This window comes from Bactrocera tryoni, chromosome 1, assembly GCF_016617805.1.
Source record: "Bactrocera tryoni isolate S06 chromosome 1, CSIRO_BtryS06_freeze2, whole genome shotgun sequence".
NCBI lineage: Eukaryota > Metazoa > Arthropoda > Insecta > Diptera > Tephritidae > Bactrocera > Bactrocera tryoni.
Window position 1 is genome coordinate 72,489,958 of NC_052499.1, and position 144,179 is coordinate 72,634,136.

A 144,179-nucleotide genomic window follows, 5' to 3' on the forward strand; every position below is an offset into this window, starting at 1 on the left:
CGGGAAATTGTTTTCAAGAATATTTGGACATTATATTCGTCTTCAGTTTTATGTAGAATGTCAGTGGAACTCTGTTTTGGGTCTCTTCGGGCGATGGTAGTAAATCAGCGGTCTATTTCTGTTGAAGTTTTTAAGGTTTTTTCTTTGCGTATAACATTGGAAATAGTTTTAAAATTCTGTATATGCCTAAGGACATTACAAAAAAAATTTTTGACCTGATTCAAAATTTCTTTGTACGTCTCTGACGATTGACGAATTTCAAAAATGTAACTGCAATGTAGTGCAGGTGCACAGCTGCAGCTTTTTCTCATTAAAAACTTGAATAATATATTTTAATATACGTATTTTAAACCACAACTTTGAAACACATCCTTACCAGAAATCAATAATATTATTAATAAAAATTAGCACCAACTTAAACAACTGTTTCTGTGCTGTCGCACTTAATTCACATTCTATATCGTAACGCATTTACCATTCGGGAAAAAATTAACAGAACTTCAACTGTGCAACTACAAAACTGAGCGAGTTTAGTAGTAAATAGAGTAACACAAACAATGTAAGGTTTTTAGGAATATAAATAACGGTATATCAAAACATTTAATCATTATATCCATCAACATCTCACAAAAAGGGACCGTTTCTAATTAGCTGTCAACAGCTGTATGTTATTGCATATTTTATATGCCAATTCATTCTATTACAGATTAAAGTACCTTAAAAGTAGGTAAAATGTCACAAATTCCACAAATATTTTTTTTGGCCGAGGCTTTTAATCAACAGGGTCCATGGAAAATCGAATGTCCCGAACTCGTCTGCTGGGTTACTACTTTGTGGTTTTTTGCGAATATATATACGTATATGTATACAAACTCATTTGTCTACTACTTCTAGTCATGCACGTACATATATATGTACATATGTATATAATTATGCATGTACATATTTTTCGAACACTCTGCTGAGCTGATGGCTTTTTCCGGCTTCTGAAGTTCACATAAAGTATAAAAATGAGGAGTTCTTGTCAGAAGAGGCGAAATAAAAACACGCCCAAGTTTGTTTACAAAAACAGTCTAGCTTGGTTAAAAGAGCCAAACATTCACACATGCTCAGATATATCAGTTTTGTGAAAAACACACGCATACACCTTCACATAAGTACTCATACATACATATATGTACATATATAATGTAAGTGCGCCGTCGTGAATTAAATCTAGTATAATGTTTCCCTCCATTAACAAACAGCTTCACAGCTCTTGGGGATAATCTTAAATGCTGGCATTTAACTAAAAAGGACGTCGCACACACATACACAAGCATACATACCCATATTTGTATGCCACATGTGGCACCTTTGTAAATATCTACTAGAAAAGTGATGCACCATTTAAAGTAGAGAGAGCTACGAGTGTCGCTACTAATTACACACATACATACATACATCGATTACTTATACCAACAGCGAAGATACCTACATAAATACATAGAAGGAATTTGAAGTTGCAGTCAAAGTTGTGGTAAATTGAAGTTCATTCAAAAAATGCATCACAAATAAACAAACAAATAAACTGTGCATGTTTACTATATACAACATGCATATATGTACATATGTATGTATGTGTGTGTGCATAATGTTGCAGCAACTTCACGTTGTGTCGAAGTGAAATGTGAAGAGTTCAGCCGCGGCGCTTTATTATGTGGCCGCCGTATCGCGTAAACAAAAGCGCAGATATTTACACACATGCTTACATACACACACACCTATGTACATATTTATAGCGGTATTTATGTGGGCAATACTTGTAGTGCACATCACACTTAGACAAATAAGCAACTGCACTTGCTGCAACTGCAACTAACGCATGTGGCATGCCGCTGCACTGTGAGGTATGCTATGTATGGCAGTGCTGTTGTTGTTATTACATATGATTTGTTTGTGTTTTTGTGTTTTTAGTTTATACTACTAATCGGAACACCAACTTATTGTCTATCAGCGCCAAATGCTAATCAGCCCTGCTGTGCGTGGAAAGTATGCTCAATATGGTGCATAAATGTGTGTGGGCATTTACACATATACATGTATCTATGTACATATGTATATGTGTACTTGTACCAGGCTCACATAATTGCGTATAATTCAGTGCTGTAATAAATTAGTAATATATGACCAAAGTATAGCGTTTCCTGCTCAATTTTTATTTACAAGAGAATTTAGTAACTGAAGTACAGCTGTTGTGGGTAAATTTATAAGAAAGAAGTAGTGGAACTTCTTTCCAACTAAAAAACTTACGTGAATTCCTTCAAAGTACGCAATAACAATATACAATCACGCCTTCTTAACATATTTCACAATAATTAATGCAATCTGACATTACAGTAGATATGTACATATATAAATCAAGTTAGGTATTTGAAGGACTCGAGGAAAAGTTGTGCATCTACAAGATGCATTCCAAAGTAAACAGAACAAATGATTTTTTCGGCAAAATCAATTTATTTTATTCAAAATAGTCTCCTTCTGCTTCAATACAGCTTTTTTCACGGTTCAAAAGCATGCCGAACGAGTGTTTTAGCTCGTTGGCCGGTATGCCGGTGCAAGCCTTTTGAATGGCTTCATCGGCTGCATAACGCTTTCCTTTCATTGGCAAATGCATTTTTCCGAAAAGGAAGAAGTCACACGGTGCCATATCAGGTGAATACGAGGAGTGCTTAATGGTTAAAATGTGATTTTTGGTCAAATAAGAGGTCACAAGCGTCGAATCGAATGTTGGATTCTGAGCAATTTTTGGTCGTCAGTCAATTTGTGCGAACAAACCTTGCACACACCTTTCATAAGCCCAAATATAGGTCAAAATGTGATAAATCGATATTATGGAGATGATCAATTCCATTTCCACGAATATCAATGATGATTTCGGCTGATTTTTGATGAATTCACGCAAAGTTTTGATGGAATTTCCGGTGTTCACGGATTTTGATTGGCCCACATGCTGTTCGTCATTTATATCCTCACGACCACATTAAAAACGTTGAAACCACTCGTGCACTCTGCTACGGGATAGGCAATCATCGCCATAAACCTGTTTCATCAATTGAAACGTTTCGGTAAAAGTTTTGCCAATTTTAAAACAAAATTTAATGTTGGCTCTTTGTTCAAAGCTCATTTTTGCACCGATAACACATACATACATCTTGACACTTAAAACGCAATAAATTCACCTTCAATTGATGAAGAGTCATGCAATTCTCACTGGACATTCGATAAAGATAGCTGATTCTAATGCACCAGTCGACATATACAAGTAGATGGCGCCACCAGGATTAAAAAAAATCCTGTTTACTTTGGAATGCACATTGTAATATGTGTCAAAATTGTCACATATGTAAGTTCCGAGTGAATCAAAATGAAGACTTTGGTGCAAGATATCATAATGATATCAATTAAGCAGCTTACCCTGATTATAATGTGCAATGGTGCTTAACATATCTCAAAAAAGGATTTTCAATATTTTAATTAATTTTAAAGCGTATACACATTTACCTACATACAGTAATTATATATATATGTACATATGTAAATATAAGGTTTAGTAAAAATACATCCGCTATTTTTCCACTAAATGTTTTATTTAGTATAGCTGGAGTGATCCGATTTAGGCCAAATATGCATATATTCATATGTATATGTATACATATGTATGTTGTTGGATAACTTGTTGCCTTCTTGAAGTTAATTTTTTTTAATGAAACTTTCATATAAACCCTCTAAGGTCCCTATTGGTAAAAAAACTGGTATAGTGTGTTTTCAAAAGTTTCTATTGAGGTGAGTGTTCACCAGTCAACCGCACCGACTGGATTCGGTAGAGGGCGTTCCTAACTAACGAACGGCTGATCAGTTGTCTCCGAGCACCTGGAGAGTCAGGAGTCGTGCAAGATGAAAATGCAGAGTTCGTTAGAGCAGAGGTACGCGATTAAATTCTGTGTGATAATGAGCAAATCTAAAGTGAAAACGATGCTCATTGTCCTTTTTGACATCAAAGGCATCGTCCATCATGAATTTCAATGGGAAATGTCTCCTTTGGGGCAAGGTTTATAATGAAAATGGACAAAACGATGATCATTGTCCGTCAAAAGTTTAGGGGGCGTCGGGTCAATCAAATTTGGTAAATGGAACGGACACCCTAATGTATACATTTGTATGGAGATGTACATATACGAAGTGTAAATCGGGTCCGAGACAAGACATCGCAGCCGATTGGAAGTTGCACCACGACATCGTCCAGGCTCACACCGCCTCCCAATGCTTCCGCAGCCGCCCTACAGCCCAGATGTGGCTCCCGGACTGGTTTCCTTGCCTCAAAAGACTGATGAAAGGAGATCCAAGCAGCATGCACCTCGGCTCTCAAGGCTATTCCGGAGAATGCCTTCTGTGACGCCTTCAATGCTTGGAAATCGCGCTGGCAGCGCTGTATCGAGCCTATTTTGAAAGTTTTTAAAGAATTGCAACGATTGGTTCAAAGTTTTTTTTTTAAATCGACTCAGTCCTATTACTACCCGGACAAATTTTGTACGCAGGAAATGTTAATACAGGTCCGGACTATAAGATGTATTCATAACAACCATCCAACCAAGCTCTCGCTGGCGAGTCACTATCTACATACCTACATATGTGTGTGGCCTGGCGTTGTCCTCATGAAGCATAATTGATCTCTTAATGGCCCTAGCTTCTTATATCCACCGTTCTGGTTGATCGTTTATCAATTAGATCGTAGTAGATTCACGATGAACTCTAATACATATTAATTTTATAGAAAAAATAAATAAAATATGCTAATTGACTTTTCTTTAAAGGGACACTAACGCCCACTTCTAAAAAGAGGCCATAATTTCCCAGAAGCAAAATAAAAGAGAAAATATATAAAGACGTCCAAAAATTATTCCATAATTATTCTTTTAAAGAAGCATGTCCTTTTGCACGACACACTGGGCAGTGACGCTTCGTTACAGCTTCTTTCACAGTTTTCAGCAAGTACGAGAGGGGGTTAGCTCAGTTGAGAGTCGCAGCGACTTCTCTTCGTTTGCGGCTTTTCAGTTTCACTTCTGACAAAAGCATAATGGACGTTCATTTACGCACTCACACTCAAACACATATATGTATGTATGTATGTCCATGCGTCACAACTTCTTGAGAGAGCATTCAAGATGCAATTGAAGGGTCTTCGCCATTGTGTGCGACAGCGAAGATTATAATGGTGGCACCGGCGTAATTGAAGCAGTTAAATTGACACTAAATTGCGTCCTTTCGGACTGGCAACCACAACGGAGAGGAGAGAAAAATGGGCGAAAAAGCAAAAATTACAACAAAACTAACAAAAAAAAGAAATTAACGGAAAAGTAAAGCGTGTGGAAAAAAGTAGAGACGCTGAAGAAGGCCAATCAAGAACGTGCGACATTCTTCGAAATCAATTTACTTTCCTTTTGCCACATTTATGTCGACACTAAGCACCAGCGACAGCTGAAGGACGACGCTTCACGACGGTGGTAGTAGTGGCGGAAGCAGACGATTCGAGCGCTGTCGGTGACTATGGCTGTGGCTGTGGCTGGTGATTGCGCTGTTGGCATGTAATTTGCTCTTGCGATGTGCTTCATCAAAAAGGAAATTGGAAATTGCTGTTATAAAAATTCATCGTACACACATACTAGCACATATACAAAGCATGAATGTGTGCGATGTTGTGCTGCATACTTGTATAATCATCGAGTACTGTACGGGTGCTGGCGGCGGCTTTGGTGATTACTGTGCGGTTAGCTTCTTGAATTGGCAACCAGGTGAAAAAATTGGCATTTGAGTTTTCCAGAAGCTGAGACGATGACACGAAAAATATTGGCGAAGTCAAAGAATGTTTCTTTTCCAGCGCCAAAAGTGAGGCAGGTGGGTGGGTACTTTTTTTCATTGCAAATCGTCACACCCATTCTTTGCAATCTAATTGTGTTCATTTCTATGGCGCTAAATTGCGCTGAATAGCTACGAGCTTCGAGCGGCAATTTCGTTTTGTGCTTCCTGCGCACGTCTGTGGGAATGTGCGGCACACTTGTAAGCGCTGCTTAATTTAATGAGCCATCAATGAGTTTGTTAAATGGAATTTAATGGTATCTATCTACCAACACATATGTACATATACATATGTACGTATGTGTGTATTAAAAGTGAAATTGACTGGTTATGTATTTAGTAACGGTGAACGTTGAGGAATCGAAGCAATAATAATGGATAATCGATAGAATAGCACCACTGTTATCTGCCAGGAAGGAGATCCGCGAGCATAATGGCGGCATGAAGCTTGGGCGATCCGATAGTCCAAAGTGCGTACAAATTAAACAAATGTTCTATACACCTATGAAGTTGAGATAAGGATCTAACTCGTTAATGAGCAGAAATTTCAAAACAAGGATTATTGACCATTAATTTCATTCCATCGGGAAAAGAAGAAGAAAAAAATTTACTTTGTTTGCAACTAGGCCATAATAGCCTTCACAGGTCCATTAATTATAGCATAAAATATTTGAACAATTTGTTCGGATATTGTTGTGTTGTCTTGGAAAATAATCCAAGCCGAATTTCTTGTCAAATAAAAAGGTTTTCCCTACACGTACTTCATTTTTTTCGGTCAGTTTGTATGGTATTTCTATCTAGCGATATTGGTTATCCCAACAAATGAGTAGCTTTTTGGGAGAAAAAGGGGTTTGCGAATTTCAGACCGATATCTCGAAAACTAAGGCACTAGTTCAAGTATACATATATAGACACTGAATAGACCACGTCCAGCACGAAGTGAAGAAAATAAGGCAGCCGTAGCTGAGAGTGTACACGAAGACCGTGGAGTGTCTATGGAACGACTTGGCGCATTTTACGTCGACATCTTAAGTTGGAAGCGAAAAAAATACAGCTTGTGCAAGAACTGAAGCCGCTCCATCTTCCCAAGCGACATCGTTTCCCCTTGTGGGCTCTTTAAAAGTTCCAAGAAGATCCGACGATTTCGAATCAAATTTTCTTCAGCGAAAAGTCGTTGCATTACGTACGAAGAGTAACCTGAAGAGATTCAAAAGCTTACATTTCATTCAGAAAAACAAAGGCTTGGTGTGGTTTGTAGGTGAGTGAAATCATCGGTCCGTATTTCTTCAAAAATGATGCCGATAAAAACGTAACCGTCAATGATGACCATTGGCGCGCCATGATAACCGACTATTTGATGCATGAAATTGAAGTTCGGGATCTCAGCGACATTTGGTTTCAATTAAACGGCGCCACTTCCTACACATCGCATCAATTAAAGGATTTATTGAGAGAACACTTCGGTGAGCAGATAATTTTACGCTTTGAGCCGGACGATTGTCCACCAATATCGTGTAATATCACACCCGTGGGGAAATGTCAAGTCTAAAGTCTATACGGACAATCCCGCTTCGATTCAGGCCTTCGAGGAAAACATCACGCGAGTCATTCTCTAGTTACCACTCGAAATGCTCGAATGGATGGAGACGTAGCCGCTAACGCTAATCTTCAAAATGTAAGTGTTCTTTCGAATGATAATAAACATTCTCCATTAAATTTTCTGTGTTTTTTCTTAAAAAATAAATAAGTAGGGAGAGGTTCCCTAAATAAATCACCGTTTAAATATACCTTATAGGGTCTCCCACATTTTTTCTAGGTGTAACGAACTTTGTTGCAAATTTGACGGACACTCCTCGGGATACCAGGTTGTTCAATAAGAGAGGGCGTTGCTACTGGTCCAAAATTTTTTTGTTTTGTTGGTACACTCTTCATATGAACGTATGTGAAGTTTCATTTCAATCTGTGAATTCATTATTTGTTTACAAGCCATTTAGTGTCGCCGTATCACAGTATTTTTTTACAATGGGAAAAGTTTGATATCGTGCAGTGATAAAATTCTTATTTTTGGAAGGTGTAGCACAAAAAGAAATTCACGAACTAATTTTAAAAGAAGATAATGATTGTTCACCTACAATTAGATTGGGGATATGGTTTTGGAAAATCGTCGATTGACTGAGAGAGACTTAGTAGAGGTTCTACACATCTCATTAGGCGGTGTGAGTCATATTTTAAGAGAAATGTTGGGTTTTAGAAAGCTGTGTGCACAATGGGTGCCGCATTTGCTAACAATGGAACAGAAACACATTTGAATGCAACTTTTTCAGCAACATTTCGAGCGTTTTAAAAACGATAAAGTGGATCTTTTGCGTCGATTCATCGCTATGTATGAGACTTGGGCCTATCACCATGATCCTGAATCAAAACAAGAGGCTAAATAGTGGTATGAACCTGGTATTCGAAATGAGTTCGTGTCCGGAAATCGGCCAAAAAGTTTATGGCATCAGTTTTTTTGGGATGCGAGGGTTGTGACTTACTTGCAAACGATTAATTCTGAATATTATTGCAACCTTTTGGAACAGTTGAAAGAAATAATTCGTGAAAAAAACCAGGTTTGCAGAAGAAAAAATCCTTTATTCATCAGGACAATGCACCGTGAGCACCAAGAGCTTGTTGACAATGGCTAAAATCAATGAATTAAAGTTCGAATTGTTGGAGCATCCACCGTATTCACCGGATTTGGCCTCCGGCCACTACCATTTGTTTCCAGAACTCAAAAAATGCATGCGTGGCAAGCGGATTTCATCAAATGAAGATGTCATAACGGCTGTCCCGAACTCTCACCTCAGGGATGTGATCTACAGATTGGAGGATCATTGGAGGAAGTGTATTAATGTTCAGGGAGATTATACTGAATAATAAAGTGTATTTTGAATAATGAAATTGTGTTTTTCTTATCAAACGACAAAACATATTGAACAACTTGGAATAATAATGATAAATTAGATGTGAAATATACTTAAGGCTTTACGGGTTCCAAAGTAATTTGTTGAAAATTCCTGCGGTCACCTAATTTCCATATAACATATTTAAATAATTTTCAGCAATTCTTAAAATTTCTAAATATTTACATCAATCGTGTTATTTTGAGTTTAACCACAACAACAAACTACTCAAAAATTAATACCCAATTTTCCTAATGAGCAATTTACTGTAACATACATTTTAATTTTATTGTTGTTAGCTTTGTTGTTCGATTGCACCCTCATGCCATTAACTTGCAATTAATATCCGCTGTCATCCTTTGGTGAGCGTGAAAGTTTTATAAACAATATGCAAAATGCGCGCAAAAGTCACTAATACACACACATGCACACATGTGTATATATGTATAGGAGTGCATTGGCTTTTGTTGCCATTTAAACATTTGCTCAGACACTTTAAGCGGATTTTGAGAGTGCATTAATGGCGATGGCACTGACTGTGCGCCACTTTGGACCCATTACGGCTACACGCGCAACTCGCTGCTGCAATATCGGCAATATTTGTGGAATACACAAACAAAACCACGCGAATGCCATGACATGGCAAGTGTAAACAAAGTAAGTTTTGCTTGCAGCGGCAAATATTTCGCAAGCGAGTGAATTTGTATTGCATATTGCGTACATATTTATATGTATATAGAAGTGTATGTATGTATATGTAAAAAATTGCTGATATTTCTGCAGGAAGAATGCTTGTAATTATATAAAAGGAAAGCAGCTTTGTACTTATACAAATTACATATACATAAGTTAATTTCCCCTACGCGGGAAATAATAAAAAAATGTATTTTTTTATGCTGGCCAGAGCACGAGCTCTGGCCGTCTTTATTAAAGTCTAAAACGGGACTGAAATGATTACAATTATGAAACTTAAAATGTAAGCTTAAACTAGCCTTAACTGATCCGGTCACCTGTCTTGCCTGGTGATCGGATTCCTAGAACTCCCTTCTGATCGCTGCCAGAACGTTGGCGCGTGTGCTGCGTTAGCAAAAGCTTGGGAGCGGAAGTGAAGTCTGGGTGTTGCAAGCAAACGTCGGCGCGTGTGCTGCGTTAGCAAAAGCTTGGGAGCGGAAGTGAGGTGCTTTTGGCACTGTTAACGTATTTGGCGTTAACTCCTCCCCTCTTAAATGCGATCGTCCTCGATCGTTCAAAAATATAGTGGAGTCATTGATTCTTAAATTTTTAGGTGGTAGGCCGTGGCGCACTCAGCAGGTTGTTATATGCCTAATATTTGCGGTTGGAATTTCAAGCTTGGGTATTTCCGCTTTCGCTTTGGATTCTGGGGATGAATTTTTAAAATATGAGAAGAGATTATTATGAAGTGCTGCTTAGTGACAGCATCGAAGTTTTGCTTATAAAAGCATCTGTTTTTAAGAGCGCGATGCTTTTAGTGTTATTAATATGTAGCTCGTGTAGAGTAATATGCTTTAGCTCGATCAGTAGAGCTTCCATTGATAAAATCCAATGCGTTCGCTTTCAGTATAGTTTTTATTACTAATGTTTTGCATGAAGAATTAGGTATACATGTGTTGTTACTTATATTAATTATATGATTTCTTCTGCATATACTGATTTGATTGGAAAATTTGCATTTTTTCTTTAATTCCAAATATTTCTTTTCCATTTATTTATAATTCGATCAAAATTTAAGTTTACAATTCTATTAGCTTTCTTTACCGGTTTAATTATAATGTTTTTGTAAGTTTCCCTGCCTGTTATTGGTATTTTGATGATGTATAATAACATCGTCTCGTTATACATTACATTAACTGTTGCAAATTCTAATGCTTCTTCCGTGTTTGCGAAAGGCATGTTTTCTTCTTCGAGTTTTTCTATTGCCGTACTTATTTCGATTTTATTTAGTAGTATTGAATTTATTACATTTTCTTTTGCCCATTGTAGAGCGTATTTAACATTTACTAACTCCTCCTTAACTAATCTTATTCTATTTCCTATGCTTAGGGGCTATATCCGTTTCAAAATGGTCATCTTTTCTTATGGAGTTTTACAGATTTCGTTTGTAGTATTTATTAGATGGTTAATCTTTTTCCCTAGCGCTTCATTTATTATAACTTGCTTATTGCTATTTTCGGTTAGTTCGTGCAGGTTTAGATTGATAGTTTGAAGGTCCTCATTGTCCGGACTCCCGGCGAGGTACTTCCATGCCGTCCCAATTGCATTGATAGCTCTTTTCTTCCTATTGTTCTGGGGCTTAATTTCTTTAAGTACTTCGGCTGCTTGTCTTAGTTCGTGGTCGATTATGGTGTAAAACATGTTGTTTTTGGGTATATTTTTGTCAACGTAAGTGCGCATGTTTTAACTAGTATAAAGTCGTCGTAACTATTGAGATTTATTACGTGTACAATCTTGAATGTCCCGTCCTGTATCTTGGCTTCGCCGTCACTGACAGTAACTACGTAGGATGAGGAATAGTCCATGAATTTTAAGTCGGCGGTGCATGATATCACCCATAGAAGGGTTCTAAAGGGAAAAGAAATGTCGGTGTTTATTGTCGGATTTTGTTTTTGTGGGCTATTCTACCAGTTTTTGTCTTTATAGTAGTATTATAATTTTCGGCTACAATTTCTTTTCTGTATCTAGGGGATATTATTTATTCCCGATTCGTCTGTCGACCTTAATAAATACAACGTCTCCTACGCGGTATTCCTTGGGATGCGATCTTTTCCTATTGTGGTAGCTTAAGTCTTCGTTCTGTTTTTTTAACAGTCGTCCTGCAATTTCCTGTCTTTCTTTATTGATTAAGTTTGGATCGCTATTGATCCTTCTACCAAAAAAGGCTTCTACTGGTTTCCTATTTATTGTTGAATGGATGGTAAAATTATATTCTTTAACGGATTTTTCGAGCAGTTCACGGAATGAGTTTGTATTTTTTTCCTTTTGAAGGCAACGCATTATCTCTTGCAGAGTTGAATGGAAGCGCTCGACTTGTCCATTCGAGCAGCTAGTATATGGGGGTGTTCGGAAGATTTCTATGCCGAATTCATTTTCGATCATGAAATTAATTGAGTCGGAATTAAAAGATTTTTCATTGTCTATAATAACTTTTTCGGGTACGAAGGAGTATAGAATGTCTCTCAACGGTTGTTTTATGTCCTCCGTTGCTCTGGATTTAATGGGTTTCGCAATTGCGTATTTCGAAAATTTGTCTAGTGCAGTCAGGACTAGTTCCTTGTTAGTTATAAAGATATCCAAATGTACGATTTGCCCTGGGAATTGTGGTATCGGTGTGGGCTGGAGTAAGGGTTTTGTGGGGTGTCTATCGTATTTGTTTTCTTTACAGGTAATGCATTTGCTAATGACTTCTTTTATTTTTCTTCTCATTGATGGGAAGTAATATCTTTCTATTATTTGACCTTTGTTTTCGATGCTATTCCTATGTGCTCGCATGTGTGTTCGAATTATTACGTTTTGCTGTTCTTCTTCATTGGTTATGTCGTCCACCTGAGTCTGTGAGAATCTTACTTTGTATTTACTAAAATGGAGTGGGTATAATTCCTGTATTAACCCTTGTGTCCGTTCGTCTGTTTTAATACAGTTTACGACGGAGGGATTAAGGTATCTCTTAAGGAGGCTAATTAGGTTGTTTTGGGTGTAACTTGGTTCCGTAATTAAATGCCTATGGTAGGTGGGGAATACAATTTTAAATTGGTAACTCCGGATCTGATCAGTTGTTAAAAAAATTTGGTTCTTAAACGCATTAATTGGGGTTTCCACGCTATAAATTAAATTGTGGCTTGAGCTTTCGTCGCTATGTTGAGTTACTGTTAGAGAATTTACTTGTGAGGGTCTCGACAAGGCGTCTGCGACGACATTAGATTTACCTGGTGTGTAGTGTAACTCATAGTTGTATTCTTCCAATATCGCTTTCCAGCGCTTCGTTTTAGAGTTATTATTTTTGTTGCTCAGGGCGTATGTTAAGGGTTGATGATCAGTATATATATGCACTTTGGCTGTACCGTATAGGTAATTCCTGAGCGAGTTCAATGCCCATATGATGGCGAGCATTTCTTTTTCATTAGCTGCATAGTTTTCTTCAGCTTTATTTAAGGTTCTTGATAAGAACGTTATGGGTTTGTCTTTCTGTGCCAAGACTGCGCCTATGGCATGATTTGAGGCGTCTGTCGTTAATGAAAATTCTTCCATCGAAATTGGGATATTTTATTAAAATGCATCGATGGCATCAATGTCCAACTTAATTTGGATTTTTGCAGATTTATTTTTACTCATCCGGCCTTCCTCCCCTCTTAAGAGTGTTGTTAGCGGTTTGGCGATTTTGGCGAAATCTCGCACGAATCGTCGATAATAGCCTGCTAGGCCTAAAATGAGCGGAGCTCTTTAATTGTTTTAGGGTGTGGCATTTTCCGTATTGCTTCAACCTTTTCTGGGTTTGTTTTTATGCCGTCTGGGGAGATTATGAACCCCAAAAATTCTACGGATTTTTGAAAAAATTTGCATTTATCGAGCTGCACTTTCATATTTGCAGCGTTTAGAGTTTTAAAAATTTTATTAATATGGTCGAGGTGTTCGCCCTCTGTTTCGCTGAAGATGATGATGTCATCTATATATACATAGCATATTTTGCTGATATGTTCGCTCAATATGTCATCTAGTGTCCTTTGAAAAATGGACGGCGCGTTTTTTAGCCCAAAAGGCAGTCGGGTAAATTCGTATTTACCGTTTTTAATTGAGAATGCCGTTTTCTCAATATCACATTCTCTTAGTGGGATCTGATGGAATCCGCTTTTAAGGTCGAGCACGGAGAAGTACTTCTTTTCTCCTAATTGTGCTAGCACTTCGTTGATTTCCGGTATCGGATATCTGTCCGCTATTGTCAGCGCGTTGAGTTTACGGTAGTCTATGACTACCCTGTATTGTTTTTTCCCTGCCGAATCTGCTTTTTTCGGCACGATCCAAACCGGGGAATTGTACGGGGATCTAGACGGTCTTATGATACCGTCATCTAACAATTTCTTTATTTGGGAGTCGACCTCTGTTTTCAGGGCGACGGGGTAGGGGTAAAATCTTGTATAGACCGGTGCGTCGGTTTTTGTTCGGATTTCACCAACAACTCTGGTAGTGTATGTTAGCTTTTCTTCTGGTTCCGAAAATAATCCTGGAATTGTTTTTACTAATTTACTCGTACCTTCCCTTTGGGTAAGGCTCATATGCTTATCCTCTATGTTAATCGTGTTAACTGTGGGGCAAGAAAGTTGTCTTAATGCAACTTTTTTCCCGTTTTCGAATTTTATGAAACTCTCTTTCGTATAAATGATTGCTCCCATTTGTCGAAGTGAGTCATTCCCTATAATTCCGTCGAATGTCTTTAATGAGGGTAGCAAATAAAATTTGAAATTTGTATCCATGTTAAAAAAATTTATGTAAGTATGTTCTTCGATTTGTACGTTTCCTGCGTTGGATTTGTGCAAAAAATGGGGTATCGTTCTTTATTCGTTTTAATGCTAGTCGAGGGTGTACGTAATTCCTGCTTGACCCCGTGTCAATTAGAAATTTAAGAATTTCACCGCTCTTCGCTTTAGTCTGTAAGTAGGGAAGCGAAGAGCTCGTTAAGCTAAAAAATGCACGTCAGGCATTTCTCCTGGTAGTTCAATTTCTGAGTCGCAGTTAGCATCGATGTGTTCGTAATCAAGTATCGGTGCTGGGTTAATGAAATGAGTTAGATGGGCCTTTTTATTCTGCGGTCCAAGTGTTTGGGGTGGCCTTTTGCCAGTATAGTCATTCTGTCGTGGCCTGTTCATGTAATTAACTCTTCTGGAGTGAAGTGATTGGTCAACGTCCATTGGTTCTGGCCTAGGTTGAGGCTTCGGTCCGAACGGGCGTGGTGGAGCAGCTTGTTGCTGAGAAGTGTTACTAATATTTTGGTTGTGTCTATACGTCTGTTGGGCTGAGTTAAATGGCTTGTCTAGGGGATTATATGCTCTCGGCTGGGGGGCATAACCATGAGCTTGTGGCATGTAGGCCAGCTCTGGGTAGAATGCTGAAGGTTGGGCGTTCCTTCTTGGTGGCACTGCTGGTGGATAGGTATTAAAAGTTCTTGGAGCGTTCTGCGTATAATGTGCATAATGTGAACGGAAACTCTGATTTTCCAGCTTGAGGCACAAGTGAAGTGCCTGTGGTAAGTCTGCGGGTTCCCTCATACTGAGAAGGCGGGGTAGGTCGCCTCTAAGACCTCTAATAAACGTATCTAGCGCTTTCTCACGGTAGGTCTGCGTCAGTAGGTGTAGTGATTCGTCACTTACGTCCATGCATCCTATCTTATTAAGTATTAGTGACAAGTGTGAGTATACTCTTTGGTAAAAGTCCTGTACCTTACTGTTACCCTGTACCATAGAGATCATTTGATACTCTAACGTTCCTAGGTCCCTCTTATCGGCGTAATGTAGAGTCAAACACTTTGAAATGGCTCTCCATTCTAGAGGAGTATTGTACGATTCAAGGGCAATATCCGCGTTCCCTATTATTTTGTTGCGAATAACGCTTAATATTCCATAATATTTAGGTGTTCCCCTAATGGGTTCGTAAATTTGGAGAATCCTGTCCACGGATTTCTTCCACGAGTTAAACTCTCCCGGTTGACCCGAGAACTCTCGAAGGCAACGGACTACGTCCGGAATTTTATCAAGATCAGTCAGGTTATTTCTATATACCGGGTCGATTCCTTGATCGGAGAAATCGGCAAAATTAGAATTCGGATTTAGTGCGTTTTGCACAAGGCGCTTGCCGTGCGTTTGAAAAATATTTTGGACCACACCCATAACTGCTGCAGTCAATTGGTCCTGATTGGCTCCTAATCCTACTCTATGGGCGGCCTCTGAGGTCGAGGGGCCCTCTTGAGCACCTGCTGTCGTGCCCTGCAGAACAGGCGGGCGTATCAAATTATTTGGGTTCGACATTTTATTTTTATATGTGATACCTCTTTTTTTGTTTTTTATTTGTTTTTATTTTTACCCTTTCCAGGAAAGGGCGCTTTTCTCTTCTGGAGGGTCCCGTAGGAATCGCAGAATTAAGCTGTATTATAAAATATTGTTAGATTTCTGTTATTGGCTGTACAAGCCGTTGTTTACAATTTTGTTTTTTTTTATTTAATCTTCTTAATACTAGTATCTCTTTCTTTCTAATACAAAAATATTTCCTTATTTATAATATTGTATATGTGGTATAAATAAAAATGTATAGCTACGTAAAAATCCTGTGAAGCATGACGAGGTGACGCTGGAGATTGCTCCCTTTCCTCCTGCTGGCTACTTGGGATCTTCCTAGTCGCACGCTCCTCGTCGTCCTCTTCCAAGCGTGGGTTGAGGAGTCTTCTTGTGGATATTCTGCTTTGATTTTTTCCCTTGCCTGCAATATGCGTTGATTTTTGCTTCCACGAAATTTTGTTGCAATAAATTTAATTTACACTTTGGCGTATTTCGTTGCACGCACACACGTATATTTTCATCAATATTTAATTCACGCACACCGCTTACTGCCTTTTTCAGCCGTGATTAATTGGTCGCTTTTTATTTTTATTTATTTTTTTATTGTATTTTATTAATTTGTGTTTTGTATTGTTTTTGTAGTTTGTTAATAAAAATGTTTTTTTTTTTTTTTTTTTTTATTATTTTTGCCGTTATTTTTTATTAAAGATGAAATAATTTGTATCCCTGTACTTGCGTGTATTTTTGCACTTAGCGAGTTGCAAGTCACCACACTCTTCAATTTGTAATTCTAAGTTTTTTTTTCCTAACTCTTTGCAGATTTAGTTTCTTAAGCGGTCTTTCGATATTTTTTAGTTTTCACACATCATTAGGTTTGTATTATTGCTTTGTTCGTTCTTTCACTTGTGCACGCCTTTCTTCAGTTGTTTGGTATTTGTTACACGTGTGGTTTTTAGTTTTGCTTTAAATTTTATTAATAATGTCTCCGCGTTTTTATCTTAATTAACAGATAACACTCGCGAATAGAGTTGGCCAGCAATTATTGCTTCCCGGGGCCTTTATTCCTCTATTATTTATAGCTTTTTAGCTCGGGCGCCAGTTAATTTCCCCTACGCGGGAAATAATAAAAAAAATGTATTTTTTTTATGTTGGTCAGAGCACGAGCTCTGGCCGTCTTTATTAAAGTCTAAAACGGGACTGCCATGATTACAATTATGAAACTTAAAATGTTAGCTTAAACTAGCCTTAACTGATCCGGTCACCTGTCTTGCCTGGTGATCGGATTCCTAGAACTCCCTTCTGATCGCTGCCAGAATGTTGGCGCGTGTGCTGCGTTAGCAAAAGCTTGGGAGCGGAAGTGAAGTCTGGGTGTTGCAAGCAAACGTCGGCGCGTGTGCTGCGTTAGCAAAAGCTTGGGAGCGGAAGTGAGGTGCTTTTGGCACTGTTAACGTATTTGGCGTTAACTCATACTTATACTTATGTAGTAGATATATAGATAGTGAAGAAAACAGGAAATCATGTTGATCATTTCACGGTTATTTTAAGATTAGATGGTACAGTCCAAATCACCAGTTTGAAAGTTGACTTTTTGAAAGTAATAGTTATAATGTTGTTATTCAAACCAAATAAATTTTAACTTTTTACGAGTACTATCGCTCAATGTCAGGTGATACTGTTATTTTTCGGTCAAAACTTACCTGATTACTCCTCTTGCGCCAAAGACCTAATATCCTTCACTAATAAAAAAAATTACATAGCACTTTTTTTTAGATCGAGCACTTTGTACAACAACTTTTCCCATATTGGTCTGATGTCGGAGGTTGCGGCAAAAAGAGGTTGCGGCTTGAGGAAAAACGGACATGTGTAAAATTTCATACTGGTATCTCAGAAAATGAGGGACTAGTACGAGTGTATATTGACGAACAGACGAATTGACAGGCGAGCAGACAGACGGACACGACTAAATCAACTGAGCTCTCCACGCTAAGCCTTTATTTATACATTTTATATTTGAAATGGTATCCAACGTGTCCTTCTGACTTTCAATCTGTTCAAACTTCATGACAAACTTAATATATCCTGTTGAAAACTATTCTTCAGTTGAGATAAAAAAAAACTTTCGTTATTTGCGAAGTACGCCGCTTTAGGTCAAAAATCAACTCTCTAGATATTTGTTAAGTTAGTTTATAATCCACATTTGTATGGTGCTTCCTACCAATTTATTGGATCTGCTCAAAAGGCCAACGTGGAGTCGATTTCTTCTTTCGATTAATTTCAATCTAATTCAACCAATTCTTTGTGTGTCCGTTTTCGGGGCGTCTGGGAGTGGCCTATTAAAAACCGGCATTCGTCATCGAAGGAGAATATATCCGGTGTATACCATCCAAGCGCTCTTTGCACTCATTTTGTGCATGTCCTTCCAAAAGCTAGAATTGAAGGTATGCGTGGGACAGTCAAGAAGGAATTGTTAAGTTGTTTCCACCTCATCTACGTCCAAACAGCTTCTGCAAACGGCGGCTGTTAAGATTCCCAACCTTACAGCATGGACGCCAATAGGGCAATGGCCTGTTAAAAGCCCCACAACTAGGGAGTAGCCTTACAGGGGGCAAAGAGATCATATCACTAGATCTCCTGCGATCAATCTTAGACCAAAAGGCTTCCGCGAAGCCCTACTCTAGTAGTAGAATACAACAGGATACGGGAGCACTGACACGCTCCCATTCTACCGGTAGCGGTCCTAATGTGCCTTTACAACCAGCTTTACAATTCCCTGCGATTCCGCTATGGTCCGGCACCCATACCAGTCTTATCACAAAGACACTCTATGCTATTGATAGCAAGGTTAAGCACTCCTCGACCACCCCTGAACGCACTATAAATGAGTTCAAGGTTACTTTCCTAAAAGAGAATTAGACATTAATTAGTCTACGGTAATGTATTAGAGAATAGCCAATTTCTTTTGGTATATTGGTGTCATCAAATGTGGAGGCTTAGTACTTATCCGACCGCCTTCGTATATTGATACTTAATTTGCAATCCTACAAGTTCGTCCGAAGCTATTATTCAAAGTTCTCAAAACTCATACATATGTATATTATTGTGTTTGTACGTATATTTTTGAAAAATTCTGCGAACTACATAATGACCATTAAGCAACTTCTCCGTAGTTTACACTTTGTTGTTGTAGGCTTCCCACGTTCAATTCTCCCTACACTCATGCCGGCTGCTAAATACCTTCATCTAATGATTTATTTGCTAGCTGCGCATTGCTGGCACTACTCGCCCACTCGTGATCCTTAAATGGAATTGTTTATGCAGCAATAAAATATAGTTTTCTCAATTTTACTCGTTAATTTTTATTTCCACAACTTGTTTTCCAGCTCGACAATGAGGAAATGGGCGCATGTGTATGCACACCAACACATGTAACTGAATACATACATGTGCGTAGGTACTATGTATGTATGTATTTGTCTACAACAACACCGGGTCAGAGCCGTATTCTTAAAAGCTAGTAAACAATTTATCCATTTGAGTTGCTCAACTTTTGCTGGAGTCGCACGCGCTTTTGGAAACGATCTCTTCAGATTTACGAGCAAACTTTTTTAAGAGAAACTTAAACGAGTTAATACGCAGTGGAATGGATTTAAAATTTACCTGCGTGTATGCGTGTGTCTACACTCTGCGCCACTTGCAGCAGCGCCAACGGTAGCAGCAATGCCATTAACAATTATAAGCAGTCCATCAGACATTCCTACATATGTACAGGCATATACGTACAAACAAATGAATTTTGTACGACTGTTTGTGTGCTTTGTTGTGTATACGCAGAGGTGGGCAAATTGTAAGTCTAATTGAATAAACAATCTCGGCAAGTAGGTGTTTTCTGATTGGATATATGTATATATAATACAAGAACAAGAAGGACGGCCACAATTCAGCAATGCATCAAACATATGTATGTATGTACATATGCTCATAGTGTGTAATGTGAAATTGGTTGGAAATTTTCTGACGAAATTTGTTTATGTATGAATTGTGCTCAAATTGCCGTTAATTGTTTTAGCGCATTCAACTTGTGGGTGGTCTTTTATTTCCCCATCTTGTTTCATACTATTTTCCAGGAACAGCATTTTTGCGGCGGTCGTAATGTCGTTTGCTTTTATATTTTTGAATTGTTCACTCAATGCGACTATATACATATGTACTTGTATACCATACACACATATATATACATATATGTACATATATGTTTTGATTTATTTATATACAACTATAAATTGATCTAAAAATACCCGTAGTACGCTGATGTTTGTATGCATGCGAGAGTACCATGTGTCGTCATTGATGAGTAGTCAATACTAAAATATATATTTTGTAATTACACAAGGCGAAAATTCAAAACATATTCAATTCATCTCATTATTATATTGCAGCCTTATTTTGACTTTGAAAAATGTCATAGAATTTGCGAAGAACTTTCAAACTCAACAATTCTTTTTAAGATCACCATTGTAACTCAGTAGGAATTTTTAGATCTAACTGCAAGTTCGTTAGAAGCTTACAATTTTCTGTAGAGTTCTCTTTAGAAACTATGCAAAGAGAGAAAATTCTCATATAAAACGAAATTGTATTGTTCGTTGTGTGTTAATATGAATGTGAAACTACAATCTTCAGAAATGACATTAGAATCAATCTCAAATCGTTGAACTGGGCTGTAAACTTGGTAAATCTCTCATTGAAACCTAGCAAAACCCGAGAATAACAGATTTTAAGCGTTAGTGACAGTTTATAATTACACAAATTTCAACTATACTGCTCTTCCAGCATCATCTGATCGAAGTTCTTTAAGAAAAATATACATTGGGGCGACTATTGATTTTTGCTTCGGGATCTTAAAACAAGATTTTTAGATAACACCAAGAAACTCTGTGGGCTCTTAATTGTAACAAACTGCAGTTTTCTATTCTTTTTTATTATCAGACCACGTGACCACGCCCTCTAATACGTTTAATGCACATAGTTCATAAACTACTAAAACCACAACAACCAAATGTGCTGAGGGAAAATATTATATGTAAGAACTTCTACCGACAGTGTGAAATTGTATGAAATCGGAAGAACTACAAAGAGCGCAATAAATCAATAACTAAATGTGTTAGAGACATTTAATTTTACCTTCGAGATAGTATGAGAGGGCTATACGGGAGCCGGTGTGAAAATCGTTCGATGGGCGTGGTACGGCTCTCTTCGTGGACCCCAGTATCCATAGTTAACCTTTGACCGCAAATATCAACAATTCCCTAAATGCCTATTGCAATATAAAGACTTTCGAAATTTCTGGTGATTTTATGCTGGATGATGAGCCAATATGGAGTTATCTCAATGAAAATTACAGATCATGTTTTACGTACAGTATATCTTTGTAGCTAAAGTAGATAAAATTGGGCGAAAACTTGACCTAGGCCGCATATATGTAAGTAAGTATTATCAGGATTTTCGAACATCCGGCTGACTTTGTTCCTTATGATTGGGGTTTGTATGTGAGGTACCTTAATAAAACCCAGAGAACAGTTTTTTAGTATACGTATGTCATGATAATAGTTAATAGATAAAATCGGGTCGATACTATCTCAACTCCCATATACTATGTCTAATGATTTTCGTTTTTCTAAAAAAACTGAATTTGTCGGTCAGTGCATGAGTTATATAAAGTATATGTTCATGACATTATCCTAAAGTTTCTGTATTACGGTGAATATTGATTTGCGAAATCGTGCTACAATAACACCTACTTTCTATATAACTTCTTTCAAATTCCATCTGATTCTTTCACTTTCCAGAATTAGATTCAACCATCAATGAATATATCGGCATAAAACTTTTGCCGTCCTTCTGTTTTAAGCAGCGTATGGACCTGAGATTAATGTAGATGTTTTATTAGTATACATAGTTCAGAATTTCATTACAAGGGTAGATTATTTTTTGTTTACCGTAAAACAAAAGATAATAAAATATCATCGATCTGAATCGCCTCAAATTCTTCTGTATATTCTATATGGCACTAGGTGACAACTGACATCGATATTATTCGCCTTAACAACCGTGCCGTTTGTTCTTCAGGTTGGTCAAAGAAGCGAGGCAAATGGGTCTGAAAGTGAACGAGGGCAAGAAGAAATATCTCCTGTCATCAAACAAGCAATCGCCGCACTGGCGACTTGGCTCCCACGTCACTGTTGATAGTCATAACTTTGAAGTCTATCGTTTATATTTAACCAGCAGCAACAGCAACAATAATATCAGCTTAGAAATCACACGCAGAATCACTCTTGCCAACAGGTGCTACTTTGAACTGAGTATGCAATTAAAAAGTAAAGTCCTCTCCCGACGTACAAAGACCAAACTCTACAAATATAAGTCCCTCATCACTCCCGTTCTGCTATATGGCGCGGAGGCATGGACAATGATAACATTTTATGAGTCGCCGTTACGCGATTTCGATGTAAAGTTTCTGTGGAAGATTTATGGTCTTTTGCGCATTGGCAACGGCGAATACCGCAGTCGATGAAACGATGAGCTGTATGAGATACACGACGACATCAATATAATTTAGCCGTTTAAGAAACAGCAGCTACGCTGGCTAGGTCATGTTGTCGGAGTGGATAAAAACACTCCAGCTCTGAAAGTATTCGACGCAGCACCCGCCAGGGGAAGTATAGAAAAAGTAAGACCTCCACTCCGTTGGAAAGACCAGGTGGAGAATGATTTGGCTATACATGGAATCTCCAATTGGCGCCAACAGTGGAATGGAAGAACGACTGGTGCGCTGTTGCTATAACCGCGTATGCGGTGTAGACAAATTCGAAATAGAATTATTAGAAGAAAAGTATTTTCGTAAAATTAATGAGTCACCTAGTATTAGAATTGAAATTTTTGCAAATTGCTAAGTCATAATAGACACGCTTTTTAACACTTTTGGTGAGTGGTAGCCAACAGGTACTTAGTAAATATATTACTAGTGGATATAGCGGTGTATGTGAGTATATATATTGACATATGCGCATATGTTTATCTATTTGTATTCGTATGTACGCCTACACAAGAGCAATCTCATTAAAAACACTGTATGGATAAATAAATACTATAAACATGTATTTTATATTGTTTGCATTAAATTAACACTTAACGAGAAATTGAGAAGCATTCTTCGGAACGTTTTTAAATAAACGCCATATCTGATTCAATGGAAACAATAATTATTTGAAGAGAAATATCGAAGGAAATACAAATGTGGGCAGGTGTTGCTCATGGCTATTTACGGGCAATCGGAAAGCGTCGGCATATCTCTCCTCGGAAAATGACGGTGTAAAGCTTATATGAATAAATCTTCATAACATACATACATATATAGTACACATGTGACTATAGTAGTGTAGTAAATATTCATCTTAGCGCAATTATTACGTCAGAACACTTAGCATGAACAATTGGAGAAGATTTCGGAACACAACTACACTGATGCGCACGCTAACACATTTTGTGCATTTTAAGAATTTCAAAACTCGTAACACTTGAGAAGAAGCAACAAAAAAACTATACTTTATGGAATACATATTTATGCAATACTTCATACATGTGTAGATATAGACACTTAAGCAAAACTTTTCACTTGGGCTTATATATTGAAATATATCATTCTGATTCCACAAATCTCCAACCATATGCCCTGTCAAATCTGATTAACAGTTTTAGCGATCTCTTCGGTAGTGCAAAAGTGTGAGATTTCAATCACATTTCAGCCACTTGATTCCCAAATATTCTTCTTATTGTTTGTTGAGTTGTGTGCCTCTACATAAATCCATTGGCTGAGTGGCAAGGCGTTTCTAAATAAATATTCAGACGCTAATTGCGCGCGTTCAAGGACAATCACATGTGGTAATGTTTCTGTTGATTTTCTAGTAATCACTGACATTTAATTGCCGTGAATGTTTCTGCTGTAAACAGAAATGTAGTCATGTTTACTTTATTACATAATAGTATAGTGAAATTATTTTTTCTATCTCGGTAGTGTCATATTATATAAGTATATGGACTATCTAATGATATATACAACCGGAAGTTTAAAATTTTTATATAATTCTTAATCATTTTCATTATATTCAATATATGGGGGCTATGGAATATTTTGAATCGATTAAGTACAGTTTTGGAGTTACGACTTATCATTACCAGAAATAGATGCTCTTTGAATTTCATTAAGAAACTTGAAGGCGGATGTTTTAGCGAAAGTATTTTCCTTATTTCATAAAATTTATATAAGAGAATACGCTGTTATTGGAAAAAAAAAAATATTTCTGAATTAAGATTTCTTTTAAATTGGATACCAGATGCGTTATACTATAAAGTTAACGGAAGTTCGAAAATACTTAAATCAAGTATATGAGGGGTAAGGGAAATATTGGTCCGATTTTACCCATTTTTGGCAGGAGGAATGCTGTCATCACAAAAATATTCCCCCCGAGTTTCAATACTTTACCTTACTTGAGAAGTTGTAGCCCGATTTTATCAACAATTTTTAGGCGTAAAATGAAATACCTTGAAGGCACCATTTGTGCAAAGTTTTATTTTGAAAACTTTTTTGATGTTTGATTTACAAGTATGCACAATAAAATAAAAGAATCAGACGGAGTTCAGAAGTTTGTTATAAGGAAACTAGGCTTGATTGCATTTTGAAACTGTATTGTAGAAATATTTGTTTTACCTTACACAATAAAATTGCTTGGAATCGATCGGGTAGTTCCTGGGTAATATGATTTCACCCCCTCGTCCAATTTTTTCAATCGAACCTATAAAGCCTTTCCTTTCTATCTTGGCTATAAAATTTAATTCTTGTGGCGCATTTATTTAGAGAATTATGTCACTTTTCAACCTAACCGTTATCTGGGGAGTGAACGTAGCTATAATCCGATTTTACCTACTTTCAGAAGGTATAAAGAAAACTCAAAAAGACTTCCTCTCAGAAAGTTGGGTTGATTCTCCTTCAGTAGTTTAGAAGATATGTATTGTACATTTAAGTATTTTGGAGGCGCGGCCACACGCACTTTTAAAAAATTTTTAATCAAATTATAGTTAGGTTTTCGTTCAATGGCGTCATGTGGGCGTGACAGTGGTCCGATTACGCCCATCTGTAATAACGACCTCCCTTGGCTGCTAATATATCTAAATTTTGACGCAACTTGAGTCACTCGAACAGATGAATGGAAGGTCGGACAGATAGTCCTGCGGATTTCAACTCATCTCGTCAACCTAATTATTTATAGTTAGTAGATATAGGTTAGTTTTATGTGATACAAACAACCATTAATTGAACAAAAGTATTATATTCTGTAGTAACATGTTGATAATAATTTAAACGATATGTAGGGTATGAGGAATTAACGAAACTTGTTGTACTTTTCATGTGACTTATTTTTATAGAATATTGTTAATTTCCAACTCTATCCTGAAAGATAGTGATCCGATCGTTTCAAAAAATATAATTTTTTTATTACTATATTAAATTCTATAACACCTCCAGAATATTGTCCTAAATTTTCAAGCCGGGTAATAGTTTCGGAGATACAGCCTTGAGAACTTGTGCGCTCGAGGCTGGCTAGGTTAAGTGCGTTTTCCTCGAAACTATGTTTTTGAAGTCGGTTGGCAATATTGCTCGAGAACTATTCAAGCGATCTTTATGATGTTTTACACATGCTTTTGAGATACAATTCTTAAAGACTTGGACGAAGGACTTACAACTAATTGAAAAAAGTCGAGAAATTTTCGTTGAAATTTTAAATTTTTTTTATAAAAACGTCTGCCAAAAATCCAATTTTTAGTTTGGTTTTCCTTGAGAAGGAGTTATCCTGCCAACGCAGGCGCATCTTTTTTCCGAGTGGTCACCGGAAAAGGCGTCGCAATTCCCGAGTTTAAAATATTTTTTTTTTATTCAGAATTTCTTTGTTGATAAAGTATGTAACAAAAAAAAATTTAATAAAATGTTTAATTTTTAATATGAGAAAAAAATTGTTGAAATTGTTTTTACCTGAGGAAACTCATGTAACCCCTTAATTCGTAGGGCCATAGGGTTAAAATTTGATGCCATCAGTCAGTCCCGACATACTTAATTTATCACATTCCAGCAAGAAAGCTTTCGTTGCCAACAAAAAAAAAAAAAGATTAATGAAAATAATTCAAAGTTGCTCATAAATGCATCGTATATATCATAAAAAATATTCTAAGAAGGTATAATGTTACTAAGACGAACTCAAATCCATATTTAAAGCACATACCTTAGTGTGAATATAAAAAAATATATGTTTTTCATAGTTAAATATCTCAAATAGTAATTGCGTTACAGCTTTCTAAACTCTATTCACTGCAGCAGTGGAGAATCTGATTTTTAGCGCCGTCGGAGAGCGTTTGTAACACGAAAAATAATATATTCTTTACTTTAAAATTTTTTAATGTGTAATATACTCTTAAAATTTTAAATATCGATAATAATTTTTTTTTTTGTAACTTTCAAAAATCGACTTTATTAGGCTGTAACCCTAGGTGTATCCCTGAAGACAAAAACAATGCCATTAAAATATGATTTAAACTATGAAAAGCAAAGCAGTGTTTGGCAAAATAAAAGAAAAATAATAATTATGGTACAATTATCAGACACACGTTGGTGAGCATTTAAACATGTGTCGAGAAAAGGATGATTTTTTTGCGAACGCCAAGCGCTTTTATGGCTGCCAGTGATTTGGTGGCTTAGTGGCTGCGGCAGCAAACCAATTTATATCCAAACACAAACACTTGCTAGTTTAAATACCGTCACAAGGCAACCACATGCACACATACACACATATACATATGTATGTATAAATATACAAAGCCTTAAATATAAGTGTGTGTATGCATTAAGCAGCTGCTGTGGAAGGTGATCAACGGTTGGTCGCGCGTCTTGCCTCGCTTGGCTTGCGGCAGAAAGGAAGACAATTTGAATCAAGACAAATTAGAACTATAATTTGAAGACAGAAAAACAACAACAACATATGAATATACAAACATATGTATGTGTGTACATAAGTACATAAATATACAAATGAGCAGTGTGGCATTTACATGTTGGCTTGCATGTGTGTGGCATGGTGGAAAAGTCAACAACAACATTGGAGATGAACACAAGCAACACAATACCATTGTTGATTGAACGTAACATTCACGCACACATACTCATATGTATGTAAGTATGTGCAGGCATATGTATGTATGTATACAAACATCAGCTAGCCGCCTGGCTAAGGCATCGGAGATTTATCATTTAATTTTTTGGTAAATCATTTCAGCGCTTTTTATTTGAAGGAAAATAATCAGTGAATTTTATGTCGACGCTTCAATTGAAATCGCGCTAATACACACATCCACACCCATATATGTACATACATACATGCATGGTTGAGCGTGTAGCAGCAGCTGCTGTGTGTACTAACGGGTGTTGGTGTTGGCCAAGGCTGTGAAAGTAGGTTGTTTGCAGTTGGATGCTGCCTGCTGGCAGTCGTCGGCTATTAGTTGCTGCTAATGGCTGTTGTTCTGGTTGTTATTGCTGTTGTTGTTGCTTGCTGTGTGGGTGGTATTACTACCATTAATATCATCATTGCTGTCGTAATTCTGCGGTGTGTGCCTCTTTTTATGAGCCAATGCGTATAAAGCGGATAAACGCACAATGAAATACACAAACACACATACATATGTACACTTATGGCTTTCTGCTCGAATTTAGTGGTTGTATATCACACAAATACATACATATGTATATATTTATATGAATGCATGTATGTATGTATGTGTATGTTTGTATGTCATTGTCTATGCGATAAATGCAGCGACCAAAAAGTAATAAGGTGTCATTGTTTTTTAAATTTAATTGCTATTTATGGGTGCCATTCATAGCTATTAAAATCACTATTACTTAAGAAACAACAAATCTCATGGTTTTCTAGTTTCTAAATATTGTTTTACGAGGATAATTTTTATTCAAGATTCAAGAACTTAAATAAATATTAGTAAATGGCTAAATGTATCCAAGAACTTTGCTAATAAAAAAAATTTACAAATTTATGACCATTTGAACATTTCTGAAAATAGTGTTTCGAATACTTCAAAAATTATTTTTCGAAATACTTGTATTCCTTATACTCTCGCAACATGCTGCTCTGTAATAGTTGTGTTCACCTAACGGTTGTTTGTATCACATGAAACTAATCGAGATTGACATGGAGTTACATACATATGTACATATAGCATATACCCCATAACTTAAATTTAGATTTTGTGCTAAAGCTTGTCACATACTATATACTCCTAAACACCCAGGAGAGTCCGGTATTGCAGATGGACATAAATGAGCCACTGCCACGTCCACAATACGCTATTAAACGCAAACATGTAAAGTTCCATAATTAAGCACTAAATTAAGATGCAAAACTGTAATTTGACACAGGGTATCTCAGTGGTAACGGATTCCTATAGCCTAAAACTTTTCTAAAAGTGTGCCCCGCCAACCAAACCAAATTTTCTGAGAGGAAGTCTTTTTACTTTAGTTTATACACTCTAAAAATCAGTAAAATTGGTAAAATCAGCTAATAAAAACGCCTTAGATCACCATATAATGGTTATGCTTGAAAACTAGTAAAAGTGCGTTAACTCACTGATTAAAAGCGCCACAAGCATTAAATTGTACCTGTACAACAGATGGTAGGGAAGAGCTTTATACATATGTAGGTTCGACATTGGATACTAGGCGTGGCTCCGCCCACCTAAAGTTCATATATCTCAGGAACTACTTAACCAATTTCAACCAAATATGTATGTGTGGTTATCCAAACATTTCCCATATAGCACCCATCTGATTCCGCACTTTAAAGTGTATACAAATCAAACATCAATGAAGTATTCAAGGTATTTCATTTTATACCCAAAATTTGTCGAAATTGGACCATAATTTTTCTAGAATGGAGAGACTATATATGGGGACAGTATATGTATGTATGTCTGATTTTTACCGAACATATCGGTCAATCTGGGTGGTCTTATATTGAAATTCAGGGAGAATATTCCTATGATGACAGCATGTCCTTTACAAATGTATGACCAAAAATGTGTAAAATCGGCCCAATACTCCTTATAGTTCTTACATTCCTAGAATGTATGTATAAGTTTTTTCAAACTTCCTGTTTACTTTATCTTCTATCATCCAAATTGTAAGAGTTCTTAATGAAATTCAGAAAGAAACCCGCTCTAATAACAGTGTATCGTCATGTCTAAAATGAATGAACTCAGGGGAATACTTTCTCTAGTTTAAAATAAAGTTTCACCAACACCTGAAGGTATTTCTCTGCCCTTGATCCTTCCAAGTTGCGTAAGTATTAAATGTTTGGTTACACCCGAACTCGGTCTCTCCTTACTTGTTTTAGTTTGATTTTACTATAAAGTAGGTAATTGAATTTTTGTGTATACCCTGCACACTATGATTCAAATATAATTCATTCTCAACAAAAAAGTTCAAAGGTGCTACTCGCAGTCTAAAATAGATAATTTCAAAAAAATCTTCGTAATTATAGAACTAAATATGCAATACTTCTAATTTCTATGTATGTATGTATGTATGTATAAGTATAAAGTATTTTCGTAATTTTAGTTTAGATTTTTTCTCAAAACTCACTCCAAAATGAGTGGTTCATTAGTTACGAACTCAGATATCAACTTGTATTTCAATATTCTTTACTCATTTATTCGATATTCTAAACATCTTTGAGATTGTTTCCACTCCTTAAAACAAGGAAATTATATTAAATTTAAGTAGGTACTAATCGAAAACATGGACTTAACCCTTAAAATTCTAATTTTAGTTTTATACTTTATGGTTCCTTAATTATGTACATTTTAAAGAGGCCGTCGGAAGATTTAATACGGCTAGTAACAATAAATTTATTATTTATGCATTAAATTGAAGATTTTATTTTACATAACTAGAATGATCTGATTTAGGTTTGACAAGAATCGTTATATTCAAGGTGCCATTTACAAAGTAATTTTATAATATCACTCAGATAAAAATCCTTGCCTTTATGGGCAAAGAACTGTTTCAGATTTTCACAAGCTTTTACTTTTACGAATTTTTCAGTATCTATCATTAACAGAAACCGGTAGTAATCACTTGGTGTTAGATCCACGCTATAACATGGAAGCATAAAGCCCTCCTAACCAAGCTCCCTTAGTTACTATTGTTGTATGTGCCTTACCATTGTGCTGGTGCAACACAATTCCTTTCATATTGTCAAAAACTGGCAATTTTTGGGTCATTGCTTCCTTCAGAGTTTTATCATAGAAGAGCGGGTCATAGCAGATGTATTCTTTACCAAACTCTTAACCACAGATCAAAACTTTCCTGGCCTTTAATCCTATCCTGACTTGGCCAATGGTGGCGGGAAGTAAAATAGTACAATTGAGCAGTAAGTGTTACTAGCTTTTAATGGGGCGGAGCAAACTACATAACCTTTTGAGAGCCTATTTTTAAAAGTTTAACATTGGATTGTCATTCATTGTGACAACAAAAAGTACCCTGAAATTATAAATAAAAGCAAAATATTTAATTATTCATCAATATTTATTTTGTCGTCTTCAAAGTAATACCCACCAGATGTAATACACTTATGCCAACGATTTTTCCAGTCCTCGAAACACTTTTCATAAGTTTCGGATTATGGTTGACTTTTTTGCATGTCAAACTCATGAACCCATGTCTTATCGGCAGTTATAATGCTCTCTATGAATGTGGAATCGCACTATTAAGCATGTCTAAAGAAACCCGTTTACGGCACTCTTCTTTAAAAAAAAATTCAGCTTTATCGGCTCGAGTCGAGCAAGAACGTATCCTATATATCTGCCCTTCCCTCTTTATAGATCAAGTTCTCACATGTCATCATAATAGTAGACTAAGGCTACACGCCGAGTAAATTTGACACCCGATGTGTCAAAGACACAGTGACACAGTGAAAATACTTCATAGCTTTACTAAAGTGGCGATAGTTTGGGTTGAAGTCAAAAATTACACTTCATTCTTAGATTCGTCATGTAGCCGCGGACATTAAATCGGACGAATTTTTTACTAGTTTCAGCAGTTAATAGTTAATTCTCTCAAATGCAGTATTCTAAACCGTATTTCGTTAAAAACACAAAAAAAAAAGAACTAGGAAGGAAGGAGAATGTTAACTTGAATGTGTTATGTGACAAATAATTATTATAATTATAACCCTGGTTCTTTATTCCTTTCACTCTATGTTGTGACTGGCTATAGAATGAGCATGACAAAAAGTCTTTTTTAAGATTTATTTTAATACATCTGAAGATGCAATATATTTGCGAAAAAAAGAAAAGCTTTCGTAGTTACAATTTCACGTCTCAATGCGAATGGTGTGTTTAATGCGTCTTGCTCTGAGAATTTTCATATTTCACTGCTACATTTTCTTCTTCAGCCTAACTTCTCAAAATTAAAAAGACCCTGGTCAATGCCATGAAATCGGAATTTGCAGAAGTCAACAGCCAGACAACCGCGCGCTCTGCAGCATTTTCCCACACAGCAAACGACCGCACAAGTTGTGAAAGTTAACAAATTTCGTCCAGTGAAAGTCAGCATGAACCACTTAATGGCGAGGCAGGATCCGTCTGATATCCTGGGGCTGCTGTCGCCAGTCGCTGGCGACATTCATACAACTAATTTGCAAATTATTACATCCATATGTGCATTATTACATACTTGTAAAATGCAAGCAGACGAGCAAGTGCATTTCACCGAAGTGAAAGAGCCGAGTGTAGCGCAACGCTCGGCATTGGTGATCGTCTGTTGGAGTGCGTCGGGCGACAGTTAAGTCTCAAGTGGTTGGTCGGTTGGTTGCTTGCTAAACATTTCGTCTTTTTTTTACAATCAAGTGGCAAGTGACAATACAACAAGCGTCATTTCTAATCACAAACAAATAAACAAACAATTTACCGTAATTTACGTATGTAAATGCGTTACGACAAGTGGGAATATTTTGTACTAGCAAACGATGATCGGCACACATTAGCTATTAATTAAAGCAGTAGTAGAACGGTAGGTTGCAGGATCAAGTAGCAAAAAGGCGCCACTTCGTGTGGCCGAGTAAAACACCCATTGGCGGCTAATCGGTTTGTAAACAAATTTGTTGTCAAAATATGGGATGCGGTTTTTAGTTGATGGTGGTCTACTCGATGAGGAGTCAAATTGCGGAAGTGGACACAGACTCGCCTCAAGTGGCTGGCCTACCGATTTTATAAACAAACACGAAATGATAAATGTACAAAATATACCTACATATGTACATGCATAAGTATATGCTTTTATAAATCTATATATTTACATTTACATATGTATACATCCATACATATGCTTAGTTGTATCTTTTTTCATTTGCTGTTTTGAAATTTCGTTTAATTATGCCTGACGAGCTGTCAACGAATGGGGCGAGTGCCGTTGACATGTGGCGTCCACTGTATGTAAGTGAATACCCACTGCATGCGTACGTCTATATGTATGTAGTTATATACATACATACATACATACATACATACATATACATATGTAAGTGAAAATGTAACGAAGTGAACACTCCTGCGTTTGTGTGTTTTGTTTGTTGCTTGTGGCAAGGAGTATTTGGTATTTTGAGCTAACACCAAATCGATTGAGCGCATCAAAATGTCATTTGCTGTTTTCTCAAGTGTCATTCAATAATTTCGAGCATGCAGTACAAAAATGTAATTGTTATTGTTGCTATTTCTTCACGCACATGTGTATAAACAAGCTGAATTAGTACGCCAGTAGCACATGAGCGGCGAAGATAATTATTTCAGTTGGGGTTATGTTTTATGCTCCCATTATGCATATGTATGTACATATTTGAAAAAGGTAAGTTTTAAGAATTATTTAAGATAGTATTAATAAAAAGATAATAGGGCGAATTTGACTCTTTTACAGGATATTGGACCAAAGCAAGTAAAAGGACTTATTAAGAGATTGCGTCTTAAGAAAAAAAAAACAATTTCTTCTTTTTTGAAATTGGTCTTCAAAATCAAAATATCTGAATTCGAATTTGAGCTAGGTAGAGAGGGTGGTTGACTGACGACGCACTTAAAAATGTTATAAGGTTTCCAGTTATCCAGTATTTTTGATATACATACATACATAAGTATTTTATTCCAAAATCCGATATTGACCACTTATTCCAACAATTTTTGCCCCAGTGTGCTTTTCTTGTTTAAAGGTTGCAAGATCCTTTTCATATACATACATATGTATGAGACTTCGTCTACGCCACTGGCGACAAATTACAGCTGTAGTAGCAAGATTTAAGATATGTACATATGTATGTATATTTAAAGAATTTTTTAGTTAAATTAGTCTACTTTCCATAACGTTGAACGATGGGGTACATTGGTTGGAACTACTTATTATTATCTATTTTCTTGCTCCAGAAAAATATGATCATAAGTATGCTATACATAGTTACATATATGTACATATATATAAACAAATTTTAATTTACATTTTGTCATAATAGTATTACGATCAGGAATATCAGATCCCGAAATATGTACTAATTTGAGTTAAGGGTTTGGATTTCAAAAAAACGCGAGAGTTCTAAAAAAACTTCAATACAGCTGACAGTATCGGAAAATATTTCAATCTTTGCTTCGATTTTTGGGTTTGTCTTTATTTAAGCACCATAAAAGTGCTTGCTAACTCCAGTTTAAAAATTGAAAGATGAGGTTATGTTATTGTCGATAATAAACTCCGATTTTAGGCGCATTTTGCCGCGGGATTTTAAAGTTTTTCTTTAGGCAAGAGGAATATTTTTTAAACCTCGGTAAACGTGTTGGTCCAATACGTGTTTCAGTTAAAACCTTAACTTAGAACTTGAATGAAAGAAAAAACTCAAAATTGGATTTGTGGCAGACATGTTTACAAAAAAAAAATTTAGTGAAAATTTCGCGATACATTTTTTCAAATAGTTGTAATCGAAAAAATATCCTTCGTCCAAATCTTTAAAAAATGTATCTCAAAGACCTGTGTAAAATTTCATGAAGATCGGTTGAGTGGTTCTCGAGAAATCTTGCCAACCGACTTCAAAAACACAGTATCGAGAAAAACGCGTTTAAAAACGGTCCTTAGCCTAGCTAACCTCGAGCGCTCAAGTTCTCAAGGCTGTATCTCCAAAACTAATACTCGGATCAACTTGAAAATTTAGGACAACATTCTAGAGGTGTTGTGAAATTTAGTAAGACCATAAAAATTAGATTTTTTTAAAACCCATTTAACCCCTTACATACATACATACATACATAGATTCGAGTAAAAAAGCAAGAGGTTTTTCATTGCTATAAAACCTTAACAACCCCTTAAAAACTTCTGTCAGTAGAAGAAAATTGGATACTGGCTTTGGTGATATAATTCTTAAAGAATTCAAAAATTTCATATAAAGAAAATCGAAAATGGAACAAAAGCATCTTGAATTTTTTTGGTCTCATTCCTTTATGTAATTTAAGTTTGTAATTCGCAATTAATTACTATAATAATAATATTCATAAGGAAACTTTCAAGAACTTCATAACAGACTTTCGGGTTTGCCAATAATAGGGCGCCTTTTAACTTTTTATTTACCAAAACACCGTTTTAGATTCTCAACAGAGTACATATATGTATAAAGTTTGCCACAAATTCCCAGAAGGAAACTTCGGAGACCCTGTAAGGTACATATACAATATGTACATACATACATATATAACAGATAAACGTGACGAGCTGAGTCGATTTAAACAAGTTCGTCTGTCTGTCTGTATATACGCGAACTAGTCCCTCAGTTTTTGAGACATCGATCTGAAATTGTTCACACGTCCTTTTCTGCTCAATTGTCGGAACCGTATAGCATATATGTACATATGTAGCTGCCATGCAAACTGAATGATTGAAATTAAGTGCTTGTATGCGAAACTTTTTCATTTGACGAGATATTTTTAAGCAATTTAGCATGTTTTATTGTCTAAGTCAATCTTGCAATCTACGAAGAGTTTCTTCAGATCAAGTCACTGTAGCATATACCTGACATACTATAAAAACCGACCAATTAAAATTAAGTCCTTCCTTGAAAAACTTACTTATTTAACAAGATACATACTTATGTATGTATGTAAATTGACGATATTTGGTATAGATCATTGCCAAAGTAAGGCTAAGATCTTCGTATATATTGTTCAGATCATGCCACTACAGCAAATAGCTGCCATAAAAACTAATAGAACAGAATGAAGAAAGATTTTTGGTACCCTTTTACGCTGTAAAAAATTCATATATTTTTGTCTGAAAACTTTCTCCACACAGTGTGCCATACTATAGCATGGCTGAAGAGTCGTCAAATTTAGAACACCAAAAACGATTGACAACCGATATTAAATGTATAAACATTCGCTAATTGAGCCCAAGCTGCGGGTGTTAAGTTGGTTTTGAGGACGCTTCCTAGAAAACAAACGAAAAACATGTATCCAAAGGCAACGACGACACGAGAGTTAATAGATGTACGTTTATATAAATAAAATAGTATATTCTAAAGAAAATGCCCCCATTCCAGCTAATGGCAGACGCAAGCGAATTTGTTGGAAAATCTGCCAGACATTAAAATAACAATTAGGGCACATTTGCACACACACAAACAAACACATGCAAATCAAGTATTAGTACACTAGAGCATAATGTTGTTTTTATAACTGTTTCGACTAAACAAATGTGCGTGGAAGAAGGAGAGCATTTAAGTAGCAGCAATCCATCGAAGAGTTAAGTGTTCGGTAGCAAAAAACAGACGAGTCAACGAGCGCTTTTTATGTCCTCGCTAATGCAAATAGACCCAATTTTTATTATACACATACCGTTACGTGCTACACGTACACACATACATGTTGAATTGTAGGCATGTTTGTATGTATGTTCGTGTGTAAAATCGCATTTTCATTGTCTTCACTCTCAAATTGACTCCAATGTTTACTTAATATTAAAACAAAAACAAAAGAATGGGAAGTAAACTGAAGGAAGAAAAAAACTGCAGAAAATCTGTGCCGAATGTGGCTGCTGCGCGTGGCTTTTTATGTGCATTGCAAGTTGAGCGCATGTGCATATGTATGTATGTGTTTTTATTGTTGTTGAGAGTTTGATGGACCATCGTAAGTAGTGGGCCGCTGAAGTGAGCGTTTGAAAATCGCCGCCTGCACCGCCACATGATGCATTTGTGCGCCAGATGAGCAGCGAGCAATTTAAGAAATTAGCTAAACGTTTACTTATTGTTGTTGTAGTCGTTTCTTTAATAGTAAAGAAAAATATTTTGTTTGGGCAACAATCATTCTGAGCTTATGTAAATATTGTTAACTCCTTGACGCTGTGGGTGATCACACGTTCTTCGAGCTATTTGTGGATTTATACTCACTTTTGAAAGCTATCATTCAGGCAGACTTATTTTTTATAGGTGGCCCTTACTACGCCAACCTGTAACGATTTATTTTAGAAGTTGTAGTGTCCATACTAGTATAACTGAAAGATCCGATTTTTTTTATAGGAACAATATATGTATGTATGTATGTACATACATATAAGTACTTACATATGTACATACATATGTAGATACATATTATCCTCAATTTGGAACATACTTATTTATCTATCGGTTTCAGAGATACTGTACTGAACATGCTCCTCAATATACTAAAATCATAATATTTGGATCAATCCAGTTGCTTGTATAGTATCAAAGAATAAATTTGGAAAACTTTCATTTTAGAAATATTTTCAAAAAAGAGTTGCTACTTATTGATAAAAGTAAATTTCTAGCCCCTACAAAATGTATGCAGATAAACAGTCTTCGGCAAATTAATCGAGAAATATTTATTTGAATTTTTTTTATAGATTTGAAATTATTACGAAATATGCGCTTAAGAAAATCTGAGATATACCTGGGAACATGGAGAACTAAAATGTAGAAATAAATATTTACGTTGCAAGAATTTGTTTCAATCATTCATGCCGCCAAGTTCTCAAGAAACCAAATTTTGAGAAAACAATATTTAGTACATATGTATGTATGTACATATTTAAAATAATTTCTCATAATTTGACAAAAGACCTTTTTTTTTGTATTTTTTATTACAGATGACATTTCCATTGGTGATGCCAATAATAAACAATTCAAAATTCGATTTTTTGAGACTTTTTAATTGATATATCCCAGCTCCGATTGTATTTTTTCTACGAGAAGTGATATTGAATTCACAGAGAAACGAGAAATAAGTACTTAGAAACAATAATTTCAGCTTTACTAAAACTATAATACCCTTCAGAGAAGCTTTATAGTATCAAAAGTATAGAACGATCTTTATCTTGATTTTGATTAATCAATTTGAATGGCAGCTATGTATATACATACATACATAGTATGTATGCAATATTGGTCCGATCTGAAAAATGTGTTCAGAGAATATGGTGCCAAATTTCTTGAATATTATTTGTTAAATATACAAGTTTTTCATAAGTTTGATCGATCATTTTGTATAGCAGTAGTTATTTATCGACAGTTTCAATAAATGAACTTCGGAGAAATGAAAGGACGTGTGTTACATTTCAGATCAACATCTCAAAAGCTTAGGGACTAATTCATGTACATATACATACATACATACATATGTATGTATGCAGACATGCCATACAAACGGACTTGGCTAAGTCGCCTCAGTTCGTCCCGCTGATTGCTTATAGGGTCTTCAAAGTACTGTGTGTTAAAAACTTCGTGATAAACTTTATATACCCTGTTCAAGGTACTATTATGGGTAAATGTCGAAACTTTATTTTATAAAAATCTTTCATCACTGAACTGTTTTAAGGGACAGAAAGAGTGAATTTTTTATCAAATAAGATATACTTTAAAAATCGACGATTATTTTGAATTTATTGTGTTTTATAGCCGATTTCCAGGAAGACCTCCGAAAAAAGTGTCTGGTGGTAAGGAAGGGTTTCTGTTTAAAACTATCCAAAATTAAAGAACCAAAAACTGTTAATATTTATACATGTGTATGTATATTAGTAACGGTAAATAGAAGGAATGTTAAAAATTTTAATTTTTTGCAAAATAAAGGTTTTAATAAAAGTTTATACTTCCTAGTGGCTAAAAAATCGAAATTGTTATAAAAAAAAAATATATGTTTAAACCTGGAAAATATATCTAAGAAGATCGTTTAAAAACTTTACTTCAAACGGGCGGGTTATTTCAGAGAAATCTTTCCAACCGACTATAAAAACAGTGTTTCGAGAAATTGCGTTGCCCGACGATTTAAATAAAAGTGCGCTCTGTCTAATCCACAAAAAGGGAGACCCCACAATCTACACCCGTTACCATGGGATAAGCCTCCTCAACATCGCATATAAGATTCTATCGAGCGTGGATACTGTGTGAAAGACTGAAGCTCACCATCAACAAACTGATTGGATATTATCATCTTGGCTTTGGGCATGAAAAATCAACAACAAACCAGATATTCACCATGCGCCACCAAGAGGATCGACACAAGCCACCTCTTCGTCGATTTCAAAGCGACTTTTGACAGCATGAAAAGGAGCTGCCTTTATGCCACTATGTCTGAATTTGGAATCCCCGCAAACTAATACGGCTGGGTTAACTGACGTTGAGCAATACCATAAGCTCCGTCAGAATCGGAAAGGACCTTTCCGAGCCAAACAAGGTTTCAGACAAGGCGACTCCCTATCGTGTGACTCCTTCAAGATACTGCTGGAGAAAATAATTCGAGCTGCAGATCTGAATGGAGAAGATACAATTTTCTAAAAGTGTACAACTGCTGGCGTACGTCAATGATATTGATACAATTGGCCTCAACATCCGCGCCGTTAGATCTGCTTTCTCCAGACAAGGAAGCGAAGCAAATCGGTCGGATAGTAAACGAGGGCAAGACGAAGTATCTCCAGTCGTCATAACTTCGAAATCGTAGTCTGTTGACAGTCATAACTTCGAAGTCGTAGATAATTTTGTCTATCTTGGAGTCAGCATTAACAACAACAGCAACGTTAGCCTCAAAATCTAACGCAGAATAACTCTTGCCAATAGGTGGTACTTCGGACTGAGGATTAAGTGTCCATCCTAACTCATGCACATAATACATAAGCACAAATGATGTACATACTTACATAAGTATGTACATATTGTAGAACAGCAAAAAATCATTCACATTTTGGCTCAAATATGTACAAAATCACTCATTTAAGAGTAAAAAATCCAGCAACTGCATTTTTTGAGTGAAAATATAAATATACATACATACATATGTTCATACATACATATCTATGTACATATACATATAAATTCTAAAAGATCTCTTGCTTATGATGTTATTGTTATTGTGGTTTTTCTTTGTCAGAGACAATGCGCGGAGTAGGTTAAGCATGGCGTCTTCAGGTGTAGTTTGTTTATGTTGTTGCCAACATTGCCACTACATTACTTATTATTGGTGGCGTTAAAAGCTGTGGGAGCCCGGTGGGTGGTCTAAAAACGCCCACCCTTTTGTGCGCAGCGAACTTCAAATGCGGCATGTGATGCGTGTGATTATGATAACTTATAAGAAAACATGTGTGCATATAGAGTAAATATGTATACATACATATATGTATACGTATGTGTGTATGTATGCAAAAGGGAATCACATGTGCCATCGGCTTGTTTATGTTTCATAAGAAGAAATTTGTTTGAATTTACTAGAGTAGGTAAGCAGCTATAACTCAATATATGTACATATCTAGGTATGTATGCATGTTCATATACTACATCGTGTAGAAGTGATTATGCATATTACAAAAGTACATATCTAACGTGTAAGTATAACGAAAGGAAATGCTTAATTCATTTAATTCAGTTTGCACTTTCGTAGCGCATTTACTCTTTTGTCGCAGTCCTACATACACATACGTACATATGTTTATGTGAGTATGTTATATCAACTTCGTGGCATTTTCTCTGGGAAACGCCTTCACCCTTCATATTCGCCCAGTAGCATTTCCAAGCTAATGATCGCCTCTTGAAGGCCACTCGTGTGGAATTAATAGATTCTGGATTATGCTACACACATACTATACATTCATATTTACATATGTAAATACGTACAAACACACCAGCAATACACGTGTGCTCTGTGCCTTTTACCGTTCGACACCAACTTCGGAGTGTCAGAATCCCTTTATCGTGTTGGCTTGGCTTTGTTTGCGCAATATTGTTGGCGTTAGCAAAAGTCTTTCAGCGCTTAATTAGCGATTATTGATTGTTTGAATGCATTGAATGGCATTCTCTATTGCGGCGGTGGATTATTCGAATGTGTGCGGTTATGTTATACGTATTTGTAAGCACACTTTTTGTGTGGTGACATCAAATTAGAGCAGCTTAAGTCAAAATCTGGCTGCATAGCAGTGGCGCTTCGAGAAATGCATGCAATTTGATTAATTTGAGAGTTGAGGTCAGTAGAAATTTGGGTTTACCGTTGCTTATATTACCATAATAAATAAAATGTGTATATTATCAAGATATAACATACCGTCGGATACAAAGTTAATGCTAGATATTCTTATTGCATTAAATATGCTAATTGTTTAATGTGAATAACGTGATAATTGCTTTATGATATGAGAAAAGATTGGTACCGAATGATTTCACAGATGATAGGCATTGACGTTGTAAGGCTAAAAAACCATTTGAGACATAGCCGAAACTGATATTAGCGGTCTCAACAAATTTTTGATCCGCTCAAGCGTTTTGTCGTTTTATGAAGGTTTATATGATAATTTTTATAGTACTGATAAGTACCGCAATTGACCGGTGTTATAAGCTCTCCAAGTGAGATCCCTATCAAGTTCGACTATTTAACCTACCCCAAGAAGTCTCTCTCTCTCTTTTAACAGTCTGACAAAAATGTTTGATCAAAAATTTTCATCTCGAAGTTTGTTAATTCAAACTCGCAATCCCAGTGGCTCATTTGCAGTCCTGTTTGCTTGAATGCCGGTGTTATGCACAGTGCTATTATATGGTGCCCTGAACACTTGCCACGGAGCTTTTAACGTACAGAAGAAAACGTTGGAGATCTAATTAAAGTGTTACATGGGCTTACGGGTTTCAAAGACTATAATTTAATTAAATTCTATAACACCTATAGAATATTGTCCTAAATTTTCAAGTTGATCCAAGTAATAGTTTCGTAGATACAGCCTTGAGAACTTGTGTCTCGAGGCTAGCTAGGCTAAGTGCCCGTCTTTAAATGAGCTTTTCTCGAAACTGTGTTTTTGAAGTCGGCTGGCAAGATTTCTCGAGACTACTCAACCGATCATCATGATATTTTACACAGGTCTTTGAGATACAATTCTTAAAGACTTGGACGAAGAATTTTTTTACGATTACAAATATTTGAAAAAAAGAACGTTTCAAAATTTTCACTGCAATTTTCTTCTTTTTTTTTGTAAAACTGTCCAATTTTCAGTATTTTTTTCCTTCGTCCAAGTTTTTTATCACCTGATCCTGTAAGGAGTTATCCCGCCAACGCGGGCGCGTCTTTTTTCCGAACGGTCACCGGAAATGGCGTCGCAATGACCGTGTTTAAAATATTTTTTTCCAAAATTTTCAGAATTTCTTTGTTAATAGTGTATGTTTGTAACAATAAAAAAATCTAATATAATATTTAATTTTTTATACAAATGAGAAAAAAATTGTTGAAAAAGTCTGTTTCTACCCGAGGAAACCCATGTAACCAATTAAATAAAAGTCCATTTAGTCATGTCCGTCTTTAAATTCGCGAACTATTTTGTTAGTTTTTGAGTTATCGACCTAAAATTTTGCTCACATTTTTTCTATCCAAGAAGCTGAAACTTGACCACTATATCATATACGTATGTAGCTTCAATATAAACCGTCCGATCACAGTCAAGTCCTTTTAAAGAATACTTTTTATTTGACAAGATATCTTCATGAGAATTGGTAACAATAACATATGGTCTATTAAAATCAAGATGAAGGCCTTTTTATACCCCTGTTATAAGCAATGCATTTGGGAATTGTATTATAGCTTCGGTATAGTCGAAGTTAATGTTTTTCCTTGATTTTATTTCACTAATCTCTTTCGGAGATGTGAGGTCCTGTATAATAATCTTATAGGTTATATGTATATATGTATAACGTTCGATATAAAATTTCTCATCTGAAATGTAAATACAAAAAAATGTGTTCGAACTCAGCCGCTAATCTTAAATATTTTCAAAATTATGCACCCCCGAAATTCCAAAGAGTAAAGTTCGCTAACCTTTGACACTTGACAAATCCTTCAATATATTCACTTAAAGCTTTTGAAGTGCTTCTTCCATAATTGTTGATAGTTACATAACACTTTTTCTCTATAATTTCCATTAATTGTATCATAATTGAGATAATAAAAATGAAAATGTAACATTTGACTTCATATGGACATACATACATATATACATACTCGTTCTGAGTATGTGGCATGTGAAAATGAGAATTGTACGCAGGCTTCTGTAGAATAGGGCTTTGTTCCAGCGACTTCTCTGGATGTTATCAACTCCAGATTGCTATTAATGCGCCAATGAAGTGTTGGAGTGATGGAGTATTTGTGAAGTGACTGAAAGATTCACTCAAGTCAAGTGGCTGGCAAAGCGCGGCTTCCGTTCATTAATCTATAATTGTTTTGTATAATCGTATGTTACATACAAATATTTATATATATGGCTATGACGATTTAATGTTTCTCGAATCCATTTAATTTCTGTGAACTTATACTAATTTAAGATCAACAAGTCTTGAAGCTTTTCATTATTCCGCATTAATTCTAGGGCAAAAAGTAGTAAGACCTCGAGTATCGTGGCAAAGGTGAGCCGAAGATAAAAAAGCCACGTCAAAGCAGGTCAAAACTCAAGGTTATGTTGACAGTTTCCTTCGATTATCCGAATTCTTTCCGAGCGGCCAAACTGTCAACAAGAAGAAAACAGGCCGGACATTGACTTTAACAACTGTTTCGAGGATAGGAAAAAAAGTTGGCACAAGTGTATTTGGGCCAAGGGGGACCGCTCTGAGGGGAACGACGTAGATTTTAAAGAATAAATTAAAAATTTTAAAATTATGAGCAAAGTCTTACTATTTTTTTCTCATATTAGTATACTTCACTCCATATTCTAAGTTGCTTCTCTCAGTTCTAAGAAGAATTGAAAAATAATTACGCATGCAGTTAATAGTATTGTACAATAATGTTAAAATATACAAAGTGTAATAATTAATTTCCAACTTTTCAAAAAATGTGCATGTCAGCTAATTTGCGTAAATGTTGGCATGCGCGTATGTACCTACATACATATGTACATAAGTATATATCTGGGTGATGGAAATGCCAACGGATGATGACCATTTGAAAATAATCAAAGCTGTTGACTTAAGTCGAATCGCACCAAATCAAATCAAATTAAAATAATACACAAAGTGCATTCAATGGACCAAAATACACATCTCAGCATATTATTGTACATATGTATCTACATGTGCATAGGGAGCATGAAATGTTCAACCTGCAGCAGCGCAATAAATAGCAATAGCAAAATTAATTAAGATTTTATTTCTACTCAATATGAGTTTTTGTTGAATGCAGTGAATTCTTTTGAATTTTTTATCGGTAGAAAGTATTTATAAAGATTCAAACTCACACAAGTTATCTTTGGAATATATGTGCATGACATTTTAAACATGGGTATGTATGTATATATATAGATGTAATTTTTTTATGTTTATATACCTACATAACATACATTTCTTGTGTATATGTATATTATGTAGGTATATAAACATAAAAAAAATTAAATTTAACCGATTTTAAATTGAACTAACTGTAAATAAAAAAAAACCCATTTTAAAATTTCGGAAATTACATGCATATCAATATGCTTTACCACGAAGTTCTGGGGAACGGATTTTTTCTACGCCAATGACGTCTTTCATCCGTTTCCCACCTATCCAATATTTGTTTCCATAATAAACATTATGTCATCACTACCACATTTATGGTGACAGGGTCGGAGAAGCTTAAATTGGTTGTTTCTGTTATTGGGAAATTAAAAAAACCGCGATGTGTCAAGGGTATAACATCTCTGAATGCAAATTGTAGGTTGGACTAATAATTAATAACAAGAGCGAAAATTTCTTAAGGTGACTTTTGAAACTGGACGAAAAGTTTAGTTCTTAAAACAGCAAATTTTTACTTTTAGTTGATTACTGCACCGCTCATCTCAAGAACATCAAAGATAAATCGATTGATATAACGGATGATCGAAGTAACGAAGTAATAACGTTTAACTTATTATAAAAATTCACGTTCTGTAAAGAATGTGTTTCGCGCGCTTCGCTCAACTTATGGTCAATATAATCGGACTACTGAGCGTACGACACCAACACCAGCATTCATTTTTGGATAATAATCGACCGAATAGTCCACGCCCAGAGCACAGTGAAAAAAAATATAGCAGACGTAACTAAAGTGTCGTGAAGAGTCGATTCGTCGCAACTCGGACCGACGTATACAACGACATGGCACATTTTACGTCGAGATCTTAAATTGAAAGCGTACGAAATACAGCTTGTGCAAGAACTGAAGTCTCTCGACCTTCCCAAGCGACATCACTGCGCTCTATGGGCTCTTGCAAAATTCTAAAATGATGCGACGTTTTCGAGCCAAGTTTTGTTCAACGATGAGATTCATTTCTGGCTCAATGGGTATGTAAACAAGTAAAATTGTCGCATTGGAGACAAAGATCAACCTGAAGACATTCAAGAGCTGCCATTTCATAAAAAAAACCAACGGTTTGGTGTGGTTTGTGGGCCGGTGGTACCATTGGCTCATATTTCTTCAAAAATGATGCCGGTGAGAACGCAACCGTCAATGGCGATCATTATCGCGACAAGAAAGCGACTGTTTAATACCTGGAATTGAAGCTCGTGATCTCGGCGACATTTGGTTTCAACAAGACGACGTCTCTTCCAACACATTGCATCTAATAATGGATTTATTGAAAGAACACTTCGGTGAGCACATAATTCCACGATTTGAGCCGGTCGATTGGCCACCAAGATCGTGTGATATCACTGTTAGGCTTTTTCCTTTGGGGATATGTAAAGTCTAAAGACTATACGAACAATCCCGTTTCGGTTCAGGTCTTGGAGCAAAACATAAAGCGTGTCATTCCCCATTAAATTTGAAGTTTCTGAGTTTTTTATTTAAAATGGTAGGGAATCTCGAAATGGATCGCCCTTTACTAACTCATTCAAACAAAATACGCTCAGAAATTCGATTTTAAATTTCAGCACATTTAAGGTATTGCAAACGCTGATTCTAATATCGAGAAATTGTAATTACTGAAGGATCTAATTTGTGAGCGTCGACTTTATAAGCTTATTTATTATTTTTAATAAAACTGTTCATAAAAGAACAGCCTTTTCATACAATTCTATATTACGAATTTTCTATATAACGATATTATTTATATTCCCCGCTGGAATTTCGGCGGTAACAATTTAAAAACGCACACTTCTCCGCGAATAATAAACCAAAAAAATCTTTTGTCACAAATGTAAGGTAAGACATCTTAAGACATTTTATCTTAAATTATTATAGCAAATAAAATACATTGAATCATTGGTTTATAGCATTATCTGAACTCTTGCTCAGCAAAATCCTATAATTATAACCACCAATTTGTTATAGTGAATATTTCAATACCTAAAACAACCACCAGGCGGTTGCTAACTTTGGTGATGGCATTTGATTGTATCTGACAACCTTTCGGATACAAGTAAAAAATCTCTACCTTTGTAAGCCGCTGGCAAAAAATAAGCTATTTTATCACACAAAATTTTTAAAAGATGTATTAAATAACAAAAAATATTTAATAGATAACACTAACCTTACTCGGCTATAATCTTTCTTGCTACTAAAAGGTTGCGATTTTCTGCTCCAAATCAACTTTGGTAGGCGCTTTAGCTCTGCTGCGTTTTCTGAGACCTCTTTTGTACTAATTTCAATGAAAACACATAAAATACACTGCCGGAGGAATTTTGAAAAAGTAAATCACTAATAAAACACTCACACACTTTGATTTTTCACAATTTTCAATATTTAACACATTTTATTAATCTAAATTCAAAATTTAGCTTCATTGCCGTAGAGACCGGTAAGTTTGCTTTTTGCGAAGAAGTAAACTGTCAAAAATACTCAACATGGCGCCGGAACGCTTTCAAAGCGCAGTGTTGCTAAAAGTTCTTGAAATGGTGTCCACAAGGAATTCAGTTTTCCACATTTTAAACTTCCGAAATGTGAGGGCGCTTGAGCTGAATTAAGTTTAATTAAAATAATAAATTTTAAAAACCACTTAGAGTTGCACATATTTTTGAGAAGAGTAGTAACCTGTTCAAAATTCACTCTAAATAATATCGACAAGCCTGCATGCAACCCTTTGAGTGACAGCGCACAACAAGCTTTGCCGCCATAACGGCAATTGCTTGACAGTTTCTGTTTGCGAGTGTGAAAAACTATTCGCCTTGCAGTGACTCCAGTGAAATTATTAATTTCTACGTAAAATATTGTGAAAACAGAAAGGGATTGTTCAAACAACGGTTGTGGAAGTGATTTTATGTCGTTGATAGATAAAAAAGTGTAAAAAGTATAGTCCTATAGTGTATATTTCCTAAGTGAAAATTTTGTTGAAAAAGTGCGTATGTATGTATGTGTGCATTGCGGCCTATAGCGAGTAAAAGTGTTTAGAAATATTGCAAATTGTTTGGAATTAGTGCGCGGTTTGCGGTTTAATGACGCATGCAGATTGGTAAGTGCTTATTTCGAGAATTCTTATAATAGGAAAGATTTTCTACGGAAACGGCACTCCCTTGATTTCCTTTCTGCGATACTTATCGAAGCCTTCCGAAGCACTAAATATATGTTTATGGGGAAGATTTTTATAGTACACAACTTTCGTTGTATTATGCGGAAATTTTCTCACATGCGACCTCTATTGGCGAAAGAGCTGCACGCGTGAAACTGAAAAACATAATGTCTAATTAGCAAAGACACACACCGTTTGGAGAGTGGATTGTTAATATTAATGATACAAATAGCTTCCCCAACAACAATAGTGAACTTTTTTCCGAATCATCTGAATTAGCTGTGTTTTTCAGATTATAAATTGACCTTGACTTCGATTAAAAGAAATCCTTGAGCTTTACATATCTTTAGCTTTATAAAGAATAAGTCAATATTTACATTGATAAGTTTGATTAAAAATAACAGCCATTAACTGCTCCACCCTAAGTGATATAAATAAAAGTAATGTAAGATTTGATTTATAAATAAACGACCATAAATAATTTTTTTAGGTACGAAACCTTTGTATCTAATACATATGTACATACTTATATCGGTAGTAAATTTCTTGGTATTTTAATTCGATTAACAAAATACATATGCAGTACGTTTAAAAAGAATTTTGAATTCACCTGCTCCGTTTGCATCTTCTTAAGTTTTGCGAAAGAATGGATCGGTACTGTTAAATCACGTTACACCGTCTTTTTTGATTAATTTTTTTAATTTCATGGAAGTCCGAAAGTTTCTCAGGGTTGTTCGCCCAATGAAAAAGAACATTTCGCGTATTTACTTAGCCTTAAAGATAAGAATCTGGCTCGTCGCTGAAAAAAGTTTACGCTTACAATGTATGTACATACAGGGTGTGTTCGAAAAATAACGGAAATTTTCGTTTTTTGCAAAAAAATTCATTCGTCTGCATTAATGTTGTCGCCTCCAAAATAGTCCCATTCGATATTATGCCTTCGATTTTTGGAATCAGCGATTTTCAACTCTCTTGCAAAACTTTGGCTCTTAAGGTTCTCTGAAAAATTGCTGGTAAGGCAGTCAGACTCAACGATTTTCATTACTTATTTATTCTTCCGACAATTTGTCTTCCAGATCGCGGTGCATCTCCGGCAGCAGATTTACCGGGATGAAATCGACGAAATCTTACATAAACTTGGTTGTTATAGCGTCACAATTATAAACACTATTAAAATGTTTGTCGATATTGAAAAAAACCCGTTTAATATTGCGTACTCTCAGTTTGTTGGTGATGATCTTTGCCGCAGGATCAAACAAGACTAAGTCAAGCAGTCACAAAACGATTATTAATTCTTTTTTACGAAATCTTATTTTTTTAATTCCGTAATCCAATCGTATTTATGTATGTTGTTATAATGCACCTTGACGGGGCCTTGATATGTGTTAAATCGAACTATATGTAAATATGATTTTTCAAAGAATCCGACTTTGATGACATTTAGCAGGAAAATAAATATTACGGAAGCACAATCTCTCGGTCTTCATATAGTAATAAAAAAGTACCCGGAAATTTTAAATAAAATTCAAAATATTTAATTATTCGTCAAATATAAGTAAAAGTAATCCCCCCCAGATGTAATAGTACACTTATGCCAACAACCTTTCCAATCATCATTTACTTTTCTTAATCACTTTTTGGGTTGGTCTTCAGCTTCTTCAGCGAATTTTATTTCATCATGAATTGTTCTTCCACAGTTTCGTGCATTTTGGACGGATGTTCTCACGTAAACACCTCAATGCGGCCAAATAGAACTTCTTACTGACCGTCTGTCGCTTAGAAACAAATTCATAATGCACCAAACCACGAATATCATCACTTTGATTTTTAAGCGGTTTTGGTGTAGTTTTTTTGGTTCCGGCTCATTTTTTTTCTCCATTCCGATGATTGTTGACTTGTTTGCTTGTCAAACTCATAAACCTATGTCATATCGGTAGTTATAAACCTCTTCATGAATGTTTAATCGGAATTCTCAAGAACAAGCATGTCCAAAGAGAACTGTTTTCAGAACTTTTTAAAAAAATTCAGCTTTGTCACCATATCCTTCACTTTTCTAATATTTTCATCAGTTGAAGAGGTCGAAGATCGTCCAAAACGAGGCATGTCTTCAACGATCTCTCGACTGTCTTTGAGAGTTTTGTACCACTCGTAGGCTTGTGTTTTGAAAAAAACAGAATCACCGTAAGCATTTTCCAAAACGAAATTTGTAAGTAATTAAGGACAGTCCTACCAACTTAGCAAAATTATTTTTTTTTTTGAAATATCATTTATCCCAGGAATTTAATTATAACTTCCGGGTGCTTTTTTGTCCCAATGTATTTTAGCAATACAAGCATATGTATGTATGTGCTTCCTTTCATGCCATTAACGTAGCTTGGTTATGAGGTTATACTGCTGCAGGATGCGGGAATAAGTGGATTCGTCATTAAACAGCAAAACAAAAAATATTTTCCGTTGTTTGTGAATATACATATTTTCACATATACTCAGCAGACATGTATGTAGTTCAAAAAACCAATCAAGGTTAATTGCTATGATATCTTATATTTGGAACATACTAATTTAATTAAATTAAAAGGAAAAATCACAATTGTGCTTACATAACTAACTCTTTAATTTTGAAATCGAATACATTTGCATGTGTGTCTAGAGTCCTATTTCTTAACTCATTAAGCACTTCCTTACATAATCTACGGTTTCGCAAGGGCGTAGCTTAATGACCTACATTATTCTTTCGCTGCAATTTCGGTTTTGGCAATTGTCATAGTAACTGTAGCTTCATGCATGAGAATGCGACACGCATTCATATACGCAGACTTACATATAAATATATATCATTATTTGGTAATACCACATGTTGACATACATACATAACTTCACATATCATTTACAAACATATCTACATACATATATGTGTGCATATCTACTTAAATAACATTTACAAATTGGGCTAATTCAAATAATACCGCGGCCTGCTCCGGTCCGATTAATTGGCGTTGAATTTGCAGGGCGTACGCTCAGCGTGTACGCCACCGCCGTGAGCGTTGCCATTGCCAACAGCTCTGCCACAGATCGTAACGGCATCCCCGGACGCAGAAGCAGCTGCCGATGCGGCGTCGGCCTGGGCGCGGCTGGTGTAGTACATGAGTGTCATCATCTTCAGCATTTTCAGCTCCTTCTTATCCTCGGCTGCTGTGGAGCTGCTGCAGCCTTGGTTGGTAAGCGTTTGCGTCGCCGGTTGTGTGTGTGTTGGCTGGTGTGCCTTCACTTTCGCCGCCGCCGCTGCCGCGGCTGCTGTCGCTGCTACGCCTGCTGTTGCTGTTGGCAACTGCAATGGGTGCAGCGGTGGCTCCGCAGTCATATTACCCCCGTTGCTGTTGTTGTTGTGTTTGTGCGGGTAACTGTGTCGCTGCTGCTGTGTGGGCGATTGGGACTGCAGGCATGATAAGGGTGATATGGGCAGCATGTGGTGGGCCGCCACCGCCAAATTGCGTTGATTGTTGAGTGTGGCCATTAGGTGTTGCTGATGCTGCTGCAAGCGTTGCCGGCATGCTGCCTGATATTGTTGGCTGCTGATGTCTGCTGACTGGTCGGGTCTTTAAAATACTTAAGTCATTAACATTTTCTAAAAAACTTTTATGTCCTGACAATTGTTTCACACTTTCAACGTCCTTTTTCAGCTCCTCCATGTCACGCTTCAATTTGGCACGTCGGTTTTGGAACCAAGTGATTACCTAAGGCAAACGTCAAAAACCGCAGTAAAATTAGTGATTGGGTACTTGGTGGCATGTTAATTGATACGTTTTCTTACCTGTGCATTGGAGAGGCCCAAAGAAGCAGCGATCTCATCACGATCAGCTGGTGACAAGTACTTTTGATAGAGAAACCGTTTCTCTAGCTCAAAGATTTGATGATTGGTGAAGGCAGTGCGGGATTTACGTTTCTTTTTTGGATTCGGTCGTGTCGAAAAGATATTGAGCGTGGCAGGATCTGAAAATTAGTAGAAGCAGAATTAGTGATTATAGGAATATCAGTTAAAGTTATTAATCGTTATGTGTGAGCATAAATGATAACTGTTGGTATATATAAATAGGTATTACTTGTAACGAAAAATGTAAGCATTATTGTTTTCATACATTTTTGTTGAACATAACCCTTCAAAATATAGCAAACGAACATTTACGACAGCACTTCTTACATAATTAGTAAAAAATTATAAAAAAAGATCCCATTCTTTTCTTTTCTTTCATTTATTTGATTTGGAACATGGTTCCATGACCTTCACATTCTCAAAAATTTGTTTGCTATGTTTCTTCAACGAACATATTTTTACCTTGGAGTTGATTGATTTGTAGAAACTTGTTTGCAGCTTTTTTATATTATTGCAGTTATTTATATTGGAAGAGCAATTAGATTAGTCTATTATGCTCTCAAAAACCTAACCGATATCTTCTTTGCATAAGACCGCTAAACAGAACCATAAGACCAGCAGAGTGAACTTTATAATGATAATGAAGAAATTTGGCGTACAACTCGGCCCAGACAATACCAGTTACAGCTAAGTATACATTCAAAAGGCCGCTTAGAACTCTCCTATAGAAAATCAAATTGTCTTTTTTACAGTCAACAAAAAAGGTGTAACTCTCAGCTGTATTTAAAAGTTAAATCTAGCGCAGACATATGCAGCGATAACCATTTACTCTCGAATATGTTGCAACTAAAAATTGCCGCTGTAAAAAGGTGACAATTCCCAGGTCAAATAGATTTCAGATAAGCAGGCTTAAAATGGAGAAAATAGCGGATAAATAAAAGGAATACACTGAAATAAATTTTCGTTAAATCGGCTGAGGTACTTATTGGAAAAACACAAAGGCCACAAAAGAATTGGTTTTCGCAACAAATAACAAAGTACGACTAGCGACAATGGGTTGTTGACATCGCGAGTCGCACCAGAGATCTCTACATCCAACCAAAACGACTGCTTTTTTTTGTTATTCTAACCCTGTATTTAGTGACATAGAAATTTGCTTAAATTTCTAAATCAACTTCTACTTTTAAGTATCCAGGACATGTCTGCAAATGCAGTACACACGTACATAGATGATACCACAACTTCCATAATCTATGAAAAATGATAAGGCGCCTAGAATCGACGCCCCTAGGCTTCTTGAAATCAGACCCTGTAACGAATGTCTCTTTAATCGTGCCCCGCGCTCAACAATTCTGGCTATCCAGAATGCTCACACAATAGTTAGAAGATTTATTAATCTCCCAAACGAATATGACTTTAAAATGCAATAACTGAAAGGGTATAAGCGTATTGAGCTGCCTCAGTATGAATTTGGAAATGGTATGTTCATTTTCTTCATCCCAAAAAGTCATATGTTGACCTTGTAAAGTTGTGAAAAATTGAGAATATAAGGTGGGGTCTTCTTGGTCGGCTAATATCCACGATATATGTAGCTGTGGCTTCCTAAAAGCGGGTCTTGACAGAACAAAACTAATGTGTCTAAACTCAGATAACAAGAATCTATAGCATATATTTTAAGAAAATGTAGAAGATCATGAGTGTTTTGATTAACTTGGCTGAACGATAACAGTTTCAGAAAAGTCCTCTGAGCACATAAGTAACCGCATCGGAAAAGCAGAAAACAAGCATTTGCATAATCGGGACTGTGGAAGACTTTTAGCCCTCCAAGTTCTGTCAACTAAAGAATATTCTTGTTTAAGTTTTGAAGAATATACTGATAGTTCTACTCCTGGAGAAATTATATCCAACTGCAAAACAGAATAGAGAAGGTACAATGTTCTATAAGAGTACGCCAGTAGCTGTACGCCGCACATAGGTTTCTGCTAGTGCATACTGCGGCTAAAAATATAAGGAGTTGTCGCAGGACAATGACATTTGGTACATCATTGTTTTGGATTCCAATCAAGAAAAAAATTAAAAAATCAAAATCACGCCCCCTTTTTACGCCCTCCTCCCATATAAGGTGAAACTTAATTTTTGACCTACTGCACTGATTTTTGGTACATAGCATTTTTATGACATTATATATGTTGGTGTTAAATCTCAATAATATCCGCCCACTTTTACGCCCACCTCCCATACAAACTAAATTCTCATTTATCAAGTCTCTTTTAGCAACTTTTTTACATCTTCGTGACATTCTAATTTTTTTAATTTTATTTTAGTAGTAGAAAAATGTTTATGTACGGACCCGAAGACATTAATAAGTGATGCATCACATCTTCGTTAGTGGATATGCGTCCAATTCTTCTGGAATGATACATCCTATAGTTCCTGTAATCCTTGTTATATATATATTGCATACTTTTGGGCGGTAACTTGCCATTTTAGAGTATCTCATTGTTTTTTTCAAGGGGGGCAATTTGGGACAGCTGAATTTTTTTTTATCATTTAGCTGAGACTTCAGGCTTTAATTCGGTGTATGTATGTCGACAGCGGTAGACAGCGCTAAAAAGATGCACCACTTTGAATTTGAAGAACATTGAAATTTTGACGTCCAAATTATGTTGTTCCACAATATTTTTTATGCATTATTTTTTTTAATGGATTTTGATGCTGGAAATTTTTTCTTTTGATACATATTATAAATGAAAATAATAATAAAGTTGAATTTCAATAGTTGTTTTATTGTATCAATGATTTGACTTTTGAGTAAATTTTTTGCTAATTTTGATGTTTTCCACATTTACCAACTTTGGGCAGTTCTGGACAAAAAACTAATGCAGATAGAATCCTAATACTTTGGGAAAATAATGTATAGATAGTTGGTAACAAACTGTGAAATTTTCATTCAAATCAGACAACAAGCCATTTTTGAATTTCAGCCACGGAAATACCAATGTGCGCCGATGACATTGATATCATTGGCCTTAAAAACCGCGCTGTTAGTTCTGCTTTCTCCAGACTGGATTAGGCAGCGAAGCAAAAGGGGCTGGTAGTGAATGAGGGCAAGACGAAACATTTCCTGTCATCAAGCAAGCTGTCGTCGCACTCGCGACTTGGCTCTCACGTCATAACTTCGAAGTCGTAGATAATTTCGTCTATCTTGGAACCAGTATCAATACCAACAACAGCCTCGAAATCCTTCACAGAATAACTCTTGCTAACAGTTGCTACTTCTGACTGAATAGGCAATTGAGAAGTAAAGTCCTCTCTAGACTAAGAAAGAGAAAAACTCTACAAGTCACTCATCATCCCCGTCCTGCTATATGGCGCAGAGGCATGGACGATGACAATATCTGATGAGTCGACGTTACAAGTTTTCGAGAAAAGGGTTCTGCGAAAGATTTATAGTCCTTTGCGCATTGGCAACGGCGAATACCACAGTCAATGGAACAATGAGCTGTACGGGATACACGACGACATTGGCATAGTTCAGCGAATTATGAGACAGCGGTTAGGCTGGCTAGGTTATGTCGTGCGAATAGAACACACTCCAGCTCTGAGAGTATTCGACGCAGTACTATTGGGGGGAAGTAGAGGAAGACCTCCACTCCGTTGGAAAAACCAGGTAGAGAAGAACGTGGCTACACATGGATTTTTCAATTGGCGCCAAACAGACATGAACGCTGTTGTAAACTAGGCTGTAACCGCGTAAGCGGTGTCTACGCCAATAAAGAAGAAGATACTACAAAAATATACATTTTAAGATTTAATTTAAGAATATTTCGTCATTTATGTGTACACATTCGTACATTTTCCACTTTCGTAGACTTCATTGATCTTAACATGTATATTCGATGTTTCGCGGCTTTAGGCGGTTTAATTATGTTTTTACAACTTGATTGCGTGAAAGATCAAAAAGATCATTCGCACTTCGTCGATTCATTAATGAATATGTAAATACATAAGTATGGATATATTCGTCTGCAACTTGATTAAAGCTCATACACGAATAATATTCATATGTACATGCACACCTTACCTCACTTCTTACCCAGCTGCCATGCGTCACAGCGAGTGATTCACAAAAACAAAGCGAGAGCGCTGTTAATTCACAGATGAAAGCATTTAATTGTTTCCCGAGAGATTTAGTGCCATCATTTAACAGCAAAGGATAAACATTTCTATGAAAATCAATTAAAAGCAGCTACCATAATTTGATCAAGCAATGCCAACGAGAACAACAAAAGCAGCAACAACTAAGCGATCAATAATAAAATCAAGATGAATGATTTTTATTGCTTTTAAGTGTGATTATAATTATTGCACGGTTCCAGGTTACGCCTCACGCTACTTTAAGGTCTTTCAGACCTAACTATATGCGTTTACATACACATACATATATACAATTATTTATATAGTCACAGCTTTTTTTTAGGGTGGTAGGGGTTGTATCTATGTGCATATGTATGGTTATAGGCGCGTATCGGCGTTAGTTTATAACAGCTCTTCTAGTTTTTAATGCGATTTTTATTACCATCTTGTTGTTTTTAGTGTTTACGATTCGATCTTTCGATTTCGAATTTGTTTCGCTACTTTTGTTGTGTAATTTTATTTGTTTATGGCGTGTTTGCCGGTGATTTTCACTGTTGATTGATGTTTGGCGGCGGAAATTGACTCAATCGTCTTTATTTCGCTGTTTATTCATCTTTTTATGAAATACTCTACCCTTGTTTTTACAAGTAAAGGAGTATCGTAAATATATTAGTGGGCATTGTGAGCTTTGTTGAAATTAAACGTTTTTTGAAGTGCTGTCTAAAAGTGGTGAAAATTTCATATAAATATATAAATGCGTGTATAAATATTGAAAGAGAAAGATCAAAGAATGCTAAAGGAAAATCAAGAATTTCACAATTTTTCGAATTCTTCATGCATAAATTTTTTAAGAAAAAGTAAGTGAATTGTAGAGCACATATTTTTTTAAAGTTTTGATGATTTTGGTCTACTTTTAAATTTATCATAGCATTCCTCTGCGTTAATGGATTAGATCAAGGAGGAAATAAATAAAATATACATTTGTCCAGTGTTATACATTTTTTTTTCATCTTGGAATAACTTCATTTTTTTCGGTCGGTTTTTATGGCAGCTACATATGTATGTGCTATAGTGATCCGATTTGAACAATTTCTTCGGAAATTGTACCGTTGCTTTGAAAAATAATCCACATAAAATTTTGTGAAGGTATTCCGTGAATTAAAAAAAATACAACAACTTGATTTTGATTATTTAACGGGTGATCCAAGTAGTACTTTTTTCAATAGCCTCTTTTTGACAGAGCGCACGTGAGTCATGTAAAGCTGTCATGTTATTTTTGTTCACTATTGTTTGGCATTTCATCATGGAAAAATTACGCCTGAACAACGTTTATAAATCGTTCTAATTTATTACGAAAACTCACGTTCTGTAAAGAATGTGTTTCGCGCATTTCGCTCAATTTATGGTCAACATAATCGGCATACTAGCGTACTGTTCACAACACCATCACCCATCTTTAGAGCCTGCATTCATTATGGCGTCATTGCTTCGCTTTATGGGTTTTAGAAAAGTTTCAAGGAGATCTGACGTTTTCGAGCTAAATTTTGTTCAGCGATGAGGCCCATTCCTGCCTCAATGAGTGTGTAAATAAGAAAAATTACCGCATTTGGGACGAAGAACAACCTGAAGAGGTTCAAGAGCTGCTTTTTCATATATATAAAACCCAAAGGTTTGGTGTGGTTAGTGAGCCAGTGGAGTCATCGGTTAAAATTTTTTCAAAAATGATGCCGGTGAGAATGTAACCGTTAATGGCAACCGTTATCGCGCCATGATAAGCGACTATTTAATGTCTCAAATTGAAGCTCTTGATCTCGTCGACCTTTGGTTTCCACAAAACGGCGCCACCTCCCACACATCGCATCAATCAATGGATTTATTGAGAGCACACTTCGGTGAGAAGTGTAATTTCTACAAAAAACGTGTGATATCACACCGTTAGACTTTTTCTTGTGGGGATATGTAAAGTCTAAAGCCTATGCGGACAATCCCGCTTCAATTCAGGCCTTGGAGCAAAACATCACGCGTGTCATTCGCCAGTTACCAGTCGAAATGCTCGAACGAGTGATCGAAAATAGGACTCAACGGATGGACCATTTGAGATATAACCACGTCCAACATTTGAAAGAGATAATCTTCAAATACTAAATGCCAAAGAATGTTTTGTCGAATGATAATACACATTCCTCATTAAATTTCAAGTTCTATGTTATTTCTTTTAAAAAGTAGGGAAACTCGAAAGGGATCACCCTTTTTAATAACTTAATTTTGATTGTTTAGTTTGTATGGCAGCAAAATGTGCAAAGTTCCAGAACGATGGCTTAAAACCTGTGGGACTAGTTCGCGTATACACATACACAGTCAGATAGAGTGACTTCGATGTAGCCAAAGTTTTTGAGTTTTAAACTAAAAATGTTTTTATGGAAAGTAATTTTTTTAAATTTTTTATAAATATTCCAAAATATGCAATAAATTAGGAATGGAAATATGTATACATAGATATTTTTCTGTACATTTGCATATATTCAATAAATTTTCTCCGTTTTATTTGCAATAAATTGTTTAATAAGAACATGCATCCGGTGTCAATTAAGATTTTTTGCTGTCAAATAAATTTTATGGAATTTTCATTTTGTTTTACCAGGCGGAACACTTCAAACGATGTCCTTTTTAGCACAAATGAATTGGAGCAAAGTCATTTACTCACATCATAATTACGCTCTTTGTAAGCACTCAAAGAAACTCACATGTGTATATACTTGTACATATTTTGGTATTTATTATATGTTATTATGTGTGTGCTTCGGCCGCTGTAGACAGCTGCTCGCTTTCCTTGGCGGCCGATATTTCATAAAGTCAAAACAGTGGGAAAAGGGGCGTTGCCTACCATTTTGACTTACATAAATGCGGTTATTTGCTCAATTACTGTTTATATGCAGCAAAAAACGAACATCACTTACACTAACACACATGCTAACGCGCATATATAGCGAGTGTATATACGTATGTATGTATGTTTGTTGAACAAATTGACGCCCCTTTCTTATTTGTTTTTCGGTTTTGCACTACTTAGGTGTTGAAACCAACGCGAAAGGACGACCTTTCCATCCACAAACGACGAAATGGCGACACGCGGTACGAGCAGATGCCAGTAATTTTTCGTGTGTACCTTTTTTGCTTTCGTTTTCGCTAGCATTTGCTGTTGTGCGTGGTGTTGTCGCTTTAACTATTGAGTTAGCAGACAAAGCGCTCACTTCAGCAGAGAATTTATATTAGAAAGACAATAAGAATGTCGGGGGCAATATGTCCTCCCCTAAAGCCACTGGCGACAAATGCAATAAATAGAGAGCAATAAAAAAATTGCCTGGTTTCTCACCTATTTATATTCTCATGAGATTATTTTTCCTGCGGAGTATTCAGGAAAAATATAAATAGTTACATAAAAGGCAGTAAAATAAAATATTTATAAATATGTACATATAACTGTGTGTAAATAATTGCTAATTGAGCTAAACACATGTCACATAGTCGTATGCACTTAGAAATATATTGGAAAATGCCAATTAGCAACTTATTGCATCGTTTAAAAATTAAACTAAAACCAATTAGCCAATTATAAAGTGATTTTATCGCTAGCTAGTTAATATTGATCGTTTAATTAGCAACCAAATTAGTCACTTAGCACTCGTTAGGGACTGGTGTAAAGTAATGTGTTTACACCCTTTGCAATTATTCTGCCTCGAGGGGGTTAGAACTATCTAGGATATTAAAAATATCGAAATTCTTACTCTTTGGTTGTAAGCACGGCGTTTTTAATTTTAATTCAGACACCACGAGTTCCTAGAATTACTGAGGCTCCCTTAAAAAAAATACGAAGATTTGTCCAATAGTGTAATATTCTGAAAGTGAAAAACTCAATTCCTTTTTCCTTACTCCCAGAATACATTGTCAAAGTTAGTCTTTTCGTAGCCATGTAGACTGATCTAAACCATCAATTTTGACTATCTTGCAGCTTTTATTGTCTTATTTTGTTCTATAGCTTCTGTAGAATATTGCCTTAGACTTCTTCTTTTCCCTTATCCAATACTTAGTTTATGGTCTAGATAAAACATGTATTTTTTTGCTTCATATGATCCTGATATAAGTTCTGCTGCCAAAGCGGAGGCACTTTTTCCCAGGGGCTGCCGGAAATGAACAAAATCCTTGTAAAATGTGTAGGTTTGATTAGGCTAGATGGCTGATTAAAGATCGCACGTGGACTACTATATATAACCCCCTGTGAACTCATGGAAAAGAAGAATTGCTATGTTCGAATTTATATATTATAAAATTTTCACAGTCGCTTAATTTTCACTTCCGCAAGTTCGGTGGAATGTTTGAAGGTATGCGCTCCCAAGTGTCTAAGACTTGACCTCCCAAACGCGGTACAGAAAGGAAGGAGTTGTGGAGAAGGAGTTTTTTCCACCTCATCTGTTCCATATAGTTTCTGCAGATAAAGTCTGGTAAGATTCCCAATCTAACAGGGTGAACGCCAACAGGGCAATAGCCTTTTAAAAACTCCAAAACTAGGGAGTGGTGGTCCAGCGCTCGTCAGCTTCCGCGTATCTAGTAGTAGAATACAACAGCTCAGTGCCCCTCTCGTCCAACGGCTTCTTACTACTCATAACACCCTCGTCTGTATATGGGCGGTGAAGGAGCCGGTAGAGCTCGATTTGTCGACTCCATGATCTAAGTGATCCGATTCGAAGTCAAAGTGTATGAGAATATCCGAGTGTTCAAATACGTGTTCTTTTAAGAACCCAGATTCTCTGAGTCTGACAGCAACTTTCGCAGCCACACACCTTCGGGGCACTATGTGCAAGATGACGTTAAATTGGATAGGACCTTAGTGAACCACACATTATGATTATTTTATGATAGTTTTTATTATTATATTTTGAATTATTACGAGGCGGTATTTGGTTGAGCAAAATTTTAGTGATTTCATTTCTTCTTGATTTATTGGGCTTACGTTTTCTTCGCAAGAACGTTTCGATATGTGAAATATTGTAAGAAGTTCCTTTTCAACCGCTTCGAATTCATTGTTTTAGGACTTTCGACATTTAAATGAACCAGATTTTTCCAATCAGTGTCATACAAGGTCTATTACTTTACATTTTGCTTATTTACATACCCACAAAGTTAGGGGTTAATATCAAAAACACGTGTTTATTTCGACAGTTTATCAGCTAATTCTCTAGAAAATTCTATATTTCCAAAACTCAACAATCATATACATATATTAAAGAAGGTTATTTGTAAAATTTAGAAGTTTCTCGTAGTATTTTTTCTATTTTCTTCGAAAATTCTCATATCAAACGAAACTTTCGGACAATCTTTCGTATTAGGTTCACTAGCCTTTGAAAACGATGTAGAGTGAAAAAATTCATAGCAGAAAACGGAATATAAAATAGCAAAACTTAAGTGAAAAATAGTTTATGGGCCTTTGGGATGCTTAATTTTTTAAAGATTAAAAACATTTTATCTCAATTTCATGCCCAGCAAGGAATTTTTAGGGAAAAATTTTAAATGGCAAAGTAATGGTGGTAATTAAAAGATCTACAACTTTTATATTACGGAGTTACATGGGTTTCCTCGGGTAAAAACAGGATTTTTTTAACAATTTTTTTCTCGTATAAGAATTGAAATATTTTATTAATATTTTATTGTTACAAATATACACTATTAAACAAAGAAATTCTTAAATTTTTGGCAAAAACTATTTTAAACTCGGCCATTGCGACGCCATTTCCGGTGACTCCTCGAAAAAAACATGCGCCCGCGTTGGCAGAATAACTCCTTACGGGATCATCTAAAGTGAAAAAATAAGTGTTTTAGTTAGAACCTTAACTTGGAACTTGGACAAAGAAAAAGGTCGGTTGAGTACCGACTTCTAAAACACAGTTTCGAGAAAAACTTATTTAAAGACGGCGCGGGGCACTTAGCCCAGCTAGCCTCAAGCGCAAAAGTTCTCAAGGCTGTGCCTCCGAATCTATTACTCAAATCAACTTGAAAATTTAGGACGATGTTCTTGAGGTGTTTTAGAGTTAAATAAGAAAAATTAAATATTTTGAAACCCATAAACCCATATAGCCCATGCAACCTATTAATACCTCTTTCACATAACCTCAAACTTTAAGTGAAAATTTCAAATAACAATTTAAAATCTTTCGTTCAATTTTGTTTTTTTTATATTTCTTTTCCAATAGGCTTTTCGTATTTTGCTCTAAAAAATTAAACTAGTTAACAGTAATTATGCGATTGTTATGCTAGTGGTTGTTTTTTGTTAACTTTGGGTTGCTATAACCGAAAATGATAGTAAAAATTCCCTAACACGTAGAAATTTTTTGTGTTGTAATCAATCAGAGACACCTCAAATACAGCTAGAGATCTCTTAGCACATCAGTCGCTTCAGATTTGTTGAGTAGTGTTATCGTCCTTGATCTCTAATCTATGTATGTTGCACGTATGCATGTGTGTGTATAGGTGTATATAAAGTGAAATTTGTTAATTAATTTGAGTGCCGCTTGCATTACTCATCAACTATACAAGATGCTTGTTAATTAAGTTATTTCATGCTTACATGTAATAATTAAACGAAGCATAAATTAAATATAACTATATTTGTATTTGTATATTATATTCTCCATTAAAGTAGTTTGCATGTCAAGAAAAGTACTACTCAGACACTTTTGCACATTAGGGTGGGCCAAAAAAAAATTTGTAACTTTTTACTTAAATACCGCCAAAAAGTTGAGGAAATTACGAAAAATTTATGGTTAAGCTATTAAGACTATAATTTTGTTGTCTTTTGGGACGATATTTTTCGCTATCTAAGAAAAAATTATTATTTTTTGATACACCCTTTTGATACAAACTCGAAAGTTATGCACAACAGTTATTTTTTTCTAACGCAAGCGGCGCCATGTATTTCATAACCTAGAAGCCTCGTCAACCAGCAAGCGGAAATTAAGGTCACTTGAAATGCCAGCCAAAATGTGTTTTGCACCAAAGACTTGCCTCTTCTTCTATATTTTTCATATATTTCATATTTTATTTAGTGTCCAGCAAGCTATTTCCAACCAGCTGGCTGGCTAATCGACTGACTACGTGCCAACATAATAAACAATGAGCAATCATATTTAGGCGGAAAAACGCGAAAGCAACTCAAATAGGTACAATATTAACAAATAATGTCATCAGCATAACTAATCATTATGACAGGGACACAGTGACATTTACTTGTGGTACTTAACCGTCAAACATACACACGTCTGCTTATAGGCGCAAAAAGCCAAGGTGCATTGGGAGGTGTTGCCACTGAGCTGGCTCCGGTGGCAGCAACGGGGCGGCGAGCTAAGCAGCACGCGCTGCACGAAACGCGTAGCAAAAACACGCTCAACACGAATGGTGGACGCATCAAACACGCTGACTATGAGCTGCTTACAGCTCGATACATTAGTATGTGTATGTGTGTGTGCATGTGCGGGTAGTCGTATTATTAAAATGAGGCGTAACAATATACGCAACGCGTCTCATAGTTTGGCTAAGCAGAAGCTCAAGTAAAACCTATGAAAAGCGCACACAATGGCCAGGATAAAGCTAATAGCTGCTTGAATGGCAGATGAATGGCTGGCGGTGGCGGCACTAACCATTGCTGTTGTTATTGTAGTTTCTGTAACTGGCAATAGCTATGGCGTGCGCGCAGTTGTCACGGAATGTTGACGATGTCATTTGTTTGTATAAGGACAATGCCGCCCTTGCTCACCGCGCAGGTGAGAAGAAGAAGAAGCAGCAGTAACAGCGGAGGGCGCAGAAGAAAGGCGCGGCCGCGGCTACGGCACACGCACATAAAACAAGCATATAGCACAAATATTGTGTTGGCTGCGAATCGACTATTGTGCGGCATTGCTAGCCCTTGGGAGCGCAGTGCCGGGGTGGACATTGAATGGACAGCTTTTTAGTGGAATTGAAAATGAGCGCGAGTTATGCGAACGGCAGCGTCACTAATTGAGACACGAATGTTGGAATGATGATGGATTACATCGTTAAGGATTACTTGAATTATGCTGTTTGTTTTCCTTGGGCCGAGTTATGGGCTTCATTGTCGCCGCCGCTTGCCAGCAATGAAAGGTTGCGCGCTTTCTCGTTTTTTCGGTTTTTTATTTAATTTTCTTATTTCATTATTTCAGTGCACAAAAGAATATAGATTAGATTTTACTGGACAGTAGATTTTAACGAGTTTTGCTTTGTAAAAATGGTGTTTGCGAGAGTGTCTTGCATTATGGCGATAATAGTGGAAGATGCGTCTATTTAACGAAATGTGAAGTAAGTGCACGTATTTTCCAAAACATGTGTAGGCTTCTATAAAAGCTAATAAGTATGCATAATTTCACAGGACACCTGATTTGCATATTTCATTGTGTATCTGTCATGCAGAAACTCCCTCGAATTTTATGTAGACAACAAGTAGTCTCTGACTACCTCGGCCATTTTAGAGCGCTTTTAAATGGCTTACCATTAACTGCCATTTTTACACTGAAACCCTTAAGGCATTGATCTCTGCAAAATATAGTCCAAATGTATGAAGGTTTAGGTAAAGAGAAGTCACGTCTGCTTCGTCTTCCATATTGTTTTCATATTATTTATTTATGTTTAATTGAATTATGAAGATAATATAATACGACCTGCAGAACTAAATAGACACAGTACGGAATTTCGCCAGTCATCAAGCTAAGAGACATCGGATTCGCGACTTAGCACCTCACTGTTGATAGTCATGACTTTGAAGTCGTAGATAATTTCATATAACTTGGAACCTGCTAACAACAATATATGTAAGCCTTGAAATCCAACGCAGATTCACGAATCACGGTGCTATTTTTTACTGATAGACAATTGAAAAGTAATGTCCTCTCTCGACGAATACAGAGCAGACTTCACAAGTCCCTCACCCTTTCTGTTCTGCTATATGGCGCAGAGGCCCGAACAATGATAACAGCTGATAAGTCGGCTTTGGGAGCCTTTCGAGAGGAAGGAACGCCGAGTTGTGCGATATATCTGGCGATATTAATATGGTACAGTGATTCAAAAAACAAAAAAATACTCCAGATTTGATTTGATTATTCAATTCAGTTCCCGCCAGGGAAGCAGAGGAAAATGAAGACAAGTACTCTGTTTCGGATATTACTCACTGTTGTTTACGTGGCTATAACCGCATAAACGGTATCTATGCAAGTAAAAGGTATTTAACCCTTTGTAGGCAGTTAATGTAGATCACACCTTGTGACTCCCCGCATTTTGACGGATAAGACATTATTTGCCATATTCGATACAATTTCGCCAGTTAATCAACTATTTCGACTGCTACTCGGTCTTTGGTATGTGCCAGCCTATCCATGCTTCGTCGATGGTACCGAATCCATGCAGAAACTCCTTTGGAATTTGCTTAAACAGTTTCACACACTGCTGTAAATGGTCCCGAAGAGAGTAAATGTGACGTCAATTTCTACTACAGCTTTCTCATGCCCCATCTAAATGCAGAATAAGATCATTTAAGATGACTACTAAACCATATCGTGAACCGTCAACAAGCGTTTTGCCAGCAAGAGATTGTCGGAAATCACTGAGGTAGCCGTTTTCGGTAAATGTTGGAGTGGTTTATAAAAAAATCGAATTGCGGTCAGCATCCAAAAATTTTGTGATTTCAATCGAATCACCAAACGTATTGCTCCTTTTTTAATTTTTTATAAAATTCGCGTAAAAGACCTGTTGGTTCCGAGAATGTACTACATGATAGCAAATTCTCTAGCGATTTTGGAACTATCGGTCACATTCGGAACACCTTCGTGAGGAACTCGTACTCATGGATTTTCGGTGTGTTTAAATCAAATCCCTATTTTTAATGGGAACACTCATATTAACACTCATATTTCGCCAGCAAATCATGGCTGCTGAAACTCCAATACATTGAAAGAATGAGGCGAGTACTAATATACTATATATACTTGTATATGTACACTATACAACGCTTAAGATTAATGTCTAAAAAAAGATGTACACAAGAGTTTCGGTTAGAAATGTCAATTAGACTTTAAGAAACTCAAAGAAATGTTAATTAAACAGTTATCTCGGGTACAGCTGTTGGGTAGTTAACTGGTGATTTAACCAGCTAGTTAACTGGTGACTTAACCGATAGATGACTTGCAGGGTCATATTTCGTATTGTATTTATTTTGGTTCCCTATTTGAATTGATCATCGGTTATGTCGTCTGAATCATGTAATTTTTTCAACTAGTCGGAAAATCAAGGCAAAATCAAAATTGCTCTCTAAAATTCAACATTAAGAAACTTGTAAATTGGGGCTCGTTCTAGATTTGATAGCCAACAAGCGATCAAAATATCGGCCTCTATATCCCTTATATTCATTAATATTTTTTTACAGCCAATACAAATGCAATTACTTATAAATTGATTATTTCCACATTTGTAAAAGTCAATTACTAGAAATTTATTGCAATTTTATGCAGATCGTGCTCGACATTACTCATATATATCAAATAGATTATGTATGTACTTAATACTGGTTCTCAAGACCACTACCTACTCGATGTATACATTTGGTTTCCTATTACGTTCTATTACAAACTTGCTTCATTTATTAATTCATATTTTATTTATTTCGCTTTGTTACCTCGGTCAATTGTACTTGTGTACGGTTCACACCCGTCAATGTACACGAAGGTCCGATTTGTGCGCTTAAATACTGGACTCGTAGAGTTCATGTCCAGCGCCAATTTGTTTGTAATTAATTAAATACCCTGAGTTATGCTCAAACGGTGCATAAATTAATTAAAATCAGAACGAAAACGTCCAGTGTCGTGTTGAAAACCCATTTAAGTCACATCGAAAACAAGTCGGATTAGCAATAATTTGTGTATTTATTATAATTTACAACTTACAAATGTAAAAAATGTAGCAACACAAACATATAAATGCGAATATTTTCATGAGCTTATGCCGTTGTGCTGAGAATTAAAGTGAGAGGCGTTCAACAAAATTGAATTCAGACAAAATTAATTATTTGCATTTATATTGAGATATGTAAATGAACAGATTTGCTAACCGATTTGTAAACGGATATTATTAATATTTATTTTTAACGCTTAGAAAATGGCTGATATTGGATTCGGAGTTCCAAAGAATTAGTTTTATTTTTAGAAAAATGAAAACTTTAATATTCGATGGATAAATGCTCCAGAAACGTTTAGTATACTACTATGAGCAAAAAATAGTAAGCCTTTGTTCATAATTTTAAAATTCTTAACTTATTTTTCAAAATCTTTGTCGCCCACCTCAGAATAAACCCCCATGACCCCAATACATTTGTGCCAACGTTTTTTCTAATCCTCGAAATAGTTGTTAAAGTTAATTTCCGGGATAGGCTTCAAAGCGCGTAGCGATTTTCGTTTCGTTTTTCTTCAGTTGACTCAAAACGGTTACCCCTGAGCGGTCTTTTGAGTTCGCTGAATAGCCAGAAGTCACACGGAGCTAAATCAGGCGAATACGGTCGTTGCGGCACGATATTGATTCAAAATTTAACGAAAAACTCAAGAAGAATCAATGCAGTATGCGACCGTGCATTATCGTGGTGCAAAAACCTAGAGTTGTCGGTACATATTTTCGGCCTCTTTTTACGAATAGCTTCGCGCAAACAACGCACACTCAAATAACATTGATTTTTGAACTGATTTGACGTGGTTTTTTCAGCTTCGGCTCACTTTTGCCACGATATTCGACCGATTTATCGTCCGTTTCCGGGTCATAAACATAGATTCAAGACTCATCGCCAGTAATAATACGTTTTGTAACATCTTGGTAGTCGGAAAGCACTGTTTGAAAGAAGATAACGCGTCACTGTTTTTCGAAAAAATTTTGTGATTTTTATTTGGCTTTAACTTTTCTTAGGTCCAAATGATCTTTCAAAATGGTTTTCAGTGATACTTCCGATATTCCAACTATGAGAGTAAGATCTCTGACAATTAATCGAATCGTCGAATCTTAATCACCAATTCCTTTGTTTTATTGATCTGTTGCTCATCAGTTGATCCGTCCTGGACGTGGTTTGTCGTCAACACGTTCTCGACACTCTATTTGAATGGGTTGCTCCAATCAAAAATATTTGCTCGCGACAAACAAGTATCACCGAAAGCCTTTTCCAACAATCTGAACATTTCATCACCAGAAATTTGATTCCGCACACAAAATTTAATAGAACTTCCTAGTTGAATAATTTCACTCACCGTGAAAATCGCAGACGCACTTTATGTACTTTAGAAAGACAAGTGTATACTAAACACTAAAACATTCATGATTATTTTGATGTGACATTTGGCAGATACTGACAGTCATCCCAACATAAAAAAATATTTTTGTGAATGTGTTTTCGAGCGAAATTTAAACCAAAAGTTGTTACTATTTTTTGTCCACAGTGGTAAGTCTCGAAAAACAAAGAAAACATTCATCTTACTATCAAGTTTTTATACCTCAAGTTTCTTTTTATCTAAATGGTTCCAAACGATTTTTTATACAAAGTTTAGCTTGTTTTTAGATTTTCTAGGATGCTTAAAATCCAATTTTCTTAAATAGTTAGCAAACTTTTTTCACCATAATTCCGCTTATTTATTAATAGTTGAACCGAACTTGGTGCTCTCTAAAATTGACATACATATGTATGTTTGGTATGGACATAGTTATGCAGGTCATATGTGTAAGTTGGTACACTTAGCCTAAATAACCTAATCTCTGTTTTTTTTTTTTGGTTTTTTGATTACAAAGTAATTTGTTGACTACCTTCAGCATTGCGGTTAATACATATGGTTGATGGTTAGATGGCTTTCCAGAAAACCAACCAATTAACCACAATTAATTAAAAGATGCTTATCTGCGCTTATTTCATTCCTCATCGCAATTGTTTGGAGCAACGCTTGCTGTTGCAGCAACTCCACTGGATACTTAGTATTATCCCATCTAAGTCGCCTCGGGCGACAGCACTCTCACAGCTTAGCTACTGCCCTGGAAAACTCAATCAAAAGCCATTAAACCGTCAGCTTAACTGAGGAAGCTGCAACTGCCTTTGTGAAAGCGTGTGTATGTGTGTGCTGTGTGCTGGAAGAAACCCGAGTGAGACTCTTTATAATTTTGGCTTCCTATTAGATAAGCGTTAATCGCCAGTTTGACGGAACGATACGCTAAGGTGCCGCCACAACGCTACACACTTACCTACATATGCTTGCATCTATGTATCTATTATGTGTATGTGTATGTATGAGTTGTTAAGCTGCTGCTCAAGAAGAATGGTGGAAATCAATTATGTTAATTAAGTGAAATGCTGAGTGCTGTCATTCAGAGACAATAGAGACACACTCAATTAAAAGTGCCACCGGTCAACGTCTTTGAAGCCTTTGCTTTACAATTGTTGTTGGTGAACGAGATTTTGGATTTTACAAAAGTGTTTTTATTCACCAACTTGGAGAGCTGTGAAGAAGGTTAACTCTATTTCAAGTGACTTTAATGGATAAGACTGTTGAAGGTGGGAAAATAAGTAGCAAATTGCTTAAGTGGGGTTTATCTCTTCAGATTGATAGAGTTGTGATTTGGTTCAAATTGGTTTTATTTGAGAAGATGTTAATATCATGAGTGTATGGGTGGATATACATATGTATGTACTTAGTTAGTTTAGAATATTTCTGGTAAACTGCATTACACAGGCTAATAGAATCTGAAAAATTTTCGTCAAGGTATTGTATTATTTGTATTATTTTTTTGTACTTATGTTGATTCGAAGTTATTTTGGACTAAACAGTGTATATAACTTCTAATCAAATTTCAAAAAACCACATTTTCACCTATTTGAATATAAATCTTTATTATCTCCTTAAAAATAAATTCCTTTTCAGCCAATACAAATCTGCTTACACTACTCAGTAAATTTTCAATAGACTTGTTATAAGCCTTGGATGGGCTGTCCTTTAGTGCCTTCAGTAAATTACAAGTTGGCAGAAGGTGAGGTCTCTGACCGAAAGTATTCCTGTGACTCTACGATAAAAAAGTCAAGCCCGTTATGTTTTATTGGGTTTTGTCTGAGGTAGGGCCCTAGAAAAGACCACACTTGCAAGGAATCTCGAGAGCGTTTAACTGGCGATGCTCATCAGCATCTGTGGTGCACTAAATGCCAGAAAATTTGGGTTTCTAAATAGACGCATATCTGAACAACAATCGTTGTGATTCACGCCTCAAATAATAAAAGATTTTTGCACGTATTTTTTGGCTCCAATTGGTCGGGTGGAAGAGACACCTTTTCCATCTTGGTCGGGTTCGAGACCGAGCTAAAACCTCTGTCAGACACCCGGCCGCAGTGCGACTCCACACTAGATTGAATTTTTCAATCATAATTAAGATTTAAACCACAGACACCACGAATCTCCCAAAAGGGCCAAACCCAATGAATAGATTGGAGCAAACTCCAAGGGCCAACTGCTCCGCGTGGTACCAGACTTAAGCCTCCGGTCAGACCATTTAGCCTTTGCTACTACAGTTGAGTACCCCACAAACTCAATGACTGGTGACATTTGTCGCTGGAACTTCAAATGTGTTTTCATTAGAAGGGAACTAATTCAAAGTCTATAATATCATTTCAAGCTGGGTATTATAGCTCTTTTTCTGACAAAAACTATGCTAAAATTTCGAGGCAAACCAAATATACAGAAATAGTGCATATGGATTTTAGCCGCATCTTACGACAGGCATACCTTACAGCGAGCAAATTTTACCCCCTGCCCGCTGGAAAGCGTGTCTGAACATTCGGAAATCCCAAGACGCTTTGGCTTTATACCTTTATACCAGATCTTTTGGATCATGGAGTCACCAAACCCACCTGGGAAGGAGTTTGGGTGGGTTGAAGTCATTGGAGGAGAGGGTCAGCTTCTTTGCGGATGAGTTAAAGTTTCGGAGAAGATTGCTGGAAGAATGTATATGCTGCTAGGAACACACTATCAACTTCAGTTTAAGAATTTCTGATTATTGCAGTATTTTTCAAGCCGGCGTTGCTGCCATTAAAGTAACAGCAGATTTACTGCTCCTGAGTGCAGCCTTGTTCATAGATATGACTATCACTCGGATTGGAGGGCTACTAATCTTGAGCGTGCGTTCAAAGCTGGTTAAGGAATGCTTAACGTCGTTATCAATGGCAGCAAGTCATTTTCTGATAAGACCAGTGTGGCTGCCAGGCAAGGGAAGACACCCTAACCCCTTCTCCTCGGGCATTCTACTACTGGATATCTGGCCTTCGCGGAACCCTCTCCTGTGCTGATTTACCATCAGTGTATAAGCTGTCCCAAGATCCTTTTGGCTCAAGATCGACCATAATAGATCCAATGATAACTTTATTCTCAGTAAGGCTAGCCTTAGCCGGAGCAAATTTGTTTTGGCCGCAAGACGCCTCTCTGACTTACAAGTTCATAATATCTCAGAGTTATTCAGTATGTGAATCATAGAACATCACAATATAACAACGTAACGACGTTCTTTCAACCAACTCTCCAACTACATATGATAGATACTCAATGCCAACTCTTCATCTTCTTCTAATAACATTTGTACGCTATTCGAGTGATTGTATGATATACATACATATGTATATCTTATTATACAAGTACGTCTGTATGTAACCATGCGCCGTTAGAATATCAAGATTTTCATAGCACTTTTTGATTTTCCCAGCAGCGACACTAAAACACACTAGGAAGTACAGAAGAATTAAACAAAACACCGAAACTCTTCTATCACGTGACAATACTTGCAACAGCCTGGCAACCAGTCGGCAAACACATATGACAAAGGCATTCATTTGTAAACTGTGTAATTTCATTAAATTCAAATTATTTACCGTTGAACGAAGAAATTGCAAGGTTATTAAAAACTCTTCTTGCGAATTCAAATATCCAAAAGTGCATGTGAAATGTCGAAATTTGTGAAAGCACAGCGCATGTTCAACTTATACCGTTATAAGGATGAGTGTGTATGTGAATGCATATTGATATATGTACGTGCAGGTGTATGTATGTGTGGATACCTCCCAAAAGCGATCATAAATGTAAGCAAAGTTGTGACAAGCGTTTTCTTTCATACTTAACCGATCGTTTGCCGTCACTGCGATCTCTTAATGAACGGCCTTCATCAATGCAAATTAGGGAGGAAAGCAAGGCGACATGAGCGGCACCTCACAACAAGCAGCGATAAAAAGGTACAACAATAAAAATTTGCTAAAAGCGTTAATTACATTCACGAAAAAAAGGATTGAAACGGACCGCCGACTTTACGCGTATTATTCATAAACACGCCGCCGCAGCAGACAAAATGCGAAGCGGCCACTTTTAAGCTTTGCCAGCGCTTTTGGCACTCATCGATGAGCAGGGTAAACCGCAAAAGCCTCTTCGAGCCAATATTCATAAAGGCATGCAGAAATTCATAAATGTGCGGGCACAGACACACAAACAAACATATGAACACACATAAGAATATTAAATCATGAAAGAAATTACGGGTATACTCAAGTGAGGACTCGGTTAAAGTGTATCAGATGCTGCTTAACAACAAAAAAATAATACAACAAGAAAAACTGCACTGAAGCTAGAATACCCTTCACTTCGAAATCATTTTTTATAAAAAAACTTGATTTTGCCTTGTCAGTTTGAGAAGCTTCTCAGAGAGTAAAGGACGTGTGCAAATATTCAAATCGATATCTCGAAAATTTAAGGTTCAGGGTTAGACGGTCAGACGTAAACCTACTCAGCTTGTCACGCTAATCATTTATAAAGAGTGATCCATTTCGAGGTTCTCAATTCTCGATGACTCGTTTGGCCTGAATAGAAACGAGATTGTCCGAAAATACTTTTGACTTTACATATCCCCACAGGAAAAAGTATAACGGTGTAATATCACACGATCTTGGTGGCCAATCGACCGGCCCAACACGTAAAATTATCTGCTCGCCGAAGTGGTCTATCAATAAATCCATTAATCTTGTTGAAAACCAGAGACCATGAGCTTCAATTTCAGGCATTAAATGTCGGTTATCATGGCGCAATAACGACCGCCATTGACGGCTAAGTTCTCACCGGCATCATTTTTAAAGAAATATGGACCGATGATTCGTTCGGCCCTTAAACCACACCAAACCGTTGTTTTTTTCTGAATGAAATAGTAGCTTTTGAATCTCTTCAGGTTGCTATTCGCCCCAAGTACTTCTTGGAACTTTTCAAGTGCCCATAGAGTGAAGCGATGTCGCTGGGAAGGTCGGACGGGTTCAGTTGTTGCACAAGCGGCATTTTGTACGCTTTCAATTTAAGATATCGTCATAAAATACGACAAGTCGTTCCATACGTTAGTTCGAGTTGCTGCGAATGCGCCGAATCGACTCTCCACAGTCTTCGTGTACACTCTGTTTAGGGTATAAAAATATCAACAACAACAAGCAACAAAACGAGCAAGTAACTGAAGTACATCGCATGTGCAGACCGATTGTGTGTGTGTATGTGTGTATGCGTGTACCTGAGCAGCTTATTGGCAAATGGAGCGCAGTACCGTGGACCACAGATTGCGTTGTCCAGAAGCTCGAAAGCATAATCAAAAACTAATTTTAATCCTGTTGTGGCCGTTGATGAGGGATCAAATAAATGCGCTTGACTGGATCTGTCGTGCGTGTTCGGGGATTGCGGCAATGCCGTGTGAGATACAGTCAAGTAAAACAAGGTAACATTAATAGTAGCAACCAGAACAGCAACAACAACAACAAAGCGATTAGCAATACAAATTATTATATGACCACATACTTGTATACAAATTGTGAGAAAAACCAAAGTTCATAAATGCTGAAAAGCAACAACAAACGGAACGAAACAACAACAAACAGTACCAAAAATTGCTTCCACAAGCAACTAATAAAGCGTTGTGGCTGTTTCGGTTGCTTGATTTGTTGAGCTGGCCCGCTGCTGGCTACTTAACGGTAGGCCCCACAAACACGTCAACTCCGGCTGAGATCCTCTCAATTTAAGTAGCCTTTTAATATTTGAAATACCGCAGAAGCGGTTGGTGTCGGCAAACTCCAACGCGGATGAGTCACAAAATGCCATTAGATGATTGAAATATTGAAATATTCTCGACTGTGTGAAATATTTGAAAGTTCAAGTGATGGCGCTTTGTGTGTGTTCTGGTTTTGATGTGGATCTTAGCAACAATATCAGTATTAAACTTTAGGCTCGTTTTGTTATAAGTTATATTAATAGCCTGTATAGAAATTTCTACTAAACCTTACAGACGTCGGACGATTTAGGAGAAGACTACAGAGCAGCTAGTTCATCCAACCCTCTATCGGCACTATTTTTTGCAGTAAAATCTCGTGGTATTGTATCGGGACTCATTCATCATAAAATTTATAGAATTAAAAAATAGTAGCTTGAAACCATATGAATTGAAGCCACTGAAGACTCTTTTGGGAGTCTACTCTATTAAGACCGACATTTTTGATATAAATAATTTATTGAAAGTTTCTTATGGATCGACTGAACATTTAATATACTCTAAGCGCTTTAATACCAAACTCATACCAAAAACCCTGAATACTTTGCTAAGAAATATCACTTTAAGCCCTTTTTGTGATGGCTCAGCTCCTTCAGCAAATTTTTTTTATCTCTTCGATTGACTGAAAACGGGTTGATGGATTGTGTTCATAGCGATTTTGGCTTTCAATTTGGTCAAAATCGCTGCTCGATGCCATGCTGCATTATCATCGTGTAAAATCCATGAATTTTTCTTCCCAAATTCTGGCCGTTTTCGACGGATGTTTCCACGCAAACGGCTCAATACGGCCAAATAGAACTTCTCCCTGTCCCTCTAGAAAAAATTCATGATGCACCAAACCACGAATATCGAAAAAAATTGAGTATCATCCCGATTTTTGACCAGCTTTGGCGTGCCTTTATTTGGTTTCGGCTCGTTTGTTGCCTTCCATTCCGACGATTGTTGATTTGCTTGCATGTTAAACTCCTAAACCCATGTCTCTTCTGCAGTTATAATATTCTCTATGAATTTGAGATCGGAATCAGCTTTATCGGGACGAGTCGAGCAAGAACGCGTTTTATACCCAAAACATCCACCAAAATCATTCGAACGGACTCGCGAGAAATGTCATCTCTCTAACACTTGCCTGGCGATTTATCAACACTATATGATTAAATTTTTTAATATATCCATCAGTTGAAGAGGTGGGAGGTTCTCCGAAACAAGGCATGTCTTCAACGATCTCTCGACCGTCTTTGAAGGCTTTGTACCACTTGTAGACTTGTGAGTTTGATGAAACTGACTCAGGAATGTACAGAAGATTGCTTCTGAGTGGTGTATCCTTGATAACGCTAATTGATCTGGGGCCTTACCTACTCCTGGACTGTATTTTAGATATCGGCAATGGTATAGAAAATGTTTCGGATCTCACTTGGTCCTTGGGGTGATCGTACTGCTCTGACACTTAAGTATGTTTGGGGTAACACTCAGCAGAAATGGTTAGAATATTTTACTGTCTCAGATTGTTTTCACTTGTTCACTGTTTCAAACCACATATTCTTTCAAAGAGTCGAGAAAGCGAAAATTGAATTTTTCTATCTGATAATAAGAAAAAAAGAAAAGTGTAAAGCGAAGGACCTTCATGTTACAATTAAAAGCTCATACTTAGAGAGAATTTTTAGAGGCGTCTAAGAACCTATTTATCAGAGTACCAAGCTAAAATTTTTTTTATATACCCACCCCAATGTATTATATAATCATTCTCCTTGTGGACTCATCATATCGTGTCGTTTTGCCACTTATTTTGTTCACAATTCACAGCATTCACATCGTTAATCAATCCATTCACAATTCACTTTCTTATCTTGAATGTGTTACAATTTGTAAACATGCGCATGCGTAAGCGCAACAACGGTTAATTAGGGCCATGTTATTGGAGTGCGCTTGCTTGCTTGCCTGCCTTAACTGCCATTTACCGCGCGCAATAAACCATACATACATACATACATACGTGTATATGTCTATGTTTGCATTTATAGAGCGCATGTCATGTCCAACAACAAACAACGAAAAGGTGTTATTTTAACAACGTCTCTTCATTTATCATTAATTCCATCAAACCATCAGCCATTGAACAGTTATATGTGCACCACCGCCATCACTCACGTTCTTTCTTTGCATGGCTGCGGATGGTGTGGGCAGCGCAACGATCACACGAGTCAATTTCTTCTCCTTCTTCTCCGGTGACTGCAGTTATTCCGGGTGGCTATTAAGTGTGTTTGTTGTCACTTTTATAGCCATGCTCCTGACACTTGTCTACCAGCTTTAAAGTGCTTATGTATGTTTGTTTATATACTTACAAGTGTGTCCGTCGCTATGAAAATGTATGTATGTACATATGTGGTTTCTGTATGTATTTGCATGACTTCGATCCTCTGTTGCTGATAGCACAGCAATCCTACTCTTTATTTCTTGTTCTTGCATAATGGCGAATATCCATATAACAGGGTTGCCAACTATTGTGTAGCAAAATTGTTTATAGGTTCATTATCGCTCTCTTCAAGGTTTGCACATTTGCTACAACTGAAGTCATCATTGCTTGATTTGGCGCTGGGAAAAACTTAATGTTTGGTCTTTAGAAACCCAACTTGTCTAAGTTGGCAACCCTGTTTTTTATTCGCTCACAAATATGTGTATGTATGTTTACAAATAACTTCATCATATCCAGTTGGAGGCTTGTCGGCGCATTTCTATGAAATTAATTTTATTGTATTGATTGTTTGGGTGGTGTAAGCTTTGTTGTCTGTCTGGTTATATTTACATATGATTGCTGTAGGCGAGAATAACTGAAAGTGGCGTCAACATTTAAAGTTGAATTTCAAGCGGACATGAATAGTGATGAATTAGAAAGGTCGTTCAGATCAGCTACAGAGAGTAGCTGGAATTACAGTAGGACTGGAAAAATATTGACTAAATGAGTAGATGACTTGCATTGATATTATTATTACAGTTTTGAATAATGCCACTGAGAATAATCTAGTATCCAATCCAGCGAAGAGGAATCGTTAATTGTCTAGTCTCACACAAGTTTTTTAATTCCGAGCGATGGGATCTGTATCATATTTGTAGGCAATAAGCATAAAGGGACATTCAAAATCTTTAAAAATTGTTGGAACTCAGAAGTCAGACGATCGGGAACGAATATATGTAATATGAAGAAGATATTGGCACCGACATAGAACAACAAACTATGAACAGTAACGCGGTAATGATACCCCAAAGCCAACTTCTGAAATCAAATCAAAATTGAGTTTTCCTGGTAGCTTTTGTAACAGCGTAAGTATTTCCCAAGTAGTTTTAATTCCCAGCCGACAGAAGTTAAGTACATATCTACTACTGCTGTATACTCAATAGAAACATGAATGGAATAAAACAGGCTCCATTCCAATGACTCATAAAAGGTGATCCATTTCGAGATTTCCTTCTTTTTTTTAAAGAAAAAACACAGAAACTTCAAACTTAATAGGGAATGTTTATTATTATTCAAGGTTATCTCTTTACCCCGGCTACGTCTCAGATGGTCCAACGATTGAGTCCAATTTTCTATGACTCGTTCGAGCTCTTCGACTGGTAACTGGTGGATGACACGCGTGATGATTTGCTCCAAAGCCTGAATCGAAGCGGGATTGTTCGAATAGATTTTTGACTTTACATATCCTCACAGGAAACAGTCTAACGGTGTAATATCACCCCATTTTTTTGGCTGTTCGATCGGCCCAAAACCTTAAATTAATTGCTAACCGAAGTGTTATCTCAATAAATTCATTGATTGATGCGATGTGTGGGAAGTGGAGCCGTCTTGTTGAAACCAAAGGTCGCCGGGATCATGAGCTTCAATTTTAGGCATCAAATAGTCGGTTATCATTGACGGTTAGATCCCGCCGACATAATTTTTGGAAGAATATGGGCCGATGTTTCCACTGGCCGACAAACCACACCAAACCGTTGTAATTTCTGAATGAAATGGCAGCTATTGAATCCCTTCAGGTTGCTCTTCGTCCCAAATGTGGCGATTTTACTTGTTTATATGCCTATTTAGCCAGAAATGGACCTCATCGCTGAATATATTTAGCTCGAAGTTGGATCTTCTTGGGACTTTTCAAGAGCCTATAGAGTGAAGCGATGTCGCTTGTGTAGATCGAAAGGCTTCAGTTCTTGCACATTGCTGTATTTTTGAGATATCGACGCAAACTGTGCCAAGTCGTTCCATACGTCGGTCCGAGTTGCTGCAACCGCGCCGAATAGACTCTCCACGGTCTTCGTGTACACTCTCAGCTACAGCTGCTATATTTTCTCCATTATGTGCTGGACGTGGACGTATTCCAAAAATGAATGTTGGGCCTCAAGTTGGGCGATGGTGCGGCGAATAGTACGTTCAGTAGGCCGATTGTGTTGATTTATAGAACATGAATTTTCGAAATAAAGTTGAACGATTTGTAAATGTTGTTCAGGGGTTAGTCTTTCCATGATGAAACGCCAAGCACTACTACGATTCACGTGAGATCTGTCAAAAAAAGGCTTTGAAAAGATACCTCTACTTGAATCACCCGTTATATTTAGCACAATTACGATTCTATTAAGGCTTTGAAATATCGAAGAATTACCATCGAATGTTCTCCATGGGCTGTAGAGGAGAGATTTCTATTAGAAGACACTTTTTGAAGATAACAATCAGAAATTTTGTAGACGTTCTTTTCTCTCTAAGAGGGTGTTCATTCGTAGAAGCCAACGATATCGAACTACTAGTGTATATAGCTGCCTTACAAACTGAGCAATCAAAATTAAGTCCGAGTATGGGAAACTCATTGGCGAGATATCCTTATGAAATTAAGTATAGATTCTTGTCTAAGACAAGGGTACAACCTTACTCAGATCGGAGTAGTGTAGCAACTCGCTGCCATAAGAACTGGTGGTTCAAAATTAAGTCCTTGTTTGGACAACTTTGTCATTCGACAATATATTTTCACGAAGTGGTGCGTAGATATAAGATTGTCCAAGATAATGCTACAATCTTCGAACAAACTGCTTCTATCAGACAACAACATTATGTAGCTGCTAGATCCTTTGCACCGGTCTTAACTCTGAGTGATTAACTCTTTTCCAGCTACACTGACCCATACCTGTGCAATTTTTTGATTTGAGCATTAAAATATGAACATTTAGAAATACCCACAATTATATTTCCGTTATTGCACTTGTAAATCCCACCTCCCATTGCACTCCCCTCCCGTCCCTAAAGCTTTTGTTTGATGGTGGTCGTCAACATTTCGCTTTGAAATTTGCCGATGAAATATCTGCATGTGTGTGCGTGTGTGTAACGTCTCGCATTAAAATGATAAAGTGGCAGTCACTGGGACACTCAATACACCCCTTCGACGAGTTGAACACACACTTTTTGCATTTATTCCACTCCGCGTTTGTTCGTCCGCTCTTCTGTGCAACATCTTATTCCATTTCATTTTGTTGCCATTTATATTCACATTAGTTTCTTTTACATTTTTGCAAAGCCTAAATTGCAACGCTGGGTAATTTTTATTGCCAGCACACACACATACAAATGCACATACTGCCGCTCATACACAACAATAGCGCGCTGCGCATGCCCAAAAGCCACCGAAACACTCGGTTAAGACGAGTTGGGCAAAAGTTGCAGCAAAAGCATTGTTAAGACACACTTCCACACATACATTAGCGTACACACGTATTTACGGTATTTAAGTTGAAGCCGAGCGATGATTACGCTGCTCAGTGGGCAGTGTTCAGTGAGGTTCGCCCAAGTGCATGTCCACATGCATGATTTGGACGCATAAGCATATGATTGTATGTATGTATGGGCCTTTAGGCGTCCGGCTGGCTGTAGCGCCAGCTCGTTTAATCTCTACTCTTGCGGTAGGCGTGGCCATAGTATTTTATACTTGCTGATCAAAGGGAGCCGCCGCTTTGTATTGAACCGACAAAGCGTCGCGTCGCGTCAACTCGCAGCAATAAATACGAAAAAAGCCTGCACATTAAATAAAAACAGTGTGCCGAGAAACATAAATTTGAAAATTTCCCTCAAAGTACATAACGAATTGATGTTTTAGGTCATTTGCATTAAAAGTAGGCTCCTAGATAATTACTTTTGAAAATATGAAAAAAAAAAACAAGTAAAAAGGAAATCTTAAAACTATTGAGAAAAAAATTCAAACAAACACAATTTAGAAGTTTTTCATACACCAACATTTTTATGGCAGAATTGAGGGCTTTTATCTCAGGAATAATGCTTTCGAACGACTGAGAACTTATTAGAAACTCTTTCATAGCAATATACATATACACGGAGAGATGCCTTTCTCAACCGGTGGTCGATAGAGGGATTCGAAATTTAAGAAAAAAATCCTGATCTTTATCTAGAAAACTCAATGATGTAGTCCAATTTATGGTAGAATTTTAGGTAATGTGTTGAGAATAGTACACATTAGTAAGCTCTAAAAAGGTTTTGTAAATTGTCGCAGACAGAATCGATTCATATGATTTATCTATCGTTTCAGCTTTTTTGATAAAAGAGACTCAGCAGTCAATTAGTTGGAGCTCTTTGGTTTACAATAATAACAAAGTGTCTCAGCACAACTTCAACTCATTCGGACTGGTTTAGTCGAAACTTCTCGAGACTAACAACTAGAGAATACATTAGCCTTGACGAATATCTGCGACACCTAGCCTAAAACAGGGTGATTTTTTAAGGTATAAAAAAACAGTACTTTATCAATAGTTTTAAAATTATAACGGTAAATTTGTAAAAATTTTAGGAATACACCATATATTTTTTGAAGACAAAAAATTTTTTAATTACTCCGGCCACGTCGTTTAACAACAAAACAAAAATAAGTTAGGAAGGGCTAAGTTCGGGTCTAATCGAACATTTTATACTCTTGCAGCCAGAATCAAATTCCAAGAAATTTCTTCGGGAAAATATGGAAGTTGGGGGTAGTATTGACCCGTTTATATATATATATTTGCCAGTAACACATACTATAAACATGGCACATACTAAAAATACTTGTATGTTCCCTGGGTTTCATTAAGGTACCTCACATACAATCATCAATCATATGGAGTAAAGTCAGCCAGATGTTTAAAAATTCTGATATTAGTTATATAGGGCTAAGTTAAGTATTATCTATTTTTATTTCATTGAGATAACTCGCATATTGGCCGATATATGCGATATAAAGTAACCCGGAAATTCGAAAATATTTATATTAGGTACATGGGGGCTCAAGGAAGTATCAATCAATTTTTAATACACAGAGATATTACTATCAGGAGGGGATTTTCTCTGAATTCTACATACATTACCGAGATTTTCGGTCTGAAGTGAACTATAGATACTGGAGTACATATATCCGGTATTTGGGGGTTTCAACAGTTTCGTTTGGATTTAAACTTATTTTGGTCATAAAATGGTCTTTTTTAAAAGAATTAGTAGTGCATAGTTGTATCCCGTTATATCAATTTCTTCTTGATTTGTATACTGGAAAGAAAAAGAATCAAATGGAATTCAAAATTGTGCTATATGAGAAGTAGGCGCGCTTGTAGTCCAACTTCGCTCATTTTCGCACTGTGACATAAGAATGTGAGAAGAATACCACGTATTAAATTTAGTAGAAATCGTTCGGCCGAGTCCTCAGATATGTGATTTTGCCTAAAGGTGAGCTGTGGCAGGCTATCTTCCAATTTTTATACCGGCTCTTATAAGCCCCCTTGCAGGAACATGTGTACCTTGTTTCATTAAGATATCACAATTTTTTCTCAAATTAAAGGTAGACGTATTGACCCGATTCAACCCATTTTTAATACATTAAGGAGAGGATTTTCTCTAAATTTTAATAGTATAGTAGTAGTATAATTTTAGAAACATATATATACATACATATATGTATATGTATATTGGTTTGCAATATCCAAAATCACAGCTTCAATTCTAAATTCAAATCTAATCAAATTATCGTTACTTGAAAAAACAATAATCTATTTTCCAAGACTCCATCTAATGCTTCACTAACCGAAAAACTTCGATCGACGGGTTCTAACACAATTACAACCGCCATCACAAGTCAAATAAAGAATATTGACAAAATAACAATAACAAACTCAATAAATCTTATATGAAATAACGAAAAGAATGAATGGATGAACGAATGGCTTCAATGGATGAATGAAACTCAAGCAAGCCACCGAGCATGCGACGGCATTGCGTCGTGCTCTGTGCGGAGATCGTCGCTACTACAACTACCTGGCGCATTTGGAACTGGGCTAAAAAGGAAAACGTCACATACACACACACATGCACACAAACATACTTATAGATTCTTATGCATTTTAGCAGGCATGACCGCAAGGTGAGGCGAAGCAGCAAACGTGGTAATCATCATGCTTTTGTTGTTGTTGGTTTTGTTGCAGTTATTGCTATTGCCATTGTTGCTGGCAAAGTGGCAAGACCACGGAAGCAATTGTTGCCACCGCATTGACGTACCTTCTTTTACACCTTTCGTTGAGAAGATCAAAGTCAGAATGCCGACCTAATAATATAAATTAATCTCTTCTCTGCTCCATTTGTCCGCTCTATTGTTGTTGTTGAAAGCGAAATGCGTTGAGAAGAGGGGTATGCGCATACTTTGGATGACGGCATGAGAAGAATCTTATTTGTATAGCAGCAGTGTATTGAGAACGAATAAAAATTGAATGAACAGAAGTGTTGGCGTTGTGTAAATATTATACCAACAACACATTATTTGGGGGTTTGACTTTAGTGTTTATCTTCGTGTGAGTTTATGAGTTTATGATGCACGCAATCATTAATACAAATATAGAAGGCGGCATTTTTTTATCGATATCCATATTCCTATGCAATATATCTGTACACTCTCCTTCAATGGGGGTAAATTTACAGTGGCCCGCGGCACTACTTGTAGTGTGAAGACCTTCTGGAAAATTTATTGATAAAAAAAAACCATGAAAAGACGTTCAAAAGATTCCTTATCAGAACTTCGATCGATCAGTATGTAAGGCACCTACATATATTCTTTATATATGATCCGCTTTGAACAATTTCTTCGGAAAAGCATCGAATTACATGAAGATATTTCGTCAAACGAAAAAGCTTTAGACAGAAGCCTTTTATTCGGATCGTAAGGTTTGTATGGCAGTTATATTCTATAGAGGTCCGATATCGAAGGTTCTGACATTTGAGCTTGATGAGAAAAGAACGTGAGAAAATTTCAAATCTATATCACTAAAACTGAGGGACTCGCGTATATAGGGACGGCCAGATGGACAGACAAATGGAAATGGATAAATCGACTCTGTTCGCTATACATATATTTTGTATAAGGTCTCGTTTCCTTCTGAGTAAAAAATTTAAAGGGTCATAAAAAAACTGACACATACGAACGCCAAACCCTTTGAGGGTTTTACTATACTGACCTAGTACCATCACCCTGACTTGGAATTTCTCAACCCCCAGACAATAATCCCAAAAATGTTCTACAGTGTAATTACTATATTCTACAATATGTTACCTTGCTGAATGGCTGTCAAGTTTTGGATCAAATTTCGGACGAGGTAAGTTTTAGAAATTTCTTTGAAAAAAATTATGTATCTCAAAGAGTAAGAAAGATATTTTGATGAGAAAGAAGTTACTCTCCTGTACTTTGTTGGACCCAATACATTTATGATTCGTTAGCCGATGCGAATTTTTCAGTTCCTTGGAGCCAACACTGGCTAATAGGGGGCCTATCGAGGACTCTCATTTCGTTGGCCAAAAGATATGTCACAATCATGTTGTTGTTGTTGTTGTTGTTGAAAAATCAATACATTTTATGCCCACAAATCTGATCGTTTACGACGAATTCTTTGAGGTATTGTACGAAACCGATGACTTTGATTTTTCACCGACTTTGACGTGTTTTTTCTGTTCCGGCTCATTTCCGGAGTGCCATTGGCTAGATTGTGGCACAGTTTCGACATCACATTCTTAAACCCACGACTAATCACTAGGCATTTCATGAAAGTAGGGTTATTAGCTAGGTTGTTGCATCTCTTTTGTGAGCACCACTCGAATTCTTTGCAAAACATAGAGGTCTTTTGGCATGAATCTAGAATTTCATACCCTAAACATTAATAAAAATGTGTTGAGTCACTACATGAGAGATGTTGAGACTCTCTGCTATTTTTTTGGTGATTCTTTAACCGTTTCAATGTTATCGCTATTAAGGTGGACGAACAATTCTTATGAGCTAAGTTTTCGATGACTTCATGTCAGATACTCCCTAAAATACTTCTGCAACATTTTTCACGATTCCGTAGTATAAAATCCTTTAGAAACACAAAGCTTGAAGCACACTCATTGTTAAATTTTTCATATCTTCGATCACTTTTTCTTACACTTAAACCATTAAAAGTTGTGTATTCTTTTAATACATTCCGATTTTATGTGGCCATTTTGTATTGTAACAGTTAGGCTTAAACGCTTAACTCAACTGCAACGAAGGCAGCAAAATAATAATAGATTTTAATAAACAATGAATATACAAAAGCCGGCCAAATAGAATGGTGAACAAGATCAAAGTGGTGTAGTCGCAATCATAATAAATAATATTTGCAGTTAAATTATTTAGTTGAGAAACATCAGCGGACGACGGAGATGGTATTAGTGGTGCAACAGTAGCAATAATAATAAATACCGTCGGCAACAGTGACAAGTGACAGGTGACAGTGTGACTGAGGCTAGTTTCATTGTTTATGGCATTATGGATTAGGTTCCTAGTCAAAAATACGAACAAGCGGTATGCAAAACTTTATGTGATGTGATATTTTCATGAGTCCTAGCTAACTAATCTCAAAATTATCGGTGAAAATAGTGAACATTTTTCTTAAAAGAAATTCTCTCAGAATGCACGGTTTATATTAAGAAAATTATTATATAATGGAAAGTCAAGTACTGTTAAATAAATTATTGTCGGGTAACCTATCTAAGTATTTATACCAAAAAATCGTTGTCCAATATTTTTCCATTGTCTTCACGAAGGAACTTGTGGACACCCAAAGTGTTTGCCTCTATAAAACATGACACACATAATATTTTTTAAAATCTCTTACTTTAACAAAAGTAAACACCGTTATAATATTTAAAGTAAACCAAAAAATCTTTAAACACCAACGGGTTAATCCACAAACTAAAATGGCGCAGCTAATAAGCGTCTAAGCCATGGCTGATATTTAACTGCAACCACTAATTTACTTACAAGCAATTGTACAAGCATTTGCGCACGAATATGACATTCGTATCGATAGTAAACAAACAAATTTATTTAAATTGCGGCACGACGGGTTGGCTTAAAGCGCCGTTGCCGCGGGAAAACTAGACGAATCAAGTGTCAAGTATACACATATAAACATACATATGTATATGTTAGTTTGTATGTTAGCTCACACTAAAACAACTATTTTATATGAAAGCAGCTGTGACCACTCAAGCAACTCAATTTTGAATCGATTATGCGGGTATTTCACGGCGAGGGGTATATGTAGCTTAAGTGGGTACGCTTTTGAGAAAAAAACTGAATATTTTCATATACTTTTGTACTCTTGCGACATGTTGCTACAAAGTATAATAGTTTTGTTCACCCAACGGTTGTCTATATCACCTAAAACTAAGCGAGATAGATATAGGGTTATTTATACTTGTAAAAATGATCAATTAACGAGAAAAGTTGAAATCTGGGTGACTGGCTGGTGATTTCGACTAAATTTAGTCCGCGGCGTTCTTCTCACATTCTTAAGTCTCATTGTAAAAATTGGCGGAATTTGACTACAACCACGCCTACTCTCCTTATTACTAATTTTAAATTCCATTTGCTTTTTCACTTTAGAGTTTGTCCCCTGATGGACAAGATTGTCCAAATCCAATCAAAACTGTTCAAGCCATTAGGTACCCTAATAAGCTACGCATACTTCTGGTTCTTTGGGATACCAGATTGATTTCCTTTACGAATTCCATGAGGAGTAGTCAAAGTTTAGGATGCCAGCGCTTGACGCGAACCTCTTGTAGTGTCTCATAATGTGGGGCCCAGATGTTTAAAGCAACCAGCCGAACACCACCAACAATGTCAGCCTGGAAATCCAACGCAGGATTGCTCTTGCCAACAGATGCTACTTCGGACTGAGTAGGCAATTGAAAAGTAAAGTCCTCTCTCGACGAACAAAAGCTAAACTCTATAAGTCGCTCATAATTCCCGTCCTGCTATATGGTGCAGAGGCTTGGGTGATGACAGCAACCGATGAGTCGACGTTACGAGTTTTCGAGAGAAAAATTCTGCGAAAGATTTATAGTCCTTTGCGCATTGGCCACGGCGAATATCGCATGGAACGATGAGCTGTACGAGATATACGACGACATTGACATAGTTCAGCGAATCAAAAGACAGCGGCTACGCTGGCAAGGTCATGTTGTCCGGATGGATGAAAACACTCCAGCTCGGAAAGTATTCGACGCAATACCCGCCGGGGGAAGCAGAGGAAGAGGAAGACCTCCACTCCGTTGGAAGGACCAAGTGGAGAAGGACCTGGCTTCGCTTGAAATATCCAATTGGCGCCACGTAGCGAAAAGAAGAAACGCCTGGCGCGCTGTTGTTAACTCAACTGTAATCGCGTAAGCGGTGTCTACGCCAATTAAGAAGAAGAAGACATGTTTAAAGCATAGCCTTGACATTGCGGGACAAGTACGCAAGAGATTAATTTCTGGTATCTTTTTTTGACATTTCCTCCAGTCTTCTCGATCTGTCAGCCCCATTTTTTAAGTGTGTCCCGCCACCAGACTGTGACTAATGAATATTCTAATCATGTTCCTACAGTCCTCTCTAACCAGTGCTAGAAGAGGAAGTTTGTATATTTCGTCGACAGTTCGTTGTATAGCCAATGCATGGGTTTTCCAATGCTGATCACGTTGTCGGATGACAGCCGTAAACCACTTTTGGCAATCATGTCCGCTATCTCATTGCACTCTATGAATTTGTGATTTGGCACCATGTAGAAGTGGGGTCGCTTGGTTTTGACCGACCATGACACTTACGATACGCGAAACATTCGATTGCTTCAAGGCTGTTCAGCTCAAAAGACTGCACAAACTTCAGCTTGCATTTTGGAGTCATCCATACAAATTTTTAATTGCTCACAGCTCAAATGCCTTTGCGCCAATTATAATTTTCTATGTTTACTCTGAATCTTCTTTCTCAATTAGAAAGTGGAATCATGTGGTAGGTGCTAGCCAAGTCACCGAGCCTTGCCCGACAGTTCTATATGTAAATTCTCCTGCAGCCAATAGTAGAATTAGATGAGTCCCCTGCCAAGCCAAGATTACTAAAGCTATTGGAAAAATAATAATAATTGTATGGGACTTAAGCCCATTACTGTCGTATCAATAGGTCATGATTAGAAATATGGAACAGTGGTGTAGTCTAAATCTGACAATATCTCGGTAGAAGTCAACAAATCTTACAAATTTTAACTTTGGTGCATTCATATAATTTTTTTGTATATACATATATGTAGGTATAGAGGACCAATACATACAAATACACAGCCACACACAAAAATATCCAACCGTGTAGAGCCAGTTTGATTTGACTTCCCGCTACGCAGCATTCGCCATTTCGGCATTTCCCTCTCTGATGTGAGTAAATTTGTGCGATTGGCAATTCGAACTGTGGCAGCGCCCATTTAAATACATACAGATTTATTTAATTATGAACGCAGCCATATAAAGCAACAATTTAGTTTGAAAAATATGAGCAAATGAGAATGCGACGACAAGCGGTTTTTTGCTGAATTTATTTAATTAAATCGACGCGGTTGCGGCCAACAATTTCACCAACACACATACCACATTGACATGGGGATGTATGTATGTACGCCTCTGCGTGTTTTGAGCATAAACTATAACGCGCTAAATACTCATAAATAATGAAATTTATGCGAAATTAGCACATTCAAAGCGAACAAGGCGGCTTATGCGCCGCATGCGCCATGCCAAGACAAGACAAGATGTTAAGCTTCACCGCAACAGGCGGCGGCAACAAGCAACAAACTAGATACACACATACACACAAACATAAATATGTATATTTATGGATATGTCCATATGTTTTTAGTTTTCTATAGGATGTAAGCTGTGAATTAGCTGAAACATGGAAATGGGCTATTTGGCGCTCTGCAGCCTACGCGATTCGCCACCTCACCGCGCCACACACTTATCACCTTTGCGCTTATTACACTCATATACATACGGACACGCTGCGCACCGTTGACATTTTTCGTAATCACCTCTGTTGCTGTTAGCTCCGTAGCTTCGTTGTTGTTGTTATTAGTACTGCCGCTGTGCTAGTCACATCAATTGCATATGTTAAGTGGCGCAGCATGGAAGCTGGAGTACGGCGCGCCGGGTCACATGTGAACAACGGAACAGTGTGAGGAAAAATAATAATTATTAATAAACGAAAAATGTTTTTAATTATACGCAGTAAAAGACGTTTTAATACATATATGTACTATATATGAATATATTTTTTCTTTTTCAAAAATTTAAGGGTAATTCTTTGTGTAGCAATAAGATCCGCCACTGCTGCCGTTCGTGGACGAAACCCCAAAAAGAAAATTGTCTTGCAGAAAATATTTGAGCATAATTAACCTCTTATAACTCGATTTTTGAACAGATCACCGTCAGGCTATGTGATTAGGAGATTATTAGATTCTTCACAAGGTATCGAAGATACTCGTATTTTGTAAGCTATACCGATGTATAATTCACTGAAGAAAAAGGCGCAACTTAAAAGGCCACCCCTGCCGCTGCGAGGAGCTTGAGGTGCTTCAGAACAAGAAGCGAACCAGATTATTTTGGGATGAGGAAAAGACGAAGGATTCCAACGATTGGGTTATAACTTCAAAGTAGGAAAAGTCTTCGTCTATTTAAAATCCAACATAAATACCACTATTACTCTAATTCCGCTATAATTCTGCTCAGCAGGCATTTGAAAACTAGAGGTCTCTCTCACAAAACCAAACTATAAGAGACTCATTATAACCGACTTGCTGTATGGTGCGGTGACATGGACAAGGACCAACAACGATGTGCCGTCTTCAGTTATGTTCGAAAGAAAAGTTCTCCGAACGATTTTTTATCACCCTACGCTTAGGCGTAACCACTCATTACAATTCTTTAAAACATTCAAAATAGGCTCCTTCTGCGTCGATGCATTGAAGTTGTCATGGAAGGCATTCTCCTGAATAGCCTTGAAAGCCGAGGGGTATGCTGCTTGGATTCCCTTTCATCGACCTTTTTAAGCAAGGAAACCAAAAAAGTCCGAGGAGCCACATCTGGGTTGTAGGGCGGTGCAACTTTCAATCGGCTGCGATGTCTTGTCGGACCCGATTAACCCTTCGTTTAAGTCTCTTCAGGACTTCCACATAAAACTTGGCGTTGACGGTTTGTTCAGGAGGAACAAATTCATGGTGGACGATGTCTTTGATGTCAGAAAAGACAATGACCACTTTGGATTTGCTCATTCTTCCGCTTTTTATCAGCGGCCCTCCAAAAAGGCCTGGTGCCACCGAAACAGACCACTTCTTGCTAAAGCAACATCTGGGTAAGCCATGTATTTGCTGCAGATTTACCGAGTTTCACACAGAATTTATTCACATACCTCTGCTCCAACCAACGTTGCATTTTCGGCTTGCACCACTCACAGAAACAAACCCTGTAAATTAAAGCGAATAATCCAAAAGTTTCAAAAAAGTAAATACAATACATTGAAGTTTGGGTTAAAGAAGAGTTTTGATAGGCACTTTTCCCTACGGTTTCTCTTCCTTAGTAAAAAATAGAACAGATAATGTATCTATGAAACACTAAATTATAGTATTTTCTCTGAAGACTACAATCCATGACAACAAAAGTCCTGCTATTTTACATCTATCTACACAATGACTAACTGATATTGGTTCAAGCGATATTAAAAACGGTACGGTAATCATTTATCGTAAAGTGAAGTTTTCTCATTTAGACCGTTATAATATCTGAAAATATACATATTCCCACCAACTTTTATATCAGCTGCCTTATCGAATAGCTGCCCACTGTAATCAGTCCGCTGTCAACTCAATGCTCACGAGATCATCAAAGTCAGTAGTGATCTTCGCAAGTTTATTTTTCTGCGCCTTTATTTCGACGTATATTTTATTTTATTTTGTTTGAGTGTGTGTGTATGTGTGAGCGTGTCTTAAGGTTCATGGTAGCTCGGATTTTATGGCGCTTTTATGCGCCAATATTCAATGGGTTAGGCAGATAGCGTCGGATAGCGAACTAATCGGTGTTTATTTAGTTGCGTAAATTTCAATAAAAATGTCAAAAATCATTGCTTACACGTACAAAGCTAACTGGTTAAATGACTTGTAAGAGCAAGACAATTCCAATGAGAACGACATCATTTAACCGATTGTTATGTGCGCTTTATTCATGCTTCTTTATGGGCTTGTATTGCATTTGTATATACTTAAGTTACGGCGCTCAATGTGAACTTATTTTTTTAGTTTTCGCATTTATTTTTGATGCCAAGTATTTCTTGTCGGTGTGACGTTGATTGGTTATTGCAGAAATTTAGATTATCTAGTGATTGCAAAATGGGTTAGAAAGGGTTAGTGTGTCGTTTTAATAATAATGAAGTGATTTCTGCTGGATCGTGACTACTTTGTATGAAGTGGGGAATTTTCGAAAAAAAAATTGAATATTTGCAGAAACTTAAAACATACATACATATTTACATATATAAGTCTGGGTTGGGATTGTCAATATAATTAAATTTATGAAATTTATTTATGTAATATTAAAAGAAATTAAATAAGTCTTTTTTTCAGACCTTTTTAGCCTTTCATTTCTTTTTTAAAAGCAATTCTAAACCTAATTACTTGTAAATTTTGAAGTAACTTTTTCTAGCCGACCCATAAATAGTCATTTATCGAAAACCTTAGAAATACCATAAATCCAAATTAATGATATACATTATATACATCTGCAATTTGATTTAGTGAATAAAAATAATAAGGCAAATCTGCGAACTGAAAATTTTTAAAAAGTGTGCATGGTTTAGGCCTATAACATCTCATACAACAAATTAATTAATTAATTTCAAATTCCATCTGATTCTTTCTTTTTAAAGTATGCCGAAAATGTCATTTAGAATATCGGGATATCACTTTGCACAAGCAGCACCCTCAAGGTATGCTATTCATGATATTAAAATAGTCGAAATTGGATCATAAGAGGCTTAACCTCATAAAAGCCAAATATGTATGTAGGCTGGTCAATGTATGAGATGTCTTAAAGGGTTACATGGATTTACGGGTTTCAAAACAATTAATTTTTTATCGTCTTATTAAATTCTACAACACTTCTAAGAGTGATAGTTTCGGAGATGTAGCCTTGAGAACTTGTGCGCTCGAGACTTTTTATTCTCAATCAAATCTTTAAACGCGCCTTTCTCGAAACAGTGTTTTTGAAGTCGGTTGGCAAGATTTCTCGAGAACTACTCGATCTTTATGATATTTCCTTCAGGTCTTTGAGAAACAATTCTTAAAGGATTTTTCACTGAAATTTTCATTATTTTGTAAAAATGTCTGCCAAAAATCCAATTTTCAGTTTTTTCCTTTGTCCAAGTTTAAAGTTAAGGTTTTCAATAAAACACTTATTTATGTTTCTCACTTTAGATGATCCTGTAAGGAGCCAACGCGTGCGCATCTTTTTTCCGAGGAGTCACCGGAAATGGCGTCGCAATGGCCGGATTTAAAATAATTTTTTTCCGAAAATTCAAGAATTTTTTTGCTAATAGTGTAGGTTTGTAACAATAAAATATTTAATTTTTTATATAAAAAAAAATTGCTGAAAATAGCTGTTTTTTACCCGAGGAAACCCATGTGACCCCTTAATGAAAGTCTCAAAGCACTTTTCTTGGTGATAGTTGTATGTCTTGGAATCTGAAATGGATAAAATCGGCTTAAAATTACTCCTAGTTTTCACATATGTACATAACTTATTAGGCTTTCCTAACCTGTTTAATATAAAGCTTTGCTAACACCTGGAGGTATTTCCCCAGCTTTGGACCTTGCGAATTGCGCGAGTATAAAATGTTTTGTTACACCCGGTTGTGTATATTATTTTGTAGAGCTATACTCTGAACAGGGTATGTTTAGTAAGCCACGATGTTCCTAACACCCTGAAGAAAACGCCGGAGACCCTATAAAATGTATATATATTATAAATAATTAGCATGACTGGCTGAGCCATTTTAGCCATGCCCGTTTATCTGTCCTGCTCAATTGTCGGAACCGCCGATATCGGATCACTATAGCATATAGCTTCCATACAAACTGAACTATCAGAATCAAGTGCTTCTACAGAAAACTTGCTCATTTGACGAGATATGTATCTTCACAATATTTGGAAAGGGTTATTCTCTGCAACAGTAATGGCATTTACGAAGAAATTATTCAGATGTCAACAGACAGACAAGTGATAGACTATACATACATATGTATATATTATATTTTATTGCCTGGTTTGGTATGCAAAACAGCAATACTAAACTTTCTGCATTTCGGTTAACAGATAGACAAGTGCTATAGTGTTTATCTGGATAACAGTTTGAAAGTATTTTTTAATGGTTTCAATACTGCTTACGAGTAATAAACAAAAAAATATATAATTTTTATGCAATCAATGTGAAGCTCCGTTTTCAATCATTTAAAAATAATGATTTCACATTACTAATGAAAAATAAAAAATGTACTATTCTAATTAAATTTATGAATTAACCTCAGCACTTGAAATAAATTGACAGACGGTATTTTAAATGAACTTAGGCGTGTCCACATACATACTTACGTCTAAATGGAGAAACCTTCATATATTAATCGCTATATTGGCATGTCATTAGGTATCCGTCGCAGATAAACGCCATACAAATTATACTTTTTATAGATGGAAGTATACATATATGTACATACATATGTATGTACATACAATGTGTATAGCGGTATACCAGCTGCAACACTTTAAAAATCCATTTATCTCAATTACATACGCATTTACCACAAGTATGCGCATATTTGCACTTGAAAACTTCATTGTAATTTTCATTACAAAAGTCGGGTGCCGGTCTTTGGTTGATATTTCACAAGATCACCACTAATTGGCGGGCCCGAGCTTGTAAAAAAATGCTCATTTCTCATGCGAGCGCATTATGAATTCTCATCATCTATTTTCGAAGCAGCGAAATACACATAGGCATACATACATTTGTAATAGACAGCCACTCAAAGCCTTTGGCGTCTTGCGCATCGCTCCAACCACTTGAATGCCCCGCCGTTACGAGCAATAACAGTTTGGCAGCCGTCTTCTCCTACTGTCAATTATTTTCTATCAACTTCCCATGCATATGTACATATACACAGTTATACAAATGTATATGTATTTCTGTAATTAAATGTACGTTCGCTTATTGTAGGCATTCGCCACTAATTTCATTTTCATATCTCACTATCAGAAGTTCGTTCATTTTGTGGCTATTTAGTAAAATACAAGTATAATTACGGCATAAGTGGGGAGGTGCGGCGCCGCGGCAAATGAACGAGAAGACACTTGAGCTTCGTTTGCTTTGTAATGGCGGCTGCTTAATCGTTTCTATTTATGTGTACACACATTCATATGTGTGTAAACATGTGTATTTCTCTTTATATTCGCTTATTATTATTATTGGCAGTCGCGGTGCCCCATAGTTTGGCAATTTGCCATTTCTTTGACTTATTGACATTTTTTCTACATTGGATCTTTGTTTCCTTAGAATAAATTTATTAAATAAAATTTGAAATTTCTAAAATGTCTGTATGATTAGCTCTATTAAATACCTATGTATGTACTTATTTTAATTTTCTGAATATGGGGGTAGTCGAAAAAGTCTTTTCGTATTTCTAGTCAAACTTAAACTTATTTTTTTTACATTTATACTAATAAATTTAAAAAACAAATATGTACCATTTTGGTTGACCACTTTTTGTCATTTTTTAAAACTTTTATCTTGATGAAACTGAGTATGCGGGTTCCTTAGTGCAAAACAAAAAATTCGAGTTCGTAGATGAGCGTAATCGGACCACTGCCACGCCCACACAACGCCATTTACCGAAATCGTATAAAAGATCATAACTAAACACTAAACTAAGATATAGAACTGTAATTTGGCACAGGGGATCCCAGTTGTAAGGGGCATCTACGGTCAAAATATTTTGAAAAAGTCTCCTTTGAAAAATCTCCTAAGGTACTAAAGCTACAACAACCGAATTAGCCTAGGATAAATAATATAAAACCTCCTACCGACAGTGTGAATATGGATGAAATCGGATGATAACCCCACTCACTCTCTATATAACGGTACTGTTATTACTAATAAATATCCCAAGGCACACAATTTCAGTCCCGAAATGGTATGAGAGTCCTTCAATGGAACCGGGGTCAAAATTGGACGATAGACGTGGCACTGCCCACTTTCCGGCGAAAACATGCATTTCAAGCCACGCCTACTTCCCATATAACACAATTTAAAATTCCACTTTCCAGTATATAAATCAAGAATAAATTAATATATCAAGATAAAACTTTTTCTACCTCGAAATCCAACGCAGAATCACTCTTGCCAACAGGTGCTATTTTGGACTGAGTAGGCAATTGAAAAGTAAAGCCTCTCTCGACGAACAAAACCAAACTGTAGAAGTAAACCATATTCCCGTCCTGCTATTTGGTGCGGAGGCATGAACAATGACATCATCTGATGAATCGGCCTTAGGAGTGTTCGTGAGAAAGGTAGGTGCCGAATATTTGGAAGACAGTACTTATAGTTAGTTTTTTACCGAAAAAAAACTAGATAAATGTGTTAGATTTATAATTGAAATTCATAGAGAGTCCCTCTTGATGGTAGTATGTCTGTGCGCAACAAATGGTTTGAACCAGATCAATACTTCCCTCAGGCCCGATATAAAGATTTTCAATCTTTCGGGTGACTGTATAATCTTTATAAAACTTAGAGAGCAATGTTTTCTTATAACGGTGCACTTTTGTGCTTAGAATGAATCGGGTGAAAACTAACTACCTAACTTAGCTCTTCCTTATTTGTTTTTTTATATTTTTTTATAAGTTCTCCGACTATTTCTTTTGAGTGTTGCAAACTTCGTAGCAAACTTAAATTGCCCCCTTCAAGTTATAAAAATTATCCTCACATATACTAATCGCATATATGTACATACATATGTACACATATACGAGCATGTTTAATGCATTTTACTGTGTTCTCCTTTTACAAAGATTTACGACTAATTACTTTTGATATTCATGGTAACGGCAGTAAAGTCAAATCGAATTATGCTAACCGCTAAATAGATCATCAACATTTCAATTACGCCTAAATTGTTGTCCGGCTTCCAGTGGGCAAGCGTTATTGTCCAAACAGTTAAGCGATTCTTAATAGATCCGCGCCCTGCCACTAAACGATTTGCGAATCACCGTTAATTGAGTTTAATGACTTTATGCACTGCATGCATCATATGTATGTGTCTATGTATACATATATGTATGTATGTGCATTGGTAGTATGGAAAATCGTTGCTTCGATAAAGTGGCAACGGTCGTTCAATCTCGACTCGACGGCGATATGTAAGTCCATAAAATTGAGTCATAAATGGATAGATGGTACTTACATACATATGTTTGTAAATATGTATATATGTATGTATGCATATGAACTATTGTACAATAAACGATAATGTGGCTTTTGTTGTTATCGAAATCGTTAATCGGTCGTGGTTTGACTGCCCAGGTTTAGCACTTGAGTGCAACAAAATATTAACGAGTTAATTGTCTCGGCTATTATAGAATACAGATATACATGCAAATAGATTTATAACGGTATAAGCATATGAACATATACATATGCATACATGCAAGGAAGCATATTTACAAACATGTACGTGCTTGTGTAAACATCGATGCTTCTTCTTGTCACTTCAATTGAAACTGATCAATCAAATGGCATTCGTATCCATACGTATGTACATACATATACTTAATTAAATATGTACATGCCTACGTATGCAAATAGTATTATCAAAAGATTTAAATTTGTCCATAAACATAAAAACTATAACATAAAGTAACAATTACGTGGTATTAAATTTATTGCCCAAAATCTAGATCTAGAGGTAAAGGAAATTCTTCTTTTTTACTGGCGTAGGCACCGCTTACGCGATTATAGCCGAGTTAACAACAGCGCTCCAGTCGTTTCTTCCTTTCGCTACGTGGCCCCAATTGGATATTTCAAGCGCAGCCAGGTCCTTCTCCACCTGGTCCTTCCAACCGAATGGAGGTCTTCCGCTTCCTCTGCTTCCCCGACGGGTACGGCGTCGAATACTTTCAGAGCTGGAGTGTTTCCGCCCATTCGGACAACATGACCTAGCCAGCGTAGCCGCTATCTTTTAATTCGCTGAACTATGTCAATGTCGTGAACGAAATACAGGAATATAAAGAAAGAAGATCGCATTAAAATCTGTTTCCTTTCATTTACTTTTCAGGTTATGATGGAAAGCCTGTTGATGTACGGTATAATTCAGGACTAATTTAGAATTGACAGATTTGCTTTTAACCCGCTTCGATTCAGGCCTTGAAGCAAAAGATCGCGCGTGTCATTCGCCTGTTACCAGTCGAAATTCTTAAACAAGTCATCGAAAATTGGACTCAACGGATGGTCCATCTGAGACATAGCCGCGGCATTTGAAAGAGATAATCTTCAAACAAAAAAAAAAACCAAAGAATGTTCTTTCGAAAGCTAATAAACATTCCCTATTAAATTTGAGTTTTCTGTGTGTTTCTTTAATTGGACAGGAAAGTTTTTCCGACTATTCAAAGTAATACATTCTTTTAGATCATTTCACAATCTGCTGATTCATACGACCAAAAGTTCATACAGAAGGTCTTCCAGGGACTTTTATTGACAATTTTTACACATCGCCAATATATGTATATATGTATGTATGTATTTGTGAACATCCGCGATTAACTGATCCTCGATAAGATACGATACAGTACTGAAAACACTTTACTCTAGAACCATGAAATTACTTAGACGGATCAGTAAATTTATTTATTGCTATGAAATTTAAAAGAGTAAAGATATTAATACCAGTTACCCTATCGCTTGATTCAAAGGGGGGTTGAATTTTATAATATTTATCTAGGATTCAAGATATTGTTATACAAATATTTATTATTTATATTTGTTTTTTAAATTGAGACGATAATCATATGTATGTATGTACATAAAGTATACATATACATGTGCACAAAATAGTAAGACTTTTTAAATTAAATTTCGCGCGAAGACCCATTAGTCAAAATATTTTTTTATAGGTTGGTATGACTATATCTATGCCAAATATCACATCGAAATAATCATTGGTATTTAGTATATGCTTGGCTTTGTGAAGTACATAAAGTGCATTCGGCGATTTTTACGATGAGTTTAATTATTCAAGAAAGAAGTTCCATTAAATTTTGTGTGCGGAATAAAATTTCTGGCACAAAACCGACCAGAATGTTGGAAAAGACCATCGGTGAGAATTGTTTGTCTCGAGGAAGTGTTTTTTTTTTTTGATACAAATTATTCAAAGAGAGAGAGAGAAAGAGAACATTACTGGCATCGTTGGAATATCGGAAGGATCACTGCCAACCATTTTGAAAGATCACTTGGGTCTAAGAAAAGTTAAAGCACGATTGGTTCCAATATCACTCAATATTTTCGAAAAACAGCAATGCTTTCCGACTACCATGATATCGCGAAACTGGCGATGAATCTTGGATCTATACTTCCGATCCAGAATTAGACCACAAATCGGCCGAAAAGCGTGACAAAGGTGAGCCGAATCAGGCCGATCAGACCGATAGGACAAAAATCAAGGTTACATTGACAGTTTTCTTCGATTATCGAGAATACTACTATTTGAGTGTTGTGCGTCATATGCGCGCAGCTATTCGTAAATAAAATAAGAATTTTACAATTATGAACAAAGTCTTGAAATGTTTTGCTCATTTATATGAATGATCTAAAAGCATTCTCCATAAATTCTTGACATTTTTTGTAAAACTAGTTTGGATTGAGTTTAGTTTTTTCGGAGAAGGCAAAATTCTGTAAAATTAATTTCATTCAAGAACATTTAAAATTTCAACGTTCTGCGAAACTTTTAAACGATTAATTCATTCTTCAGAAATTTTTTAATTTCAAAACTTTTCTTCTTAATGATAGTGAAGGAGCAGTCTTTATGAAAGAATTGGCGATTTTTTCTGCTCTTTGAACGACCTCACTTGTAGCCGCCTCCGTTAGACCAACTAAAGGGAAGCGAGATAGTATGCATGATGATGACTTTTTAACCAAAGTAACGTCAAAATGTTTTCCTATCGCTATTGTGGTACAAATTGAAAATTATCTAAATCTACTTCTCTTATATTGAATATAAGGGACGTCTTTCCTCCGATTGACTTTATACTTCGATATATACGAACATGTGAGATATCTCAGTAAAACTATATAAGACAAGAAAAAACGTTAACTTCGGTTGCACCGAAGCTATAATACCCTTCTTAACTGCAAAAGTTTTCCATACAAGAACTTGATTCCGGTAGTTCTGTTTATGTGGCTGTATGCTATAGTGATCCAAAATCTGCGGACCCGACAAATGTTCAGCTTTTTGATGAGAAAAGGACAGGTGTAAAATTTCAGATTTACATAAGTATATCTCAAAAACTGAGGGACTTGTTCGTATATACATACATATACAGACAAACTGATGTCCTGATCATTTATTCTACATATTTTATAACGTCTCCGATGTTTCTTCTGGGTGTTACCAACTGGCAAACTTTGTATACCCTATTTCGGGTATAAATATGAATGATATTATTAACATGTATACAAATTGTATTTTTCTTGCAGTTGCGTTCCCTTTCTCCTAATCTATATATTCGAGTATGGATTAACTGTGTCGAGTAACCGTTTTTTTTTTTGCTGAATGCCGCAGTCTTGCCCTTGACGCACCCAGAAATCGCCCCTTTTGCAAGACCCCCTTTTCCAAGTATTCACCACGCCACCTAATAAAAGCGTTGCAAATGTGATAATAAATTGAAATGAAATTCACTGATTTGGAAAAATTCACAAGTTGTTCGGTGTCGGCGTTCCGTCAACACAAACAACAAATATAAACGACGAACGACTACAAGAACAATAACAATAGCAATAACCACATAATACAGAGGCGGCCATTATTACAGCAGCGGGCGCAAGGAAGCTGCAAGTGGCTTAAATTTTCACTCCTACCCTGCGCTCCCCCTCTCCCCTATTAACTGAAGTTGTATTTTGGTGCAGCAGCTGGTGGGTTGCTGGTTCGCTTTTAGCGCTTTGCTGCTTCGTAGCCACAGTGTATTGTGTTGGCGTGAAACAATTGTTGCTTGTTGTTGTGTGGTTTTGTTGGCAGGGGCAACATATTGTCAGCAAGTCATTTCACACTTTTGTCAAATTTAAAGCTAGAAGAAGAAGACAACCAACAACAACAACAATTACAATGATAACAACAAAACCGTAATGTAAACAAATTAATTCGTACAATGTAAATACAAATGTACAACAACATTTATTAAAGTGCGAAGAACGAAACAAAGGCACACATACACACAGCCAGGCATGCATGGGCCTTCGCTGAGTTGGGGTGGTGTTTAATGATGGTGGTTGGGGGGGCGCCCAAAACGAAATTGGGAGCGAAGTGATTGCTATGCGTGTTCTGCTGACAAGATTAATTTCTTTTTGTGTTGTCGTTGTGATTTTTATTAAGTTGGCGTGTAAAGTCAATGGACTGCCGGTAGCCTGACAGTTCGGCTGCGGTGTTGTTGCTTACGCTGCCATAACGGTAGTGTAAGTGTTAATGGATGTGTGGATGTGTATGTGTGTGTGTGGCATGGAACGAATTAATGCTTGGGCATAAAATTTAAATTAAAGTTATCCCTTTCGAAAAGGTAATATACCGTCACACTCACACACACACACATACACCTGCATGCATAAATATGAATATATTGTATGTGTGCGCTTGTTTGAATGTGGCAGCAAATTACGATTCACTAAATATGTTTTGATTTGGCGTGTTGGCATTGCATGCGCCATGTCATGTTTCTCTTGGCAATACACCTGCATTGCTTAGCGATTTTCCCTATTTAGCGTTGCAACGCTGCTGTTTTGACAGTCTTGTTATGCTAAGCAAAGCATGTGGCAAGGAAAATTTACATACATATTTATGTTTGTAAACGTGTACTTATGTGTTTTTTATGTGTGTATATATGTATATTCACTTGGATCACGCTAGCTTTGCACGCCCATTGACTGACCGCCACTTCGCAATGCACTTGAAGCTGGAAGTGTTGGCAAATTTAACTAAAATGCAATACATAGCATTGCCAGATTATTTAAAAATAAATTTTCGAATTGAAAATGAAATTTTTATAATGAAAATTATTATTAAATAAATTAATGTATTATTATTAAAATAAATTAATTTAAAAACTCAAGTATTTTATTAAGTGCGACAAAAATAAATTGTTAACTAAAAATAAGTTTGCTTTTGTACTTTATTACTTATAATATTTTATTTTTTTGTTGTTAAACTTTTTAATGTTTATTTAAATTATTTTATTTTTTAAATTACGGTGCCCAGAAAGGTTCTAAATTTTTAAGGAATCAAACAAAACGGCAAAAATAGAGTTTTTAAAAATCACAGCATTTTTGAAAATTCTTTAAAATCAAATAGATCAAAAATTGCGGACGTACTGCTAATAAATGATAAAAATAATGAAGGATGATGAAATTTCAATAAAATATTTCATAAGGAGAAAAATAATGAAAATAAGTCGAAGACGTTTTTTGCAATTAACTTTTTTTTTAATTTTTTGTTTTTATGCCACTTGCCATTTTTTGTAGAAAATGTTGACTCAATTTTAATGTGTTCAATGGAATCCTGGCCACGGAATCATTAAAAATGTTACAGAAATGTTTTGGGGAGTATACTTTACCACTAACACAAGAATTTGAGTGAAAAAACATTCAGTGAAGATAGTGAGGTCATCGAAAACTTGTCTCATTCGAATCGTTCATACACTATATGACGATAACAACGAAAAGGTTAAAGAAACACTAGAGAGATAGCAGAGAACCTCGACGAACCGAGTATACATAGGTCGCAAAGGTAGCTGACCCTACATATGTACATGAAACAGCATTTCTAGTGACGTGACGGGACGTGATTTTATATGTACATATATATGATGTGGAAACTGTCCCACAATCAATATCTTATATAATATATATTTCTATGAAAGTAAGAGAAAATAAATTTTTTTGCTAGTCCAGCTCAAATTTGATGAGCTGTATTAAGTGTTTGGTGCATATACCCATCACTTCTTTATGTTTTTTTATTTTATTTACAGATCCGTTCTAAACCCTCTCTTTTCACTGCTCAAAACAAGAAAATAAAAAAAAACTCTAGAAATTTTGTTCTAAATCAGCAGCACGGCAACGCTATTAAGTTCAGATACATATGTGTAGGTAGTTATGATGTATGTATGTACATAAATATGTTTATAAATTTTTACCAAATGCATATCATTCTTCATATAACCAACACTGTCTACTCTCTTGCACCTCGCCTTGCTTACTTCACTCCGCCAACTTATTCAACCTTCTGGCTTTGCCGCTGGTTTTTCTCTGCAACGTAATTTAATAATGCGCTTGCTGGTGCTGGCGTTTCAATAACATGAAAAACAAAAGCCGCTGCTGCCACCTTCGAAGTTGCAAGTTGCCACTTGCAACATGGCATGCAAACTTGCCGAACAGGTTGATTTTTTTGGCATCGCTTGTAAGTTTGTAGCTATGTATGTATGTAAAAATATATATTTATTTACATATGCGCTTATTTAGCCTGTTAGTGCCTGCCGCTATTGCTGTTGTAAGTTGCAATCTCAATTAAAGTGTTAAGGAGAAATGCCAAGGAGCAAATGGCAAACTAACTCATGCAACTCATGTACTTACATACATACATATGCAACGGTTAACTGCAAAGTCTGTTATATTATTATAATACATACATAATGGAAATACACTTGTTATAATGTACTTACAAGGAGAGTGAGTCATAAAAAGAAAGTAATATATGTACATTTCTAGATCTGTCTAATTTTATCAATTTTAGGCAAAAACTAGAAAGAAAATAAAAATTTGGCAACTTCGAGGTCATGCGAAAATTTTTCCAAGAAATGTTTGGTCTTTTGTTTCAAAATTAGCCACAAGTTCGCCTATTTCATTCCAACGACCATTTTGGTATGTTTGGGAAACAGGAAATATTGCTGTAGAAAATATCTTGAGAGTATGGTACATGCCGCATCATTGGTGGTATTAGGAACATTTTTTCTTGAAATAAAAAAAAATCCTAACTACTTATTCAAGCATTTTTTCTCCAAAACTTTAATTACTCGAAATGCTTTATCTCAGGAACCAATTTTTCGAAAGGTGGAACATTTTACACCTACCATTGAAAAGTCTTTAACCGAATAAATAGCTTCATTCCCACATACAGTCTCCACGTAGAGCAAAGTTTTTGTTGTACTGGTCCTAATTCTCATATTCCGATTTTCTATTTGATAGTGAAAAGATGTTTTTTCCACTCGGACCCAAATGTGATAAATTCGGTTATTGGAAGCGTTGTTTCTTGAATATCTCGTATGTATGTTTCACAAGAATCAGTATGTATAGCAGCTACGACATTCTCGAAGAAAGACACCTATTATACTCTAAGCCGGTTATATTATAAAAAGTTTGTCATGAACTTTGTAATTCAGGGTAGAACACGTCGGACTCGATAAAACATATATATAAAATATCAGCGTGATGTTAATCATGTCTGTCCGTCGGTCCGTCCGTAGGATAGATACCGATCACAAATTTTGCAATTTTGAATGCAAGGTAAATTTATTGCTAAGGCTTAGGGAAGCTGGGAATATGAAGCGGTCCGAACAACAATACGCCAAAATTCCTTGCCCCTTTAACTATGTACATTCGTGAAAACATGCGCCGCAGGGGCCACTCGGCAAGACTTTTTCTGGGAGTACATAGCGACGAGGGGTATGAAGCTAGGGAATTTGATAGAGAAGGGGCGAAGTTGGTAGGGAAGTTTGAAGGGGGAGTTCTCTGTACCACAATAGCGTTTTTCAGGCAGAAATATTTGCTACTAAGGTGGAGGTAGAAGTACTGCTGCTACGTGCAGCCTCTTTCAGTAAAGCGAGCATTCATTCTGAGAATAAAGTGACAATACTGGAGCTGAGTTCGCAAACTGTGCGCTTAAAGCTGGTCAGGGAGCAACTTAATCATTAGAGTCGTTTAGGTGTCTGGTCATAGCGGAACTGCTGGCAGCTGCAAAGCCGACGAGCTAGCCAGAGGAATCAATCTTGCCGCACTCACATCAGAATGCGACCGACCTGGATCTTTATTGGCGTCATACGTTCTAGCACTGAACAAATGGACTTCGTATGCGCTTAGCAGTCGCATATTGATGGCCAGCTCTTTTTGGCCTGAAGTAGAACGAAGGTTCTTACGTTAGTTTTCAAAGTTGTAAGGAAGAAAGTTAGGAGCAATTTTCCTGGCAACCATTAATGCCAAAGTTACCATTTTTTTTTCAAATGTGTTTTTGTCGAAATTCAAATCATCTGAATGAGAATCCTATACTCACATCCACATCCGATATGTTCATAAATGTATATTCATATACATACATATATACAAACATATAAAATGTATTAAAATATGTACACTTATACTTATAAGCTACCTCTTGTTTGATCCCTCATTTATTTAACCACTTAGCCATTTAATCGTCGCGTCATTTATCATTCATAATGAGCGTTTGTTGTGTTAAATAAAAGTGCATCCACGCATACATACATACACACATGCACATGAATACTCAATAAGCGCGTTTATGACTTTGACGCGCGCAAATCATCTGCATTCGATCATTTCGTCGCTCCGATGTTCCTGCTTTCACCTGCTCCGCAACTAATGCGCATTCGCCACCCTACACCGCCCTGCCCTCCGCAGCCGCGTCAGCGCTTGTGTCATCAACGCTGCTGGTGCAAGGTGCGGTGCGTTGCATCCTCGGCGCTGACGATTCCTTCCGTTCGAAACGGTCATATAATAATGTGTAATAAAATATATCACAAAAAGTACACACAAATAACTATGAAAGAAGAAGAAGAAGAAATAAATGCAAACGCACTGGTAACTAAAATACGACAAAGCGTCGCGTTAATGGCTCATCAGCGTAACTGTGAATAATTTTCCCATCCGCCGCTTGTGTGTGTGTGTGTGCATGTGTTCATTGGAGTGTTTTTCAAACCTTCCGTCTGTCCACTTGTCCATGTTTTTGTGGTGTTTCTGAGTGCTAGTGTTTGTGTGTGTGTGCGCGCGTTTGATGCGTTGGCCACAGACCGGTTGGCCGATTGTCGCACGATTGCTCGTTTGTTAAGCATCGTTTATAAATTACTAGTTTGAATATGCCGCACTTCACTTTGCCTATTCTCTACGAACTCCACACCCAGTGTTGTTTGACTCAACACTTGATGCCGCTACATTAACAATCATAATCATTCATTTATCAAAGTGTTTCTTCTAGCGATGTTAGCAATATGATACTATGACTCCGATCCCGATTCCCTTAGAAGTTTGAAATTCGGGACCCCACTTGGGTTCATCGCAGAAATTTTTAAAGATATTTTTTTATGAAAAATAATGTCTAAGTCTCTCTATAAAGTTAAGTTAGACAAAATCTTTCAGGATGAAATGAAATGGTTAAAAGTACTGTCTAAAAAACTTGGGGTTCATACGACTGAGACTGACATGGAGAAAACATATTCAAGCCTTCTGTTGCCGGTAAACTGACGTTCTATTCTCTTCGGCCGAAGTACAAAGTCCGATGGCTCTTAATACTCTTATTGAAGTACATAATACTACAAGTGTAAGTTAATGACATTGGATACCTTCATAGGTATTATAGGACCAAATATACCAGAATTCTGACGAAATCGGTAAACCAAATCATATTATTAACGGTGTAATACCGACGATATCAATAGAACTTCATTATAAATATACTCTTTTGGTGACATCCACGAGGCAATTTTTGCGTCGTTATTCAGTTCTGCAAAATTACGTGATCTTAGCTTAATTAAAGGCAGGACACTGGAAAATAAAGAATCGGAATAAGGTTGTATGAGAGATATGCGATATATTATAGTTGTCCGATAAGTTGAAATCTGACAAATTATCAATAGTATATCAAAATGTTCCTACGTTTTGAATACGGATATCACAAAATCTGACGCAGAAATTTTTATGTCGCCTTAAAAATCACTGGCTCGTTACATGTTTTAGACCCATATTCTCTTAGGTAAAGTTGTTCAGATGCGTGGAAAATTTTCCGTATATAAGATTCTCTCATTTGTACGGCTCCCTGTAAATCAACTCGGTCCAAAGTAATAGTAGCTCAGTTTTTGAGACCTCGATCTGAAATTTCGCACATGTCATTTTCTCTCCAAGAAGCTGCTAATTTGTCGTATTCGTGATATTGGACCACTATATCATATATTTTCCAAACAAACTGAATGATCGGAATAAAACGCTTGTATGGAAATCTTTTTCATTTGATGACATATCTTCAAAAAATTGGGCATGGGTTATTAACGAAGGCAATTTTCGAAGAAATTATTCAGATGGGATTACTATAGCTTATAGCTGCCATACAAACTGAATAATCAAAATCAATATTAAATCTTTCTATACCCTTTTAGGGTTATTATAGGATTGGTACTGCCGAAGTCAACGATCTTCTGGTTTAAAGATTTATTAGGTTAGGACTTAAGGCTTTCAGAGTAAAGTAATATAGATGAATCTTGATCGCATTTGCGTTGGATCTCATATTTTCCTTGCCGGGCACTATTATTGTGTCACTGACTGTATATATACATTCTTGTACATGCATGCCAATTGAATTGACGCATATGCTAGGTTTTGATAATAATTACACCTGAGTCGACTTTACACGCGCCTAATGTACTTCCTTGTTGTTGTTATTGCATTTGATTGCGTAATTATATTATATCGAATTGAAAGACTTTTTGTGTGCCGAATTTAATAGTTCTGACGCACGAGACGCAGGGTTGCCTAGTTTAAGACAGTACGTTTTCCTATACTTTAAACAATCTCTAAAAAGTAAACAAACCAGCCAGTCGCCTCCGTTGAAGTACATCAGTTTGAAGGTATTCCGTTTACCGTAAATTTATTTTTGGCAAGTGCGTAAATCACTCACGGACTTGTAGGCCACTTCGGGTCTGACCGCTACTTTGCCGTGTCTGTTAGTGTAATATTTGACCGGAGCTATGCCAGCGGTAGCTTTCCGTTGCGTTGGGCTGTCCATTTACACATCAATCTTTTTATGTGGCACTGCCCTCATTTGGTGGGTCTTCCCTTCTGCGTTGCTGTTGGTTTTTAAATCTTCGCTTTTAATTTTTTTTTTTTTGTTTTTGGAAATTTTATTTTACTACCATTCAGTGCGTTCACAAGTGCTAATTTTCGACTACTAAATGCGTTTTTAAATGCGCCTCTTTATGCCGTCTTTATGACCCCACGTTCGCCACTCGTCTGCCACCAGTGTCCAGCGCGGCACGTTTTGAAGTGATGCGAAATGTGTAAGGCGCGTGATTAATGCGTCACATAAACGCAACCTCGCACCGACTTTGCGACTATTCGACTTTGCCGACCGCCGCCGAGTAGGCACAAAAAAAACAAAAATGCGAGAGTGGAGGTGAGGTTAGTTTGGGTGTGTTTTTGGTTGGCGGAGTGTCGGAGGTGTCGCATGCAGGCACCTGAGTATGCAATTCCGTTATAAAGTTTGTATGTGTATAGATATATGCAAGCGTAGATACATACATACATACATATATGCTTATGGATATGTGCATAAGTTATATTACGGAGCCGTTGTGTTCTTCGATAGCAAATTCACTCAATTGAAGACCGGAAAATCGTTTTGAATTTAGCTAAACAAACAATTCGTCGATTTTTCATTTATAATATTTAACGATTCCGGCGAAATAATATCCACCGCGTGCCAATTTCTAACAACAACACTACATATAATTCTCGAAAAATTTCTGAAGAATGGCCATGATCATGAATCTTCAAGTTTATTATATACAATTCTGCCAAATTAATCCAACACCTGAGGGACTTAAGTTAGTGCAATAAATTATTTTTTATTCGCTGATATCTTCATATACACATACTGATATACATATGTAAGTGTGTATTCCGTATTGCCGTCTGGTTATATTTAGCACTGCTGATAAAGTCATTACCATTATAAAGGCTTTGTTGAAGCAAAAATTTAGTAATCAAAATTTTCAATATAACGCAAATCTGTATATTATGCATGTGTAGAGCTGCAAAAAATCTAGTTCTCTGTAAAATAAAATCTAATTTTTTTTAAACGTTGAAAATGTGGTCCTTAACACTTCAATACGTTCTTTGACAATTGGCTTGTGGAACAAATAAGGTCACGGATCTTATAAACTACCGAAAATTCCAAAAGTTAATTACAATTACTTCGGTGTTGGTTCGTTGCACGATTGAAACAGTTAAAAGAAATTTTAGTGTTCCAGCGATTAATCAGAGCGCTTTAAAACACCATCTTTTTTAATGATTATTAGCGATTAGGTTAGGTTTAAAGGTCGACACTGTGAAAAAGGCCAATAAGGATCTTACATAGACAACTAAGAATAGAATGTCAGTCTATTTTGATGCTCCTAAGTATAGATTGCAAACCATCATAAATTGACAAAGCGCTTTGAGACTGTCACACTGACGGCTAATGTCAAATACGGCTAATTCATCAGGCACTTTATACTGAATTAACCAGCTTTTGCAAAAGTTTTCCCTTCTTGTTGAATTAACAAGATGTTTCCATCGCAATTTTCCAAAAGATAAATGCTGGAGGAATAACTTTGAGTTCCTTTTTTTTCTTCGTAAAACTTTTGAAAGATTGCGTCCGACAAGATTTTAAATCTTCCCGTATGTATGTCTATAAGACAATCTCCAGTAAGAGCTAGGATTGTGGCAATATCAATGTTGCTAAGAGCAAGTAGTTGAGTAGTAATAGTTGAGTATATTAGTCGCTCTCGCCTCCTAGTCGCGCAGTAGCCAACAGTTGTCCAATACTTGTTTAGCGAAATCCATAATTCTGCCTTTAGAACGCAAGCGGGCAAAGTAAACCCAGCTCGGTGTTAATCTCCTGTATTCAGTGCAAGCGTGAACTCAATTGCGATCTCTTCGGCTTTGCAGTTTTCAGCAATTTCACTGTGGCTAAATGGTTATCAGCCTTCCCACTTCTGCCCGTCAACACCATCCCACGCATCCTGGTATGCAACATTGGTACCCCACATTCCCCACACTCATCATCATTTTCCTCGCATTATACACCACGCTCTAACACACACACAATGACATCACACACCATCATCTACTTTCGCCGAACCAAAGTACAAAAGGACAGACAACTGATCAAAAAACTCTCTCTGGCGCTACGACATCGACCCAATCGACCCGATTCTTTTTGGCGAACGTCTACCATTTTTCCGCGAACATCATTTTTTAATTTGAAATATTTTTTACCTTTTGGGAAAATTGAAAGTTTTACCTTTTCTACATATTTTTGCGAGCATATCGTTTAAAAATTAAGGTTATATTATACACCTATGTTGTGAAAATGAATACGATAGTTTACATTTACATTACAAGTTTGCGAACCTCTTGGGTTAATTTCAAATACATTTTTGTTTTATACTTTTATAAGAAAATAAATTCAAAAGTTGATAACCACTTGAAGTGAAGTTTAAACGAATTTTTTAATCGCAATTTTGGGAAAAAAATAACATACGGTGAGTGTGGAAAAGGTGATACATACTTACAACAATACACACTGTGTCCGATAGTATTGACAGCGGAATTAGTTAATTTCTTTATTACTCATCGAAAGTCCTGGGAATCAAATCGAAAGCCAGAAAAAAATGGGAGAGGAAATATTTGTAGGTCTACAAATACCGCAACTGATAAAAGATAAGAGTTTTGAAGAAAGACTAAAGAAAAAACTCGTCTCGAATACAAATGTGAGTACTAAAAATATTTTAGGGATTTCGATATTAAAAAAAACATATGTTGTCGAATTCAACTACATAGATTATCTAATTAGAAAAATTAAATATTTTAATAGAATTGGATTTTTGGCAGACATTTTTACGAAAAAATTAAAAATTGAGTGAAAATTTCGCGATATTTTTTGAAATCGAAAAAAATCCTTCGTTCAAGTCTTTAAGGATTGTATCTCTAAGGCCTGCGTTAAGTTTCTCGAAGATCAGTTCAGTAGTTCACGAGAAATATAGCCAACCAACTTCAAAAACACTATTTCGAGAAAAAAGTGTTTAAAGACTTCGCCCTTAGCCTAGCTAACCTTGAGCGCACGAGTTCTCAAGCCTGTATCTCCGAAACTATTACTCGCATCAACTTAAAATTTGGGAAAATATTCTAGAATATTCTAGAATTGTTGTAGTATTTAATAAGACAATAAAAAAAATCGAAAAACCCATGTAATCCCTTAACACCCTTTATTTCTCAGCATATTGCAGTTATAAATAAGTCCTCGTACACATATTCATATAGCCCCAAGCAAATTAAATGTGCATTAAAGCCAATTGTTAACAAAAGTTGCATGTACTAAAATTTAAATTGTATTTGGTTTATCAACTAGCTTGCTCAGTGCTAAATGACATAAAAATTGTTAAAAATGTCAGCAAAAAAATAGAGTATTTTCATTATTTTGCAAATAATTCATATGCATCGCATTTATAATATGTATGTATGTATACACTCACAAGCAGTAACTAGTTATAGATTACATGAATAATTACGAAATTTATTATTTTCAAAATCAAGTAGAAATTTTTAAAACATTTTGAATATCTTGATTAGCGACCACGTTCTTTTAAAAAGAAAGTAACAGTAAATTTCAACCTCAGTCGTACTGGCACCCATCTAACTCTCTACAGCTCACCCTTTAATTTTTCCCACACACGACCACACAACAATTTACTATTTGCACTCGTACAATGAACGCTTCGCAGATTGAGCTGAGCGTCCATTTAATTTATGAGTCTAGCTTTGTGCTTTGCAGCGACAAACAATGTATGCGTCACTAATTACGATTTAATTACAACGTCTATTCACTTAATGGCCTCCTCCACACTTTTGCTGATAGTTGAACTGTTTATGGCAAACGACGACGAAGAGAGTTGGAGCAATGTTTCCGCTGAGATTTACATGCTTGGCGTCACACCAACATCGCCGCCATCCATCAACCAGGTGAGCGCATACAGGGTGCTAAGTAAATATGTACATGTGTAGGTGTATTTACTAGTATATGGCGGCTCCTACTAAAAACAGTTGCGATTATACGCACTGATAAAGAGAGAGTGTGTGCACGAGCATATTATTTAAGAGCTTTGCGATAATTACCACATAGCGAGAGAATAATAATAGTAATAATAATGCATAAACAAGCGCGGTTTAATAAATTGCTCAAAAAGTATGCAAACAGTTGTAGAAACGCGTATTAAATTGAAACGGTAACTCATTAAATAGAAAACGAGCATATTTATGGAAATTCACAATGTAATTAACAGTGACACCATTTGGATTTAAAAAAAAAAAAAATTAATTTTAATGAAAAAAAATTACCCTTTGAAAATTGTATATGTGAATGTGTCATAGATAATTATATATGTATGTATATACATATTTGCTCATCATATAATATATACCTACAACTGTAGACCTCAAATATTTAGCTCCACAAGTTAGTCATAGGTAAACTTACATTTAACCGTTAATTTAGTGTCTATTGCGTTACTTGTAAATTAAATATTTATTTTTGTATAACAGAGTGCGTGGCTTAGACACACACATGTACCCACATACATATGTATATAATTGTACCCTGAACAGGGTATATTAAGTTTGTAACACCCAGAAAAAAGCGTCGGAGACCCTATAAAGTATATATATAAATGATCAATATGTTGAGCTGAGTCGATTTAGCCATGTCCGTCTGTCTGTCTGTCCGTCCGTCCGTCTGTCTGTATATATACGAACTAGTCCCTCAGTTTTTAAGTTATCGTTTTGAAATTTTGTAAACGTCATTTGCTCTTCAAGACGCTGCTCATTTGTCGGAACTGCCGATATCGGACCACTATAACATATAGCAGCCATATAAACTGAACGATCAGAATCAAGTTCTTGTATGGAAAACTTTCACTTTTGTTAATGTATCTTCACGAAATTTGGTACAAAGTATTTTCTAAGGCAACAATGTAATCTCCGAAGAAATTGTTCAGAACGGATTACTATAGCCTATAGCTTTCATACAAACTGAACACATATTTACTAAAAGAAATGCACCTGTGAAGGGTATATTAGCTTCGGTGTAGCCGAAGTTAACATTTTTTCTTGTTTTTATTATATTTCTATACCTTTGCTAGTTCAAATATGAATATGTACATATGTGTGTTAGGTAAATATGCGTTTCTGTTTTGTTGCATTTGCGTTGTGGTCGGCAGTAAAAGTTTTGCAATTGCATTCACTTTTGCCATGGTATGACATTAAAGATGGCGTGACTAATTCATTTGCATAAATTACCTACAACGAATGGCGCGTTTTTAACAAGGCTCTAGCATTAATAAGCGCCCTAAGGTACATACAAATGTATATATGTGCATGTGGTATGTGGTTTATATGCGTATGCATTTAAGCATTTATTTATTCACACATATTTACATATATATGTATGTACTTAAGCATATGGACATTCTATTTTGGAAGACAGTGTTCTATATATTCGATCGGAGGGAAACTGTATAAAAGTATATATGTACGTATAAGCGTCCGTTTCTAATATTATGGAAAAACTGAAATGTAAATTTCTACAACATCAAAGCTTTAAGGGGTTACATGGCTTTACGGATTTCAAAAAATCGATTTTTTTATTACCTTATTAAATTCTACAACACCTCTAGAATATTGTCCTAAATAAAGTTCATTCTTGTGCGCTCGGGCTAGCTAGGCTAAGTGCCCGTCTTTAAATGAGTTTTTCTCGAAACTGTGCTTTTAAGTCGGCTGGTAAGATTTCACGAGAACTACTCAACCGGTCTTCATGAAATTTTACACATGCATTTGAGATACAATTCTTAAAGACTTGGCTGAAGGTTCTGTTTTCGAAAATGTCGCGAAAATTTCACTGATATTTTCATTTGTTTGTAAAAATGTCTGCCGAAAATCCAATTTTCTGTTTTTTTTAGGTTTCTTAAGGTTTTAGCTAAAGCACTTGTTTTTCACTTTAGATGATGCTGTAAGGAGTTATCCAGCCAACGCGGACGCATATTGTTTGCGAGGGTTTAAAATTTTTTTTTCTAAAAAAAAATTTCAGAATTTCTTTGTTAAAAGTGTAGGTTTGTAACAATAAAAAATTCTAATAAAATATTTCATTTTTTATATGGGAAAAAATTTGGTAAAAAATGCTGTTTTTTACCCGAGAAAACCCATGTATCCCCTTAAAGTACAGTTTTGAGTAAAAAACCTTTGTACCAAGTAAGGTAATCACATACTTATTCTTTCATATATTCATATATATTATATTCATGTGTGTATGTGCATAATAAACAAGTTCTTAATTTTCACGCCATATATCTACTTAAGATGCCTGCCTCAGGGCAAATGCAATATATTGTATTTTAACGCTTCAAAGCTTTTTATTATGAGAGATTTCGTTGGGCCTTTGCCAATTATGCAACAGCAAAAACAAGCTACAAGTATGTAACTGCATAATTGAAAGAATATGCACATTTCAATATGTACATATACATATGTATGTATATAGATATATAAAAGTTAATATATATACACATATATCTTTATATAAATTTATATATGCACATAAGCACATCTGCCTTTTTAGGTAATATTAAAAAAAGGTTCAAAACGCGCTTGCGTGCTACTTTACGATGCATGTTTAAATAAATTAGCATCATTTTAAATAGATGCACTCACAATTCACTGCATATAACTTTTTATGACCAACATTGTAAAATAATATTTAATTGCAAATATGCTTATATAATTATATGCAAATATTAATTTCTCAATACTTGTCACAAATATTTATTTAAAACTTATGCAAAATCAATATTAAGTAATATTATTATTTTTCTTGTTAGAAAAAATGTCTCCATTACTAGGTTACTTAAATGTGTTGACAGCAGCTGAGAAGTGTTACAACTCGTTTGTAATTGGATACTAGTTTGTTGTTGTTAGATACTAGTTTTAAGAGCAATATTTTATAATAAACAAAATTCTAAGCTGCTTACTGCCTTCCAATGTTATTACGCGCATACTTCTAATTACTAGTAACATAGTTCTCAAGAGGAGCGTCCTTATTTAACCTAGCGGAAATCTAATTATAATTGTATTAGTCATGGATTAGCTGAGCTACTTCATAGCCATAAGTATGTAAGTACTTGGCAGTGAAGTCGACTGGTTACTGGCTTTTAAACTACTTTGCAACTAATATGAAATATGAGTCCAACAAGTCAGTCTACTATATTTGCCACACACATACATTTACCGTAATGAAAAGCTAGGACTGAAATTGAGTAGTTCACTAAAGAATCATATTATATTATCTGATCAAATTTGACCCGGACAGGTGCATTTAAATTGCTAGTGTATCCGAATTGAAAAAAGCTCTCAACGTTTAGCGATCGACTAAACAAATTTTGCTTAAAGTTTTGGGTATGTAGCCAAGAATGTAGCCAATGGCGCTCCAAAAATGAGCCGAAACCGGGGAAAAAACGAAATTCTCTGATTGCGAAAGGAGTCTCTTTTGAAGGCGATAATAAATATTGATATTAAAATAAGTTAAATTTTTTGACAGTCCGGGTCATATTTGATCATATGGTACTTAGACATTACAGTACGATTACGTTGCAATTACCGTATTGCTTATTTGTTGATAGTTACGCTTCACTATCAGCAGCGAAATTCATTCGATTATTGCAACTACACTCAATGCAACAATGTTCATTTGTCACCGCAACATTGTTCTGTTGCAAGCTTGGTGTTGAAACATTTATCAATATGAGCCAGAAAAGTTTGCAAGATATTGACTGTTGTTGGAAGATAATATGTATGTACATATAACTCAACAAATGTCTAATGATGCGGATTTGCAATAAAGAATTCTCTGCTTGGCTAATCGTGTGCTTTAGCATTTTTCTTTATCTGCAACTTCCCGTCGAAGCAAATTATAACTGAATTATATAACTTTACAAGTATGTCTATATTTAAGTATATATACATATATGTACATATGTAAGCTTATATGCTCCATTCTTTGCTGATGACTTCCTTTTGTTAAACGGATGGACTTTGCCACATGGAAGCTAGTACTTATAAAATTAGTTCATATAAAGAGCTGATTTATAACTGTAACTCTCCTTTGGTTTAGCGTCAATAAGCAATTTTATATGTGGATAAGCTGTAAGATATGCTTGTAAATATGTATATAATTATACCAGTATAATATAGACAACAAATTGGCTTAATTTGCAACGCTTAGTTCATAATTCTCAACAGGATAATTTAATTATTTATTGGACTTTATAAAGCATTGTCACAGTGGGAACTAGATGGCAGTATATGTATGTATACGAGGGCAGTCCAATAAGTACTTGGCCTCGCTCAATGACTCTACTAGCGCAAGGGATGGTTACTGCCGTGCAGTACAATCACGGAAGCGTACTTTCCAGATCTCCAAAAAAATTATTTTTTAGGTGGTGGATGTTGGATTTACATCATCTTTTCCATAATTTTCATTTTTCATTTGAAGGTTAAGTACTTATCTCACCACCCTCGTTCCTTCAAATGCTCTGTAGTATTTGTTGTTGTGGACTGTTGATGATAGATATTATTCATACGTATACATACGTGCACTGTTGGAAACAATAATAGAAACAACATCAACTTATGTACTTAAAACCAAATAGTTATTTATGAACGAAAATGATTGTATGTACATAAAACAGATATAATAGAGCACTGATAACGATACTTTACTGTGTTCTGCTTTTTAAGTCGACTTCGTTTTTCATATTTATTTTGCAATCTTATAAGTGACCACCTGTTTAAGCTGGAAAAAGACGAATAGAGAGAAGACACAATTCCGTGAATATTTCTCGATTAAGACTTTCAAGAAAATTTAGCCACAAATTATCAATTTTTGGAAAATGAGTTATTCAATTATAATTTTATATCCGGAATGCGTCGCGGAGTGCACTGTACATCTATAAGGGGAAAAATAAGGGAAACTTCTGAAATGATGCACTGTACCGTTAGAAAAGTGTTTTCTGCCGTTCACCTTAAAGATATAATGAAGAAACGGTGCAGGAAGCGAGCCACATCTTAAAAGTTGGATTTGATTTGTACATAAAAAATAATATTTTTTTTTCTCAAATGACCTCAAGAATACTTTGCAGGTATCAGTGTCCAGTCGGACATTCAGAATACACTAATTGAAAAGGATTTGAATGCACGATCAGCAAAGAAAGTTTCACTTCTAAGCAAGAAAATATCATAAAACGACTATCTTTCGACAAGCAACACATAAACCAACACTCATAATTTGAATAACTGTTATGGTCTAACGAAACTAATATTAAATTGTTCAGTTCTGATGAGAAAATATAATTAAGACGCCCAAAAAATACTGCTTTCATCATGGGGATGCTTGTCAGCCTCACTAGTTGGTCCGATATTCTGAATAAAAGAAAAAATGTGCGCCCCAAACTACGTTAATATACGGGGGAGGGTGATGCCGTGGAAGAAATGGCCTAAAAATGGAAGTTCATGCAGGATAATGATCCAAAACATTCCTCAAAACTTGTTAATCTAATTGAAAAATATAATTCAAGGCTTTAAACCAAAAGAAGACGAAGGACTTTGGGAAAAGTAAAATCCGTGTGGTGTGCAATTAATCCCTCAACTTCCCTGCCTCGTAGACAGGTATACAGACATACATATGTACGTATTCTGTAGTTTTATAAAATAAAGTCTGCACCACTAAATGTTAATTAAATATTTATGTTAATAAGATGATTAAAAAAATCCGATGTTATTTAATTTTAAGTGTTTTTTTCGAATCTTTTTGCTTCTTGTAATAAAGTATACTCTTATCTGTGTTAGAACACAAAAGCAAATAAATATTACTTTAGTTCCTTAAGAAATATTTGAGGACAACGAATGTAACCAGCTTGCTTTTGTTATTTTTTCCAACACTATATTTAGAGACATAGCAATATTACTGATATTCGAGTCTGGTATAAGTGATGTCTATAGATATATACATATCTGCATCTCTTGTTCTCTTATTACAACTTATGTTCCCTCGAGTACCCGTAGAGGATAAAATAAAATGCCTCAGCGGTTTCTGGTCAGTATAATTCTACTACCGATTTTTCCTTAAGTATTCCGAATGAAAATTTCTCGACCATTGGGTTCAGTATATACAAATATTCGAATTTGTGTTATAACTAGTCAATAAATAATCAATTATGAACGTTATGAAATTAATGAGAGCATTGAATGAAAATCCTTTAAATATGAGTTTCGTGGCCGAACTGCTTTTGAGCTCAATAATAAAACAAAAACTACTTTATATATACACATATTATCTAAATATAGAATAAAAATTGGGAGCAAGTGGATCTACAAATTTAATTTTTATACCCTGAACGGTGCCACGAAATTTGCAACACCCAGACGGAAACGTTGGAGACCCTGAAAAGTGTGCTTAAAAATGATCAGCGGGACTCTTCATCTGTATACATATAAACGAACTAGTCGCTCAGCACACGTTTTTTTTCTCTAGATATAGCTGTCATATTTATAAACTGATCGATCAGAACCAAGTTCTTGTATGAAATTTAGTGTAGATTAATGTCCATAGCAATGCTATAATCTTCTAACACACGGATCAAGTTATAGCTATCATTCAAACTGGCCTATCGAAATCAAGATACAGATTTTTTACAATTTATTGCTATGAGAAATGCTTCTGTGAAGGGTATTATAGCTTCGGCGTAGCTAATGTTAACATTTCTTCATGTTTTTGATATATTTGACTGTTCTAGAATTTATTAAAAACTTGATGAAAAATCATTACTTTTAAGTTTAAAATCCATTTGAAACCGATTTATCAACTCTAGGACATCCGTTATATTTTTCAATATATTGCCTTTTCCACACTCCAATATATTCCTACTCTCCGCTCTTCTTATTTATATATGAGTTTGTTTTTACCGATCAACAGCTTTATGCCTACATACAAATCTATAACAATGCCCCACATTAATATAAAACCACAAAAAGGAAATGCAACTGTTTCAATAACAAAACAATAAACACAACAAGCACGAACCAAAAGCGATGGACTCGTAATATGGAAAAAAGATGCCGCGGCACCATGATCGATGATCAATTGTTGTCATTATGTCTTGATGAGATTCTGTTTAAAGCGTAAACACAGTAGTGAGGTCACTCGCCTGTGGTGGATTAATCAATTTCTACGATGGATCTGCACATCAATGCGACGCTGCTGCTCATAACAACAACAGCAACACCAATAAAACAACAAGAAAGCAACATACACAGCAAAATCAGTGGCAGCCGCAAAAAGGAAAACAATAAACGGCGGATAAAAATAAACATGAAGGTGAAATAAAAGCGCTAATAACAGCAAAATCAATCCAATTCGTCGGCAAATGTCTATTTCAGGCATGCCACATTTCACTGTGGACCTCACTACACGTTTGGTAGGTATGCGTGTGTTTGCAGATTTGCATTCCATTTGGCGGCGGACGAGCGGCATTTTGATTGCAAATTTGATCGTTTTGGCGCATGCGTATCATTTTCACTCATCACTCGTCGGCCAGATGTAACGAGCAAAGTGAAAACGGACAGATCAGCGCACCAAATATACACACACACACACATGCTTGCATATGCACACACACAGAGTCAAAAATGATGTGGACCCAATTTCGTTATATATGAGCTTGATTTCTTGATTGACTCGGCGTTGTTGTTTTTGTTGCGGCAGCTAACTGTTGACCATGCGGCATGGCTTTTCCAACACGTCGCGGTCGATGTTTTCTCGTTAAGCCCCGGAGACCTTGCCGTGATCGTGTGATCGTTCAGTGAAATCAGCTACTGTATTGCGCAGCGCTTTCCGTAGTCGGCGCTGCTGTCGCCGCGGCTTCGCTATGTGATAATATTCAGTTAAATTGGATTCATGCGGGGCACGTACGCACAAATCGGTGCTTCGTAATCAGGCGGCAGTGCCTCGCCAAGCTACTATCGGCGTTAAAGTAGACTGGGCCACAGCAGAACAGATCAATTCAAATTACGCCGCGAGCAAGGAAAGCAAAATGCCACTTTTTGTAGCGTTTGTGCCTCCATTTGTTGTTGGTGGTTTTGCTGGATTCTTTCACTTGATTTTCAACACCTCAGCAGCGCGCTCCCCTCTACCAGCTGATAGCGGCCAACAAGCCATCTTCAATTGTAGAGATTATTATTATTACAATGTTTAATCACGTGATTTGTAATGGCAACGCCGTTGGTTTGAGTTAAGTGCGCGTCGTCATCAGCGGTCGTCGTCAGCTTCCTGGCGTCATTTGCGTTACGCATGTACGAAAATCAATTTGAAATTGCGCTTCTTCTCAAGGCTTCTTCCACGGCGGCCGCCAGCCAACTCATATTGGCAAGCGTCTCATTCAGCTAGGCAACAAACCTAATGACTGGCGCCTCAAATCCGGTAACGAAACGCTTTTCTGTGCGTTTTAATCTACTTTCGGCTACTGGGATTGAATTTAGTGCTACCGACTTTGCGGTCAGTCCACTGCGCAGTTGTGGTGAAGCACGTTCTGTGAATTTTTTCATTGTTTCATATTTTGGCTAACCGATTGATTAATAAGTTGAGGAAATAATTGTGTCGAGTGAAGATGATAATCGAACAAAAGCAAATAGCATTTGGTGAAACCCAGACGGTTTCCACAGTATCCAAAACTACAATAACTACGTTGAACATCATGAATGACCCACAGCTAGTCCAGTCTATACTGGAGAGACTGAGGTCTAAACCTTGATTCTAGAAAAACATAAATGATCCTCAGCTAGTCCAGTCCACATCCTGGAAATACTCAGTTCTAATATCCTTACTCTGGAAAAACATTAATAACACTCAGCTGGTCAAGTCCACGTAATGGAGAGACGCAGGTCTAATATCAGTGAGATTAATGACACTCAGGGGTATCCAAGCAGCACGCATCTCGGCTAGTCGGGTCCCCGTGCTGGGATGACTCCATTTAATACCTTGATTCTAGAGAAACATAATTGACCTACAGTTAGTCCAGTCCATACTGGATAGACTCTGCACTAATATCTTTACTATGACTCAATGTATTATAGGGGAACACGGGTCTAACAACTTGATTCTAGAGGAACATTAACGACACTAAGCTTGTCGGGTCCACATACTGGGATGACTCCGTTTAATACCTTGCTTCTAGAGACACGTAACTGACCCACCGCTAGTTTAGTCCGTACAGTAGAGACTGAGCTCAAATATATTTATTCTAAAGGAACATTAATGACACTCAGCTAGGTCAGTCCATGTAATGGAGAGACTCAGGACTAATACCTCTATTCTTGAGAAGATCATGGAATCTAAGAGATCCGACTTGATGGAGAATATAATCATGTGAACAATATTCCTTTAATATCGAAGAGAGACGATACAGTGACTGAAAATGATCTCGTTAAGTTCAAATTGTCATATTCCTAGTAACAGATCCCTACGACGAGATATCCTTGATTAATTTTGAGACCTACGTTTGTCAACCTCGACTCCGTTATTATGAAAGCTGATATAAAATTCAAATAAAGCTACAGAAAGTATCGATGAGACGCGGTCAAACCCATCCAGTACTTTAATTGCTAATTGAATAGTAAAGAAAGTACATAATGAGTTCTTCAAATCATCATATAAGACTATCTTCCTAAGTATACTTTCCTACCTTAAACCAAACTACATCCATTTTTAGGTTAGTCAAACACTTACCTGTACCGTCATCAAAATTTTTGGTTGATAGTTGAAACAGAGCATCGAGTGGCGTATCACCAGCCGATTTCTGCGTTTTTTCGCCAGTAGCAGCAGTCTCGGCACTTTCCTTGTGCCTTTTGCTCTCCCCTTTATCATCGCCACCATTCGACGACACACCGTCTGCAGTTGGCGCTGCGCTCAAGGTAGGCGAGCAACAGTCACTACCCGCAGAACTGGAATGCGAACGCTCCGAACCATCCTCAGAAGGTATTATCGAGGGATCCATACTCATCTGGCGTAAAAGTTGTGCCTGCGCTTGAAAGTGTTCCTGCAGCTGACGCTGATAGTCCCACGCCAGACGCTGTTCGTAGTGCAACAGCGCAGGCGGCAGAAAGGGGCGCAAAGGCATTGCGATTGCCGCGCCTGCACGCATTGCTTGCCAAGCATGCGCCGATGACTTGGGAAATGCGTGTGCATCGAGTAGCAATTGTGATGGTGGCATGACTAGTGGTGCCGGTACAGTTGGCGCCAGACGCTCGCCTAGCACTTGAGCGGGTAGCAATGAGGATGGTGGCGCTGCTTGTGGCCGTGGTATCATTGGCAAAATTTCGGGTTCCAAAGCTTTAGAGGGCTTACTAAGCGTCAATGGTGCTACCACGGGTGGCGGCGAAGCCGTGCTGTGCAGTGTTGGAGAACGAGTTGATGCATCGCCTTTACCTAAAATATCGGCGATCGAAAAGCTTTTCACACGCTCAGCACTTGATTTGCGGCGTTGTGGTGGTGCTGGCGCCTGATTTGCAGTTAATCCAACTCCGTCATTGACATCCAGCAGTGATCTCTGGTGGTTATGTAAGTCTGTAAGTCGCGCGCGTTTTATATCAATTGGCCGAAAAGCTGTTAAACCGTTATGTTGTCTAAGATTATGCATGGCTGTTACCAGGGGCGGGCTGGGCGACCCCACTGAAATCTCGGAAATCGCCGGACTGGCGGGGCGTGGTAGTGGACTGCCAGAACGCATCATGCTCAGCGGTAATTAGCACCAACCGAAGTAGAACTCAATTTTGCAATCACTTTTTTCGCTCAACAACGCTAAATATCACACACAGCACGTGACTTTGTCTGTTCTCATTATCGCTTCTTGTTTTTCTGCAATAATTAGTGTAACAGTTAAAGTACTCAGTGACCACTCAAATCGTGTGGGAAAGGTATGTGTGTAACAATATTTTTTTGCACTGGTTTCAATAATGTGAACAACACTGTCATTTCGTTGACGACTTTAGCGCCTCAGTGTGTCAGCGATTGATTCGCGATATATCCGGCGCGTAAAAACGATTTGCAGAAATGCGTCGGCAAAACGACAAACGCCAAAACGAACGAACACATCAGCGTTGTGGATATATACTTGCACCGTGACGCGGACTGAAACAGAAAAATGGCCTGTTGGGCAGCCTGTCCTGTAGCGGCGCTCAGCACAAGCTCGCAGGCGCGATACGCGGCAGTAACTCGTCAAACGAGCTGTCAAGCCGAATGGAAGGGTGTGCGAGAGAAAGAGAGAGAGAGCGCGGTGCGCTCCCAGTCAATTACAAATAAAAAGTTTATAATGCCTCAGAAATAGCAAAATAAGAATGGAAAAACAGCAAGCTGCTAGGTTTGTGCAGCTATTGCCGTTGTTGTGTTGTTATTCATGTTGAGACAACACAAACCAGTCTAACTCATACTCTCGGCAAGAGACTTGATAATTTGCAGCTCTTTCACATTTTATTTTTTCTATTGCCTTCGGTTCTTAACTTAATAAAATGTTTCGTGACGTCACAACTCTGTCTCTAATTGGATTGAGAGTCAATGCACACTGCAGTGGAAACAAAAATAAACGCAAAGAGAGTAAAAGTCAAACGCTCCGCATTTTTTGTGTTTTCGAAAACACCCTGCGGAGCACAAAGCGGGGCGTGTTCGCTGCCACACTACGCTTGACCAATCATAACGCTCTGTCGTCGCTCTTTGCCTTTATAGTCGTACATAAGTGCCTATGCATGCATGTTTGTATGTTTGTATGTACATTTGAGCGCATTCTTGGCATATGATATAAGACGCTTTTTTGTAGCTGTCAAAAGAACGTCATTAATTTTTCCAATTTGACGCTGTTGGCCCGACTGTTATGCAGGCATGCATGCGTATGTGTGTGTGAACGGATTGTTGGCGCAACAATAACAGCGGCATACAGATATGCCCGTATTGTTGCGATATTGTAGCGACTTCTATGTGTATGTGAGCTCTCATTTATTTAACAATAAAATATGTACATATGTATGTATATGTATATATATATACATATGTACATACATACACTGAAAGCGTTCTAAATATATAGCATACACTGCGATTACTTGCTTCGCCATCTGCCTTTATGTGTGTATGTATGTATTTAGGTGTAGTTGTTGCTTTAGCGTCTCTTTTGTTTCAATTGTTTGTCGCTTTGTTGCTGCGGTATTAATTTCCTTTGGCTTTTGGTGGCGACAATGGTGACGGCTCGTTCGCTTGTTCATTCTGTCATTTTGCTCGTTTAAATTTCTTGTTTTTTGTTGTTTTAGTTTTTGTTTTTGTGCTGTAAACTTTCCACTTGGTTGCATGCGTTAATTATTATAATTGCTTTGCTTGTGAATTGCCGAATTTCTTAATGCCAGTTTGTATTTATTATATGTATCTTCTAAATACATGCATATGTACATAAATATGTACATATGTATGTACATACGTGCACTTTAAGTTTGTTCGTTTGTATGCTGCTGAGTTAGTTAACCCTTCTCTGTAAGTATTCAATTGCATTCAGATATAAAATTATACATATAGGGTGCATCCTTGGTTCCTATCGATAAAATTATGAGAAGATTCCTCGATAAGTTTGTGTTATACAATGTAATATAAATGGATTTTTATATTCAAATAAGTGTACTTTAAGGTAGCGCTTATTTCGAATTTTACTAATATCTTGTTGGTTAAAATAAATATTTTAATCCTCATAGAACGAAAATATATAAGCAAATATTCACACAGGAATTTGGTGAAAAATAGTTTTTTTCAACTAGTTTTCCTGACGATAACTTTACATATTAGATTCTCTTAATTATTTTATTAAATATGTACATACGAAGTTATTTTAATGATTTTTTAATAGTTTCAGAACTTTTTAAGATCTTGAAGTTTTTAGTTGAATATTTTGTTTAGCTTAAGAAAATTAAAATAATTTATTGGAACTGTAAGAATATTTTATATATCTCCAGGAGAGACTCGAAGATTTCTGCCGCTAAAGCAACTTCAATAACAGAGCTGTATGGAAGATTTTTTTGTTTAAAATTAGCTCTTTTGAGAAAGCCGAAAAATCTTATTATGGCTATAGATGAATACAGGTGGCGATCGAAAGACTAAGCACATTTTTCATTTTTGTGAAATTGCGGCTTTCCAAAACCAAGTCGATTCTGTGAAAGTTCTGTGATCTTAATAAATCGAAATTGCTATAAAACATCTTATTTCTTCCGCCGCGACTGTACTTCAGAACGAGCGCGCACCGACTGGATTCCGTAGAAGGCGTTCCTAGCTAACGAACGAGGGGTGGCCAGTTATTTCCGAGCACCTGGAGAGTTAGGACAACCATTTTTGCGCTACGTTTTTCTGTGAGAGGTGCAAGCCGAAAATGCAGTGTTCGTTAGAACAGAGGTATGCGATTAAGTTCTGTGTGAAACCGGGTAAATCTGCGCAGAGATGTTTGATATGATCAAGCAGGCTTACCTAGAAGGCCGGGAAGAGGTCGCTGATGAATGAGCAAATCCAAAGTGAAAACGATGATCATTGTATTTTTGACATCAAAGGCACCGTCCACCATGAATTTGTTCCTCTTGGACAAACCGTCAATGCCAAGTTTTACGTGGAAGTGAAAGAATGACAATTATCCTATTATTTACCGTTGAGCCACAATTTTCTTGGCAAATTTTATGAAATTTTGTCAGCTTATCAGAGACAATTTGAACGAAATATTACCAAAATAGTGTCCAATTGCGGTCATTGGAACTTACATACATACATATGTATGTATGTTCGGTTGAAGGAATTGCTGCTGTATGAAAATAATAATGAAAACGTTGTGTTCATGAAATTTGTCCAGTTATGGAAGATGTCCGGCTATGAGGATTGTCCGTAAGCGGAGTGTTACTGTATACAAGTTTATCTAAAAATCAAGTTAGTTCTGAATTATTTATTTTTATTTTAAGGTACAACTTAAGTATATTCTTTAGAGGTATTGATACCCTACTCATTCCTATTTTTATATAAATTGCTTCTGACAATTATAATCATATACATAGATATGTATGTACATTATTTTAATATACATATTGACCCGCATATGCATTTGTTGAAAAATATCAGATGATAAAAATTTTTTTAAACGTATAATATTAAGACACACCCTCTTTTGCATGCACGTACATACATATGTACACGCTTACACCAACCAAACAGGCATATGTAGACAAATCTGTATATTAACGCAGAACCCGCCGAATTAGTACCCAACATTATTTTGCCGTGTACTCAATTTCCTCCCTCACCTTCTTGACAGTTTGACAGTTATCGTTAAGCGTACACTCAATTGTCATCAATAATGATGTCTACTTGTCTCCACGATTGTGCCGAACACCCCCTTGTACACACATGCGCTCGTTTCCTATTTGGCAACTTTTGAGCTTTGCGTTGCACATTGTCACTGCAAATCCACACACACACACATACACTTATGCAAACGTAAGTTGTGTACGTGTGTGTATGTGTAATCGTGCCTACAGCCAGACGACTTTCTATTAACCCGCTTATCCGTTCAATTGCCTATGTGGCGGCAGCGATTTTTACAGCCGTCCGACCAACCGCTCGTCCGTCCGTCCGCCCGCCTATTTGCCCGTTGGCATGTCTGCTAGTTTGTCTTTCGTTTTCGCGGCAGCGTCTGTGCCGGTTATTCTTTGTCGGCTATTTTCGCCTTGATGTATTTGCTGACTGCAGTAATTTGCAAAAGTGTTTAACACTGAAGGTGTCGCCGCCAATAATATTATTGCTGCGGCTGTTTAGTGTTGTTGTTGTTGTTAGTGAAGTTTTTGACTTTTTTTAGTTTTGTGCGCTTTTTGATTGATCTTGTTGTTGTTACCTATGTATATACTAGTTATGTTTGTTTGTATGTGTCGCTAAAGCATTCTTTGCTTTGTTGTTGTTGCTGTTGCGCTTGATGAGCGAATGTGTGTGAGTGTATTGGTTGAATGTTGCATGTTGATTGTGGCTTGCTGCTTTGCTGATTGCTGTTTGTTGTGTATATGCATATGATTGGATAGGTGCGTAGGTACATACATATGTACATACCTATGTACTTGTTTTATTATTGCACTCATACTTACAAGTATATAACTGAGTTTGCTGTCGGTAAGCGAATGCCATACTCAAATTGAATGCGGTAAATCACATTTGCTTGCTGAAGAACTTTCAAAACCAAGAAGTCGGCGATTATTACTGCAGGCATGGAAATAAATGCTTTCCGAGTTATGCCACATATGTATATATACCTATATTTAGATATGCGGTTATGGACAAAACAATGGAGTCACCCAAACAAATTTTGCAAAGTTTCTAGATGGGAATCCTAGATGGGTATTTTCGATTGAAAATTAGGGTTTATTCAATATTAAAGAATAAAATTTGGAAAAATAAATATTTTAAATAAAAAAAATACAATAAATTTGGGGCATAGCAATGTAAGTTTCCACCAAATTTCGTAAACCAACTATGAATTTATTTCGCTTTTTATCATTTTCAAAGGCTTGTGCCCTGGTCTATGTACATATGTATGTATGTACATATGTATATGGAAACTAACTACTTATTAGACAAATACTAACTTGGAGGAGGAAAAAAAATGAGCCGAAACCAAAAAACAACGCCAAAGCCACTCAAAAATCAGAGTAATGTTTATTGTTGTTTTCGATATTCGTAGTTTGGTGCATCATGAATTTGTTCCGGAGGGACAGACAGTCAATAAGGAGTTATATTTAACCATAATAAGGCTGTAGGCTAAAGTGTATTACATCTGGTAGGCATTACTTTGAAAGCAAAGAAATAAATATTGATGAATAATTAAATATTTCGAGTTTTATTTATAATTTCCGGGTACTTGTGTACTTACAATGTCGATTTTGTAGAAGAAAATATTAAAATTTTATTTCACACGCTGACCCAATCATGTTTTGTCCATGCACTACAAGGGTTTTAATTGATTGTACGCATTTCTTTATTTTACCGTTTGTTTTGAGTATTTCTAACTAAGTAATATTAAGTATTGTGCTGCCTATTAATAATTTCACCAAAGCACTCAATACTTCCCGTAAATAGAAAATCATTTAATTTATACTTCAAAAATATGATCTTATTATTTCGTCCATAACTGTATGTGTATTAGTATGTACACTTACATACATACATATATACTACATTATGCTTTTGTAAGTGAATGCCATGAAAATTGTTACAATTGTTTTCGTCTGCGACGAAGATGGCTCCCATTTATTGTGGGTTATTAAAATAATAATACGAGCACTTCTATAGTAGTGCAACTAAACTTTCGCCTATTAAAGTTTTTGTGCTAAAATTTGCAAACAAATGTACGAAAAATGGCATACAGTGGCAAAAACTAAATTCCACTATGCATACATATTTACATATGTGAAATTCTGTATATGTATTTACAATTATAAGCAGACAAATATGCTTGGTAAACTTGCTAATGGGTTGGCAGCATAACTAATAGCACCCGTAACGGTTATCAGTTCACTCGTAAAACGGAAGCAATATTTTGTCGTTAAAGCTGTTTGGAATATTATTAGATAGTTAGACTTAGACGAATTTTATTGTTGCAATTTAAAAAAAATACTCGTTCTCCCCAATAGATAATATTCTACTTGCAACTCTCGAAAACAACAAGTGTTCATTTTAATTAAATTCCATCTTTCTGCAGATTCTTAAAATATAGGGTTACGTTACTCGCAAAGTGGCGAGTATATTAATGAAGTACTTTTTCTTTGCTGTCAGATTTAAGAAAAATAATATAAACGATACATATGTATGTATGTATATATGTACATGTAGAACAGATTAAAAAGAAATAAACGATTCAAAGCTGCTCTTTACTCTAGCAACATGTTGCTACAGAGTATAATAGTTTTGTTCATCTAACGGTTGTACATATGTATCACCCAAAACTAATGAGATCAGGATGACGAGAAAAGTTGACTGTCTGTCTGTCCGTCCGTCTGTGCAAGCTGTAACTTGAGTAAAAATTGAGATCTCTTGATGAAACTTGGTTAACGTGTTCCTTGGAAAAAAGTAAAGACAACTTAATAGATGGCCGTAATCGGACCACTGCCATGCCCGCAAGACGCCATTAACCGAAAACATATAAAGTACCATAACTTAGCACTAAAAGATATAAAACTCTAATTTGGCCCTTAGGATCGCATTGGTTAGGGACACTAGTGGGCAAACATTTTTAGAAAAGTGGGCGTGGTCCTGCACTCTAATTTTAATATCATATCTCCTAAGCCACTTAAGCTACATACAAAAATTAAATTCGCTCAGGATAATCCTCATAAGCACCCCTACCAACAGCATAAAAGTAGATGAAATCGGTGGATAACCCAGCTCACTCTCTATATAACGGTACTGTTAAGAAACTACTTAAAGCGCGATAAATACATAAATAACTGAATGCGCTAGATACATAAAATTTTTCTCGAAAAAAGATATGACAGAGCTTTAATGGAACCTGGGTTTAAATTTGACGATGGATATGACACCGCCCACTTTTAGGTGAAATAATATATCTCGAGTCCCGCCGGACCGATTTCAACCAAATTTGGTACGTGATATTCCTATGACATTATTATATTGCAATGTGTAAATAGGCGAAACCTGACTATAGCCACGTCATTTTCCTATATAACACAATTTTAAATTCCGTTTGATTATTTCATTTTCCAGTACACGAATCAGGAATCAATCAATATATCAGCATAAAACTTTGCCTTTGAGAACACTTCCGTGATAAGTAGTATGTCTGTGTGCTGCAAATGCGTTGAATCGGGCCAATACTTCCCTTAGCCCCCTTATACCTAATATAGAGATTTTCAAACTTCCGGTTGACTTTATACCGCATATTGGGTAGTCAAAAAAGTATTTTCGTATTTTTCCCTGATGACGTTGCAGTCGTATATCTCCAGTGCTACCAATCACATTGTCTTATTCCATATAGTCTTGGAAAGGTGAGATTTATGTTCGCTCGCTTCCGTTTTGGAAATTTCGAAATTTCGATCTAGCTGAAAAATGGTAAAAAGTGGTCGACCAAAATGGTATATACCTGCTTATTTATTAGTATAAATATAAAAAAATAAGTTCAAGTTTGATTAGAAATACGAAAAGACTTTTTCGACTACCCAATATATCGACCAATTTGTGAGCTATCTTATAAAAATTAAGAGAGCGAGGTTTTTCATTACAGTATACATTTGTGCTTAGAATGAAAAAAAAAATTGAGGAAAACTCGATCTAGACCCCATACAGCTAAAAAGCCTTATGTACATACCTGAAAGCACTCCCCTGGCTTTCATACTTTCTTTAAAATGAAGAGTATGAAATGTTCGGTTATACCCTCTACTCTTCCTTACTTGTTTTATAATATAATAAAAATATTAAATAAAACGATTAAACTAATATTTGGACAAAAAAAATTAATATAGATATCTAATTCTTTTTTGTGGTTTTTATTTTTATCTTGTTTAAGAAAATATGAATTACGAAATATAGTATAAACTTACCTTGGACACATGGTTCTGTAATTTTACCTTCAGTACTCATGCAATAAATTTTGCCTCAATTAGGAGTTTTTATTTCAAAATACATATGTATGTGACCTGGTCTACGAAAAGGGGGCTTAGGTGTCAAAAAAAAGGAGAACAATTAATGAGATAACGAGAAACTGACGATTATTTTTAACAGCTTTTCCCAGAAAACTAGTTTTCGCACGTTAGCCCCCTTTTCGTAGACCAGGTCACATATGTATATCTAATATATTTTCCTTTAATCATATGTATATGATTGCCACTCAGCCCCATATTTGAAAACATAAGAAACAAGAAAAAATGTTAACTTCGGCTGCACCGAAGCTAATATACCCTTCACAGGTGCATTTCTTTTAGTAACTATGTGTTCAGTTTGTGTGGAAGCTATATGCCATAGTAATCCGATCTGAACAATTTTTTCGGAGATTACATTGTTGCCTTAGAAAATAAACTATACCAAACTTGGTGAAGATACATTGTCAAATGTGAAAATTTTCCATACAAGAACTTGATTCCGATCGTTCAGTTTGTATGGTAGCTATATGCTATAGTTAACCGATCTGACCAATTTCTTCGGAGATTACATTGTTGCCTTAGAAAATAATCTATACCAAATTTGGTGAAGATACATTGTCAAATGTGAAAGTTTTCCATACAAGAACTTGATTCCGATCGTTCATTTTATATGGCAGCTATATGTTATAGTGGTCCGATATCGGCCGTTCCGACAAATGAGCAGCTTCTTGAAGAGGAAATGATGTTTGCAAAATTTCAAAAGAATATCTTAAAAACTGAGGGACTAGTTCGTATATATACAGACGGACGGACGGACGGACGGACAGACAGACAGACGGACATGGCTAAATCGACTTAGCTCAACATACAGATCATTTATATATATATACTTTATATGGTCTCCGACGCTTCTTACTCGGTGTTACAAACATCGTGACAAACTTAATATACCCTGTTCAGGGTATAAAAATCCCAAAAAACAATATCCTTTAATTGCACAGGTGAACGAATGCTATGCGTTAAGTCAAAATCGCTTTGCCACTGTCAATTTTCAAAATATTTAGACCATCATATCTGCAGATCATCTGCACTCTAAATTAAATGAACATATAATCCCGTTTGTGCGCTGACGATTTGGATCTATGTACATAAGTAAATGCGCTTAAGGCTTCGGGTTTGAACCCGATTCGTCACACATACATGCAGCTGCAGCTAGCTGAACTCTAGCTCTATATATGTATGTGTGCATAACCACTTACTTGTACATATTGCATACAGGCCTGTTTTTCTGACATTTCGTCACACTTCAGAAACACAATTGCCATCATAATTAAAGGACGAGCTACAGAAACGCAAACAAACACACATATACACACTTAGGAATCATTATATTTATGCACAGATACTTATATGTTGTTCGCTGAATGCCTATGTGGTTAGTGAGGTAAGCGGATCATATATACCTAGTATATTATACTTATACACTTATACATACATATGTATATAGTACATGTATTTATATGCAGAGATAAGGACAGACGATTCAATTAAAGGTGTTGAAAGTTTTATGATATTGATCTAAAAATGTTTTTCGAGAAAATTGCAAGTAATGTGAGAGAGCAAATATGTATAAAATACATGTATGTATGTATTTCAACAAACACTTATTTATAATTGATTCTAATTTTAAAGAAGCGTATGCAAGCTTAATTCTTTTATACCTCGAACAAAACATATGAAGTTTGCCACAAAACTTGTAGCACCCAAAAAGAAATGTCAGAGATCCTATACTTAAAATATATGTATAATACAATCAGCGTGACGAACTGAGCCGATTTAGCCATGTCCGTTTTTTTGTATAGTTTTCGAGATGCCTCAGGTTTTGAGATGTCCCTGTGAAATTTTGCGCTGATGTCTGACACCTATAGCATACAAACTGGTCGATCAAAATTAATATTTAGGATTTTTATAGCATTTTATGTTACAAAAAATACACCTTTGAAGGATATTATACCAGTTTTACGATAAAGAGCCGATACGAAGTTCATGGGAAGTAGTCATATTTCAGGATGCGAGTGCTTGAATCGAATTTCAATAGCTTCTGCGGCCTCCCTATCGATACCTCTTTGAGTGTCTCATACTATGCGGCGCCCAAATGTTTGACGCTTTGCCTTGCTGATATGGCACAAGCGCACCAGCAATACTCCATTGTTTCTCTCGTGCCTTGCTCGATTTGTGTCTGTGACCAGTGAGTATTCCAATCATCAATCCAAGACACTGTATAATCTTCTATCGATTGCTAGTAGAGGAACTTTATGTACATATTTTTGATCTACCACATTGCAAATGACATTTGCTGTTTTGCATCCCGATAGATAATTCCATCGAATTTCAGACATCCCTGTCACTCTTGTCTAGACTGTCCTAAAGATGACAGCATGATGATGAAAGCATGAGTTTACCAATGTCGGTCACGTTATCGGATGACATTCGTACACCACTCTCAATAATCCTCTCCACTATCTCATTATCCTCCATGCTTTTATAACCTGGCTCTCGGTAGAAGTGAAGTCGCTTATTCCTGGCAACAGTCTACACTGCTGTTCTGCTGCTCAAGATACGTCCGGCCGATATGTGAACTCAGGTTACTGCTTCCGTTGCTGCTTGGCTGTTTACGTTCTCTGGAGTTGCCTACTAGTGCATTAGAGGCTAGCTCCGCAGCTTTCGCTATAGCAAAGACCTCTACTTGAAATATTATATACTGCAGGGGTGTAACAGTAGTCTTAATTTTTTTTTAACATTTTTATCATTGAAGAAAATATTTTTTGCAGAACAAAATGTTGAGCAAAACTTAAAAAAGCTGAAAATTTCCTAGGAAAACGCCTTCCATTTCCCACAAACTGAAAGACGATTGAAACCGTCTACCGTTAAAAAATTTAATTGCAATTCTCTTTGAACATTTTTGTTTTTATTTAAATAAATAAATAATTAAAGATTCGTTTGTATTTTTTAGGCGAAAAAACTGCATTAGATAATGAAAGGTGTGCAAAGACACATATATATGTACATCCATACAACAACTGTATGTACATATGTAAGCAGTTGTAAATAATGAGTTTGTCGTTCATAAAACTGCAAATTGTTTTACACATTTTAATTGCTCGATGTTGACTTTTGTGATTTTATTAGGGGTGCGACAGCAGCAGTTTACAAATACTCGTACATACATACATATCTATGAATGTGCATATGAACATATCTATGTGAATAGCTAAAACAAGAGAACTACGCACAGGCATTAGACCCTCATACGTGCAGGGCGACAACAAATGACTTTATTGGAAATTTATTAAGTGCCACTCGATTTGAGCGTGACAGCAATGGATATGCATACTAAAACATCTAAGCTACAAATATACATACATACTTACATATATACATGAATATCATATATGTATATGTATTGTATGCGCGCATTTATTAGTACGCCTAATTGCCCAAAAACGATTGTTTTGCTGCATTTGCGCCGGATATCGGCATATACTCATACATAAATACATAAGAATGCATGCGTGTGCCAGTGAGTGAGAAGCGCTAATAAATATAAACGAAGGGCGGTGATACTTAAAATATTTATGAGCTTCTAATGAACGCTGTCACTCAGCGGTACATATACATTATAATATATGTATATGCGAGTCTGTGGCGGTTTATACATGGAGATATGCATAAGTGTTAGTGGGTAAGTAATATGTATCCGAATCAAATTATTTGTTGTATATTTTTCGGATGACATATTTTTCTTCATCATTACATTTTCCGGTTTTGTCAGCTCTTTCCGCATTGTTTCGAAATGGTCGCGAAAAGTCATTCAGCATTGTCATTATGCCATGCATACTAACAAACAGACACAGCTATATAAATATATATTAAGGTGGGTCAAAATTAAGAATATATATTTGTTGCTTGGTACTCTGAAAATGGGTTCTTGGACCTCTAAGTAAGTCTCTCCAAGAATGAGCTTTTATTTGTATCGAGAAGGTCTTCTGTCTTATGGTTTTCTATTCACGCTCCTGGTGTGGGTAGGCGGGAGGTAAAGGGTGATAATGGAAGCCTTGGGTGTTCTCGAGGTGATCCACTTGATTTCATTTCCCCGTCCCCATACCCCTTTAGCTGGAATGAGCCTATATCAGTGGTTGATGCCTCTAACTAACGTACTCATGTGCGACCACCTTTCTATTGTTTCTGTCATCCAGTGCACCCTGTTTACGCGCTAATGACCGCCATAGGGTGACATCAGAAACTGCAAAGTGCTGTTTTGGCGATGGCCAAGCCCCTAGTGGTTTCAGACGGCTGATTGATAATGAGAATGGAGGCCCTATATGTCCTCTAGACACTTCAATTTGTTTGACTCACCTAGCTTATATACTCTGGCCGCCAGATGTCGCAGAAGAGTGAAAAAATAACTAAAATAACGGCAGAAGGGCCATTTTACATTCTAGGCGATTGCCACGATTCTGGTAAGGGTAGGCGGGAGGTTGATGGTGATAATGTAAGCCCTGAGTGTCCTCCAGGTGATCCACTTGAAGATATTAACGGTTGATTGAATTTGATTTAATTTAAGATTTAAGAATATTTATCAAGGGGAAAATTATTAGTTTTTTTACCCACCCTAATACATATATATGCAAATTTGTATGTTAATATGGAATAATGGAAGTATTTTTCATTTTTAGTGGCGCAGAGTAATTAAGAACTCGCGGCTATGTATTTATGTAGAAATATAAATATATACAGTTTCGGACAAAAAAATAAGAACTACTCAATTGGAAATATGTTTTTTACCGCCATTATGTTTTTTTCAAGTTTTCCATTTGAAGATAATTCATTCAAGTCAGCTGCTACAATAGAGACGTCTGGTCGAAAATAAACACGTGAAGTGCCGTTATTGGGACAGAGATATCGAAGCCTGCGCATAGAGTTCTCTGTCATTGTCATGTCGAATAGAATAAAAATATTGCATATTATAATTTGGACAGAAAGAAGCCATGACAATTTGGTTGGATGTGTCGATAAACCTTGGCTAAGTCGTCCGAAAGTTGCAGCATATAATCTCAAATATATGGTACTGCAAACATTATTAAATACAAATAAGGAAGCATCCTTATATGGAGATGAGATATCTCAAAATCCTGGTAAGAGAAGGCGTCTTCTGATACGGTATGCTTCCTCTGTATTGGATAAAAGGCAGCTTTATTTACGTTTGCAAACTCGCTGAAGCTAAGCTTACTTTTTCAGAATAGAAATGCGTCTATAGTGTTTGTTTCCAAAGGAAACGGACCCAAAACATATGTCGGCCCTCTACGAAATTGGTTTCTTTATAAAAACAACTTTTTGACCTGATCTTCCCTATCATTCCCGACGTAAATTCAAAAGATAACTTGTGGAAAATAGTCAAGGAAAAGATTTTAAGCCTGAGATCAAAATAAAAGAAAGAATTTGGAGAAATTTCCAAGAAGTTTGGTATTCCATAGTTCAGACTAAATGTACAGTCCTAAATAGATAGAAAATTGCGGTTTTTGCACTGCAACCTATGGCGCCATCTCCTATATCACATATGATCACAAAGGTCCAGCATTCTGAACAATGTGCGGCCCTAGTGAACTAATTGCCAAAAAAGTGAAAAGCTCTTTTGAAAAATAATGTTATTTAACAAAATATTGAATATGCACACAACTTAATTAACAATTTAGGGCTTAAATGTTTTTGGATTTATTTTTAGTAAAGCAAAAAACTCTGTATAAAAATTTGATTTCAAACGATCACTTTATATGACATCCATACATGTATGTATGTTTGTAGTTATATGACCTGAACAAATTGTTCAGAGATTGCACCTTTCCATAAAAGAATTTGAGTTTCATCGTCAGGTTTCTATGGCAGCTATTCTATATTTTATATTCTTTGGACATGTGGAAAATTTCATATCAATATCTCTAAAACTGAGGGACAGAGACTAGACTTTTTTTTTATTTTTTTTTAACTAGGTACTGTTCTTATTTTTCTGTCCAGCATTGTATCCATGAAAGTATCATAGTATTTATATACATTTGTACACCAACAGCTCGCTGTTGCATTTTATTAGAAATAAATTTGATTCTGATTTGAAACCGAATCATCATTGTTGAACTGTGTCAAGAAGCAGGGAACTCATTTATTTTTTCCACAAATTTCCACTCACTATTAAGTGCCAATATTAAGGGCGTGACCAATTGATTTTCATAAAAACAAATTTAAATATTTTCACAATTATTTTCTCTTCGCAAAACGCGGCAGCGAACGGCTTATGGTTCAAACACTTCCATTTGTTGGGAGTGTCTAATGGAGGTTTATCGTTAGTGGTGTATTCGCGAGGCATTAGGGCAGCTAATTATGATTGACAATGCTTTAAGAATATTATAATAGTGGAAAGAGAGAAAAAAATAAAACTTAAAACAACAATATCAAAATGAGCCGCGGACTATGTGCGAATGCAACACATACGCACAAACAGAAAATGTGTAGCTAATTGTCTTCGGAAACCCAACCAACATTGGTAACGAAGCGCGTGCGAACAAAGTGGTGGTTATGAGGACCGTCAACGCAGACCAATTGACAGTTGATTCAGTTCGTCCGCTTGATAATGGCGCGTAATTATGCGCACACACACATATGTATATACACACACACGTGCACATATTCGACGGTGTGCGTTAATGCTACAACAGTAAATGAGCTACTTTGTACATACTTGTTTATTTTTGTTATGTTTGCAGCTAAAAATGTTAAGGGGATGTACTTTTGTTTTTGTTGTTGTACCGCCACAACGGCTTTTGTTAATGATGAGAAGCATTTGGTGTAATTAAGCAAAAGTTCACAAATATTTTATTACTTTGCCTGTGTTTATATGTAAACGAGCATGTACTTATGTATGTATGTATATGTGTATATGTACAGTTATAAGATACAAATATAATTTATGTAAAATGGCGGAGTTAAAATGCCGAAATACATATGTTTTCAGCATAGCACATACTTGAATACTTGCTTTTTAAAACAAATACTGATAAACATATCTACTAACAACTGGATGTTGAATACTTCATCGAATTTAGGCTTTTCTGACTCGCAAAATTCTTATAATTTGAACTTTTTACTTGAATTAATACATCAGAGTAATTCATTCTACAAATAAACTTGATCAGAGTAAATGATGAAGCATCTAAAAATATATTTATATAAGCAGCTATACATACACATATTTATTAATTTATTTATATAATATGTAAGGCATATAGAAATATGTTCTAAATAATCCTCTTTGAAGTAGGGTGGGAATATAATTTTCTCTATATTGTGAATTTAGTTAAATCATAAATTCGTAATTAATTTAAAATCAATTATTATAATTCACCGAATCACCAATATCTACTACTCTTGTGTACTCTACACAAAAGTCCATTATGGATTTAGTTTACATGTGTGTGTATCTAGTATAAATAATTTTGCTAATTATTAAAAAAAATAGTAAATGCAACGACAAAGGTTTTTAATAAAAAGATATTATTTGAGACAGACATTTTTTTTCTAATTGGAATTATTTAAATTTTATAATACATATCTTTATATGATTCTATGATATGTGAATAGTGCAGTGTCTTTCTAGCCACTTTACGGTCATTAAGGTAGTAATAGATTTACTTCTGAGGAGTGCAGCCTCTTTCAGGAAAGTGACTAGCACTCATATAGCAGAGGGTCGCGACCAGCTAGTGAGTTCAAAGCTGTTTACCCAGGACTGGTATGGGTGCTAGGTCACAGCGGAATCGCAGAGCGACACATATCGAAGCATCGCCGTTTTCCAGCGAATTCTGGAGTTCGAGGTAACTGGTCGCAGGTAACTGTAAAGCTGAGGAGCTGGCACGGAAAGATACCCTAACTTCGCTAAGATCGAATCGACTAAGAAATCCTTAGATCTCTTTGGCCTTAGCCGGCCTCCCCCTAATTATCGGGGTTGGAACAGGACCCGATAATATATTTAATAAGTATGAAATACTGCCCTGTCGAATGCCATGCTGTAGGGTTGATAATCTTACCAGACACCTCCAATCATTTTTACAAACACTTTCATTCAATTATGTCGAAATTTGTGATTCTACGGACAGTTCTCCTTCAATACTCAAATAGAAGAAAACCTCAGCCGAGAATCGTCGTATTTGAGTGGAAGTTTAAGAGATCACACAGAATCTTTGCGAGATGATAAGAGGTCACCATAAATTGTAAAATTAACAGCGTACCACTGGAATTTACCCAAAACCGAGCAAATGTGAGTCTATTACCTTATTTTTATTACTTCAACACATTCATTTCTGAAGTGAGTGCCGTTCAAAAATACCAAACAAATATTATTAAATTAAAGAGACTGCCAACTCGCATTTAAATCACATTAATTTATTGATAATAATAATTAAGCTTAGCGATAAGTATGAAAATGGCTGGATTACCACACAAAGCGCTTGCGGGCTTGGCACCTAACAAAACTCTCAAAGTGACTACCCAAATACACGAAAATAACCAAATGGCCAGAAGAATAGCGTTTTTATCTGTTTTGATTCGAAATTAAAAATTCATTCCGAATTGATTGTCATTTAAGCTATCGCATTTTGTGTGGCTTTTCATACATTCAGCAATTTGTAGAGATAATCCATATGTACAAGTGGTACCTGTGGTCTCTTCACAGCAATAACATCAATCTCATTGTGTTTGTGTTGTTGTTATTGAAATTGGCTTTGACCACAATCGAAACACAGTTAATTTGGATTAATTTTTTCCGATAACAGTCTCATTGTTGCATTCGTTTATGTGCATTTTGTCACATTTTCCAATTCCTCCTTTGGCTTCCGTCACCCTTGTGACGCTCGTGCTTGTGTGTGAGTGCGAGTACGTATGAAGTCTTTGAAAAGAGTGTTTAGGAGATTGAAAAAATTATTTGTGGTTGGATTTATAAAAGTCTCTTTCATTATGTGTCATTAAACTTTTGTGGTCAATTATGTTAATAACTTCGAACTGAAATTATCGCAGTTGACACTGAAGAGTCAAATGCTTCGACTGAAAGTAGAGATTTTCTTTATCTTATTTATTGTTGGCTTATACGAGATTTTGCTCTTTAGCGATTAACTGTTATAACATTTTGATTACCATTATCTGTAATTACAATGAGAAATTGACAATATTCTTCCTCTTTTTTCTTGGCCATGAATACATTTTTATGAAGCTAATGTTGAGTAGCTTAGGAGTGGTGTAAATTTTTACGAGCGCATTCGCTTCGTTTATTTTTTTCGGTGAAACTTTCTAACGAAAGCAGAATTTATAGTAGGCGTGTGACTAAAAAGAATAAGTTGTTTAATTACTTTTTTGGAATGTAGTAGATCAACTTCTAGCTCGAACCAATTGTGAAGAAATATAAGTCCTTATTGAACTGAATATGAAAAGTAATCTATACAAAGCCTAAAACATGTGGCATCGACCCAATCTGAGACGGTTCAGGCCTTCAAAAGATAATATTTTTTCTCATTGAAAGTTTAATAAGAATCTCCCAACCAAGCTTCCGGAGATTCTGGCCAATATCGATATGTGTGGCCTGGTGTTGTCCTGATCCACTTTTAGACAACACTGGTCCGAATTAAGGGTTTTACCATAGGAAAGCATATCCTTCCTGAGTTTGTTCTAAATCATGTAAACTTCACCTCGACCGGTCAACAATCCTATTGACGTTTAACTTCTACTTTGGCCTATTAGTCCTTTTTGAACTGTATTTGATAAGCAATATATACAAAAGTTGATACACAATCCATCGACCAATATTTAGACTGTTGGGTTGGTTCATCAACTAAGAAACTGTTTCAAGGTTAGTTTAGTTAGAATTTCTGTTTATATACTACATATGTTATGTGCTGATCTAATCTGTTTCGGACTGAATTTGGAGTTGTTTATTTATGACGCGAAACCTTTGCTTGTCGACTTTTACCATGAAAAAAATGAGTAATAAGGTTTGCTTGCAATACTGTGTTGGTCTCAAGATCTATGCCGCAAGCGAAAGTCGAAAAAGTTAAAGAAAAGTTTTGTTGGTATCGGAGAGATATCATAGGATCTTAGCATATCTTAAGGATCGACTAAACCGATTTGGTTAATTTTGGATATGAAGCGTTTCAATGCAAGACTAAAAGACCTGAATCCTCAAATTGACATTGAGTTAACATAGGTCACAAAGAAATTGCTTAATAACGAAGCTGTCAATATTGTATTCATCAAACATATCATTACTGGTCACAGACGTGGATTTATAAATAAGTTGTTGAACCATCCAACAGTTTAGGTGCTCCGAATAGTGCTCCAAAAATGAATTGAAACCGAAAAAAACCAAAATTCTCTAAAGATATTGAAGGACACCCCATCCTACTTGTAACAAGTGCATCGAAAGTTGGCTTTATCATTGGCGACAGGAAGGCGACAAAAACAAATAGTACAAAAATACGCAAAAATGTTGTTTTGGCTTTTTGACAATCCGGGTCTTTTAAACCATTATTTAGGCTATCACGCCATGCATAGACCAAGTGGTTCTTGGTAATGCCAGATGGAAGTTCAGTTTAATTTGAGGTGGAGAATTCGTCACAAAGAAGTCAACGTTTTTTGCGAACTTTAAGAGCGGCTTGAAGTCTACCTTTTATATTTCGCCCAATCAATTTGAGACGAACTTTAGATAGTGCTGGACAAAGTTATGTGAGGTGTTCCAACGGCTCTCTCATGTCAAGTTCTCTGCATTTTCTGCATGTATCGTTATCATTTATGCCCTTCCGGCTCGCATGTGATGCCAGTAATCATGTAATCACTTCGAAAATCAATTTTTTTTTTATTTTGACAATAAAACCTATTGAAAACATGTTGTGAAAAATTCAGACCGAAATTCATAGTATTTGAAAAGTTACAGCTCATAGTCCCCGACATGTCGTAAGCGACTATCTACCAGGCGCCATGACAAGTCTGCAGCTCTTGAAACTTTAAACGCATTTTTCTCTAATCATCATTTTCTGAAACTGTAATGGTCCTAAAAAAAAAGTATTCTACCGACTGCTTTAAAATTTACATATGTTCTTCTTCTCATTTATAGTTATCGTCCCTACTAGAATTGTTTATTTTCGAAAATATTTTCATATATTTTTTAAACAATTTTTAACGAAAAAAACAAGATTTTCGTGACTTTTTTTTTGAAGTTCGACATTTTGAAATTCATTTTATTTGGTAGGGACGATAGCGGCAGCACTACTGAATAATAATCCATTAGATTTTTTTATTTCAGACAACATGAACAGCCGTTATCACCATGACCAGTGAACTACCTTTTTTGTTGGGGACTACTTTGATTTAAAAAAAAAATATTAAAAATGTAAAAAACTAAAAAAAAAATTTTTGTACATTTTGAGCCAGCCCGTATCATCGAAAGTTCTCATAGATGTGCTCGGGTATCCATCTAGTCAGTTGAAGAGTGCGTAAAGCAGTTTCATCTCCATCTCTTTCCATTTCTCCTCTGTGAATTATCCAAGATTAAATGCCTCTTGGCTATCTCGCTAGTTGTCGCTGCAGCCCTGGGCGTTAAGAGTTTCTCTCGATCGAATCTGACGTATCACGGTTTATGACACTGACATAGTGGTAAATTAAACTAAAATACTGTTAAAAATATATTTTGCCACTTCCTCTTATTTTTCTTGTATTAATTCATAATCATTTGAATATGATCCATTAGGCTGTCAATGTGGATGACGCCAATTCTTAACTGCGATTAATTCACACCTGACAACTCGCCGACAGCGGAAGAACCAAATACCAAACAAATATTTTTATTCAAATCATTTCATTTCTTTTAAGTTTGACTGACACCTCATATTTCCAGCGCACATCAACGCCAAATTCGAATTCTATGATACGAAAGATAAATCAAACTCATGTTCATAAACACATACCGTTGTACGTGGCATTGTTTTAGCGACGAGAAGAGTGGTAAAGAATTTCTCACTTACAAGTTAATTTGGAAATCATTTTGTCGGTGATTCATCTACACTTCATAGGAATTCATTCAGTAATCGGAACAGATCGGAACATATTACTTTATTAAGTCATTTTCCGCACATCGATTTCTGTTCGGTTTCTTCTCCTAAGACTCTTGGCTATCGTTTTTGCACGTCATCACGATCACTTGCGGCGCATTCGACAATTCAGTACGTGGCAAGCTATACAATGGACGGACGATATGTTGAAAAGTAGTGAAGATATTTTTCTGCATTGTCATTTCCACAGTCAGCGCCGGTCGTGGTGCCTTCGCTGGCTGGCTGGCTGATCGGAACATCTTTCCAATGCTGCGATCATTGTGAGAGTTCGGCAATTGATCGATGCATAAGTTCCGCTCGTTGTTGGTGGTGTAGCTGATGATAATGCTGTTGAAAGCCAGATCTTTGTGGTGATATAGTATATAGCTGAAATATGTATGTATGTGTTTGTCGTATGTGTCTTGTCTACATTAGCTGGTGATCGCAATCGGTGAAGAAATCAATATTAACAGACGCAACTTTTAATGAAGATCAACAACTTAAAAATTATCATATTGCTTATTCTTGTATGCATACATAATAATAAAAGAATACTCGTATATTGACTATTAGAATGGATGTTAACATTAGGGTGTACCGTATTTGTGGAAAAATTATTTCCGTCTCGCTATTAATTACTAACACGCCGGAGATTATAAAATTTCATACAAACATAAATGATAAGCTTGATGAACTCAGTCGACTTAGCCATGCCCGTCTGCATATATGCGAACTAGTCCTTCAGTTTCTTTCCTCCCCAAAAAACTGATATTACAGCATATAGCTATCATACAAATTGACCGTTCAAAATCGGGCAAAAAAAAATTATATCTTTTTTGCTAAAAAGCGTGCTCGTGAAAGCTCCGAGGTTATAGTAGGCGTAGTTAATATGTTCCCTGGTCTTAGTTAAGCTTACATGAAAAAAATTTTTATTAAACAGGGAAACATTTAGGTTAATAGTTACATAGGTTTCCTCGGTAAAAACAGCCCTTTTTAAACAATTTTTTCTCATATAACAAATTAAATAATTTATTAAAATTTTTTATTGTTACAAACATAAAAATTCTGAAATTTTTGGAAAAAAATATTTTAAACTTTGCCATTGCGACACCATTTCCTGTGACCCCTTGGAAAAAAATGTGCCCGCGTTGCAGGATAACACCTTGCAGGATCATCTAAATTGAAAAAGTACGTGTTTAAGTTAAAACCTTAGCTTAGAACTTAGACGAATGACAAAACTGAAAATAGGATTTCTGGCAAACATTTTTATAAAAAAATCAAAATGTCCCAAGTCTTTAAGAACTGTATCTCGAAAACCTGTGTAAAATTTTATGAAGATCGGTTCAGTAGTTCTCGAGAAATCTTGCCTACGGGCTTCAAAGACACAGTTTCGAGAAAAACGCGTCAAAGACTGCACAATTGGCCTAATTAGCCTCGAGCGCAGAAGTTCTTAAGGCTCTATCTCCGAAACTATTACTCAGATAAACTTGGAAAGAAAAATATACAGAGGTGTTGTTAAATTTAATAAGACAATAAAAAAGGATTATTTGAAATCCGTAAAACTAGTTAACCTCTAAAGAAATGTGCCTCTGAAAGTTTTATAACTTCTGTGCGGCCGCATTAAATGTTTTCACTGGTGGCTTAAATTAGAAACATTTTTGTTTTTTGCTATATAGAGAATCACTTAGGTTACATGCATTTTTTGGGGATCAAAGAAAAGATAGTAATCAGCCGCAAAATATATAGGTATATTCTCTTTCGGACCATCGGGCTAGACCGGTCGGTCCTTCAGGTCCTTCTCCACCTGATCTCTCCAACTTCCGGTCTTCCGGTCTCAGACCAAGTATCCCCTGGGTAGGTAAAGGACATCCGTTTGAAGGCGAGCTAAGGTGAGAAGGCGAACCATCCCTAACCAGGGTTGTGCGCTGGGCTTGGGAGCCGCCCGGTAAACCCGAGACCCGTCTTTTAAGCAATCCGCATCAAAGCAAAGTTCTTCAATATATCGCTGATTTGCACTCACGCATCGACGGAAGGGAAGGACGATGTGACCAAAGATGCCTTCTGTGAGCGCTTGGAGCTCACCTGTGATAGCTGCCGCCGTGACAATGTCAAAATCGTGTTTGGCGACTTCCTAGGGTTGGCAAAGAAGATACCTTTGGCACAAATGGTCGGTAAATTCGGTCTCCATCAGGAAAAATCCCCAAATGGGTTGTGACTGACCGACTTTGCCGGGGCCCGAAATATGGTTATCTGTAATACTAGATTCCACCATAACAAATAATATGTCTCAGTAAGAAAATATTTCATACATTTTCATATCTAACCATTTTAGCTTTCGAAATGTACGAATTCTCAAAAGGAGGTTTTTTTTTATAAATATTTTTTCCAAAAAATTACTCCACCCTAATATACATATAATATACATATAACGACTCTTTCAGCTATTGGCATGTATGTATGTATATGCCTCATAAAATATCTTCTTTAGCATATTTCATTTACCGTTTTTTGAATGTTTATATGCTCTTGTAAGCTTATATCAACTTGGTTAAGCACATAAGCCCATATATAAACATGTAAACTTACAAGTCACAACAACAAAACTGCATTTTATAGTACTTCAGCATAAATATGTGTGTATGTTTGTATGTAACCAGCTAACTTCCCAAAGGTAAACAGGTTACATATGCAGTTCCTGTCTTCGTACGCTTAACTCTTGCTACAAACCCAAGAGATATGCCTACGAGGAGTAAATATAACAATGTGCGGTCGTTCGGCTACGCGAGACATGACGAGAGAGCGAATCAACAGCGATCAAAGTAATTACTTCGTGGTGGTCCAGTAATGCTCGCAAGTCATTTGCTTCCTCAATCATGTTGTTACTGTGCCGACAATTTTGTTGTTTTAATGTTGCAAAAGATCTAAATAAAAGGCGAGAGCAAAAGGCGCAACTAAAGGAATCCTACTAATATATACATATATATATAACTATATACATATAACTTATATACATATTCTTATACATTACTGCAGCGAAAAGTGTGAGCGCTCAGCAAGTTAGTGTCAGGTATATATGCATGTATATGTGTGTGTATTTGTGCAATTCTGCGCATTCGCTCACTACGTTGCATTGATGGCACATTCTTGCAACATTTAACGATTGTGGCTGCATGATGAGCTTAGTTTATACAAATTTATATATATACATACATATATGTACCTGTTGTGTGTAGATATCTTCGAGTTATGTAGTCATATACATACCTAACTAAAGCGCGTGGTCGTATATGCCTCCATCCAAAGCATTTATATA

The 144,179-nt window shown here is 36.3% G+C and overlaps 1 protein-coding gene across 1 annotated transcript; it reads right to left on the reverse strand.

The window, feature by feature from the left end:
* Positions 1 to 49,532: 49,532 nt before the first annotated feature.
* On the reverse strand, positions 49,533 to 121,156 carry LOC120766671 (segmentation polarity homeobox protein engrailed-like). The gene is made up of 4 exons (XM_040092310.1): positions 119,773 to 121,156; positions 50,821 to 50,999; positions 50,658 to 50,743; positions 49,533 to 50,605 (listed from the first exon to the last, which is right to left on the reverse strand). Exons 1-4 carry the CDS (start codon positions 120,773 to 120,775, stop codon positions 49,996 to 49,998), a joined length of 1,878 nt encoding a protein of 625 aa, XP_039948244.1. The 5' UTR covers positions 120,776 to 121,156; the 3' UTR covers positions 49,533 to 49,995.
* Between the last annotated feature and the right edge of the window lie 23,023 nt (positions 121,157 to 144,179).

What these genes read in the sequence shown, in the direction of transcription:
- LOC120766671 (XM_040092310.1), bottom strand. Translation starts at nt 120,775, where the DNA reads ATGATGCGTTCTGGCAGTCCACTACCACGCCCCGCCAGTCCGGCGATT. An exon ending in AAATTTTGATGACGGTACAG is followed by an intron (nt 51,000 to 119,772) that starts GTAAGTGTTTGA and finishes ACTAATTTTCAG; the next exon opens with ATCCTGCCACGCTCAATATC. An exon ending in TGGGCCTCTCCAATGCACAG is followed by an intron (nt 50,744 to 50,820) that starts GTAAGAAAACGT and finishes CGTTTGCCTTAG; the next exon opens with GTAATCACTTGGTTCCAAAA.